This window comes from Anthonomus grandis, chromosome 8, assembly GCF_022605725.1.
Source record: "Anthonomus grandis grandis chromosome 8, icAntGran1.3, whole genome shotgun sequence".
NCBI classification, from domain to species: domain Eukaryota; kingdom Metazoa; phylum Arthropoda; class Insecta; order Coleoptera; family Curculionidae; genus Anthonomus; species Anthonomus grandis.
This window is the reverse complement of record NC_065553.1, coordinates 23,550,189-23,675,851: the sequence shown is the minus strand read 5'-3', so window position 1 is coordinate 23,675,851 and position 125,663 is coordinate 23,550,189. Positions and strand designations below refer to the sequence as shown.

The window sequence follows — 125,663 nt, the reverse complement described above, 5'->3', positions numbered from 1 at the left end:
TGATAGGTTTTAACCTTGGACATGTTGGAAAGTTTTCTTTTTTTCCTTTTTTCTTCTCTAGTTTTGTCAACAAGTTTACCTTTATTTAGTAATTGATTGTTTTATTTAGTTATCTTTAATTCAAGTATGTTCAAAAAGTTTTGTCTTCTTGTGTTTAATTTTGTTCATTGTTTTGTCAATTTTTGACATTGTATTTGTGCTTTGTTTTTTCAGCTTGTAGGATGCTTGTACACAAGATTATTCTTTTCTTTCTTCTTTCTAAGTGCAGAATGCCTAAATGAGATTTTGTGAGATGAGAATGAGACACGAATTTCTTAAAATACTGACGTATGATTGATAATGATCCTTGGCCAATGAGGCGCAAGTATTTCAATCAAAAAAATGTTTACTTTATCCATCGAATAATAGATGCCTGATTAATTCAGCCGGTATGCTTCAAGTTCTTTGACGTATAAAAATGTTCATAAAATTGTCATCATTCGTAACATCGATCCAGTAACTGTAAATTACAACATTGTATGTCATTTGCAATTGCAATAACAATAACGTCAATCGACAAATACGATATGGGATTTAATTCTTACAGATTTGACCCTAAATACAATATTTGCTTAAATACAATATGAGCTATTTGCCACCATATGCGGGCTTACGCAGCTTGTGGAGGAACCTACCAGAATCCCCGATCGAGACGGCGAGTCTCCTAGATCTGGTCTTGGCTTCAGACCCTGACTCGTACACAGTATCAGGACATGCCCCCCTAGGAACATCGGACCACAAATTGATAACAGTCTCTTGCCAGTTGGAGGTTAAAACGCAGGATCCTCCGATGCCGCGGAAGGTATGGTACTATAAATCAGCAGAGTGGAACCATCTTCGGGAATTTTATCGCTCATTCCCTTTGAAAGAAGTCTGCTTTAGAACCAATAACATCTCAGAATGTGCAAACCAAATTACAGAGACGATCTTGGCAGGAATGGAAGCTTATATTCCTTTTTCTACTAAATGCGGATCAAACAACAAGCAGTGGTTCAACCTGAATTGCAAAAAGGCAGTAAACACTAAGAACGCAGAATATCGCAAATTGCGTCAACATCCTTCCATCGAAAATCGGAGGAACTTTTTAGCTTCCAGATATAGCTGCAAGCGAATTATTTATGAATGCAAAGAGAGTCACAACAACAGGATCAAAAACAAACTGCTAAACTACCCAAATGGAACAAGATCTTTCTGGTCGGTATCGAAAGCCGTTAGTCAAGGATTTGCTAAGTCGGCCTTGCCACCCCTAATAGCAGATGATGGTTCTATCGCAGTAACAGCAAGGGAAAAAGCCAACTTACTGGGTAAACTCTTCGCATCCAATTCTACTCTGCACTCGCAAGGCAAAACACCGCCATATTTGCCAAGGGTGAATTCATCGATGGGAGAAATTTCGTTTCCCCAACGAATTATAAATAAAATTCTTAAAAGCGTAGACACCAACAAAGCTTCTGGACCCGATGGAATTCCAGCCCTAATACTAAAACGTTGTGCAGACGAATTGACTGCTCCCTTATGTAGACTGTTCCAATAAGCTGGAAAACTGCTCGAGTGCAAGCTGTACCCAAAAAAGATAAGAAGACGATGCCCTCCAATTACCGCCCGATTGCACTAGTTCCAGTAATATCGAAGATTATGGAGAAAGCAGTCAACCAACAGCTGTTAAGATATCTGGAGTCATCTGGACTAATCAGCGATCATCAATACGGCTTCCGAAAGCTTAGATCCACCGGCGATCTTCTGGCCTACGTCACACATTTGTGGACGGAGGCCATGGAGAAGCACAGCGAGTCCCGCTCAGTCGCTCTTGACATTTCCAAGGCATTTGACAGAGTGTGGCATGAGGGACTACTAACCAAGCTCTCCTCAATGGGCATACAAAACTCATTATTGAATTGGATCAAAAGTTTTCTTGAACAACGAACAATCCAAGTAGCCATCGATGGATACCTCTCCGACAAATTTAACATTAACGCTGGAGTCCCTCAAGGATGCATTCTATCCCCCACCCTTTTCTTGGTATATATCAACGATTTGCTAGGAACCACTGTCAATTCAATCTACAGCTTTGCGGACGATAGCACACTTATTTCCACATTTAAGTCCGCCAAACCAACGACAGCCGCGAAGTTCTCAGAATCTTAGGCAGCAACAAGTAGTTTCAACCAACAACGATATTAGAGCAATCTTGGAGTGGGGCGATAACAATTTGGTCAATTTTAACGTTAAAAAAACGCAGGCTGCAGTATTTACGATGAAGACTAACCTTGGTGCCCCGGAACTGGTTATAGCAGGGAAAACATTGCCAATGAAGTCATCTTTACATCTTCTAGGAGTCGAGGTCACCAACAGTGTGTCCTGGCATGACCACGTTACCTCGGAGTGCTTTTCAAAACGAAAAAACTGTATACACCAGAACAGCTGCTCACGCTTTATAAGGCTCAAATACGCCCTTCCCTCGAGTATTGCTCGCATGTCTGGAGCTCTGCACCCAAGCATAGTTTAAACCTGCTGGATTCTATACAGAAGAGAGCTATTCGTCTTATCGACAAACCAGAACTGACAAAGAGTCTGGATAGTCTGGAGCACAGGAGAATGGTGGCTGATCTCTGTTTATTCTACCGTTATTATCACGGTAAGTGCTCCTCTGAGCTGGCAGGCCTGATTCCACCCAGGGCTGTTCCGGCAAGAAGGACGCGTCTAGCAGTTGCGGCTCATCAACATCGAGTCCACCTGCCTACCCCAAGGACGTAGCTGTATCGGGACTCATTCATCTGGAGAACATCTTCTTTGTGGAACGGGCTTCCACCTCACATATTTCCCGACGCATACAACCTACAGCGATTCAAGATAAATGCCCACAAATATCTTCGCGTAAGCACCACTCCAAGAGTGACATAGGACTTACCTCTTGTGCTTGTGTTTACCATAAAATAAAAATATTTGCACACCACAAATCATTCAGCTACAAGAGGAAGCGAAAATCGATATCAGTGATTCAGAAAAGTTTATTATTCTTTAAAAAAACATAATAAATTAAATCACAATAACTAAGAAATTTAATGCGGAGTATTTTCCTCCTTGCTAACTTCACTGTTTAGTTCTTCTTCCATGGCCTCAAAACGTAATTTAAGGAAGTCCGGATCAGTGGCCTGCGATGGCCATTTAATGTTAATAAATTCTCTATGAAAATAGTAAATAAATATCACTTACAGATTGTACATTACCGATTAATTCCTGTTTGGTGGTAGTGTGTTCTTCGGTACGACAAAGCATACATTTATTAGCCCCAGTTTGACTCTTCATCGAAGTATACAGGTTAAGTCTTTCCTTGGAAACTAAAAGTTTCTCTTCAGCGAGTTTTTTTTCTCTGTTCGACAATGACATGGCCTGGGATTGTAGCTCTTGCAGTTTCTCTTTATATCTAAAAATGAACAATAATTTTTTACTTTTTTGGCACCTATGTTGGTAATTTTACCGGTTTTCCAAGAATTTCGTCTCCTGAACAAGTCTTTTATCTTCCAGGGATTTTTGTTGCATTGATTGTCGATTTAGTTCTAAGTATTCTTCTCTTTCGATAAGATTTCTCTCTTTTTCCAATAATTGCTGTCTAAAATTCAAATTATACATTACAAAATTATATGATATACCTGAGATGGCTTGTGTCGCGCTTAGAGCCATAAATTATAAAGTAACTATACTACACGTAACTATACAGACTTCAAGATTTAAACCGTTCACATACTAGACGTATGTTTCCAAGGCTCCACTATTTGGTCACATTTTTATGGTTTAAAGTAGCTTGTTCATAGTAAATGTTATATCATGATATGGGAAATTTTTTTTTGGAGATAACTACGAAAACGAGAGGAGTGTTTCTCAATACAGGAAGCCTCAAATAAAGAAATTCCACTCCAACTTTTAAACGGTTGCTTTGCCCAGTTCTGCTAACAATTGATGGTATTTCCACTGTTATTCTCGCACCTGGGATCCACTAGGCATTTTCAACATTATTCACCAGATAAAGACTAAAGAACTAAATTTTTATGGACTATCTAAGGCATGTATTGTTATTATTTTTGTTTCTGTTGACATTTCAGTATTTATGTATACATTTTCGTTTAGTGTAGAGTTTTATTAGTGTATCACATTATAACTAGGATTTAGGGAAATTCAGTTTTCAGCAGCACATTTAAATTCTTAGAAGTATTAGTTTTATAAGATGAATCGTAGCTTTAGGTGCTGTAAAAAAAAGGATTTTTTGAGTTACTGTTGCATAGCCTGCAACTCAATCTTTCACCCTAGTTTCCTCGAACGACAATAACGAGGTTATAAGGTTGGGAGGCTATAAAATTTTGTATACGGAAAGATGTCAGACAACTTTTAATGAAAAAAAGGTCAAACTAGGGCCTATGAACAGAAAATTGAGAGTAGGATTACGATGATTACTTACGAAAAACTCTCTTATATTTATTAGTCGTAAAATATTTAATCATGTTCCTTTTTCGATTAGGACTGTTACAGACCTTAAAAAGTTTAGGAGAGAACTAAAGAAATTAATCTTACCAAAAGCTTACTACAGCATTGAAGAGTATTTTAACGACTCATTTTAATATTTAAAATTAATTATATATCTGTTGATCAAATTTTTTTATTATTCTTGTTTTATGTTGGTTCTTGCCTTTTCTTTTCTTCTTTTTTGGTTTTTTCTTTGATTATATCATAGGCTAACGAGAGAATAGACGCGTAATCTTACCAAGGGACGTGGCGCACGCCGCACTTGGCCAACAACCCACTCAAAGACATAAGATAATTATATTTTAAAAGAGTAGTAAGATAGTTAATAGTTTTTAACAAATTTACATTTATCACCTCATTATATTATTTATATTTGTCACCTATGTACTTTGTATCTATTTTATTTTACTATCTTTTTCTATACCTCGCTTTAATAAATTTAATCTAATTTTTGTAAAATTTTCTGTCTTTTTAATTGTCCTTGCTTTTGGAAGTTTTTTACTTGAAATTTCTCCAGTCTAATTTTTTGGTATTCCAAAGTATCTTGAATGTGTCTATGTGAAAACTGCTCAATACTATTAATTCTTGATTGTAGAAAACTGATCTGTTTAAGGTTTTTAGTCGTAGCAACTTTTAGTTAATCATAATCAGCGGTGAGTTTTTTAAGCTTACGATTTTACTCGTCCATTTTCTTACTGGTGTATTTGATATAGGCTAGGATCTTATTAAGCTTATTATAGGAACACATTGCTAGGTCCAAGACTTTAGCAAAGTCTATATATTTCAATGCTGAGATAATATACAGTGCGGCTCTTAATTGTTCCCTCCCCTTTTATTTTCTGAATGCGTTTATCTTAAAATTTTAAATTTGGAACACATCATTAGCAATCTAGATACTACTTTTTGGTCCCTAGCTTAGTTTGCAAAACTTCTAAATGGCGGCGGGACACCAATTTAAAATATAAAATTAACTATAGAAAGGGAGGGTCATGCGATACATCGTTTGAAAGCTCCCACTAAACGCTTCATGTTCTTGCAATAGTAAGTCATTACTTCTACCCATAGCAAAATGACAGCCCTTCATAATCTTATTTTTTGCATTTGTGTTTCCATTTAAAATAATTAAAGTTTAGGTAACATAAAAATGTAATTATTTCACTACAAAAGATGTTAAAAAAGTGCACAATTAACGTCAAGACAGTAAAATAATCTATTGGAGAACTCTTCATGAACATTTTGGAAATTGGCAACATCAATAATTCTTCGACGTAAATCGAGGATAGATTCTGGCTGTTTGACGTAGACCTTTTGTTTCAAAGAGCCCCATAAAAGAAAGTCCAGAAGTCTAAGATTGGGCGACCTGGCTGGTCACGCGGTGGGCCCTCGACGACCAATCCACCGATTAGAGTATTAGTCAAATATTCTCTTCACATTTCTGCTAAAATGAAGCGATGCCCCATCTTTTTGAAAAATTATTTCCAACTCAAATTCATGAGGATTGTCTTTAATAATCCCAAGGATTAGTGGTTCTATTGCATTTTCCAACATGTTTAAGTGAAGGTCAAATTTTGGTCTAAAAAGAGAGTCCCAACAATGTGATTCCGTAATATGCCAGCCCACACATTTATTTTTTCTGGGTATTGTGTGTGTGTGTTTCACGAACTATGTGGAGATTTACGTCGCTCCAATAACGGACATTTTGTCTATAAACATTACCATTCAAAAAAAAAGTATATTCATCACTTGAGGCGGGTCATTCCAAAGTGATTCTTGTCCACTTTGAAGAAATGTTGGCAGATTGAAAAAAACGGATAAGTTGAGGTTTACCAGCATTGTTGCTTAAATTAACACTTTAATATTATACATTTTGATATTTGAAAATGTACAAAGATTGTCCCATACATCAGTTTTGCTTGGAATGCCTTAAAAATAAAATTGAATTTTGAACAAGATGCATTTTGGAACACCGCTGTGGATTAGACGCATTATGGAATAACAAATTAGACAAATCTTGTAGTATTATACCCATATTTTTTTTAGTTTATTTAAACTCAAAACAAAACAAAAGGCCAGCATTAAACTAAATTAAACATTTTATTTCGTATGACAAATTTTAATTTATCAACTGAGAAACAAAAAATGTGGTTGATAACAAAAGTGGTTGTTAACAAAAAAACGCTTTAAAAAACTAAACTTTAAGGTCTTTAGGCTCCTCTGATAATTGGCAAAAGTTATCATCTTCTTCCTCTTGGATAGTATTAAAATTTTTCCATTATTTCTTCCGATGTAATACAGCTTTCCATTAAGTTTCTAAAAAACTCACACTCAGAATTGTTCATCCACTGGTCACCAAAATGAGAGTTCAATAAGGTTTGAATATCTTTAACTTTCGCAGGTTTCATGGGCACTCCTTTTGGAAGATTGTAAAGATTTATGTTGAAACTATTTTTTCCGCGCTTCCATAGACTCGCAGACTTGCCAAAATCACTTCTATAGAATTCCTCTCCTCGCACCGTCACATCTCCTTTCTTGTTCTTCGTAAGAATGATCCTCTTACATTGAGATATTTTAAAATGCCCCGACTGCACTCCTTTAAAACACTCTAGCTGTTTTTCGCCAATCTCGTACTTGACAATCTTTTAATTTAAAAACTGTTGCTTTTTCTGCAAAGAGTTCTATATAGGTGTTTGGGTTTGTTATTATAGTAGGCATCTTTCTTAATTTTTTCTCTATTCTGCCAAACACACGGTCGGATGGTAAAAAAGAGTGACCCCCTTAATTCAATTTCTTTCAAAGAAATTGAAGAAATTTTACTCAAATAGTAGACCAGCATGCCAACCATTACTGAGTTTCTATTTTGTCTTCCGCATCCGTCTGCACAAAGTCTTAGTTTCTTAATGTTGTTCATATCAATAAATGAAAGCAAGTAAAGTACTGCAGACGCGATTTAATTTGAGCTTTTTTGGTATTCGTGCTCCATCCAGGTGAACGAAAATACGTTTGTTTTTGTTAATTGAGAAGAAGACGTCCCTTTTACCACAGAAAAATTATAAGTATATAGCTGCCTACTGTAATATGCTACTTGATCAGGTACTTTTGGATTTACTAAATTTTTTTGACAGTTATAGGAGAAAGTCAACATCCCATCTTTCTCTTCCTTCAAAAAGTCTTAAAATGTTTTACTGCGCAACGTATGTACCCTTTTTTCAATAATAAGTTGGTTTTTTAGATTAACATCTTTTGTTATCTTTATTTGCTCTGATAGCGAGATACATTTTAAGCAAGCATGGGTAACAGGTGACCCAAAGCCAATATTATAATCTTGTGTGCAAATTTTTCTAAAGAAACTTCTTTTTACCTTTAAATTATTGGGGGCAGTATTATTGTAGATGTCCATTATTTTTTTAATAGAAAGATCACAAGAAAGGTACTATCTCATATTTTTACCTCTGCAATAATGACCTTCTACACCTTTTAGTCTTTCAATAAAAACCTTCACAGAGTTCCTTTTCACTATATTTAATTCCTTTAATCTAGCGCCACCTCTTTTTTAAACAGGCATTTTACCAGTTTTAATATAGCGATTAGCAACCCTTTGAACTCTGCTCTTTGTTACATGTAAAATGCCTAAAAAAGTTTTTTGACAGACCTGTATATGGAACTTATCAGTATTGTACACTTTGACAAAATAATTTATTGTAATTTGTTTTCTTGATGAGGTTGGTTTTGTAGCTCTGTCACGTTTTGGCTTTCTTATATCAATATATTTCAAAATAAATGCATCCTGTACCTGTTTTTTCTTAACTTCGTAGAATCTTTCATGAAAATGTTTCACGTCTATCATTTTTAGTGAATGACGTCGATAAGACGTAGCTTTGGTGGAGTGATGACAAGTCGGGTAAACCGGTGGCTTATTCGCAGAATACCTAAAAAGGAACACAAGTTGAAAAAAAATCTTAACTAAAAAGACCTAACAATAACTAATAACCCTTAACCAAATTAATAATGTGTCAAAAAAAAACAACAAAAAAACTAGGAATAACAAGCCTTACCGCTTTTCTTTTTTAATATTCTTTTCCCACAAATTTGGATTGGATATTTTTTTTCGTCCTCTACCACGTGGTACAGCTTTAATTGTTTCTTCCGCCATTATTAAATTTTACAAATGACCACTCTGCTAACGTCTTACTCGCGTAAAAAGTTGCAAACATTAATGACGATAGGAATAAAAAACGCACCACAACAAAGACGTCATTATAACTACAATAACAATAATGTCCACGTTAGATTTCGCGCGCTTTAAAATCCGACTTTGTGATTGGTTAGTTGGATATGACTCGCTTGAAAACAACACCTCTCGCGGATAAGAAGCGTTTTGGAATAACACACAAAATATGAATGCATTTTTAATGGGATTAGAAGCAATTTGGACGAAAATTATGTGTTTCAGCTGCAAAATGTCAACGTATATTTTTGATATAGGTATCAATTTTGAAAAAAAGTGGACAAGACGCACTTTCATCACATCAGCATAAGAGTTTCCATCTTATGATAATGGTGCCAGTTTCTCCTGAATTCATAGGTCAATTGGTTATATTTTCGGTCTCTTAGGCGTCACCCTCAGGATTTATGTGGTTGAGGACCCACGTGCACACAGGTAGCTTTGAGACAGTGGAGAAAGTAATTCCAGGGGTCAGTGCGCAAGACCGTAAGAGAACATTCTCTCTTACGGTCTAGCTTTCTAACAAACAAGCGGAGTATCGAGAGGTGTGTTAATGAAGTAGCAATGCACTATGGGGAGACATAGCGGTGTCGTGTCTGAGGTAGATAAATCAGTCGGCAAAGAATCATGCGGAATTTAGTCGGATGGTAATACGGATTTTCGAGTCCAGTACATCATTTATCGGAAACAGTTGGTAACTTCGTGTATCCAGGTAGACAACTCCAATCGAACATCAGGCGCGTGCGCACGGACTTAACGTTTTTAACAAGGACGGAAGAATACAGGTCTAACCGAAATAGCATTGGTTAGGGAAAAGATGAAAAGCAGTGTAGACGGAACTGTTTGATTGAGAGAGTCACCCTGTATGGTCTTAGAAAAACTCCGTTGCTCTTACCATACTGTTATATATCCACAATATCCACCTGTTTTTCTTCTGGATAGCTGGGACGCCCTGGGTTCTTCCTACTGGCAACACTACTCGTCTCGGTAAATTTCTGAATTAGCTCGCCAATATATTTTCGACATACTGGACGGTCAGGAAAGCGAACATTAAAAATTCTTTCTGTTTCAAATATCATATATGTAAATGAAAATAATTTCAATTTTTTTAGCAAGGGGACGTGGATCAGGCGTTCTCGATTAAATCAAGGTACAAATAAAATTGCACTGAACGAAATGGCAAAAATATGTTTTCCTTTCGGTATTATTCATTTTATTTTAAAGGTATTAGTGAACCAAACAAGTTTTTGTGTGAAACAGTAACTGTTATGATAATAATCTGACATTTACAAAAAATACAAACTCTACAAACAACAACACACCTACAAGCAAATTATACTTGAATAAGTGTAAGTAAAGAAAATAAAAATGCAAAAAATGAGATTTTGAAAGGCTGCCATTTTGCTATAGGCAAAACTAATGACTTAATATTCTAGGACCATAAAGCACCCAGTGGGAGCTTTCAAACGATGCTTTCTATTTTATTTTAAGTTTTGCAAAATGAGCTAGGGACCAAAAAGTAGTATTTAGGTTGCTTATGATGTATGTCAAATTTCAAATTTTAATATAAACTCATTCGAAAGATAAGAGGGAGGGGACAATTAAGAGCTGCACTGTAGACTTAGATCTGGTGGCCTTAGATCTAATTCCTAATATATAAAACATAACCCTTATACCTCTATATATTCTATATAATAATTACAAAACTATTTAATGAATCATCCGTATTAGCAATTTGAATACTTTTGGAATATATCTAACCCAGCAAATTTTGAGATACAAGAAACTTTTTACCTGAAAATTTGCTAAGGAAACTTTACTAAGCAAAAAAAAATAAATTAAACTTGTTCCCTGAATCAACGAATATGTAGGCTTACCTTAGACTCTCCAATTCACTTTTTTGCCTTAATACACTATTCCTTTCCATATTAAGCTTCTCAGTCAGTTCTTTGGCAACGTTAATAGCTGTTTCAGCTTCAGTCTTAATTTTCTCAATTTCATAACTATTAACTAATTTGGCAGATACATCTAGCTTCGACTTTTCGGCAACCAGTTTCAGCTTCTCCTCGGTTAGCTGCATAGTAATCCGTTCTTGCTCAGCTAATAAAGTTTCCTTTAAAGTCTGTAAAGCGGTATTAGTTACTTCAAATTATCAAATCTATATGTATACACGGACTTTAAGTTGTTCCCTTTCTCTTTCCAATCCACTCCTGCTAAACTCGACCTCTCTATCAAAGGCAGCGGATCGGGCGGCAAGTGTAGCCGCAGCTTGTTGCAATGCCCACCGTTCTTCTTGGCAGTCCAAGTTCTGCTCGGATATTTTATGCTCTAGAGTGCGAATTAAGGCGAGGAGTTGCGATCTGTCTTTTTCAGTTTGCTCCCTGCATTTATCCAGGGTTTGGCGCATTGCTATAATAACATTTAACAAATAAATATAATAATATTTTTTGTTATATTTAATAAATTACGTTATAAAGTAGAATTTTTGGAAAGCTGTTGGTAGTGCCCAAAATGTAATTTCGGGTTTAGAGTCGCTAGTCAAAAAAAGCTGAAAACGAATGCCATTTTAGAATAGATTTTAGGAAAATCATGGATTGGTAAGGACCAGTGCGGATCCAAGGGGGGGGCAACTGGGGCAATTGCCCCCTCCTCTTGAGTACTACCTTGTTTTAAAATAAAATCTATAGTAAAAATAAAATATTAATCAAAAAAATATAATTTTATTAATATTATATATTATACTTGGGTTAGTTTCTACCGAACAGATGGAGTGGTTACGTGATCGTTCTACGCCGGAGATGTGGCCTAGAGCCTCGATAGGGTTCATGACTTGGGGTTTTATTTAATTTTATTAGTCGAGCGGCTTTAGATCGTTTTGGTTGAATTTTCTGCTATTCAAATATTTGAATCTTCGCAATATTGAAAAGTTGAGATTGTGTTTATCTTTTTGTTAATTTGTTTATTAACAAATAATGGCTGACGCGCCACGTACACTCCCATTGTCACCCCCCAAGAAAAGAGTACGAAAACATTTGACCATTGCTGAAAAGGAAGTAATTATAAACATATATAAAACATGTGATAACGAGCATCCAGCATTATTGCGTAATCAAACTAACTCTACTAGCGGCCTACTTCTATCACCTACATCACGAAAACACCGGATTATAACGGGATAACGGGATAAGAGCAGAACTAAGGGAATGAGAGCACTTCGAAACTTCGTTTTTTAGCCCAAAAATGAACTCTAAAAATACGATATCTCGGCTAATATGAGAGCTACGACTTTGCGGAAGGTCCCGTTGGATTTTTCCCGATAGTACCCATAGAAGCCGAGATATCAATCTTCAAAGTTAGGGATTTTTCACTTTTCAGGTATCGAATTTTTTCACTAAAAATTGATTTTTTTCGAAATCAAAATAACTCTACCAGCGGCTTGCTTCTATCACCTACATCACGAAAACACCGGATTATAACGGGATAACGGGATAAGAGCAGAACTAAGGCAATGAGAGAACTTTGAAAATTGGAAAGTAATTTTTCAACCTCGTTTTTGAGCCCAAAAATGGGCTTTAAAAATGCGATATTTTGGCTAATATGAGAATTGGATTGGGAAGGACGATTTACTTTATCTTCACCCGTTTCAAAATAGCCGCTTATTAAAAATGTGATTTTTTATTTTAGCATTCCTTATTTTTAAAACGATTTTTTCATATTTAGAATTAGGTGTTTGAAAATTGCTAAAGAAGCTTACCTGTCTCGACATGATATTGACACCCGAAAGTTCGTTTGTTTTTTGGCGATTTGTGGACCTATTTTTTGCTGCATTTAAAGTCTGTTGGTGACATTTGTGTAAAATTTTTATACTGACCGCTGTTCTGCTGAAACTTTACATCTTGCATAAGTTCTAAGCTAGAACGTTTTTTCTATAAATCAGTACGCCACCATCGGCAACAATTTCGCTTTTTTTTTAACTTTCTGCAATTACTATGTAACCACTACTCAGGGTTATTAACTTTGCAATTTCTTCGTTGTCAGACATAGTCAGAAAGTACCTTAAACTAACTAAAGCTTATTTGCACTTTTAAACAAAAAATTTAATTACAATAAATAAAATCTACTTGTTGGCGGCGCGTGGCAGGCGCGTCTTTCCTAATGGATAAAAATGACGCGTAGTAAGTGCCCAGTAGGCGCGTTTCAACTAAAAATTTTACCAGGGTCGTTTCATGCGCATCTCTTTCAATATATACGCGTCTGTACCTGTAGATGATTCGCGAGAAATCTCCGGTACAAACGAGACGATTCGGTATACTATTTATTATTGGATTGGCTAAGTCTTACTTTTACAAACGTCTCCATTAAAGTGAGGCATTAGACTATACTCTGGCGATATTCTGTAATCTTGGTGCATTGTATCCTGAATAAAATATTACTATAAACTGCTAAGTATATTATTAAGATTATATCGTAAGTATTTTTTATAAATATTTAGTTCTTTATCTCTTTATCTATTAAATTTTGTTAGTACTGAATGTAACTTTCTATTTTATTTTATTATATTTTTGAATAATGGAACCTTCCAGTAAGAAAGCAAAAACTATGGATTTTTTTTTAAAAGCTACAACATCTAATAATGAACACAGTAAAGACACACACTCCTCTTCACGTTATAGTTTACCGTTGATGCAAACTACGAGAACCAGTGTGACGAAAGACAAAAATGAAGAAACGAACGACAAAAATCGACTCTTCTGTAACTTAAAATGTCAATGATATTGGACCATATATTCAAACCAATGCGCTTTTAACCGACTTCGTAAAAAAAATATTTAATAAAGTGATCAAAAGCTACTTAAATTATAGTCATTTGTAGCAATATTCTTGGCTAGTATATTCTCCTAGTCAACAAGGCCTATTTTGTCGATTTTGCTCCCTTTTTGCATCTGAAGTTGTAGGTGAAAGACGGTGCGAGATAAAGGCAAACTTTTTGATTAAAAAAGCTTTAAAAAAAAATGATAAATTACTTGGCAAGGATGGTTACTTAGAAACCTATCAAAATAATGCCTACCACAGGGGCATGATGGGTCCATCAGGAGACCTATATGCACAACTGCCTTGGCAGCCCACTGTTTCAATTCAATTCAATGCCTACCACAGAACAGCCATTGAAAAAAGTATAGGTTTCTTAAGAAGCTTTGACAAGCCAAAATTTGATATTCAAAACCAACTGTCAACTGCAAGATTACAAAAAGTTTGAGAAAATCGAAAAAGATTAGTACCTATTATTGATACAATAATTACCATGGCAAAACAAAACATGACTTTTAGAGGTCACAGAGATGACGGAGTCTTAGCCATCAGATTCTACACAACAGTCAATTAAAAATGAGGGTAGTTTTAGAGCACTTTTAAAAATGAGAATTCGCGCGGGCGACATTAATCTTAAGAATCATTTGGAAACTGCCAGTTTACGTGCACCATATATATCTAAAAGAACTCAAAACTCCATAATTTACTGTTGTGCTGAAGAAGTTTTAAGCATAATTAAAGGTTTTGTCAATGAATCAAAGTTTTTTTCTATAATGTTTGATAAAACCACCGATATTTCTGCAACATCCCAAATCACTTATTTTAAGGCATATTTATAAGTCATATATAAAAGAAAGTTTCATTGAATTCACTAATGCGCATGAACCTTATTATGGGAACTTAATTATAAGAAGTTTAGTATTGAGAATGAACCCAAAATCGATGGGATACGATTGGGCCCGTCCGTATTAAGCATATTAGAAAAAAAAAATTAATAATTAATAATTGTGTCGGAATTTGTACCAATCCATGTAACCCGATGACATCTGTGCAAAAAGGCGCTGTAGGTGAAATCAGAAAGAAAACTAAAATGGCAATTACAATACCTTGTTATAGTCATTCTTTAAATTTAAGTTTATCAGAACATATAGAAATTTAAGGTATTAGAAATTGTTTTGGAATTATAAAAGAAGTTTATTGCCCTTTTTCATGCATCTGTAAAAAAAGCTATTTATTAAAAAACACCTAGATACCAAATCGGGGAGACTTTGTGATACCCAATGGGTAGAACGGCATGAAACGTCTATATGTATATTTCCAAAACAATTTCCTATTTATCATAGAAGTACTAGAGAATATAAAGAACTGGAATGACAATATGTCTAGCCCTAAGGCTAACATTTTATTAAATAGGTACGATTTAATTAACGATATATGCTCAACAACAATAGTATTGAGCAATCTTTTTCAAAGACAAAGCTTGGATCTAGTTTCCGCTGGAAACTTTATCACTGATCTTTTGAAGTTATTAGAAACCAAAAGAGAAAACGCTAATATTAATTTCAATAGAATATGGAACGAGATCTAAACTCAGGCCGAGAGATTTGATATACACATAACTTTACAAAAACCCAGAATAACCAAACAAGAAAATCAAATTATAATGTGGAAACAGTTGAAGAAGACTATTGGATAAGTCTATACATTTCATTATTAGATGATATAATTTCAGATATAAATTTTTGTTTCAGTAGTGAAGCAATAACAGTTTTTAATCTTGCAATTTTATTACCAAGCAATTTACTTAAATCCGACGATGAAACAATTAATTCGTGTGTAAGTAGTAACAATTAAATCTGTAGAGCGGCATTTAAGTCTGAATTTATGCTCTGGAAAATGAAGCTCCTAAGGGAAATCGACAATGATCGAAAAGATAAAAAAGAACTTTCTCTAACAGATATTTTTAAATTGTGTAATAAAGAGTTTATCCAAACTGCAGCAACCTACTATAAATTTGAATCACTCTTCCGAGTAGTGTAGCTTCAGCTAAGCGCAGTTTTTCGGCTTTACGCAGATTGAAGTCATGGCTGAGAAATAGAATGTCTCAAGAAAAACTTTTAGATTTAGCATTATTTCATGTACATTTTGATCTAAACATTAGGGTAAGGGCGCCCATATTGAACCGCCTCCCAAATTGAACCTCCTTAAAATTTCCCACTACGAGAGAATCTAGCGCCGTCTAATTTTTTTTCCAAATCAAGATTCCCAGACCACTTTATTTCGCGGCACGTGGTTTCTTTCCACAACAACAGTGTTCGTGCATTTGTTGATGTGTTAAGAAGCCATATTTTATGTAAATTTTTCGGTGTGTACCTAAGCAGATTAAGACTTCATAAAAAAGGTAAGAGCAAATGTATTAATAACACTAAACACTACATATTCTAAGCAATATTTTAAGCATATTTGAATGCATTGAAAATCTATTCGTTTTGAAGTATCAGGTTACGTTTAAAATTTTGTCCGGTTGCTCATGTTGAACCCCAAACGGTATCCTAAGTTGAACCGGGGTTCAATTTAAGCAACTGTTTTTTTTTATAAAATATTTATCTAAATGTAATAAATACAGGGTATAATACTAAAGTGATGGTCAATATTGATACCACGTACTCTAGAGCCAAAAAAAAAGGTTCATGTAATATTTTTTCTTACGGCACTCATACGGCACTCACGGTATCCGAGATACAGGGTGCTTTGGCTTTTTTTACTTTAGAAAAAAATGCCACATTTTTTTTCAACTAAAAAAAAACGGTACGCTCTTGCTTTTTTTAAAATAAAAATTATTTTTGTAATCTTCCATTAGTTTTTAACAAAAATGTCCCTTTAACTTTTTTCTGGCACAGGTCATGCAAATAAATGAATTTTATTTTTTTACTTAAAAACCGTTCACCGCACAGAAAAAAGTTGAAAGGACATTTTTGTTAGAAACTAATGGAAGATTACAAAAATAATTTTTATTTAAAAAAAAGCAGTAGCGTACCGTTTTTTTAGTTCAATAAAAATATGGCATTGTTTAATTTTAGCACCTTGTATCTCGGCAACGGAGTGCCGCAGAAAAAATTGTTACATGAACTCTTGTCCTTTTTTTGGCTCAAGAACACGTGGTATCAATATTGATCATCAATTTAGTTACACTCAAAGAGGAAATTATGGAAAGTGGTCGGCGGCCGATTTGGAGAAGGCATTAGCTGCCTATAACTCTGGTGAAAAGGGCTTGACTAAATGTTATCGGGAATATAACATTCCCAAAGCCACACTACTTCGGCATGTACGAGAAACAAATAAAATAGCCAAGGGTACAAAGAAATTGTTTGGAAGAAGTACTACATTTGACAGTGAACTTGAAGAACTACTTTGTGAGCGTATCGGTCAATTTGCAAACTGCCTTTTTGGATTGACTATACGTGATATTCGAAAGATTGCTTTTGATTTGGCTGAAAAACACAAAATCCCTCATCAGTTCAACAAAGAAAAAAGAATTGCGGGTAAGAAATGGTACTACAAATTTATGAAGAGACACCCCAATTTATCACTGCGTCAACCTCAATACACTTCACTCAATAGGATTAAAGGATTTAACAAGGAAAACGTTCTGGAATTCTACGACTTACTGGAAAAATTGTGTGATGAGCACAAAATCGAGGCAACAACCATCTTTAACATGGATGAATCTGGTTTTTCCACCGTAGCCAAAAAATGTCAAAAGGTTGTCACGGCCAAAGGATCCAAGATCGTCGGTTCTGTGGCTAGCGGAGAACGTGGTGTTAATACAACAATAGTTTGTTGTGTGAGTGCATCAGGCTTTTACGTGCCACCTATGATAATTTTTAAGCGCAAGAGGCTTACCCCAGAAGTAGGTAATAGAGCTCCACCTGGAAGTAAAATCATGATATCGGATTCCAGATACATCACCAGCGAGATATTCGTGAAATGGTTGCAGCATTTCATAAATACGGTTCGTCCTACAAAGGACAATAAGGTGCTACTTCTGCTAAATGGGCACACAATACATTGTAAAAATGTTGAAGCTCTTCTTCTAGCAAGAGAAAATGGTGTGATAATGGTTCAACTACCGGGTCATACCACTTATCGCTTACAGCCACTAGATCCTTTTTCAAACCATTAGAGGTATATTACACTCAGGCTTCAGAAAAATGGTTAAGGAGCAATATTGGACGAATGGTTTCCCAATTTCAAGTAGCAGAGCTCTTAAATGAAGCATATGGAAGAGCGGCAACCATTGAAACGGCAGTGAATGGTTTCAGGGTATCAGGTGTTTGGCCTATTGATAGGCATGTCTTTAAAGAATCTGATTTCATTGCTGCTGATGCTTTAATGCCAAATGTTACTCAGACAAACGACCAACATGATGCTTCGGAAATTGAAGGAACTAATCGGACACTAAGGAAGACAGTACAACGGGACTGCTCCACGTCTGTGTCCGAACCACCAGTCCTCGATTTGAACCAATCTTCAACATCCACGGCATCACTATTAGATGAAGTCGCCCCTATACCCAAAACAGTTGTAAATGAGAATGTAACAAAAAGACGTAGAGGCATTCAAAAGTCAGTGGAAATAACTAGTAGTGCTTATAGGGACGATCTTGAGGCCAGTGTGGGAAAAAATAAAAATAAAAAAATAAAAGAACCTGTAAAGGAAAACAGGCTAATAAACAAAGGCCCAAAAACAAAAGACTTAATGAAACAGGAATCGGGAAAATGGTTCTGTGGGGAGTGTGAATTAGACGAATGCAGGGACATGATTCAATGCCTAAAATGCAAAACATGGTTCCACTGCAGCTGCGTAGGGGTAGGTCCCAAAAAAAAGTATTTTTTTGTAATTCGTGCGTTTGTTAACGGTTCTTTTTATTAGTTTATAAGTTTTCTTCTATAAAACTAAAAGTTCTGTTCTGATTCTTTGTATTTACCTAACTTTAGTTAATAAGCCTATATTTTCTTACATTAGTCTAAGCCAGAAAGTGTTATCTTTTTTTCTAAATTGGTCGACGTAATCTTTCTCGTCGAGTTTTCTTTTTTGAGAATAAAAATTTTGTTTTTGCAGGTACTGATTCTCTTTGGCAATATTGCAAGCCACTGTTAATTTGTATAAATGGTTTATTTTATAGAAATCAAGATTTTTATTTATTTTTTGGATGGCATTATTTCTTCAATTTATTATGCGTTTCTTGATTATATATTGTGTATAGGTTCAATTTGGGACACCGAGGGTTCAACTTGTACAACCCGTTTCCCAAAATGAACCACTTGCAAATATTTTTTTAATATCAATTTAAAAATGTGTTGACATTCCAAAAATGTCATTTATGGTCACCAAATTTTAATAAAATAGCCGGTTCATCTTTCAGACCCTTTAAATTAATTATTCTAAATTTATTATATAAGTAACAGCCAGTTTTGTAAAAAGTAGTTCAATATGGGCGACCTTACCCTACTACATGAAATATAATCAATTGTTTTTCAAAATCAAAACATTTAGATTTTGTGTTGTAATCTACCTATAATAAAAAGTGTATCTATTAGTCTGGCTTTTACTAACAATGTATATACTTATGTTTATTTATCCTTATCTACTACAATAATTATATAAACAACTTGAAATATGTCTATACTTATAAACGACTTTTATTTTAAGCAATTCTCAACAATATTAACTGCATTTATACTAGCAAATGAAGTTCTGGATCCGCCTCTGGTAAGGACTGTATTTAATTGTTAATTGTAAAAAAAATAAACGTAGGTTTTCACTTTATAGGTTCTGACCGCCCATTTTAGCACGATTGCCAGAGCCATAGATGTATATAGCTCCGCGTGGCATGTGCGGAGCTATATACACTGTAGCCAGAGCGTCGTTTTTATCTTCGAGCTCATGCTTCCGCTATTGCACAGTAACTGCGCGTGTCTATGAAACTGCCATTAAGCACGCGTCAATTTTAAATTTAATTTAACATTATGCAAGCCGTATTCAACATTTTAAGAAAAAGTCGAAAATTATAAAAATTACCCAAGAATATTTTAAGTCCCAAACATTGATAGTACCAGAAATCTAATTTTATCATTAAATTCGCCACTCAAAAGTTGCTGAAAACGAGTACCATATAGAGGAGAAAAATGAATTTAGGAAGAATATTAATAGTACCGGAAATCTAGTTTCACTTGAAAAATTCATCCATTATCCCAAAGATGCTGGTCATACACTTTTATAAAAGGTAAAAACACAAAATCTACAGCATCACAAATACATTTAATAAAATTACAAAGGTTACATGTTTACTTACAATTGTAAGCTTTGTTTATTTATATGTTAGGTGTTTTGTGTATGTTATGGTCTGATGATGCTCTAGTCGAGCGAAACATGTAACCTTTGTAATTTTATTAAATGTATTTGTGATGCTGTAGATTTTGTGTTTTTACCTTTTATAAAAAAAAAATCTAGTTTCATCCTGAGATTCGTCAGTCGAAAGTAGCTGAAAATGAGTACTATCATGAGTACTATCAATATAAATATTTTTAAAAATGTGATTTCGAGAAAACCGTTAATGTACTAATTTATGGTACTCTTACCTGCTATTTCTCTTTCTTTATTTTCGATAGACCTCTCCCTGGCTATGCTAAGTACATCGTAATCCCTTACGGCTTTTTCCTGTAACTTATCCAAGATTTCCTCGTTCCTCTCCAGCCGTTCGACTCCGTCATTCAATTTCCGGGATATTTCAGCTCCTTCCTTAAAAAGATCCTGCTCTCGTTCCCTTTGCTCTTTAATTCGCTCTATTTGCTCCAGAAATTCCATTTTTATTTCCCGGGCCTGTTTGCTATGGTTTTCCTTTAATTCCTGCAACTCTTCTTGGTGTTTTTGGCTTAATTGTTGCACCTTTAGGATCCAGGTTTGCAAATCTTCTTGGTGTTGACGCTGCGAGTTTTTCACTTTTTCCTCGGAAACTTTTTGGATGTTTTCCATCTCTTGGCTTAAACGTTGTTCTACTTGCTCCAAAGATTTTTCCAGCAAAGAGATTTGTTTCCTAAAATGTATACAATGGCAATATTTAGTTATATAATCAATATTCGTGCTTACTTATAAGATTCTTCCATGAGAAAGAACTCTTCTTCATGCCGTTGCTTTAAACTTTGAATAGTTTTCTCATAAGGTACTGCCATTGAAGTTTCTTCCAGAGCGTCTTCTTCCTGTCCCCTTATGGGGGATTTATGATGCTCAAACCCTTTAAGAGCTAAATGTCTTATGTGCTCGTTGATTCTTTCTTGCTGGTTCAACATCTCGTGCTCAATCACCTTTTGCTTCTCGATATATTTATTCAAAAACGTATCGAACTGGTTTTCCTGCTTTTTTAAGATCTCTTGCTGTTGATTCTTGATTTCCATCAAGTTTTCTTCGTACTTTTTCAGCTGGAACGAAACCAGAAGAATCGACTCTTGGGTCTGAAGGTTTGACAAGTTGGTTTCAAAACTAGGTGCCACCGGAATCTCAGGAGCTACAAAATAATTAATTTAATTATAACTTGGTTTTATGGGAATCAGCAATGGAGTTTATGCCATTAGTTTATTTATTTATTTATGTACGATCACAGTGCCTATTACAAAGAGTCCTTATATGATAAAGATATAAACACTAAAACTAGTAGGGATCAAAACACTTTCATTCGACTAGTTGCCTCCATTGCATGATTTATTGCATCATGCTGACCATAAAGTGTACGACGGGATTCTAATTCTAGTTTAAATATTTTCGCTGTTCTAAGGGCTGTGACAGGAACATTTATACTAATTAAAGCCAACCATTCTGGTGACTAATAGTTTGATTGATAAGATGTTTATAAGTATCAAAGACCTGTCTTTACCCCCTTATGTTTGGCCTTTTAAAAAAATGTCTTGTATTGGCTCCAAGACAAGAATCTTGTGATCCTGTTTAAGACCCCAAGTATTAATCTCTCTTGCACTATTCCTTTTTTCATACTATTTTCGAAATTAGATACAATGGAAATATAATGTAATACTACCCAATAGTATAATTGTTTAAATACTATATTAGCAATCTGTTCTGTTATGAACGAGTTCCTATATTGGAACAAGTGGCTAAATGTACCAAGCACAAGACCAAGAAACGAACTAAAAAAAGTTTTACGTCTAGCACTCAATGTTTGAAGGTTCAGAACATTTAAGAGGTCATAAGCAAGTCCACAGGAAGATTAAACTTATAACTCACATCGCTTAAGAACTTATGTTGCACTCGTTCTAAGGGGAGGACCTCACAAGAGAACTAAACCCTAAATGTGATCTTACTAAAGAAAATATTTTACTAACATTCAGAGTCTTCAGCGCCAATAGATTATTAAGTCCTTAGCGTTTCTTTTCATAAATCCCTTTTGTTTTTAATGCTTTATTCCCACAGTGAGTAATATAATCCACAAATAATATTTTGAAATCAAATATATAACACCAAGATTACGCATACGATCCAGTGACTCTATAATTAAATTATTAAAATGGTGTAAACATCCATGGTGTAATAGGTCAATGGCTAACTGAAAGTATTCCGATCATCTACCACTAAATTTATTTAAAAACCATCAATCCAACATATTTCGGACATAGAGCATGTTCATCATCAGGGATACTATAAAAGAACCAAGGGAACTTATAAGATATAGATTGAAACAAATTTTTAAAATGTTAAATTGTGAAAGGTATTAAAATTATTTACACGATTAAGGGGTTCTGTCAAACTTATACGTCTAGTGCCTTAGACAATACAATTATTAGAGTTTGGGTTTGACCCCGGGTTCCACATATTTTAAATGTGACTATTGCGGCTTCTTAATTAATAGTCACTGCCAAAATTATTAAAGTAACGGATAGGCTTGGCAGCCTCACGTATCTATAATTACGTACGAATGTGGATTTAGGCTTAATGGCTGATAGGCAATTCCGTGGTCCCAACGGATCCGTAATTACGTATAATAATAATAATAATAATAATAATAATAATAACTTTTATTAATTCTGAATACAGTTAACTATTCAATATTTACATCAATATTTACATTAAAATGATGTAAAATAAATAATAATAATATAATTGTGCGGCATTAAATGGCCTAATTTTCAGCATCCTAACAATTACGTAGGGGCTGTTGAAGCCACGAAGTAAATTACCTATTTATTTATTTATTTTTTTATAACTATATATATAAGAATATATTTACAAAATAAAGAGGGAGAAAACAGTAGGAGAGATCGAAAAAAAAGAAGACAAAAGAAGAGATGACACTATAAATGCAGCGCTACGTCACATATTGTATAATTAGGTAGGTTACATATTAAACAAACATTTTTTTCCAAATTGAATTTCTAAATGAGCGGACTGACAATGTTAAATCACTAATTTAATACTTATTTATCAGCTTGGCAGCATTATAGGAAAAAGATGATTTAAAAATTTCCTTATGATGTCTTGGAATGTCAACAGATATCTTTGTCTTAGGTTTACAAAAACCCTCAACATTGGACAAAAATAGATCAATGACACTATTTTCCTGGGAACTGCAAAATTTAAAATTACCGGGGTGATCAAATTTAGCTCCGCCATTATTAACAGAGAGATCGTTAATAGAGATAAAATCTAAAAATGCAGTGCCTCTTGAATTAATTAGACAAATCTCAAACCTCTCTCTCGACCCACAAATCAAGTCTCAGCAATGGACAAAATGTCAAAATCACTACAATCGTCCAGAAGATGAGTCACATGTGAAAAAAACTGTTCCAATTCCATATAATGATCTTCAGTAGTTGCTACTGCTTATTCGCACTCGGCGAAATGTTGTTATTAAAAGGTTTGGAAACCTTAAGTGCATTTAATAGAAACGTTTTATTCTTCTTCCCAAAGTTGCTAATCCCTAGCAATCCTGAGAATCCTTAACTGATTCCGGCCCTGCTTTATGAGCCTTTTGCCGGCATTGGGCAAAATTTTCGAAAAACTTTTGTAGGCTCAACTTATTAAATTCTTAGAGGACTTTTCTTAGTATAGTTCTAGTTTCTCATTCTTATGAGCTGTATTTAAAGTTTCAGTCTGGTTTTAGAACCGCTCACTGTAAAACCCCTGGCTTATTAAATACACTGGTGGCCAAAAGTAGATTGACAAATTCCATTTTTATGGATATATTTTATCTGAAAAAAAAGGAAAAACCGGTTGAGCTTATTACTTAAACATAGTTTGAAGAAACAAATTCCATAAATTTTTATTGCTTGCACTTTTTCTCAATATTTTTTTTATCAAATTCCAATAATTTTGTTTAACTGCTAGGTGGCCAAAATTGGATTGACAAACAACATATTTATTCAGTCTCTGAGTTTTATGCGTTGGTTTCTGTTGATTTGACTTTCCTTACTATTAGTTTTGAAAAATTTCATAATGCCACGTGGTATAACTTTATCGATCGATATTAAGATGCGAATAATCGACGATTACCGGAAAGGGGTTAAACAGGCGAATATTGCTCGAAAATTTTCTCTTTTGAGGGCAACAGTAAATCAAATAATAAAAAATTTTAATCTCCGTGGAAGTGTTGTTCCTCTAAAAAAAACTGGCCGACCAAAGAAGACCACTAGTCGTGTTGACAAATTAATTTTGAAAAAAGCAAAACTTGACCCATTCGCAACTTCAAAAGAAATCAAGCTGCATTTGGAAGAAGAAGGTGTGGGTTCAGTTAGTTGTCGTACCATTAGAAGGAGACTTCAATATAGTGATTTAAAAACAAGACGCCCTGCAAAGAAACCACTACTAAGTTTAAAAAACGTACGGGCGCGATTGAGCTTTGCTCGAGAAAATAGTCACTGGACAGTCTCCGAATGGAAAAAGGTTATTTTTAGTGATGAATCAAAGTTTAATTTGATTAATTCGGATGGCAAAAGATATGTTAGGCGTCCTGTGAACCAAAGGTATGATCCCAAATATACGGTGTCCACAGTCAAGCATGGAGGTGGTTCCGTGATGGTGTGGGGTTGTTTTTCGGGCTATGGGATGGGTCCACTACACTTGATAGAAGGCACGATGGATCGTTTCATGTATAAAGACATACTGCAGGATGTTATGGCACCTTACGCTGATGAAGTTATGCCACTCAACAGTCAGCGTCCTAAATCCGATCGAGAACATTTGGGACTACGTTGATCGTCACATCCGATGTAAAAATGTCAAAAATAAACAAGAACTTTTTGAAGCTTTGAAGGCATGCTGGATATCCATTGACACGTCCTATATTGACAATTTAATTAGGTCAATGCCCAAAAGGTTGGTGGAAGTGAAAAGAAATATAGGCTATGCAACACATTATTGAATAAAACCCTTTAAATTTTCTATACTTATTTTTATTTTAGTAAGCTTTGAATTTGTCAATTTAATGTTGGCCACTTGAAAATTGTTTAGTTTTTTAATTTTTGTTTTATAAAATTGGGTATTACGAATAAATAGTTTAAATATAATTAAACATTACAAATAGGCTCCGTTGTTTTTTAATCAGGTACTGTCCCACCTAATTTATCATTTCCTAAACCGTGTATAAACAAATTTGAAAAATAAGTAGATGCCAATCTACTTTTGGCCACCAGTGTATATTTAATCAAAATGCCTTATTAAATATATTAATTTGGTGATTCTTCCACATTAGTTTGTGTGGACTACAGTAAAGCGTTCGATATGTTGTGCCACAAACTTCTTGCTGCTAAATGATAGTATTCATTGAACGGTACCTTAAAAGTAGAAATTTGATTGTTGATGATAATGGAAAACGCTCAGATATTGGTTGGGATAAAGATAAGAAAGGTGGAGACAAAAATACACAAAGGGCTTACCTCAGGGATCCATGTTCGGATCCTTACTTTTTATCTTATACACAATGGATTTAGAAAAATCTCTTAATGGCTGCTCAATACATAACTTTGCGAATGATATACATGTCCATACAGTAAGCAAAAGGCAAGACAATCAATGAAAAATTTAAATAAAGCTCTTCAAGATCATGAAACATGACTACTCAACTAAACATAATTTTAAGTTAGGCCTCGAAGTTGACAGTAATTAATATAGGAAAATTAATGTGGGAGATGGATGGCATGCCTATAATAATTAATAGAAAAATGCTTAATCCAGTAAACACTATAAAAACACTTTTCATTTAGTTTTCTAATAGATAGAGATTTGCGCTTTAGATCTGTATAAGATCGGTCGTTTGTTTAAAACTTCTATTGTTGCCTTAAGAATGTTTATAAAATAGACATATTTTAACACAAGACATGAAGAAAAAGTTTCGTGATTTACTGGTTTTGAGTCTTGCCAACTATGGTGGTTTACTTAATGTAAAAACCAGTAACTCTGTGTTGTAGTTTCTTTAAAAATGGCCCAAATGAGTCTAAAATGTCATAAAACCATTTAAAAAAAATTGATTTTTATCAAAAAATATATTTCAAAAAGTTTAATTGGAGAACTTTATACAGCCGCCAAAGATGGTAGAAACGAATTTTCAATTTTTTTAGACCTTCAGTACATATATACCACAATGAAATATATATTTTGCAAATATACCACAAATGAAAATATCCTTGTATATCATTAGAAATACCGTAGTCTGTACAGAAAGATAATTAAAGCAGCAAAATCTAATTATTATAGGGATCGCTTAAATAGGTCATCAAATAGGCAAAGAGAGTGTTGGACGATTATTAATGATTTTAGACATTGCCATAGCAAAGTATCTGAACCGGAGTTGAGACCTGACATTTTAAACGACTATTATTGTGATATACCTAATATCTTGCTCAAGGGCATTCGTAGTAACATTGATCCCTTACACTATCTTCAACAAGTGTCGGTTGAGCATTCATTTTTCTTTCATCCATATTGACATTTTTCCTTCATTTTTAAAAGAGGCAGATCCCTCTTCATAAGGGTGGAGATTTGGATCAGCCTTGTAATTTCCGTCCCACTTCTATTTTGCCTACCCTCTCTAAGATAGTTGAAAAACCTGCAAAAAGCAGAATTTTGTCCTTTTTCCATCATAATGACATTTTGTCTGCAAATCAGTTTGGATTTCAAGCCGGTAAAGGGACTCATGATGCTGTTTTTAGCTTTTTGGTGAGCGTCTATGTGTCCTTGAATTCTGGAGAGTCATCGGCGGCAGTGTTTTGTGATCTATCCAAAGCATTTGACTGTGTGGATCATGAAATACTGTTATCTAAGCTCGATAAATATGGTTTTAGGGGCGTAGCGTTGCGATGGCTTGAGTGCTATCTATCAAATCGTACTCAGAAGGTTACAGTGTCTGGGCGTTTGTCTGCTTCTAGATCTCTAAAATGCGGCGTTCCCCAGGGTTCAGTGTTGGGATCACTGTTATTTTTACTGTATGTGGATGACTTGAGTTCATTGAAACTGCAGGGCAAGCTGGTTCAGTTTGCTGATGATACCACCATACTATGGAGCCATAAAAATTCTGATTATATTAAGACTTGTATCCTTGAAGACCTTCAGATTTTATCAGGGTGGTGTGCTTGCAATAGGCTCGTGTTTAATGTAAGAAAGACGTCTATTATGGGGTTTAAGTGCGATGTTTATGGTCTGATGTTTGACGAAAATCCCCTCTTGCAGAATAAAGAGTGCTGCAAGTTCCTAGGAATTACCATTGATAGTCGCCTTCGGTTTGAAGATCATATTTTATATTTAGCTGGGAAATTATCTTCTGGATGTTTTGCAGTAAGAATGGCAAAACAAGAGCTGGGAGGGGTGGTTGCACGTTCAGTGTATTTTTCACTTATTGAATCTCATCTTCGGTATGGCTTGCCTTTTTGGGGTTTAACCAATAAGGGGCTACTTAACATTGTCTTTGTTATTCAAAAAAAAGCAGTTAGATACCTGTGTTCTGCTAAGTTAAGAAATTCTTGCAAGCCCCTCTTCATTTCTGAAAAAATCCTAACTCTTTTTTCACTCTTTATCTTAGAAACAGCTGCTCTTATTCACAAAAATCCCAAACTACCCTCTGACACTGGCCATTTGACTCGTCGTGTAAATGATGTTCCCCTACCTATTCCTACGTCTTCCCTTACCAAAAACTCATTAATTTACATAAGTAAAAAAATTTACAATCATGTTCCTCTATGTGTTATACATATATCGGATGTTAAGAAATTTAAAAGAGAATTAAAGACGCTTTTATTGGCTAAGGCATATTATAACCTGGATAACTTTTTTAATGATAGGTTTAAACCTTGGATGTTGGAAAGTTTTTTTTTCCTTTTTTCTTCTCTAGTTTCTCAACAAGTTTACCTTTATTTAGTAATTAATTGTTTTATTTAGTTATCTTTAATTCAAGTACGTTCAAAAAGTTTTGTCTTTTTGTGTTTAATTTTGTTTATTGTTTTGTCAATTTTTGAAATTGTATTTTTGTTTTGTTTTTTTAGCTTGTAGGATGCTTGTACACAAGATTATTCTTACGTAATATAGCACATTTTCTTTCTTTCTTTCTTTCTTCAGGACGATGAAATTGACAACACCGCTCAGCGAGCCAAAACAGAATAATAATAACGTTTATTAATTCCTAATACAATTAACAATTCAATATTTACATTGCTGTAAAAGAAATAAAAATATAATTGTGCGGGATTAAATGGCCTCATTTTCAGCATCCTAACAATTACGTAGGGGCTGTTGAAGCTACGAAGTAAACTATTTATTTATTTATTTATTTTTTTATAAATATATATATAAGAATATATTTACAAAATCAAGAGGGAGAAAACAGTAGGAGAGATTGAAAGAAAAGAAGGCATAAAGAAGAGAAAAGAAGAGATGACACTATAAATGCAGCGCTATGTCACATATTGTATAATTAAGTAGGTTACATATTAAACAAGCATTTTTTTCCAAATTGAGCGGACTGACAATGTTAAATCACTAGTTTAATACTTATTTATCAGCTTGGCAGCATTATAGGAAAAAGATGATTTAAAAATTTCCTTATGATGTCTTGGAATGTAAACAGATATCTTTGTCTTAGGTTTACATGATGTGCTGAAGCTCTTAGTTTTATTTTATTAAAGATGTAGTGAGGAATGCGATTTTTTAAAATTTTATAATAAAAAGAAACTGAATGTAGCTCTCTATGTGTTGCCATATCTAACCATTTTACATCTTTAGCTTATAAGTAATGCTGTTACAACATCGCATAAGCGCCAAGAGTAGGCCTTCTTGCTATCCATTCTTTCACCCAAATTCTTTTCCTAGTCTTTTTTCGTTGTTTTTGGAAAATTGTACTAAGGACAACAACGGCAGCTGCAGCTCTCTTTTGATGAGACCGTGACTTTGTGTTCGTACCTTTGTTTTGAGTAATAAACTGACTGTGATAATATTTTATGCTATTAACACAATTTAAACAGTACTTTACTTTTTTCGAACAAATACAATAAATAGCGGAATTAATAAAATTAGTGAATATTTTTGGACAGAACTTGAGAAACATACAGCGCGATACTACGACTATTAAGAAGATTTGTATAATTACCTTCAGAATGGTTTGTCTCAGCTACAACATTTTGAGCAGAATCTACAGCATCTTTAACTTCCACAGTTTGATTACTATAATCGGTTTTAGGAATTGAAATTGATGTATCTGATTTTTCGGTAGTGCTACCCCCCAGCCAATCAGGAAAATCTGTAAAATTTTCAAACGTTATGCATGTCCAATAATTTCCAATCTCGTTTTGAACCTTTTGCCCGAGTTCCTTCTCTCTTCTTTTCCACACTGGCAGGCTTCGATGCTCCTAAATATTCACTGGAAGAGGGTCCAGAACCGAATAATCCTAAGACGTCTGTCATTCCGGTGCTGGAACCCCTTCTTCCCCTTCTCGTTCCCTGCGGTGGTTCCAAAATGGTACTGAAACCTCCCTGCTGCTCGTCTTTTTTCGGTTTTTCCAAGCTCGATGGGCCTGATTTCGCTTTGCTCTCCTTTAAAATATCTCCAAGGGATGTTTTTGGCTCCTCGGGTTTTTTATTGCTTCTTTGGGGCAGGATGTCGTCGAGAAGGTCAAAAGGTTTTTTTGGGTTCGCAGGTGGATCGTCAAAAAGCTCAGATTTTGTTGACGGAGGTTTTTTCGGTTTTAGGAGGTCAGTGTCGTCTCCTAATAGCCAGTCGGGAGTTTTGGACTTTAAGGGTGGTTCGTTAACTTTTGGGGTTGTAGAGTCTTCAATATCGAACCGGACCTAAAATAATTATTATGCAGGAGGGTATTCATTATTATAGTGGAGCTTAAGCAATTTAAAGTCCCATGAGAAAAAAATAGAAAGGGTACGATCTGCAAAATATTTAATAGCAAAAATCGTTGGGTTTTTAAATTGATAAATCACCCTAAACTGGAATTAAAAATAATAATAGTAAATGACTTTTTATTTTACCTATAAGGTTCACAATTTATATAGTATTATCTTATCTATTAACCGGCGAAGTCTAGCCTAAAGCTATTTAATCTTAACCAGCCAACAGATGTTTTCTTACAATTGTAAAACAATTCTTAAATTTAAAAAATAAGTAAGGAAAAAAACAAATAACATTATAAAAAAGTAGTCTCAAGGGAATTAAAATATTAGTATTAACGTTACCTGTGCGTGCAAAGTAGACAGGATTAGCGGTTGGTATGAGTGTACTCTTCTATCTGATTTGGAAATATTATGTATCTCAACAATAATCTGCTATACTTAGTTGTTGAGTATTTCTTTATATCCTCTGGCAGAGTTCTTAAACTTTATAGAGTTATAGAGAAAACTTAAAAAAAAAATGGATTTTTATGTTTTTGCATTTGCTGTATTTTTGCAGTGTATATTAGAATTATTATTTATTTTCTCTTTAAATACTCTTGAAATATTTTTTTGCATATTAACAATTTTAGGGAAAAAAGTGCCAAGGTGCAGAAGTATGAACTATCAAGTTTTTTAGGGTTAACTATTAAACGGCAACACATATTTTGTATTCTGAAGATATCGGCTTAAGGCTTTAAATTTGAATTATAATGATAATAATGATTGAATTATAATATACGTAATGATCAACGTGGTGGCTAGTCGCAAATAGAGTGTAGTTAGTTAAGCCGGGTGTAATTAAGAATTATACGTAATTAGAAAATCCTTTATAATTTTTAAAATTTTGCATTTTTTTACTTCATCCTCACTTTTGTATCAATAAAATATTCAAACTCAACATTCTATGTAAACATTTTCAAAAAAAATCGTTTTTTAGACGTCCCTTTAACTTTACTGGACCCCAAATTTCCACACGCAAATCAGGAATATCAAATATGTAAATACGGATTAATTCATAAATGAAAAAGACTGTCAAATGTCACTTACGTCAACAAATATTAGTTATTGGGAGTGGCTACTGTACTATATTATAGTATAGTACTGTACTATATTATAGTACGATTATCGTAATTTTCTGTGCTCTCTCATTATAGGTAAGTATTTGTTTATATATATAATTATAAAATATGGTTGGAGCTAAATAGTGGGTTAGGTAGTTGTTTTAGTACTAAAGTCAAAATTATACCCATTTGTAATGACGTCATTTTTGTTTATCTTTATTTAGCATATTCCAAACAGCGGCAACAACAAACTTTTGAAAAAAATTAGTGTCTGATGATTATTCATCTTTTATATACTACTGTGAAATATCACATAACCACACAACTTGTTCTTGAAAGTTATTTCGAAAAGTGTTAGATAATGCCTAAAAAAAGATATAATAGGTATAATGAACAATCGCAGCTGATCATTTTAAATATATTGGCTTTTTACAACTGGAAAAGGATCAAGTTCGAAACGGAATTGAACTTTAAATTGAGAATGTGATACAGCGAGCCGCAGATGCAATAAAATTGAGCACAACAACGATCGCAAATATTAAGAAGAATGGGATAAAATCAGATCAGGATTACGCAGCCCGTATATCTTTCAAGCAAAAGACAGCAAAAACCAAAATTACAACATATTTGAAACATAGAATTCGGGATACAATTTATTCTATGTACGCCAGAAAACAATATGTAATATTGGCAACAATAAGAGAAAAGTTCAGGAAAGAAATTAAATATTTTGAGTTTTCTATTGACTTCTTAAGAAGACGGATCAATAGTATAGGCTTCAAGTGGAAAAAATCAAACAACAGAAAATATTTGATGGACTTGCCAAATATTGTTCATAAAAAAATCAATTTTTTAAGGGAGTATATCAAAAATAGAAATGTAGGTCCGGAAGGTTTTACTCCAGTTTTCATTGACGAGACGTGGATTTTTAGCAAGGGATCATTTCGTAGTAGCTGGCAAGATGACACCAAGCACACGGATTCAAGAAAAAACAGTGAAGGTAAAAATTATCTGGTTATCTTTTTAGATTTTTTTTTGAATAAAAACTATTGCCCTTATAAGGGCCCTCTAACTTTTTAAATAAATAATTAAATTTCATCTGTTTCATATAATTTCTCTCTAAGACAATATGAGGGAAATTAACTCCATACACTACTCGTATATGCATGGAACATTACTTATTAATTATATTAAATTTATGTTCTGGAAAAATGATTTCTAAAAGAAGAGAATTGAATTATCTTTTATTTTTAAGGTCATCGTTATATCCTGGTCCACGCCGGAACCAAAGATGGCTTCATCAAGGGTGCCAATTTAATATTCAAGAGTGGATTAAAGACGGGAGATTATCATGACAATATGAACAGGAAAAACTTCGAAAACTGGTTTAAAACTCAGCTGGTTCCAAATCTTCCCCCAAAGTCATTTATAATCGTGGACAATGCAAGTTACCATTCTAGTTTATTAGAAGAAATCCCGAGAAAATCTTAGACAAAGCAGAGACTGACCGAATGGTTGAAGAAAAAGAATATTGGCTTTCCAGAAAAAGCCATGAAAGATAAAATATGGAGTATTGCACGCAGAAACTGCTCTAGTGAAAAAAAGTACTTTCTTGATGAATATATTAAACCCTTAGGAAACAAAATTTTGCGACTGCCACCATATCATTGCCAGTTTAATGCAATTGAAATCGTATGGTCGGAATGTAAATGAAAATATGATCAATATATTTCCAATTTTAAGGGGTCACCTTCAGAAGTTCTCACTACATGGGAAAGGGTAATAAACGAAATTTCTATAGATCATTGGCAAAAATTTTTTGTTTTTCATACAGAAAAAGTAATTGAAAAGGTTTGGGAGGCAATACAAGTGTGTGATGCCTATGACATTCTGCCATTTGCGATTACGACTGACGAAGACGACGATGACGAAGACAATATCTTTGATTTCAGTTCTGACTCGAATACTGACGAGATTGATTAAGCTTTTTTTGTTTTAGCAAATTTTATTTTATGATCGTCGTTTAAGTATTTAATCATTGTTGCAATTTCATTAACTTGGTAATGCAATATGGCGTGTTTTTTTTTGAGTTTGTATGTTTTATTTTTTGGAATGGTATTTTCATTTTAATGTGTTAACATATTCTTTCAAGCAGCTTTTTTTTTCATGAACTAGTAAATTAAATTGTCAGTATTGAAATTTTTCCCAGTGAGTTAAAATAATTTTATAGCATTATTCAAAAAGCTCGGTTTTGTTACGTCTACTGTTCGTGCCGAATTCTACATTTCAAATATGTTGTAGATTTGGTTTTTGCGGTCTTTTGCTTGGAAAATATATGAGCAGCGTAATCCTGATCTGATTTTATGCCATTCTTCTTTATATTTGCGATCGTTGTTGTGCTCAATTTTGTTGCATCTGCGGCTCGCTCTATCACATTCTCAATTTGAAGTGCAATTCCGTTTCGGACTTGTTGTTTATGTCCCATTATTTATGATTAATTATAATAATATTTGTTAGTTGTTAAGTTTGTTAATAATACAATAAATACTACAAGATTCTTAAAAATTTTTTGGGAATGAAAGTATATACACGAATATAAAAATATAATAATATGCTGCTAAAATAAATCATTTCTTAATTTCTGAACGTATAAAAATACATAGCAGAATATTAATTTCTGAAGGCGATGAAAAAGTTTCTAATCTAATATTGATTGGCAAAAATATCTACGCCATACGTTTTTTCTCACCTGGATGACGTAACTACAAATGGGTATAATTTCGACTTTACTTAATATAATAGTTAGAAAATGGGAATTATAGGCACAAACACTTTTTTTGTGTATATCACGTGTTTTGGCACAAACACGGGGGGATAGCCCCCAGTGCCTATAATTCCTAGGCCTTATTCCTATTCCTAATGCCTAAAATGAATTTAAAGATATTTATTGTTTTGACTATAAGTTAATTTGCATTAAACCTCATCGTTATTATTTACCTATTAATAATTAAATCTTAAATTATGTTTTTTTTCGAAATTGAAACTTATATATTAAATTACATAAAAAATCAAATAATCTAAATAAATAATACCTATTTTTTAACACCTGATAAATGTGTTTTGTTAATGTAATGTAAAATCTAACTATATTATGCCTTTATTATCTAAAATTGAGTCCACAGCCAACCCATCTAGCTAAAAAGTGTTCCAGACAAAACCAAAAAATACTACTGGGGACATAGTGAAGCCAATACCATTTTTGTCAATAAGATTGTTGTTTTATTTTTTTTATGTGTAAATTACAAAATATGTAATTATAAGGGGTACAAAGCGATAAAAAATGCTACAAATTTACAATTATAGCCCCCAAAAAGTTTCAAAATTGCCCCAATATATATATTTTTTAATTATAGCAAATCAAGAGCTAAAAAACCTTGTGCAAGCCGGAAATAATTACGTATTTAATGTATGTAGAAAAACCTTCATAATTTCCAAAGTTTAGTATTTTTTCCAATCATCCTCACTTTTTTATCAATATTTTGACTACACTAACATTCTATGTAAAATTTTCAAAAAAAAATCGGTTTTTAGACGTCTCTTTAACTTTACCGGACCCATTTAATTTACTTTTATACTTTAACAGTGCCTCATCCCATTCTTTTAAAAGATATTTCCGATTCGGTATTAGCTAAGGAGACTTCGGTCACCCTTAGAGTTACAAGCAGTGTAAGAATATTAATGGTTTCATTAATTTTTTATTTAAAATATTTTGCCAAATACTGCAGATTTTTTAAAAAAGGTTGTCATCAAAATTTTTATAGCATCGATATGTTACGAACCTTAGTTACTATTGTTTTAAACTTTCTTGCAGGTATATAAAATGTTACTTACCTTAGGTTTAGCTGCAGGAATGTTCGTAATATTCTCATTAGATACCGCAGCACCAATTTTCTCATCGTTTTTCTTCTCATCCTCAAATCCGAAAATGTCCTCGATTGACTTTTTCTCGGCACTTTTCGCCGGTTTTTTGGTAATTTTTGGGTCGTCGAAAAAGCTGTCATCCGATTCAAAATTATCATCTAAATCTAAATCCATCCTTAAAAAATTGTTTTTTTACATCCGACAATCCTACAATTTGTGGTTATAAGGTGTCATTTTTATTGTTTGTATAACATTTATAGCGTCCGTTGCCCGGCCAACAACCCTACAAACCAAGCATTTCATTATAATTCGTTGTATAAGGTACAGCAGTTTATTCGCCAAAGAATCAGGAATTGTGCGTCTTTTTTCCATAAAAATGTACGCGTACGCGTTTCTTATGTCAAAGAAGCCACCACCCACGACTAAATTTATAAATTCATTTCCTTTTTTTAACACTTTGACTGCCAAGGCAAGTCAGATAAAATCCCCTCTGCGCCATTTTTTTTTTAAATTTTAACAAATGGTCATCTATTGGGAACCTGTTATAACAATTTTCAGTTTTCATAAATAATTTTTGTGATTTTTTTTCTGTGTGACAAATTGACTCACGCGGCGCAGGAATAGCCCAAATGTTATTTACGCCGTGTGATTCATTTTGTCTTTCACAGATAATGAGCCGCTCAGAGGAAAAGTGGTATATGTCAGTATTTTTTAATTTTTGTTTGTACTGGCCATTAATTATGTTTCTACTGGTCTAATATATTCAGTCGAAAACTGGTATAAGTCAAAATTTTAACTTAGCTAAGATAAGATCTTCCTAACGTTATTCCTCTCAACATAATGGATTCGTTCGCTAGAATAGTGGTATAAGTCAAGGCACCACGCTGTTCCGATGTCGCGCCAGGTCCTATTAAACTCGCTTTTTCTTGTTTAGTCAGGTTTTTTTAGTGTTATGGTACGTAGTGTGTAGATCAGTTACTGTAGCTAAGAAAAAAGATATGATAGAACTTCTTCAGTGGATTCCCCCGATTCAGCATCAGTTCTTCCTGGACTTACTGACAAAAGAAGATGCTGTTGACAGTGGTCCATTATCCGATTCTGATGAAGATTAATTTGTTTAATAACTTGTTCTTACTCTCCTTACTGTAAGTTTAGTATGTAAGATAAGTAGTAGTAATGTTTTGCTCTTCAAGCTCTATATTTTTTGAACATTTTTATCAGTAATAGATATCATAGTAAACATACTACAGCCATTATTTTTCTTTGGTTAATCAGTTTTGTGAAATTTGGTTAACTTTTCCGCTATGTTTTTGAAAAAAACTTACTGGAAGAATGACATTGGGCGGCAAAAATGTAATTAATGGGCGCAATCAGTAAAAATGTTTACCATATTAAATTTTAGTACAGGGTTATTATAAATATGCACAAAAAGTAAAGAATATGTTACTATGATTTTTTAATTCATCTAGATGCAAAATATCAATTTTCTAAATATCTACTTTAAGGGAGTTAGACCACTTTTCCGCTGAACGGCTCATATGTGTGACCTTGCTCTGGTTTCTCTACTGATTGTGCGGTTCGTCTTAAGTAATCGTGGAAAGACGCGTCTTTGCCTGTCTAACTTTATTTAGCGCGACATTTAGTGCATTTTAAGTTTATTTTGCTGTGCCGGACAGGAATTTGGATATTTTAGAAGATATTTTTAGTTGTGGTGTGTTGTAAACTAATAATTGCAGTTCAATAAGAGGACGTCTTGGGTTAGATATGAAAAACAAGAAAAACAGATGCAAGAATGGGCAGACAACCTTAATATGAGTGTTGAGTCTATAGGCAACAGCTCGTTTGACGATTTTGATGATTCAGATGCTAATAAGAACTATATACCAAGCACGTCAAGTTCGGAAGAAGGCAATGGACCGTCTACATCAAAAACTACAAAAAAAAGTAGGTACCAACCATAATACATAGTTATATTTACATGTCGAGAGCTATATGGCGCAATATTACGAGACGTAAAGTTTAATATACATATATACATTTTTATTTTCAGGGGTCAAAGTGCAAATCAGACCTACAGAATTTCAAGAATCAAGCTCAAGTAGCAAAGATATTCCACTTGCTCACCTAATCCAGAAAAATCAAGAAGTTGAGGATAAAGTCCGTTTTGTAGACGCGGATAATATACCTTGGCGAAACCCTTCTGGTCGCAACTTAAAAAAAATTAATTTTGCTGGAGGCCATGGAATTCCTCCGAATATTATGGAGGCCATAAGAGGTAAAACAGAACTTGATACTTTCAAGACATTTCTCGACGATGAACTTTTTAACCTTATGATGCGTGAAACAAATCGTTATGCTCAACAAATTATTACCGAAAAAATTGTTGAGTCAATTACCCAATACTCACGCCTGAAGGACTGGGTAGATACGGATGTTTCCGAAATGCATGTCTTTTTGGGAATTATTTTATGGATGGGTCTAGATAAAAAGCCTTCACTTCACTCTCTCATTATTGGAGTCGTTCTGAGCTGTATAACAGCCCTACGTCTAAGCATATGCCAAGAAACAGATTTGAACTTTTACTTCGTATGTGGCATTTTGCTGATAACGAAGCATGCCCTCCCGGCGATCGATTACACAAAATTCAAAGTATGAATATATATTTGACAACCAAGTATCAAGAGTGTCTTATTACATCAGAAACTGTGTGCATTGATGAAACCATGGTACCTTTTAGGGGACGGCTGAAATTTCGTCAGTATATATAAAAGGAAAAAGGCACAAATTTGGCATAAAGTTATTCAAGTTGGGTGCAAATGGCGGCTATACATATAATATGAAAATTTATTGTGGCAAAGAATCCGGATGGAGTACCAGTAGCGAATAGAGTGGTTATAGGACTAATGAGTAATCTACTTGACGCTGTCAGGACCTTGATTACTGATAATTGGTAGGGTTGGCCAGAAAGTTAGCAGCGCGTTCAACTCACCTCGTTGGAACCTTACGAAGTAATCGTACATGTAACCCCAAGCATGAAAACTTCCATAAATCGCGGCGATATCATTGGCATGGAAACTGACGATGGCATAACCGTTCTTAAGTAAAAGGACAAACGTGATGTCCTTATGCTTAGCACAAATCATGGCATAGAGAGAACTCAAATAGGGCAGCACCAAAAACCGATTGCTGTGGTTGATTACAATGCAGGGAAGTCGTTCATAGATGTCTCAGATCAAAGAGCTTCTTATTCTTCAGCTGTTCGAAAAGCGCTGAAATGGTTTCGAAAGGTAGCAGTGGAGGCTTTACTGGGTACAATAGTTGTAAACTCGCTTTTTCTTTACAATAAAATCAATGGAAAGAACTTATCAATAATAAAATTTAGGGAAAATTTATGCAATCAGCTGCTACACTATGGGCAACAGGGTTGCCAGTCTATTACAATTGTAATAGATCTATTACTTTTTCAAAACTTTTATTACCTTGTTACCATTTGCTAAAATCTATTACCTATTACCTTTTAAAAAGAAAATAGAAGCGCTCTACCTACATAATGAATTGAGTTCATATTTCGACTCCTGATTATTTGAAACTCGCACGCGAGCCAAAGATCGTGGCGACGCGCCGCCACGCTTTGCGTTACTATCGACTCATAAAATATACTAATAAAATAAAAAAGCAACTTTAGGACTTAGGACCAAAGTAAATATTAGTTTGACTGATTTAATATTTAGTGCTAATCAACAAATATATTTCTAAAACGAATTCTATGATTAAAGCTAAGTTTATTAGTTTCCTTGATTGAGTGATAGATTAGTTATAGGAGTTGTTTGTTAGTTCTTAGACACATTTAAAAAAATTTGAATCCTTATTAGTGTTAGTTATTTAATATGGTTATAAACCAAAAATCAATATTTTGTTTAGGTTTTTTTTGTTGTTAATACATTTTTTGTTTTTCATATCTTGTTTTGTTGTAGTTTTTGTTAAGTTTTTCTTTTTTTTTTAAAAAGATTAACATAATATGTATGTGAATTACCAACGAGCCTTATTAATTCTTGTTTTTTTGTACTGGGTGTAAAAAATGGCTTACTACCTAACACGTACTCCCTACTAATACTACTAATTTTTTTTTCAAACATCTGACTTATAAAAGAAAAGAAAACCATTAAATTCGGCCCCTTTCATATTTGGTCGACATCTGAACTTCTAAAAAGCTGATTTTATTTCTATCTTTGTCTAATAACGTGAGAGATAAAAGATAAATACATCATATTAATGTCATAACATATTTTTATCTAATAAAATCTCTAAAATGTTTATCTAAATATTGAGATTTTTATATACAGGGTGTCCCAAAATTAGTGGACGAAACGCGAACCCTGTATTCTTTGGTCAAAAATAACCTCATTTTTTCCTATAAACATATATCGGCAAACGTCCCCCAAGGGAGCTACGCCCCTTTTGAAGGGGGCACCTGAAGATGGTTTTTTCCACTTATTTTCGAAACGGGTAAATATAAAAATTTTAAATTTTGGTATTCTCCCAATTTTGATATGCTGAATTTAGTTGTCATTTCATAATTTTCATTATTTAGTCAGGTGCGTATCATTTAGGGGGTGAGCCTAAAAAAATACCTAAAAAAAAATTGTGTGCAAAGTTTTTGTTTTTTTTTCTTTAAATTTTAAAAATTTGAAGCTTTTTACGTAAAAAAGTACCTCTCGGTCAATAGCTCTACGAGTTACCATTTTCGAGAAAAACGCATTTAAAAATAACGCTGCATAGTATTACTTTCACTACCAATTTTTATGAAAACTTAGTAGCAGGCTTTGGAAAAAATTGACACACTGCATAATGACATTAACATTTGTTGTAATTGATTAGTTGTCATTTTGCATTCAAATTGTTCTTCAATCTTTTTAACTATGGAAGACTTTTCGACCCGTGAAAAAGTAGAAATTCATTTTATGTATGGGTTTTGCAATGGAAACGCACATGCCGCTGCACCAGAGTATCGACGGAGGTTTCCTGCAAGAAGGCTTCCACATTGGAAAGTTTTTTCTAGAATTCATAGAAATTTACTTGAATATGGATCCTCGAACGTGCTCGAGGGCAAGGAAGACCAATTGCAAATGATGGTTATGGGGAAGTACTGAATTTAATTGAAGAAAACCCTCAAATATCATTGAGAACCTTAAAAGAGATTACCAATATCCCAAAGTCAAATGTAAGAAAAATTAAATATGATAAATAAATAATTAAGTACCTAATTTGTTATCCAAAAAATTAAATTTAGTACTAATAAGTAAAGTACTTATAACTGAAAATTGAGATTGGTATAAATAGTGTTGTTATTAATTATTATCGTCGAATCGCATTAAATTCATTTCAAAATACTCTTATTACTATTATTATTATTATTTACTTTATTTACTTGGATAAGTCCTATCACAAACATCAAACACCCCAAAACAAATCCTTTTGACGACTAACTGGAATGTTTAGTGGCTTACTAAGGTTTAGGCTTATTTCCTATGCAATTTAAAATATTTAAAAATAATTTCAGATTGGAAGAATGACTAAGATGTTAGGATACCATCCTTTCCATTATAAAAGGGTTCAGGAGTTAGAAGAAGAAGATTTTCCAGCTCGAGTAGACTTTTGTCATTGGATTTTAAATCACCCAAATCTTCGTCAAAAAATTTTGTGGTCAGATGAGGCAACTTTTTCTAGGAGTAAGGGCTTTAACAGCCGTAATTCTACAGTTTTGGAGCATCGAGAATCCGAGAGTAGTTCGACGAACTATCTTTCAGCATAGATTTTCCTTTAAAGTATGGGCGGGTTTAATAGGAGATAAATTGATATGCCCAATTATTTTGCCACACAGGTTAACTGGTCGTCATTATTTAAATTTTCTTCAAAACAATCTCAGAGATTAACTGGACGATGTTCCCATAGAAACTCGGCTGGAAATGATTTTTCAGCACGATGGGGCACTAGCTCACTACAGCCGACAGGTGAGAAACTGGCTGGACAATAATTTTACGGGCAGATGGATAGGCCGAGGTGGTCCAATAAACTGGCCTGCACGATCGCCCGACCTTAATCCTCTGGATTATTATCTTTGGGGTAATATGTGCAATATTATTTATGCCACCGAAATTGATACTCCAGAAGACCTTTAGAGGCGAATTCTCGCAGCTGCAGGCCAAATAAAAGAAAACCGATTTGAAATTCTTAGATCGACCCAAAAAATTCAAATAAGATCCAGGTTATGCATTCAGGAAAACGGAAACTTGTTTGAACATTTGCCTCAAATAAATTAGTACTTTTATCTGTTTGCAATTTTATTTGTCAATTTACTTTTGAAGCGTGCTATTGAGTTTTAATAAAAATTGTTATTAATAAGACTATGCAGCGGTATATTTAAATGCGTTTTTCTCGAAAATGGTAATTCCTAGCTTTATTGACCAAGAGGTACTTTTTTACGTAAAAAGCTTTAGATTTTTAAAATTTAAAGAAAAAAAAAACAAAAACTTTGCAAACAATATTTTTTTAAGTATTTTTTTAGGCTCACCCCCTAAATGATACGCACCTGACTAAATAATGAAAATTATGAAACGACAACTAAATTCAACATATCAAAATTGGGAGAATACCAAAATTTAAAATTTTTATATTTACCCGTTTCGAAAATAAGTAGAAAAAACCATCTTCAGGTGCCCCCTTTAAAAGGGGCGTAGCTCCCTTGGGGGGCGTTTGCCGATATATGTTTATAGGAAAAAGTAAGGTTATTTTTGACCAAAGAATACAGGGTTCGCGTTTCGTCCACTAATTTTGGGACACCCTGTATATATTAGTTTTACAATATTTTAATTCAGTATCTAGTTGGTAACTTTTTGAGACGTTAGAAGAATTTGAATTTGAAAAATGTAGATAACCTCGGATTAAACAAACACCAAGCCATGAAGTAGGGATAAAGAAACATATTACACTACTCCTCGAACCAAACAATTTGATATATGAGATACAAAAACTGCAAAAACTGAATGGTAGTACACTTCATAATAGGCGTCTTTTTATTCGCGCATGATGGTTTAATGTTTCCGTTTCATATCGGCATCCGTTAAACAGTCAAAATTTATTTATTTTTTAAACTAAATATAGATTCGAGCCCAGAATATGCCTAACCCAACAATCACAACTTTTTTGAAAATTTATTATCTTTTTTTCAAATCTGTTACCTTTTCATTGGACATTCTATTACCCCTTGCAAAATCAAACTGGCAACACTGATGGGCAACTGACGATACTGCAGTTGTAGCAAGACCATCATTGAATGCTCACAGGCTAGAAATTGCAGAGAAAAATAACAGAATAATTCGAAGCCGCTGCAAGAGTTGCTACAAAAAATTTTGTCGAGAGCAAGGAAGAAATTATGCTATGAAAATGGCCAAAACAGTACGTTATATATGCGTCGGGTGTCCCGAAAAACCGCATATTTGCAAAGAATGCTTTTATAAACTACATAAGATTTCCTAATAATTTTGTTTCTATACTTTGTAGTTCGTTCATTTGTTTTGATTTATTTGTTCATATGTAGCTTATTTTCTACTCAAATAAAAATATACGCCAACAAAAAAGTACACTTTATTTCTATAGGACATTTACAGTAAAAGTTCTACTAGGCCAGAGCTCTCGAAACACCCATATAAATGCACGATAAATGTGCGCGCTCCACACGCACAAAGTGAGAAACATTTCATATATGCCCTACCGCACACTGGCAACTTTAGATAGGCAACTTATTAATCATAAAAATAGAACACAATAATATTTATGATCTGCCGCACACAGGTGATTATTTAGTTGCGGCAACTAAAAAATTCCAACCTGTTGGATTCTTTGAGAGACGAAACAGTTGCTGATAAAATAGAACAAGCTTGTTTTAAACAGGATCGCGCTCACTGGTGATTTGCTTTGAAAAAAGTTGCTTTGTAATTAATATTTGTCGATAAGCCGGCAAATTACAACAAAAATGGCTGCTATAGATGTTGAATTGTTTATTACTGAAGTCGAAAAACGACCAGCATTGTACAATACGAAACAAAAAGAATATTCAGATAAAAATCTAAAGAAAAAATTATGGACTGAATTATGTGAAAAATTCATTGAGAATTGGAATGAACTTGGGGATAAGGAAAAGAATGAAAAAGGTAGTTTTACCAAATTATTTTATGTTTATCAAGTCACAGATTCAACATACCTGCAGAATTATTCAAACATATACAGGGTGTTTTTAAATTTGGGGTTTACATTTTAACACTATATAGAATGTAAGAAAATAAAAACTTTTATAAGAATAAAATTTTGTCCAAAAAGGTCTTGATTCTGAGATACAGGGTGTAAAAATTTTTCATTTTGCTAGGAGACTAAGCAATTTAGGTCATCTGTTTATAGGAACTTTTGTTCTTATTTTGACCTACAAAATGTCGTTTTTAAAGCACAAATTATGAAAGTTTTTTTTTTAACAATCGATTTCTCGGTTATGAATGAAAAAACATCTTAAATAAAAATGGCCTAAAAAATTACAAATTTTTGTTCTGCCAAATAATAAAAATATTCATTGCATTTAAATAAAAAATAAAGTTTTTTATAATCACATTTTTTATCATCGAAATTGCTTTCCTCCAAAATACAGTGTGTTTAAGTTAGCAAAATGTAAAACGTGAAGACCCTGTATCTCAGAAACAAGACAATTTAAGACAAAATTTTATTCTTATAAAAGTTCTTATTTTCTTGCGTTCTATATACTTAGTGTTAAAAGAAAAACCTCAACTTAAAAAACACCCTGTATATTCACAAAAGATCAGAACATAAATTTTTAAATCTTATCATATTGCCAAGGAACAGACCCTTGAGGAAAAATAAAGTAATTTGCAATATAATCTCTAACTGTATACCCTTCACTGTTGCTCCTTAGTCCAAGAGCAGGAATATCTTCCAATGGACATTCATAAAAGGTGTCTTCAAAATTTAGTCCATCAAGTTTTCTCACATATGTAATTGTGTAAAATACAGCATGCTTTTGTAATGGAGTCGCTAAATTCAACTTGGGTATCTAGAGGCCTGTGGAGTATACGCCACTTGTTGGCTAAAATTCCAAATGTACATTCTATCATTCTACGTGCCCTCGAAAGTCTATAGTTAAAGATTCGTTGTTTTACGGTTAAATTTCTGCTTGGATATGGCCTCAAAACGAATTTTGAGAGAGCAAAAGCTTCATCTCCCACGAGCACAAACGGCATAGCTTTTCCATTTTCATCATTAGGAAGATTTTTTTCATTCGGAATATTTAATTCCTTCTTGTCAAGCAAATGCGAAAATGCCGATTGTTTAAATATGTTGGAATCACTTGTCGATCCATAAGATCCTACTTCAACATATATAAAATTATAATTGGAATCTGCAATGCCTAGAAGAACAGTAGAAAAGAAAGATTTATAGTTAAAAAATTCGGACCCAGATTTATCAGGTCTTTTTATTCTAATATGTTTCCCTTCTACTGCTCTGATGCAATTGGGAAATTGTGTTTTTTTTTATTAAACTCATTGGAAACTCTTATCCAGTCATCATGATCCGGTTTTGGCATATAGAGTGGCACCAAACATTCCCAAAGTTTCTCACATGTGTCTTTTACAATTTTTCGTATCGTTGTAATTCCAAGTAAATATTCATAATGTAGTGATGCAAAGCTATTTCCCGTTGCTAAATACCTAAAAAAAAATTGTCTAATATACATCATGTTTTATACATCATATCATATACATAATGTTTTTTTAGGTAACGAGTTACAAAAAAGATGGAAAAATCTTAGGAGATGTTTTAAAAGAGAGTACGATGCTCAAAAGAATATTGCCTCTGGTTCTGGGGCTAAAAAGAGAAGGAAATATCTTTACTTTGAGCAGCTTTTATTTCTGCGGGATTCTATAGAAAGCAGAATTAGTTACAACAGTCTCGAACAAGGTACTGATGATGTGGAAGATAACACAGAAACCAGAGAGGAAGAATCAGAAGCTAGTGAAGCTACGCAACTTCGTACTGGTGCCAAGACTGACCATTCTAGAAAGAAAATTTACCAAAAGAAAACTCATCAGAAAACATATGAGGAATCTCTGCTTCAGATTTTGAGGGAAAAAAAGGATACAGAGAATGAAATTGACGAAGATAAATATTTTCTTTTGTCTCTACTCCCTTCATTAAAAAAATTTAATGAAGACCAAAAATTTATTGCACGAACGGAAATCCTGAATGTGATAAGACGCGTTCGTATGTCGGGAAGCGGCCAAAATCAAATTCCCCATGAAGCAAATGCTTTGCACCACCAAAATAGTGCCAAAAGTCTTGCTGTAAATATTCCTTCAACTAGTGCAGAAGGATCATATTATGGAGATGATAGAAATAGTTCTTTGCACTCGCCAACATATTCCTACCACCAAGAAGGTTATAACAATGTTATACAAAGCAGCAATCGCAATCCTAGCTATACTGCAGCACAATATATTTCAGACTTTTCCGCAGGACAGGTACAGGTTTATGCAAATACGTCCCAACAGCAAATTGATGATGAGTCAGAAATGTCGTCTCTGCTTGAATTACATTAAATGCTTATAATACTAATATATTTCTTTGTAATAAATATTTTTCGATAAAATTAGTTTTTTTCTTACCTTAGAGTTACGGCCAATCTTTCCTGTGGCGGCACAGCCATTCATAATTGTGTATTCTGGTATGAAATATGAGGACCTATCAACACCAGAAGCTCATCAAAGCTTCGTATACTCATACGGAAATAATTAAAAAAATTATTTGAATGTTCCCTCAAAGTGCTGAACAATTTATAAAATTGCCCATCTAGAAGTCTTTTACTTATCAGAGGATGGACCCAAAATTTTCGCTTTCCTTTTTGACGACGTTTTTTTTAAAATCAAAGCACAAACGCACGCTGTTTCTAGGAAATCCATTTCGACTGAGGTTGCGGAGCAACTATTCAGTCATCATTGGGCGTTGTAAATAGATTTGCAATAATTTTTAGTGACTAAACTATTTAATCGCCGAGATGAAAAAGTTACCAGTGTGCGGTAGGCCTATCTGTGTGTCGATACGACGCACACGGCGGCCTGTACAGAGGCATTTATGTATCGGCTCTATAAATACCAAAAGCCAAAATATCTGTTAGATAAATTAATTCGAAGAAATGCGATTCATGATAGAGCTATAAGACATAAGACTCTGACATTGCCACACCATAGCACAGCTCTTTTCTCACGTAGTTATACTTACATTGCCGTAATCGATTTAGAGCAAATTTTTCAATTCCAATATCTCGCTTTAAAAATTATTATAAAACTTTGTTCTTGAAGGACCAATTGCACAATTAATTTTGTTCTCTGCGGATTTATAAATGTATTTAATTAAATTTTTTTTCTCTCAATTTGTTCTTTAGTTAATTTTTATATTAGTATTACTGCCATGCGACTCACCCGGCGGCCTGTACAGAGGCCGTGTGCGCCGATATGACACACAGGGCAGTTAAAGTGTTAATCATAGATAAAGACGTAAATAGAATGGACTCTTCCTTGTTAATGCAGATGTCAGCATTATTTTGCTACACCTAGCGCCATCTATCGGTCTGGAATAAAGTACTGGTGTACATCTTTTATTACTAGATGGCGCGCTACGCAAAATCTCGCCATTTTAAGCGGGCTTTTCAAATGTTTTGGCGGACTCCGCTTTACTCCCATTGCTTTAATATTTAAAAACTGAATAATTGAAAAAACACTTCATATATTAAGCATATAATTTATATAATAGTTACATACTTATATAATATAAGTATAATAGTTACATATATCGAAAATCTTAAAGATTAAATAAAGGTTATTACACGTTTACAATTTAAATTCGTTTAATATCAAAACAACATATTTCTAAAATTTAAATCACATGTTTAAGGAAATGGAATATGTTATAAATTCCTAATTTACACCACAACTTCTACCTACTTTAGAACTGCTACTTAAGTTTCTAGTTAATACATTTACGTTTTAAAAGTAAGTTTTTTTTTTGTAAATTTGTTTACAAAAAAAAAAACTTAGAAAATAAAATAAACTTAGAAAATAATCAGAACCAATTAATCAGAACTTAATCAGAACCACCCCTGATCCTCAAAAGCATATGAAATGCAGTCATAATGTTTCTGTTATGCCTGATATTAAAATTGTGAATTTTAGTGTTTACTATACTGGGAGATGTTATTAACAATGTAAACTAACAATGGTACATATAAATATATACTGGGAGATGTATCTAAGTTTGTATTGGACGCAAGGCTCCTAAAATGCTGCCAGCAGCAATTTTGGTAACTCGGCCCAGCAATAGATCTAACACATCTTGTATCAAGCAATTTTAATAATTTAATGAAGCAACAAAAATTAATGAAAAATTGTTTCAAAACAAATAACATAGAAAACCTATGACAATCTTACCTGAGCATGATTTGCTATTTCTTGAGTTTGTCTAAAACCCAAATCTTTAAAACCAATTATTTTTTCTTCATGGTAATTTGGTTGTAGATTTGACTGAATGCTCATTTCATCAAACATTAGGACATAATGTTTATCCTGGGGATTCTTAAAGTTTTTCACTTCAGCTTTTAAAACTGAAAAAACTTGCTCATGTATGCCTGGACAGATTGGAATCCTATTAAGGAGCTTCATAACTGTTTTTCTTGATGGTAATGCAAAGAACTTTGATAAGAAATGGTTTCCAGAGCCAGTTTGTTTATACAAAGCTAATGCGAGTACCTGATCTTCAAGTGTGTACCGTCTACCCTTTGGTTTTCTGTCAGAATTCTCAATTTGACATTGGAAAAATCTTGCCCGAATACGGTCCATACTCGAAACACATTTTTTGAAAATGTCAGATGAAGCAAACTTCTCCGAAGCACAGAGTCTCTGTTTAAATGATAGCCTACTTTTTTTGACAAAGCAGCTCGCCTTTTAAATTGTACTGCTCTTTTGTAAAGGTGCCTGGCTTTTGGAGTTAGATCTTTTACTTGTGAAACATTCACTTCAGAGAGTAGTGTAGACCGGCCTAATTTTAATTCAATATTAATAATTTGTAAGTAATTATTCAAAACTTACAGAAATATTCCAAATTTCTATATTCATCCACACTTGTCAAAGATAGTATAACATCTTTTATAACTAAGTTTTTGAAGTTAACTAAGTAAATCCTAACAAAAAGTATTCTTATTATGAGAAAATCCTACTTCTATGTCAATTAAAAAATTGATTTTTTTACATTAGATATCACTTAATTAATAAAACTAAAAGTATAATATGGCTTAATTGTCAACTTATAATAAATTCTATCATAAAAATTTGGATTTTTCATTGTGAATAACAGTGATAACAAAAGAATAGGTTGTGATATTCAGATAGTAATAATATTTAAGTTATGAACAATGGCTTAGTTCTTTTATTTGAGGATGCTCCTACCGGATTTAATGTGGGGGTAGGTAATGATATACCATAACCACTGGTGTTTACAGATGAACTCTCAAATGTCTGTATTAACGTTTCCTTACTGGTGCTGGGTTCAGATTCTGCCTAGTGACCTACAGTCACTTTATTATACAAGAACTGATCATTTAACAAATCTGATTTTAGACTGCATAAATCTTCAGTTCTTCCTAATACAGCAGTAACTGTATTTTCTGCTTTGCAAATTACCTTAAGTGGTTCCAAGAGACCTAACCAATAAATGTTAATGTAGAGTAAAAAGTTGATTATATACCATATTGTTTTCCTAAAGTTTCCTAACCTGGTAAATTGAGTGAGGGCAAAACATCTTTTTTGAGTATTTTATTAGCACCAAAGTCTTGGGGCAGAAAATGTAAAGCACAAATTCTGCAATTATTGTAGATTTTCTCAGATGTCATTTCTAATACCAATCGTTTGTTTCCTGTTAAATTCATCCATTTATTAAAAATGGGTTTGCTCTTAGATGGGTTGGGAAAGCGATGTTTAGATTGGGTGCTCTTATAGCAGCCATCTACGGAACAAGGAGCTGATGGCATGATTATAATTCAACCTACAATTAAGATACAAAACATTAAAAAAAAACATTTTAAGTGCTGAGGTGCTTCTTATTTGTAAACAGGAATCAAGGTAGAATGTGTGAAGCCAAGCAAATTTAAATATTTTCTTTTCCTTTAATACTAACATATTTTTTTACTCATACAACAATAAAACAATAATATGTATTTAACTGAAGTGTGTGGTTAATCGTTTGTATATTATTAATATCTCTTTGAAAATTAATAACAAGTAAATAACAGCAGGATATTATACAAGATACTATACCTACAAGAACGAATTTCGTTTAAGACCACTTATATCTTTTGAATAGGTTATTTCAAATGATTTAACATTTATACAATTCATATCATAATCATGATAGTATATATTATAATCAAGATAAACTGGCATAACGCATAAGATAAATTAATGTTATAATACCTACCTACAAATTTACAAATGCAGTGCAAATAAATAAGTATATATTAAGTCTTTCTGAATTTAAAACACACAAAACAATGCCGAAATCACAGAAAATCACTAAACACAAGACACGATTATTGCAAAATAACAGTGCTAATGTCAACAAATGAACAAATCGCCATTTTGACATTGTTTTCGTCACCCCTTTCGCAATGTGCTAAAGGTTGTATAATCTTTTTTTAAATGGCCTCAACGCCATCTATAGGAGTGGAATTAAGCTCAATGCGGGTCTATATTGGCAATTAGAGATCGCAGGGTATGGTGTTAATAAAAACAAGTATATGAGCCTGGCTTATATATAGGCCTGAAAATTTAGGTCGGCTTATATTATTTTTACTTTTTAATTTCTTATTTTTAAGTCCTTATTTTTGGCCCTTGTTGGTCATAAAATTCTTATTGGGCAGACAGTGGGAAAATTTATATTTCGATAGTAAAGAGACCAACGAGGGTGTAAAAACTTGACTTTTTATTTATTTTAGTTTCGTTGGTGTTCACCTCTGCATCAATATTTCCATCATTATTTATAAAGGGATTACTGGGGTTTTCACAACTGTCATTATGTCAAAAATGAAAATAAAAATTTAATTAGGGGTAAATCAAGCTTATTATTTTAATTAGTCAAGAAATTAGGTATTATTTCTCGAATTTCTTAGTTCTTAAATCTTTATTTCCGGCTCTTGTTGGTCATATACTTTTTTATTGGCCATAAACTTCTTATTGGCAAGATAGGCAACACCCTTTCCATTTATATTTTCATAGTAAAAACACCAACTACGGTGTACAAACTTAACTTTATATTTTTCATTACTCGATTTATTGCAATTTTTGATCAAAATTTATGTTTTAGTCCACGGTCGTTGGTATTAAAAGAACCCCAGGCAACCATCTTCGCATGAATATCTTCTCTATAATAAAGAGACTAATGGAGTTTTCACAACTGTCATTATGTCAAAAATTAAAATAAAAATTTAAGAAATTAAGTCGGCCTATTTTTTTTCTTATTAATTAATTTCTTATTTCCTAATTCTTAATTTTTTGCGCTCGTTAGTCATAGATTTCTTATTGGCAAGGCAGTAAGTAGGCAACACTCTTTACATTTATATTTTCATAGTAAAAAGAGTAAAAGGACCAGCGAGGGTATAAAAAAATAACCCCTTATCTATTACTCGATTTATTGCAGTTTTTGATCGGTAATAGAAGACATGATTTAGTATTAAAAGGGCCGTGGACAACCATCTTTGCACCAATATTTCTATCATTATAAAGGAACTAATGGGAATTTCATTAATGTCATTAGGTCAATCACAATAAGCCATGCCCAAATTAAAAAAAAGTTCAGACTCATTTCGTATATACATACAATTTATAAGCACTATAAAGAAATTAATTTCATACACTAAGCTTAGATGCTCTTATGTAAGAGATCATTGATTAATTATATTGTGCCTATGAAAATGATTATTGGTTGAAAGGTTAACCGGAGAAAGTAAACAAAATATATAGCGTGATCAAAAATTAAATTTGATAAATACAGATTTTAATCCATTATTTTATTATACACTCTTTAATTGTATATAATACATATACGCATATAATATCTTACTTGCATTATAAAAGTCAATTTAATTAGCATATTATCACAAAATTTTCATTAGCATTAATTTACTAGTGGCTTATTTGGACCACCCTGTACTGACCAAGAATTTCTGATAAGAGGCGTCACAGTTCTTGGGCTATTAGAATGCATAGATTGCTAAAAGATACCACAGATTTAACTAGCTAACGCAATCTTGCGTTAGCTAGTTAAATCTGTGGTAATAGGTACTTCCGTAAAGATAGGAATTTAGAAGAGGAACTTAAAATTGCAATTACCAAAATTTAGAATGAGACTTTAAGTGCTACCAAAAAAGAAGGAGGTATTACGGTAAAAATACTTGGGATAGATGCAGGTGAAATAAAAGATTAATTATTTATTCAGAATATAAAGCATAATTTACTAGAAGTTCAAAAATTAGAAAAGGCGAATTTAAAAATTGTTTTTGAAAACACTTGTAAAGCTTAAAAGAGAAAATATTCTATATGTAGTAGAGTTTTATGTTATTCGTGATTATACAGTAGATGTTTGTAAGGTTAATAAACACTATATTGAACACAAAAAGGATTTTAGATATTATACACAGTAACATTTGTGGGCCTATTTTGCCTGCAACTTTTGATAAGAAATATTTTGTCACATTTGGAGATGATTATGCTTATTTTAGTGTGATATATCTTATCGAAAATAAAAGGTATATATTTGAGTGTTTTAAGGAGTATAAGGTATAATTACAATGCGATAATAGCAGTAAATACTGTTCTAATCAATTTGTTGGTTTTTGTAAGCCCAATGGGATTAGGTTTGGTATACTTAGTTCCCTACAACCCAGAAATAAATAGTACTGCTTTACGATTTAAAAAGACACTATTAGAAAAAGGAAGGGTATTTTTATTACAATCACTTGCACTTTTTTATTTATTGAATCGTACACCAACTGTGTCATATATCTAAAGAAAAATGGAAATCCAAGTTTGATTCTAAATGTGGGATTAATATAATTATAGGGTATGCAAATAATAGTTATGGAGTGTTTGGGATCCTATCAAGCAAAATATTAAGACAGCGAGTAATGTAATTTTTGATGAATTTAATAAATAATTTAAAAGAGATTGCTATAATTGATAGAGATGAGAGAAATGATAGACAAGGATGAAATTAAATTTTATTTAAGTATCAATCGGAATAAAGAACATGATACTGAAACAGACGTAGAGGCAGATGAAGATAAAAATAAGGTAAGGAAAAGTAATAGAATAAAAAGAACTTCAGCTTATTATGATGATTATTATTTTAAGTGAAGAATTTGAACATATATATTTTAGAAGTGCCTGATAATTTAGAAGGGTCATCTGAGTATAAGCTTTGGAAAAATGACGTAGATGAAGAGATTAACTCTTTAATGAAAAACAATACTTGGACATTGGATAATAGATCTAAAAATATAAGAGTTATAGATTGCGAAAGGTTGTAATGGTAAGACTAGATTAGTTGCAAAGGGATTTATGCAGAAATAAGGTTTTTACTTTCATGAAACTTTATTGGCAATTTCTAATTATAAACATTTCAACAAATGAATGTCCAATCTGGAATCTTCATGGAACAATTGAAAAAGACACGTCAGTTCCTCTGTCATGCTTAATCAAGCTCCATATTATTGGAACTGACGATTTAATGAATTTGCACAAAAGGGAAAAGTTTGTTAGGTCTACTTATGATCTTTGCCTTTATTTTAAACAATTAGATGGTATAACAATTTATATGTGGTTATATGTTGACGACATTTTGTTATCGCGTAGTGATAATGGTGAAGTCAATAATTTGAAATGCAAGATTTTGGAAATTTGAACACGTTTTTTTGTATTAGTGTAAAAAGAAATAAAATTTGTATTTATTGGACATTTAAAATTTGAATGTCATGAACAGTTCTCCCATTGTTAACCTTGTTAGAAAAGTAATTGTAATATGTTTAATGTATCTTATGTTGGCTACAAGATCTGATAAGTGCGTCCGTAAACTTTTATAGCAGATTTCACAGAATATCTTTGAAAAAATCTCAAACACGTTTTAAGGTATCAAAGGGACCAAGGTCTTAGAATTTTCTTTTTCTGTGTATGTTTGATGGTACAGTTTGCTGGTCTACTAAAAAACAAGCAACTGTAGCAACTACTTCTACTAAGGCAGAGTATGTTGCATTAACTGAGATAGCAAAAGAACGGATTTGTACAACTTGTTAAGTTGTATCTTAGTTTTACAAAACCTAACTTTAGTGTTTAGACTATAATTTATTAGTCGCCGCGCCAGCCGCATGATATAAATTTAATATTTTATTACAGGCGACATATTAAGTTTTATAAACAGTCTTAGCTTTATAAACAGAGTTATTAGATTTTAATTTCTTAAAATCGCTTATTCAATTTCCTTACTAAAGCCGACAAATATGTAAGCATTTTACACAGCCACATTCTCCACTCCATCCATATTTTTTTATTACATACACTTTTAACTCCAGGCCAACAGGTCACTAAACAGTTCATAACACAAGATTCGGTTAGAATCAGAATTTTACTTTGTAAAATTTTTATTTAAATATTCTATACAATTTTTAACAGAATTGTACGGTTAGTGCAGTGCTTTATTTCATTCTTCTAATTACACTTAATTATCAAAAAATTGGTGTTTTATTAAAGAAAAAAATTCAAAACCCAGAATACCGTGTGTGGAAAAGCCCATACACAAAACATGGTCCTTTGAGCCGGAGTGGCAGATTGGTGGACAGCAGATAGGTATACGTACCTATATTAGGCAGAAGTCACAGGTACATCATACCAAGCAGTCGACAAGGTAAATTTTTTATATATCGCAACACACATCGCCAAGTTTCATGCAAAATTGTGAACGCAAGGAAACAAGCAGCATGCGAATCCAGAAAATTCGTCCTTTTTCCCAAGCGAAAAAAGGAGATTTTTTGATTTTGGTTTCAAGCATTTCGATCTTCTCCGGGGTACCAATTGGCAGGCATTGAGACACGCTTTCGACGACGCAGTGAATCTCCGGGTTTTTAGCCGCTCCAGAGGCAGACTAATTTAACAACATTAGGTACTTCACTTCGCTACGGGACTACTTGACGATTCTTCGGCCCACTTTCCGAGTTTAAGTCGTTATCATTTTTATTTTTTTTATTTACATTACCTTATTTAACTTTAGGATATATAGGTCAAGAGCGGGAAAAGGTTCATCGACGTCATATATCATAAAAGTTCGAGTAGCACATTATTTTTGAGTAGTACTTGTTGGATAATGTTACAATCTTTAGTTTATTTACACTTTAATTATTTTTTTTTACACAGAAGCATAATTAATTGGTTTTTATTTTCGCATTCAAACAATTTTATTGATTTATTTATTTATTTATTTTTTTTTTAATTAACGTTGAATTAATTTATTTTCAACAAAATGCCTTAAACACAATCATCCTCATCAGAGGACTTAAACGTTAAAATTAGAGTTCTCTCTTTAGCACGAAATAGAATTTTTGATGCTCTTTCAAGATTTACAAATTTTGTAAATACATTTTCTGATCCAAATCAAATTGGCCAATTACAGGTCAGGTTAGAACGGCTACAATCATTATGGCCTGAATTTGTATCAGTTCAGGGTGATCTGGAATTATTTGATTCTAAGGATCACTCACAATTTAGGATTGACTTTGAGGATGAATTCTTTGAATCTTCAGGTTTGGCTAAAACTATCATTGATAAACATCTCAGAGATATTCATCAAGCACATCAGGAATCCCAGATCGCAGAGTCGATTCCGCAAAATTTCCAAAACGCATCATTGCAATACCATTCAAACCTACCCAAAATTAAACTACCAGAATTTTATCGCTCCTATAAGCTTTGGCTACAATTTTCAGATACTTATAAATCTTTGATACACAATAGTGCATCACTAAGCAATATTGAAAAATTCTGGTACCTTAAATCATGTTTGAAAGGCGATGCTGCCAAACTTCTTCTCTCATTGGAGGTTATTGAGTCTAATTATTATGTTGCTTGGGATATTTTATGCAAGAGGTATGAAAACAAACGGGTCATAATTCAAGCCCATATGAAATCACTTTTTGAAATTCAGCCAATTAATAAAGAATCTCATATTTCACTCAGAGTTCTTCTTGGTAATGCAAATCAACATCTTAGAGCTCTTAAGTCATTAGGCTTACCTGTTGATCAATGGGACTGTTTTATCATATTTCTTATAAAATCTAAATTGGACCCTTCTACTAGACGTGAGTGGGAAGATATTTCTTTAAAAATTAATACAGACACGCCTACTACGGATGATTTATTTTCATTTTTAAATAAGCGTTGTCAAATACTAGAAAATATTGCATCTTCCTCAACTTCACATAAATCCGAATTCAAGCCTGAAAACCGCAGTTCAAATCATTCAATAGCTTCCTCAACTTGTTTAAACTGTAAAAAAGATCACTTTATTTTTTCATGTGGTGACTTTTTTAAACTCAACATCCAAGATAGGTTAGGCAGGATTCGTGCACTTAAAGCTTGCACAAATTGTCTGAAACCAGGTCATTCTGGTAAGGAGTGCCGCAGTACTGCAACATGTAAAAAATGTTCTTTGAAACATAATACTTTGTTGCATTTTCCAAAACCATTTATAGAAACAAAATCCTAATAATATTAAAGTCGTTTCAGAGTCCAATATGCCTCGAGAGTCCGCTATTGAATCACAAAACCATGATTCCCAAGTTTTATCTGTCATTAATACATCTTTATCATCCAAAACTCAATCCCAATGCATCTTACTTCCTAGAGCTTGTATTTTAATTCAAGATAAATACGGTAATGATCACTTTTGTCGAGCTTTGCTTGACAGTGGCTCTCAATTAAATTTTATTACAAGGAGCTTATTTCATAAACTTAAGCTACCAAGCTCAAATATAAGTCATTCAGTGGAAGGCTTTGGCAATAATGTGACAAATATACATAAAAGTGTAAAAATAAATTTCAAATCATCAATCAATTCATTTTCATTAGAAAATGTTGAATGTCTAGTCACAGACAAAATCACAAAGAATTTACCCGATGTGTCATTTAGTATGTCAAACATTCAAATTCCTAAAAACATTGTTCTTGCCGATGAAAATTTTAATCAAAATGGACCTATTGACTTATTAATAGGTGCTTCAATTTTTTGGAATTTATTGAGTGTTGGGCAAATCAAATTACAGAATTCCAGTGCTATTGTGCAAAAAACAAAATTAGGGTGGATTGTTTCAGGGCCCATATTACTTAATTTTCTGGAAAAATTTTCCTCCGTGTGCAATTTATTTACATCTAACACATCTGATTTTCAAAATCAATTAGAAGCTTTTTGGAAAAATGAAGAGTGTCAGTCAAGACATTTTTTGTCTAAGGAAGAGCAAGAATGTGAAACCTATTTTGTTGAAACTACCTATAAAAATAATTTGGGAAAATTTGTCGTTAGTTTACCTTTTAAATAAAATCTCGCAATCTTGGGGGAATCATATGACATTGCCCTAAAAAGATTTTACAACATTGAGAAAAAACTTTGTAATAATCCTGATCTCAAATTACAATATCATGCATTCATGAAGGAATACCTTGAACTTAATCACATGACCAAGGTTTCTCATCAATCAACTCATATAAACACAGGGTTTTATCTTCCACACCATGCTGTCCTTAAGGAATCGAGCACTACTACTAAGCTTCGAGTGGTGTTTGATGGATCAGCGAAATCAACTAGTGGTTTAGCTCTTAATGACACCTTGAAAGTGGGTGCTAAGATTCAGGATGATTTAATTGATATTATAATTCGTTTTCGAACCTACAGGTATGGGTTCACAGCGGACATAGAAAAAATCTACCGATCAATTTTAGTTCGGGAAAATCATCGATGCTTTCAAAAAATAATTTGGCGTTTTGATCCTTCTCATGAGTTAGCTGAGTATCAGCTAAATACGGTTACTTATGGTACAACTAGTGCAGCTCATTTAGCTATTCGTTGTCTAAGACAGCTATAGCTATCGAGAATCAAGCTCAATTTTTCCGTAGCATCTGACAACATTTTAAAATCATTTTACGTCGATGATTGGCCCTGTGGTTCGAACACAATTCAAGAAAGAAAAGTTCTCATCAAGGAAGTTGACGAAATTTTAAAATCTGCAGGTTTCAATCTTAGAAAATGGTTTGCCTGTGATAATACCCTTCTTAATAACTTTTCAAATTCCCCATTAGAAGCAAAGATTCTTATATACAGAAAATGACACAACAAAAACTTTAGGAATTACGTGGAATTCCAAAGATGATGTTTTCAGTATACGATCTGTCTTCCTAATATTAATCCAGTAACTAAAAGATCCATTTTGGCAAGTACCTCATAAATTTTCGATCCTATGGGTCTTGTTGGTCCTTGCATTGTAAGGGCTAAAATTATTATTCAGTCTTTATGGCAATTAGGCCTTAATTGGGATGAAAGTATTCCAATGGATCTACATCAAACCTGCATCAGCTTTTGTGAGCAAATTTGTTTAATAAATCAGATTAAAATTCCTAGGCAAATCTTTTGTCTAAATTATAATTCAGTGGATTTTCACGGTTTTAGTGATGCTTCGCAAAAGGCTTACGGAGCTTGTTGCTACCTTAAATCATGCAATAATTCTGGGGATGTAGTAGTGCGACTTATTTGTGCTAAATTTAGAATTGCGCCATTAAAAACTTTGTCCTTACCACGCTTAGAATTATGTGGTGCTTTGCTACTCATAAGGCTATCTTCAAAGGTATTAAATGCTATACAACATGTCAAAATAAATTATTCTTATTTTTGGACTGATTCTAGTATAGTTTTATCATGGTTAGCTTTAGAACCCAGTCAATTAAATACTTTTGTCGCTAACAGAATATCAGAAATACAACAGTCCAGTACTCTTTCCCAATGGCGTCATGTATCAACCCAACAAAATCCTGCTGATATGATATCCAGAGGATTGGACCCAGATACATTAAAACATTGCAAACTTTGGGGTTTGGTCCTGAATTCTTACAACATGAAGAACAAACATGGCCCTATTTATATTCTAATATTTCATCGAATCTTCCAGAGATGAAACAAAATACTCAAACCGTCTTAACCACATTTGAAAGTAACATCACTTTTATTAATAATTTTTCATCTTATACAAGGCTTCAACGGGTCATTTTGTTTAAGATTTATTTATAATTCAAAAACCAAATCAAAGGGTTTACGTTACTATAGTCTTCTATCTAAGCAAGAACTAATAAATGCTACTATTACCTTATGTAAATTAATTCAAAATCATTATTTTGCTGATGAACTCAAATGTCTTAAAGCATCTTTACCTTTAAAAGGGAAAAGTAAAATTTTGCGCTTAAATCCTTTTATCGATTCTAATGGCTTATTGAGAGTTGGAGGTCGATTGAAGTTTTCAAATTTAGATTTTAATGGTAAACATCCTATCTTAATTCCTAGCGACTGTTATTTTACAACTTTAATTATACGATATGAACATCTGAGGCATTTACATGCTGGTGCTCAAACAACTTTATCAGCTATAAGTTCAAATTTTTGGCTTATTAATGGTCGTCATATCGTGCAAAAAATTCTTCGTCAATGCATTGTTTGCTTTCGTGCAAATCCAATACCTGCATGCAATCAAATAGGCGAATTACCTAAGGATCGGGTTATTCCTCAAAGACCTTTTTTATTCTACTGGCATTGATTTTGCTGGTCCTTTCTTTGTAAAAGATGGTAAAACCAAAAATAAAATTACGGTCAAATGTTACCTTTGTATTTTTGTATGTTTTGCAACAAAGGCCACACACTTCGAACTGTCAGCTGATTTATCATCAGAGTCATTCCTCAATTACTTAAAAAGATTTATTTCTCAAAGAGGCATTTGTTTTAATATTTATACAGACAATGGTACTAACTTTGTTGGTGCTGAGCGTGAATTAAATGACACTATTAAAAAATTAATACAAGCATCAAATTTTAAAGAATTTCTAGAAATCAATCAAATAACTTGGCATTTTTCACCACCTTTCATATGATCCTAATTTTAGAGGGCTATGGGAGGCATGTGTCAAGTCAGCTAAATTTCATTTAAGCAGAATTGTAGGAAACGCACACTTAACTTATGAATCGCTTTTAACTGTCTTTATTCAAATTGAAGCCATATTAAATTCAAGACCATTGGTACCTCTTTCTAGTGATCCCAATGATCTAGCGGCTTTAACACCTGGGCATTTCTTAATTGGGCAAAAATTAACAGCATTACCGCAAACGGATATAATAAATATACCAAATAATAGACTATCGATCTATCATCGTATTCAACAACAAGTACAACATTTTTGGCGTCGATGGTCTCTTAGTTACCTAAATACTTTGCAGGAAAGGTCCAAATGGGGCACTCAATTTCCTAGTATTAAAGTAGGGACACTAGTATTAATAAAGGACGATAACACAGCTCCATTATTTTGGAAGCTAGGTCGTGTAGTAGAGTGTTTTCCCGGTAAAGATAATATAGTGCGTATAGTGAACATTCGTAAAAACAACGGTATTTTGAAACGTGCTATTACTAAGATTTGTGCTTTACCCCTAGACCATAAGTAGTGGTATAATAAGTTCCTATACTTAATTTTAAGATTAATATTTTAGCATTAACTCTTTTTATTTTTTAGTTTATAAGATTTTCACCGCATTCAAAATATTGAATTGCAATTTGTTAATTCACTTTTTACACATTTTTTTTAACATTATTATTTGTTAGTTGGTTTTTTGTACTAAGGTTGTTTTATCATTATTTTATTTGATTTTTAATTTTTTTTTTGAAGGTTAACCCTTTCAAAGGGGGCGGTATGTTTAGACTATAATTTATTAGTCATATTAAGTTTTATAAACAGTAATAGCTTTATAAACAGAGTTATTAGATTTTAATTTCTTAAAACCGCCTATTCAATTTCCTTACTAAAGCCGACAAATAGTACAAAGATCCTCCTATAATCAAAAATGCAAAGTTTCATTATGTAAGCACTTTACACAGCCACATTCTCCACTCCATCCATATTTTTTTATTACATACACTTTTAATTCCAGGCCAACAGGTCACTTAACAGTTCATAACACAAGATTCGGTTAGAATCAGAATTTTACTTTGTAAAATTTTTATTTAAATATTCTATACAATTTTTAACAGAATTGTACGGTTAGTGCAGTGCTTTATTTCATTCTTCTAATTACACTTATTTTTCAAAAAATTGGTGTTTTATTAAAGAAAAAAATTCACAACCCAGAATACCGTGTGCCCATACACAAAACATTTAGTGTTTTTCAAAATAAACAATCCTGTATAAAGTTGATCAAAATGCTTTGATCATAAAAGGCTAAAATATGTTGATGTAAAATTTAATTTTATAAAGGATTAAGGAATGAAGAAATAGTTGTTATCGAATACCGATGGTATCAGAACAATACCTCGTATCTCCTCAAAGGAAAATTTTGTAGAAATAAGCAAAACATTTTTGAAGTTGAGGGGTTGAAATAACAACCTATTTAGTGATTGTTGTAGTGGGTTTTTCAAGTAGAGTCACCAGCTCACTAGCCTGCCTAACGCATCTAGCACTCTTCAATATTAAACACAATTTTATACATTTCGTAACTTCTAAGGCCGGTATTAGACTATAAAAGATATTTGACAAAGATCTTCTATAAAAGAAATTTTATAAAATATTTTACAGTGTAATGTTACTTCTTTTATAAAAGATTAGTTTTATAAACTATCTTTTATAGCATTTAATAACATATGATTACATTTGATAAAATATTTGACCATTTCAAAGCAATATGGCGGATAATAAGTTTGTTTGGTGCGTTGCGGCGACCAAATTATTAATTTCCGAATATGAGAGTTACGAAATGTTATATAATCATCAACATCCGGATTACAAAAATCGAAATAAAAGACTAGATACATATAAACGAATTGCTGAAATAATAAATACAGTAAGCAAAGGTTGCAAGGTGGAGGATATTAAAAAAAAACTAAATGGGTTAAGAAGCCAATATTTATCAGAGAAAATGAAGGTAAATATTTTATTTTTTTATAACATTTTACTTTTTGGTTTATTGACATATAATACAATTAAAAGTTAATTATTTATTATTTTATTTAATGCTCCAGGTAATTCAGTCCAAAAAAAGTGGAGCCGAAGAGCATGATGTTTATAAGCCTAAGGTGTATTGGTTTCCTTTAAATTTTTGGACAAGTCAACAGAAGCTGATACATCAGAATCCAATTTAAAAATCCAGTCTGAACAATCCCAAGCGGGAAGTGACATTTATAATGCCATAAATCAAAATAATGTAAGTTATATGATTATATATAATTTTCTTGCCATGGAACTTTTCCAGAACCGTTATAATATGATTTAAATGCATCTCTTATTTCTCGACCATGGCGGTTCCCTCCAATATGAACCTGTCTTGTAATAACTTGCATTTCCTGAAGATCTTCATCGATATGAACGTCTTGGTATTGAAAACCATTTTCAGTTCGAGTAAAAACGTCATGGCGTGTATATAGATGTTTTCGTCTTTCAGTTAACAGATTATGTAATGTGCAAGCAGCAAGTGTGATGCATGTAACTTTTTCAGGTGCTAAATTAATTGCAGTTAAAAAAACTCTGAATCGGCTTGCTAATATTCCGAAGCTACTTTCGACCATTCGTCTTCCACGAGATAGTCTGTAATTAAATATTTTTTCTTCCTTAGTTATATTTTTTAAAGAATACGGTTTCATAACATTGTAGCTCAGAGGAAACGCGTCATCAGCTAGAACAACATAGGGCATGGTAATATTTGTGTTCGGAAGATTTTTGCCGTCGGGAATGTTTAATATTGTTCTGTCTAGTAAGCATCTTCTTAGTTGGCTTTTAGCGAACACCCCACTGTCACCGATTCTGCCATTCGTTCCAACATCTACATACACAAATTTATAGTCGGCGTCAGTGAGAGCAAATAATATGATACTATGATAAGACTTATAGTTAAAGAAATGAGAGCCGCCTATTTCCGGACAATTAATTCGAATGTGTTTTCCATCCATTGCTCCAATTGTATTGACCACATTCCATTTGTTTTCAAACTCCTTGGCAATATTTTCCCATTCCTCTCTAGTTGTTGGTGTCTGTAAGAAAAATAAATATTTTAAAAGTTTATCTAACACATTTTTTTATTTACAGGATGACACCAGTGAAAAGGCAGAAACTACAACTTTAGCTTCCAAATCTGCTACAGATGGCATAAAACCAGCGGTTTCCATAAATAAAAAAAGAAAATCTATTCCTTACGATGACCTACTAGTTAAAGCTTCTGCAACCATGTCAGAAATGGGTAAAATTGTGAAACAAACTTCAGTGCATAATCAAACACAGGATGATGCCCTAGATACTTTCGGGAAATTTGTAGTATCTGAATTACGTGGGATACAGGGAGCCAGCAATGAGTTTGTACTAAGGCAAACAAAACGCAAAATTCAACAAATATTAATGGATACTTGGGATACTCTTGATCAACCGACCAGGCTATTAAGTCCAGCCTCATCCCAAGAATCATGGAGGTCATTACCACAGCATCATAGTTATACTCCGTTGGAGTATAATTTTAATAATAATTTCAATGAAGAGAATGGGCTAACCAATTCCGATAATTTGATTAGCGATGCACTTAGAATGGCTAACGTGACAAGCACAGATTTTCAGCAAGAAAATATTTGAATAAATATTGATTTGTATTATTTCATTTTTTTTGTTCCTATTTAAGTTCTAGTTTTGTTATAAATAGAAATAAAGAATCATTTTTATTATTTTTTACAAAGTAATTTTACTACATACCTTCAGATATTCATTTTTCAATCCCTGATATATGGCCTTGGACGTTTCCGGGATTATGCCTGATAGGGTACATTGAGGTATACGACTGCTGTATTGAAGACTGGAATAACTCTCTCCAGTTGCCAGAAATCGAAGGGTCACCATAAGGCGTTCCTCAACGCTGATAGGATTCCTTAAGTGTGTATTTTGTCGGGATATAATTGGTGCTATTTTTGAAGCAATAAACGTAAATGTTTCGTGATCCATTCTTAAATAGTTTTCATAACTCCTACTATCTTCAGATAGTAACTCTCTTAGCAGATTATGATGGATTCCTCTTAAATTACGCCTCGCTACCCAGGGTCTTTCCCAAAGTCGACGGTTTTTTTCTTTTTTTCTTTTTAACACTAAACACATTGTAACAACAGCAGCACTCATAGCAACAGCGCAAGCTAATGCACGTCTTTCATCCATTTTTAAATAAAAATAACGTCGCGATTCTCTTTAAATTTTACAAAGTTCTTTGATAGTGTAATACTGTTCTACTGCTCAAAAACTTTTCTTAAAAGAACTAGAATCAAACAAAATGTTTTATAAAAGATCTTTGTCAAATATCTTTTATAGTCTAATACCGGCCTAAGATCCCGTTTGCTTCTCTAGCCCCCATCAACACCTCCCAAGTACACACAGACCGTTGCACCTGCGCAATGTGGCGCCGAAAAACGTGAATTGAAAAATTTTTTCCCCATTCAGCCACACAGCGTTCAGTGGACGGTTATTGTGCGGTAAATAGAAGGTCGTCGTAAACCCGTAGGAATTTCTCTCACTCTCTCTCTCTTTCTCTCGCAAACCGGAAAACCGGTTTTTATATATTTTGGATAAAGATAATCCTTAATTTTTAAAGGTGAAGATGGCTACCAACCGTGCTGCTAAAAGTGGTTTTGCCGCAGAGGCTCAACGTAAGGTAAGTCCAAAAGTTATTTTATAATATTTAGTATAGTAATAGTTGATTAGCACAGCCACCTGTTGCCTATTTCTATCCTTTCTCCTATTTAATTCTTCATAAAAATAGTTGTTAAATGATGCTAAAATGAGAAGGGCTTCTTAGGTCCTATATACATCTTACATGGTGTTCAAAATAATTTAGCCCGATCCTTGTTACTCTGAAGTTTCATGAATATATAATTAGTTTAATCTTTATCCTTTATATGAACTTGAAAACATTATTTTGTGCAGAAACTATTCGTTCTTTAGTAATAAATAAGATTTTATAACATGATATACAACTAAAAATGTCAAAATAATATCAACCTAACCTATAAAAGTTTATTGACATCATTAAGATTTGTCATCTGTCATAAGTGTCATTGCTGTCAATTTTCTATTAGGTCAAATTCCTTATTTCCACGTTGCCACACGAATCTCCAATAAATCCGGATTTATTATAGAGAAATTATAAATAATTTTATTATTATTGACAAAAGTATGGTTATTATCCTTAGATCTACATATATATTTTTAGGTCATTTTGATTGGCAATAAGTCAGTGTTGCGAACTTTGAATTGAAAAAAATTACAGATTAATAAAATAGAGCAACTCACACTTTTAACCTGTCCACTATCCAAAACCATTTTAACTGAATCTCAGTAAAATGAAGATAGTGTTTGAATGAAACTTGAATAGTCCTTTGAACTAATTACTTTGACTAGACATTTGTACTTAAAAATTCTGATGTTGCCTGTTATAGATTCTGTACCAGCCCTGTCAAATAATGCACATACCTAAACTAAAATCAGTCTGGCAACACTGAAAAAATGGTTAGCTAGTTTAGCTGCTCATGTAATTTATTTTGGCATTCTATGGTTAATTTTTATCATTTTTACTCTCTTGCTCTCTTTCCCTCTCTCTCTTAGTTCAGTTACGACCTTTAGAAATTGATTATCATGGAGATTTTAGACAGTAAATAAAGATGGGAGCCCTGTTAGCTATACCAAGTTTGTAAAGCCACTTGAACTATCAAGTGACATATTTGAAGTTAAATGTATGTCAATAGACAAATGACTTAAATATAAGAGTATGTAAAACCTGGTAAACCAGCCAATATTCTTTTAGCTTATAAATGGACCCTAAGAATCAGCTGACACAATTGAGGTTTGAGATATGACAATTGACAGGTGAGTGACATCCTGCCTGTTGTCATAGATCAACTAAGAATCTGAAATCTTAAAATTTTAGATTTAAAAATCTCTCTTGAGATAATGGCTCATATGAATAAAACAGAAGCACATACTTTTGCTTAAGTTTTTTGAGATAAACACATTCCGCTTTAATGCAACAAAAAAAGATGGAGGTAGAGTAAAAGCATGTTATTTTATTAGTTTGACTCCGATCCATTGTGGATTTGAATCCTGCGGACGTCTTTCAAATTTATGAATCGATCCTAAGAATCAGTTGACACAATTGAAGTTTGATGTATGACAATTGACAGATGAGTGATCCTCTGTCTGGTGTCTATGTCAACTGAAGATGTGAAATCTGGCAATAATTACAATTTCAAATCATAACTGACATCATGTCTGGATGCAAGTATCTTTGTTATTTTGACTCTTATCCATTAAGAATTTCAGCATGTAAAAGCTGCCAATGTATTTCAGAATTAGCTGATACATTTGACGTTTGACAACAGACAGATGAATGATATCCTGTCTATTGTCAAATATGGAAACTTGTAAAATGATAATTGAAATGTAATTTTGTCATTTTCGACCCTGTTAACTATTGCACCTGACAATGTAAAATTTACTTAGACCTCAAATTAAATTTAAAACGTCTAAATGGATAAAATTCACGGCTGAAGGACCAGCTTTATAAGGAGCTGTATTACATTCAGAAACCTGGTCACCCCCTTGTAAGTAAATTTAAATTAAGTAATTTATCGAATAAAAACAGGCCTGTTAATGTATGGAAGAACAGGATATCCTGTACTCTGGGACCCCACTAAGACCGTGTTTTCACTTTCGTTAACTACATGTAAAGGTTTAAAGTAGATATTCGGGTATGGGTTGCTAGAACAGGTAAAAACCGTTAAAACTTATGCTTAAAAGAGATTTACCGCCAAAAAATTACATAATTATTTCATCAGTATCTTGCGTACGATATACCAGGTGGTCCTCTTTAAAGTGCCTTCTGTTGATGTGTTAAAAATGGCGTTTCTTAACATAAAATCCAAAATGGAGTCTAAGAGGCGACTACCTCGTTAAAGTTTGTTCTATAGACTACCCTGTTGCAGCAGATGCACTGCAAGGATCAATTAAAATTAATTGTTTATTGACCTGAGAGCAGCATTATCACCTTATCATGATATATTATTACGTTGGCTTTACTTTAGTTTGACCCTAAAAAGTTCCTATAGATAAATGTCACCATTTTTGCAATACCTCAAAACGGCTCCTAGGATTTTGCTCAAAATTCTTGCAAGAGTATTAAAAAACGAAACTTTTCTCTAAATATGCGATAACCGTATCTCGTACCGTGTTTAATGGGTGGTCGTTTAAACGTGACCATCCGGTATATATATCAACATCTCGCAAGTAATGACCTAATGTTATTCTTATCCCGTCTGACGGTAAAAAACAGTATGACCATAAAAGGCATATTCAGATATCGAGTCATACATGCGCTTTATATGCCGATATCTTGGCACAGTTTCGTGTAAGGGGGGGTATTACTTAAATATGCGACCACCTCTCGGGCATTTTTTAGTTTTGTGTTTATTCTTTTGCCGAAAGTCGAGCAAATTGAAATTTCTTTTTAACTATTTTTTTTTTTTGGGTGATAAATAGTGAATATGGCAACTGAAGTCTGTAGAGCTACTAAGAGCGGATTGGCTGCCGAGACCCAAAGAAAAGTAAGAAATTCATTATGGTTAAATGATCTTTTTTGCTTATTGTTAAAAAATTCTATGCTATAAGGAATGTACAAATGCATCCTTAGAAAAGTGTACAGTTGGCAGAATTCATTATGTTAAATTTTATTTTAACCATAAAAAAATTAATGGGAATCCGTGGCGTCCGTACCAGAATGGACTTTGATGGTCACAACAGTAATCTTAAAGTTTATGGCTTATTGTTATTTGTTTACTGTATGCCATATGACTTATTCAATTAGAATTCAGTTGGCTACCATATATACTGAGTAATCTTAAGTTAACTCATTAAATGCTGATATAAGTATTATGACCTCTTGGACATGGTGTTTGATCTTTCTACGTTTTGTCTCTCAGAAAATATCATCAACTTATTTTTTTTCAATACAAGTGTTATTTACTTACGTCTTTTATATGCTAGAAATTTAAACGAAAAATATATAAAAAATTATTTTGTCAAAAAAAAATTGCCATATTTTAGAGCACCATGAGTGTGAGAGAGGCAAACTTATGGCGAACGTCATGTATCACACAAAGATGGGTAGATGTATATTTTTATTTTATTTTGTTTTCAGGGCATTTTTTTTTTAATTTATTGCTCTGGATACAGTTTGAAAAAGTTATACCCATCTCTGTCTCATATATGATTTTGGCCATAAGTCTTATTCACTAGTTGCTAACTCATTATGTCAGGAAAACAACGCGAAAAAAGGAAAATCTTGTTTTATTTATTATTTATATATTTATGCATTTTTTTATAATAGAAATTTTAAAAAAAAATTATTTTGTAAAAAAAGTGTCATTTTTAGAGCACCATGAATGTGTGAGAGAAAAAAACTTATAGCGAACGTCATGTGTCAGACAAAGATAGGTAGATCAATATTTTAATTTTCTCTTGTTTTCATAGACTTTTTTTGACACAGTTTAAAACTTTACTCACATATTATTGTCCCTATAAGTCTAATTCACTAGTTGCATGCTTATTATACCAAGGAAAACGCGAAAAAAGGAAAATCCTGTTTCATTAATATATATTGAACTTTAAAAGAAAACTATAAAATAAAATAATATTATAAAAAAGTTCCATTTTTTAGAGCACCTTGAGTGTGAAAGAGAAAAGCTTATGGTGAATGTCGTATGTTAAACAAAGATGAGTAGAGCAATATTTCGTTTTTTTTTCATAGAAGATTTTTTAAAAATTGACGACTCAGGATTTCTGAGGCAGTTTACTAAAGTTATACCCATCTCTGTCTCATATTTCTGCCATAGATCCAATTCAGTAGTTGCTAACTCATTAAGCAAAAAAAAAACAAAGCGAAAAAAGGAAAATCTAGTTTTATGTATTATTATTTATTTATTACGTAATAGAAATTTAAAAATAGAATATATAAAAACAAATAATTTTGTGAGAAAAGTGCCACTTTTTAGAGCACCACGAGTGCGAGAGAGAAAAATGGTGAACGCCATGTGTCAGACAAAGATGGGTAAATTAATATTTTAATTTTGTTGTATTTTCACAGGTTTTTTTTAAAATTTAGTGAATACTTTAACCGAAATTAAATTCTTGATACAGGGCGTTTAAGTACTTGAATGTGAGAGAGAAAAAATTATGGCACACGCCATGTGTCAGACAAACATGAGTAGATCAATACTTTAATTTTATTTTGTTTTCATAAATTTCTTTTTACTTAAACACCTTAACTCAAATAAGATTCTTGGTACAAAATATTTACTATTTACTATAGACAAAAATGGATAGATCGATTTTTTTTTTATTTTAATGAACTTTTTAACCGAAATACAAATCTTAATGCTGAATGTTTACTATTTGAGTGTGAGAGCGAAAAACTTGGCGAACATCATGTCGCACGTTGAAAACAAAAGTGACACTATGGCAAATTTACAATTTTACAGTAGAGCGGTTTTAATTTTAGGGATAATTTCAAAAAGTTCATTTAATTTGTATGGGAGTTTTTTCCTTAATATTAATGATGATTTGCAATGTTTTCTATTGCTAAATATTGCACCTGGTATAATCTTCTAAAATATTATGTCAGAACCTAAGCTAAAACTGGTTTTTGTTTTTAGTGTCATTTTTGTTTTAAAAGATTTGGAAAATATTTGCTAATAGTGACATTTTTTGCTAGGCACTATTATTAGTTTTGGAATACATTGTGAAATAAAAGATAATAGAAATTTACGTTTTTTGTGGTTTTTATTAGAAATGTGGATATAAAAATATTAACAAAACTTACTATTAAATTCTGCACAGAAAAGGTTAAAAAAATATGAACGAAACTTACATTATAGGCACTACTAAATTCTAAACAGGAGATTAAACAAACAGAAAACCAAAATTCCAAAAATTATTTTCAAGGCGATAAATTACGAAGCTTAATCATCTTATTCTTTTAAAATATTATTATAATAGGAATGGTAGAACTGAGGAATGAGATTGGCGTTAATAAGGCTTTGTATATCATTTTTCTTACGTTCTGATATTTTAATTTTTTTTTTGATATAAAGATTTTAAATTTTGCTGATCACAAATACGCTGAAAGTTTCTTTGTAGAGCTATTTCTTTATAGTTGTTATCAAAATAAGATGTTTTGTAAAATATTTGAATATTATTATTAGCAGTTTTTTCAATTCTTATTACTTTAATATCTGATAATTTTACTACATCTTCATTAACATTCTTCTTCAATGAAACGCTTGCTAAATTTTTGATATCAGTAAAATCTGCATAAGATAGTTCATTAACGTTGAAAGGATTGCCACGTTTTTTTGAATTTCTTATAGCAGTTACATATTGCGCCGGGACGTAAATAGGAGCAGACCGTTTTGTTTTCCTTATTTCTTTTTCAATTATGGCATCGCCCAGCATCCCCTTCATTTTGGGTGTGCCCCCTAAATAAAAATTTGTGGGTTATCGATTTAAACTTAAGATTTTTAACGGCGTAAATATACATTCCAATAATGAATTGGTTTTTTTGCTGACCACAGCAATTATCAGAATAGAAAACGCAATCCATATCCAAGATGCTTTCTGCCGACTTTTTCTGAAGAAAACGTAAAACGCACGTGCCAATCTCATTCGCTCCACTCTGACCGTCAGACTCGTCCCAAAAATAACATTCCGTTTGATCTACACCTAGTTCGCATATCGTAAAGTTTAAACAGTTAATTTTAGATTTGTACTAGAAGGTAGATGCTTCGCCATTAGGTATAGTCATTACAAGTCATAGCAAGCTACAACAAACTCTCCGGAAATTAACTCTTTGTCTCTTAGCTTTTCTTCTCTATTTCCTTTTTCTTGTAAATGTCGGTTGTATATATTATTATAAGATATAATATTCTTCTTCTAGCTCCTTCTTTTTTTCTTCTGCTACTTTATATGCCGTGCATTGATCTTTTTTCGGTATAAAGAAACTAATATTAAAATTACAATTAAAAATTTTTCTGTAGGTATGTAACTTAACGAACTGTAAATTGTTTTCATTACAATTTTTTTTGTAATCATTGTATAAATCTATTAAATTTTTTCCACCATCAATGTACTCCCTAGACGTTTGTTTTCTAAATAATGGCTCTCTATTCGAGGAATACTATTATTGTGATCTTTGACGCCATCTATCAACGCATCCGATATTTTTTTGTTTTTTGTGCTTCCCTCTTTCTTCTCCAACTAAGATTCCCCTGCTGTCCATTTTACTAATCACTGTCCTTATAGGTCTATCAGTTATTCCTAGGGTATTTTTAAAAAATATCTTACAGACCTTAACTTTGGCATTATCCAAATCAAAAGTAAAGGAGTGTTTAGATTTTCTGTTTGAATTTATTTTTTTGTACTGGTATTTAGGAATAATTTCTGTCATACTTCGTGCAATAAACTCTCTTTGACGCTCAAGCGATCCTATTCCCCAATACCCTTCAAATAGCAGTTGTCGAGCTGCTTGTGATATTTTGTCCCTGCATTTCACTCGGCAATGATCTCCACAGGATGGTCCCATTTTACGAGCTTCAATAATTCGTTTTGATTTTGAGACCGATACGTATTCTTGCCCTAAATTTCTCAGATTCTTAGCAATAATAGGACGCCTTGTGTTTGCAGACCTTTTTCGAGATCTGGGTATCTGCCGAACTCCATCAGTAGCGCTTTCAGCTGGAAGATCTAGGTTTTCCTGTAAATTTTCAGAAGCTGTTAACGAGCTTGAACTAAATATTCTTCGCCGAGCTTTTTTAGTGAGAGGCTGATATGTTCTATCACATTCAGAACCTGACGAAAATGGTTCAGGTTCACTTTCTTCATCTTGATCATTCTCAGCATCTGAAAACAATAATATAGGAATAGCTAAACAATTAAATTTAAATAAAAAAGGTTGAGCTTGTTAAAAAAAATGATTTTCTTTTAACAAGCTAAACCTTATTTATTGGAAGTGTCCAAAAAAACTGGCAATTAATAAAGGGCAACTAAAATATTATTAACCGTTTAATGGACCTGTAGACGAAGAACTAGGACTTGAAGTTGATAAGGAGGAACTAGTCGATGAGGAGAAACTAGACGATGAACTTGAGCTGGAGTTTGAAGAGACTGATTGTCGGCGGGTGTTTTCTTCTTTGCTGTTCAAAGAGTTGAACATTTCAACAATTTCAATATTCGAACAAATGGCTACTTCTTGAAAAGGTGTTAATGGCTCTTCGCTTTTAATACATTCGGTGGCCGCAGGGGCTGATGGTGTTCTACTCATGCTTGTTATTTTGGTCTCTCCTTCAGATGTGCTAACATTTTCTTTGTTTTCAATGTTTAGCGCCATCGCCAATATTTTGTGGCCTCTGTTCATACTGTCAGTCTATAAAATTAAATTATTTTATATAATATTGAATCAGAAAAAAAAATGACGAAATTACAAATAACTTTTAATATTACACACGTTTTGATGGCGTGTTATAATGTCCCAAAAAACAGTTTAGCTCAGGTCATGAATTTCAATAACGACACAAAACAAAATATGACATCTTTAAAATGTAATTTTTAAAATTTTATTAGTTATTATTTAATACAAAACCGACATTATACAAAAAGGGTCACTGTTGTTCTAGAAAACTTTTAAAAAATGTTCAAGTTTGTGTTAATAAAGTGACACTAAACAAATAGTGTCACTATTGCAATACTATCCTTATTAAAAATTTAGATATTTATTGAAAAAATATGTCACTAAACAAAAAGTGTCACTTTACATATTATACTTAAGATTCTCGAACAACTGGAAATAATACACTGTCACTAACCAAAAAATGTCACTTTTCCAATAAGAGCGCGATGCGTACTGCACATCTGTTTGGACACAACTGGTATAGTGTCATTATTGAAGTAAAGCACGGCTGAAATTTCCGTTAGTTTAAAGTGACATTCGCGCCATCTAGGAGAAATAAGGGGGACTATAGGCAAATAGGTTATTTCGTTTAGTGACGCTTTTGATGTAAAACTTGAATATACTAAAAAGTAAAAATTGACAAATTTCATATAGTGTCACTTTTGTTTTAAGCGTGCGATGTGTTAGACAAAGATGGATAGATCGATATTTTAATTTAAAAAAAACACCCAGTATATAACTTTTATCATAACTGTGACGTAAAAATTCTTTGCCCACGCTGTTTTTTTTTTAATTTTGGGGATAGCTGGTCTAAACTCATAAAAGTGTCAGTTTGAAATGCTAAAATTGCGGATGGACGCCATCTTGGAAATACTCTATCAAAAACAACCCAATATTCTCTTCCTTTTCTAACCCTATATATTCCTTCCTGTTCTAATTTTTGCCCAGAATTCTTTTTATTATTGTAGCTAGTGTAACTTTTGAAATAGAAATTCAGACAGATTCAATTTGTAAAATGGCGGATGGAGGCCCTTTTGGAATACTATTGAGTATTGATCAAAAAAACAAAACGGCGGCGCTCTTTAACCATCTAAAAAATGACTGCTTGACTAAATAAGGTTATGTCTTGTATACCCAATGATTTTTGTGAGTTTTTCTCTCTCTCTCTTTTTCAGTATTAGGCTTCATATCCAATACATCGTGGCTGTCAAATTCAAATTGGCGGATGGCCGCCTACTTTTTACTGTTACGTCTAACAGTAAAAACACCCCTACCCCAATTTGTAGTGATTTTTTTAAATCCGGGCGTGGCTTGTCTGTCGTTCTTACTTTTTGATGTAAGAATGGCAATTTTCAAAATGGCGTCCATTCACTATTTTGAAGATAAACTCACATCTTAAATATGAAAAAAGAGGATGTTAATGATGTTAATTTTATTGAAATGAAAATTAATTTTCTCCCAGATATTGCTCCTGCCTTCTTTTCCTTTTCTACCTATTCTTTTTCTAATCTTTGTCTCGATTTCTTCTTAACTTTAGGCAAGGCTAGTACAACTTTTGATATAGAAATGAGAAATTTAACTTAAAAATAGCGGTCTGACGGCGCAACTAAAACTAAAGTTTCAATTGCATATATTCAATGATTCTTATGGTTCTCTCTCTCCCTCGTTCTCACTTTTGTATTGCGCTACGTATCTTTGTACCCAGTATGTCATGATTGTCAAATTCAAAATGGCGGATGGCCAGCCACTTGATAAAAACAATTAGAGGGCAAAAATAAAATGGCGTATGATAAATAAAATTATTCGGATTTTAGCATATTCTTGGAAGGTACCTAAGAGAGAGATTACAAGGATGAAATTCATTTAGAGGACTATTTCTTCAAACATTTTACATAATATGCATTCAATAAGATTATAAATAATATTGACGTATAAATGTCTCCTACACCATCTTGTATTGCATTAGTTTTTTTTAATTTGTGCGCGATTTGTAAGTCGTTCGTTTGACGTAAGAATGGCAATTTAAAAATGGCGGATTGGTGCCATTTTAAAATCAATAGGATTTTAGAACGAAAAATCAGTTCAACTTCCCAGATATTTTAGGGAAATTACTTATTTTTAAAACGATATTTTATTAATTTGTGCATTATGCAACTTTTAAATAAAACATTATCTTCCTATATCAAAGCTTTAAGATTCTATAAGATTCCTTTCAATTACATTGGTTTTTTCAAGATTATAAGCGTATATCGGCCATTTTAAATCTCGAAGCTGTCAAAAGTTAGAACATGAAACACATTTTAAAATTATTTATAGCGAACCAAGAAGATAGACGGGGAAAGTTGGTTCAGACAACAATCTATGGAATGTTATAAAAACATAATGCACTATCTATTAAAATGAAAAGGCGAACTGCAATGTCTTCCAGGCACAGTTCAAGAAAGAACATCAATCTCTTCAGTAAAATAATCATAGAACATTGATTATATTTAGTGCGGGACGTATATACATATGAGGTCAAAGGAAATAATTTAAATAAATTTAATTTTTTTTAATTGTCCACATAACCGTCGGTAGGCCATATGCAGAAGTGACAAATAGACAGGATGAATACTAATTCGTCTATATGCGCTTATAGAGTGGCCACCTAAAACTGAATAATAATGAGTCAACCGTTCAGTTTACTGAAAGTTAAACAATTCAACTTCTTCTTAGAAGCCTTACAATGTCCAACCGCATCAGGTGCTAAACAACTCTCCCACTTCCTAATTAGTAAACCTACACCATAAAAGGGCGTGCCAGGGGATAAATTAAAGGATTATGTCCGCTCACACGTTTAAATATATTTCTATGGTAATATGAGAACGATAATATTAATAATAATGCAACTATCCCGAGGATATCAACGCCCCAGATTAGGAAAAGTGATTTAATCCAGTTGTGCAGCTGCAACGGGGCGAGCTGAATCTGGGTCAACATGAAAAATCGATAAAAAGGGTTTGTTGTTTGTTTATCTTCTCATTGGGAGCGTCTTGTAAACATGTATGAGATCATCTTGTATGAAAACCATTTCGAAAGCAAACAGTCTGATTAATAAGGGAGAATTATATTAATGGACTGTTCTCAGTTTGGATGAATTTTTTGCATCTATTAAATGGCATTTATATGTTTTATGGAGAAAGGTTCACCTCACTTGGAAATCGCTTTTATATGGTTATATTTTTGTACCGATTTAATCGCATGTATTTTCTCTAAAAATGTGGAAAATTAATTAAAATCACTTGCCTTAACTTAAATGTTAAATTTTCAGGATAAAAAAGGAAAATTCTCATTTTGTATGTAATTTTTATACAGTGCATCCGTAAAGTAGCGAATAAATTCAATAAAAATAAAATGGACCTTTTTGAGCAAAAAAATACCCAAACCCGCCGATTTTAGTACTGGGTTTTGAATTTTTCTACGTGGAAAGGGTGACTGAAAAAAAAGTGATGTCATCAATGGATTTTTTAAATGGAAACCACCATTTCAAAATCAGAAAGAACGCATTTTTTACAAAGGATATGGTACAAATGAATAGTAGTTACATAAGCAATTTTGAACGAAAAATTATGATAAAATGTAAAATTAAAGAAATATTATCTAAATTAAATGTTGGTATTTTGGTTCCTTAGTTGTTGTCAGTGTCAAAAAATGAATGTATTTTGATGCAACTGTTTGAAGGATTTTTACATTTGCAAGTCTTGTTTACCCTTTTTGAGAGGCGAAAGCAGTGTCATCCTGCGTTTTATTAGTAACTACACTTTATTAACTAGTGTTATTGTATGAAATAGAAAATTCACCAAACGTGAAAGAATTGAAATTTTGTGCATGATTGGTTTTTTAGATATGTCGCCTACCCAAAAGGAGGTGGTTCAGTTGTTTAATGCAACTCATCCTGATCGGTCGCCTTTTAGCCAAAGTATGGTAAGCAGAGTTGAACCAAAGTTTAATGAATTCAGACATTTTCGGGATACTCAAAAAGCTGCTCAGGATTCAATAACTGAAGAAGATGAGCTTAACGTTCTGTTAATTGGTCCAAGATAATCTCAAAGCCACAATCACAGGCACGGCTTCTAATGTTAATTTATCACGATCTACTGTGCATGAAGTATTGGAAAAAGCAAAGTTCCACCCATATAAAATATTCTTACTTCAAGAGCTATCGGAAGATGATTTTGATCGCCGAAATGGATTTTGTGAGTAAATGCAGCAATTATGTAATGATAAGAATAATTTTGTAAAACGGATAATATTTTCTGACGAAGCAATGTTTACTCTAAACGGCTATGTGAACAGACAGAATTGTCGATACTGGACGACCGAAAACCCTTAATGTCATACACAACACCCTCAAAAAATCAATGTGTGGTGCGGTATAGTGGAAGGAAGAGTTTTAGAACCTTACTTTTTTGATGACACTCTCATTAGTAAGAGATTATTTGGACTTTCTTCAAAATTATCTTATCCCAGCTCTACTTTTATATTTTTATATTATATTAGATCACTTTCTATCCGGATGGATTTGGGAGAACCCGACATGCACCGACGTGATTTTTTTTCAGCAAGACGGAGCCCCGCCACACTATGCTTTACCCCTTCGCAATTATCTAGATGAAGTTTTTCCAAATCGTTTGATAGGTAGACGAGGGTTCATTGAATGGCCACCCAGATCGCCAGATTTATCACCCTCGGTTACTTTTTATGGGGATACTTAAAAAATAAAATGTATGTCACTAAACCAGCAAGTTTAGAAGATTTAATAGAAAAAATACGCCTGGAAATTAGAAATATTACTCCAGATGTCATTGACAACGTTAAAAAAAAATTTTTAAATCGCCTTGGTTATTGTCAGGTTGTTAACGGTGCCCAATTCGAACATTTAACTTAGATAGTATTTCTTTAATTTTACATTTTATCATCATTTTTCTTTCAAAATTGCTTATGTAACCACTATTCATTAGTACGAAGTCATTTGTAAAAAAATGCATTTTTTCTGATTCTGCATTAAAAAATGGTAGTTTAAAAAACATTGATGACGTCATATATTTTTTTGAGTCACCCTGTATATTTAATTTTCACTTAGAAAATCCCTAAACCAAATATTAAAAACGACGGGTTCGGGCATTTATTTCAGAAACGGCCCATTCCATTTTTATTGAATTTATTCGCTCCTTTAGGGATGCACTGTTTATCACATTTATACGTATATGGCCATTTCATTCCTTTAGTACATAAAAAAATCATCACAAAGTCAAGATTGTTTATTATTTTTTAGGGTATATTTTTCAGAGATCGGTTTCAAAATAGAGAAAAACCAATTTTTAGGTTTTTTGTAATTAATCATATTTATGGTTTTCCAGGCATCTAACGTCACTTTTTACGTTTTTCGTTTAATTTTTTTTTTCTTTAAGGCACTTGTCATTTTAATATTTTCCCTTTTAAATGATCTTTTATGTTTTTTTGTACATTTTTTAGATCTGACCAGGCATAGTTATTAGAATTTATTTTTACTGCATGAACTTATGGTTGCAGGCATTTGGTTAATTTTTTTATATTTTTTCGTAATTTTTCATTTTATTAGATAATTCTTCATTTCGTATCAATTTTTTAGTTTATTTATTAATGATGGCTCCATTTTCATTGCGTTTTACTAGTTTGAGCGGTCATAACTTTTTTGCACGTGCATATATTACATTTTTAACTAAAAGATTGGATCTATATCTCATTTTGACCTTAAAAAAAGATATACTTAGTAAAGGGCTACTCTTAGCGTAACCCCCTTAGATACTTGGATTTGAAAAAATCGGTTTCACGAAAAAACGATAATGGAAATAATAGAATAATTTTCGATCTTTTTCCAAGCGCTTGAAGACAATTTAATTTTTTTTGTTTTCATCAAAATCAATGAAAGTTGACATTACCTACGTTTACAACGCGCGGATCTATTAGGTCCATGGATCAAATGATGGACAATTTTTATTAAGTCCAGCCCTGTTTACAAGGATTGACTTTGAGGGTTAAATTAGTGCAGGATTATCTCTAGGAAAAAAGTGTCAGTTGAAGGGAGTTTGTTAATTTAGACGAATAATTATAGGACATAACCTCTAAATTTTTAAAAGTGTTATTGTTGTTTAAAAATAAACCAATAATTTTTTTTTCAGACTTAAGCTTGTCCTTCTCTTTCCCTTCTTTATTTTTATGTACAAAAATAAAAACCTCGTAAGCTAACATCCAGTAAAATGTCAAGCCTGTCATTTTGGTAATTCAAAATAGGTCCTAAGTGTTTACGCCAAAAACAAATAAATTTAATCTATCTGTTTGGGAAGCATCAATTTCGCGTCCCAAATTTTAGTGCGCTCCCATTTACACCAAAAAAATAGTACTCGGACGTCATTTGATCCAAGTACTAACACGTAAGTGTACACACGTTGTAAACGTAGCTATTGTTTAAGGGAAGTTGAAAATTATGTCTTACTTTTTCCCGACATTTAAAGTTCCTTGTTTAAATAACTTCAGGGCAATTGAAACCTTCCAGGCATTTAACATCAGTTTTTACTTTGTTTCAGTCGTAACAAACCATTTGGATTTTTTTATCAAGTACATTTATGATTTATTTTATTCCAGGTACTTCGAGCCATTTTTTATTTTTTCCTCGAATTTGAACTAGTTTTTCCAGGCACTTAAAGTTACTTGTTTAAATACCTTCAGGGCAATTGAAATCGGGGTTTATCTCTTTAGTTATTTTTGTTTTATTCCAGACTTTGAATAATTGCCAGATTTTGATTCATTTAGAATTTTTCCCTTGAAATTTTAGTAATTTTTTCAGGTACTTAAAACTACTTGTTTAAATACTCTCAGGGTAGTTGAAATCACGGTTTATTTTTTCCAGACATTCTGGGTCTTTTTTAAGCCATGATTTATTATATTCCAGGCATTTAAAGGCGTTATTAATTGTTTCCCCGAAGTTAAAGTTATTTGCTTAAATACCTTCAGGAAAACTAAAATATTCCAATCATTTTATTCCAGGCACTTAAAATTTCTTTTTTAAATACCTTAGGGGCAGTTTTAATCATATGGTTTATCTTTTCTGAGGATTTGGGATAATTCTAAAAAAATCTTCCAAAAAAAATCTGCATTAATTCTAAAAACAATCTAAAAAGCCATTCTGATTTTTTTTTCTTAAATTTCAAGTAATTCTTTTAGACATTTGAAGTAGTTTTTCACTTTATCCCAGGTATCCGTTCTAATTTTTTCCCCTTATATCTTAAGTGATTTTTTCATGCACCTTAAAGATACTTTTTTAAATACACCCAGGGCAGGTAAAATCGGGATTTCGTTCTTTCAGGAATTTGAAGTCTTTTTTTTTAATTTACTCTATTTCCGGCATTAAAAGTTATTTAGATTTTTTTATAAGAATTTTACGTCATAATTTATTTTACTTCAGGTACTTTTATTTTTTCCTCGAATTTGAAGTAGTTTTTCCAGGCATTTAAAGTTACTTATTTTAATACCTTTAGGGCAATTGAAATTGAGGTTTATTTCTTCAAGGCATCTTTCACTTTATTTTAGGAACTAATGCAAATTGGATTTTTTTTACCAAGTATTTTAAGCCATATTTTATTTCAGATACCATAGAGAGCATATTTTCAGCCATTTTGAGTTTTTACCCTTGAATTTTCAGCAATTCTTCCAGGCCTTTAATTCTATCAGACATTGGGATTAATTCTCGACTTTATTACAGGTATTAAAAGCCGTTTCGAATTTTTCTCTTGAAATGTAAGTTATTCTTCCAGGAATTTAAAATTACTTGTTTAAATACACTCAAGGCAGTTAAATTTACTGTTTATTTTTTCCAGGCATTTGGAGTCATTTTCCACTTTAAATCAGGTATTAAAAGTAATTTTGAGTTTTTTTTAGGAATTTAATTCTTTCAGAAACTTAAAATTATCTGTTTAGATACCTTTAGGGCAGTTGAAATCACGGTTTATTTTTTCCAGGCATTTGGAGTCATTTAACGTTACTTGTTTATTTCAAGGCAACTGAAATCAGGTTTTATTTCTTTCAGGCAATGGAAGTTGTTTTTCACTTAATTCCATAATTTCTTCGTGCACCTTAAAGATTAAAAGACTTTTTTAAATACGTCCAAAGCAGTTAGAGTCCCGATTTTATTCTTTCAGGCATTTGAAGTAATTTTTTACTTTTTATTTCAGGCATTAAAATCCATTTAAAGTTTTTAATAAGAATTCGAAGTCATAATTTATTTTATTCAAGGGACTTGAAGTCAATTTTAATTTTTCCTCGAGTTTGAAGTAGGTTTTCCAGACACTTAAAGTTACTTATTTAAATACCTTTAGGGCAATTGAAATTGAGGTTTAGTTTTTCCAGGCATTTGGAGTCATTTTCCACTTTAGATCAGGTATTAAAAGCTATTTAGAGTTTTTTTTTTCAGGTATTTTAAGCCATATTTTTTAATTTCAAGTAATTCTTTCAGTTATTTAATGTTACTTGTTTATTTCAAGGCAATTGAAATCGGGTTTTATCTCTTCGGACATCTTAAGTCATTTTTCTCTTTATTTCAGGAATATACGCTAATTGGATTTTTTTTACCAGGTATTTTAAGTCATATTTTATTTCAGGCACTTGAAGCCATTTCGATTTTTTTCCCTTGAATTTTAAGCAATTTTTCCAGGCATTTAATTTTTTAAGTAATTCTTCCAGGAACGTAAAGTTACTTGTTTAAATACCTTCAGGGCAATTGAAATCGGAGTTTATTTCGTCTAGTTTATTTTCACTTTATTTCAGACCTTTGAAACCTTTCAATATTTTTTTACTAAGTGCGTACAGACATTTAAAATAATTTGTTACGTTTTCAAGGTTTTAGGGTTAATTTTTTATATCTTCCAGGAATTTGACGCCATTTTTTGTGTTATTAATCGTTTTATTTTATATAGATAGAGTAGCCATAGGCTAGATCTCGCCGCATTTATAATTATTATTGTAATTTTTTATTTCCGTAATATAAAGGTATATTTATTTATTTATTTTATTTTTAATCAGCTTATTTGCATATATCAAAAGCCTGAAAAGAGGTTATAGTTCAGAAACCTGGTAAATATTAGATTTTCAGTTTTTTTTGGACCCATTAATAAACTTGTCAGTGACTAGAAAATTAAATGAAAATTTCCAAAAAATAATTAAAAATTGTAAAATCAATGATTCTGATAATTTTTTTTTGAATATTTTTCAACATTTTTATACCAAAGAAAGGTTCTTACCGGAACAAAATCCCAAGCTTTCTTGGCCTTTTTATTAAAAATGAAAAACAACTTAAAACACTTACTCCAGGAAAGTGTTAACAAAATATTTCCAGGGAAAAAACTTAATCAATAATTTTCTTTCCTTTACGTTTTTATTTGATTTTTTCCAGCAGTTCTATTGTTAATACGAATTCCTATTTGGAAAATTTTATTTTTTCCTACAGGAAATTCGACTTTAAAATATTTGTAAAATTTATAATGCAAAAATTTAAAAAAGATGTAATTGTTTCTTTGCTCCATGGTTTTGAATAAAAAATTATTTTCTTCTCTTGCAATTCAAAAAAAAGATTTATTCTTCTCTTATACATCGAAATATATAATTTTTGATAAAAAAATCATACAAGACTAGTACGACTCAATTATTGGCCAAAAAACCCCAAAGAATTGTTGATTTCTTCTGGAAACATTTACATACCATTTTCCGGTAATTTAAAAATACTTTTAATTTTTTGCATACTATTCGGTCCTTGTCAACAACAGATGTAAACAAATAAAATTAAAAATAATAAAATTAAAAAAAAAACAGTAATAATAAATAGAGGGTTATTTGACATAGAATCAAACCCTGGGGCGTATATGTGATACCAATTTTAAACCTTTTGTAAGATCGTAAAATCTAATCAATAAAAAAAACAAAAGTTCCTTCAAAACCAAAATATAATATTCCGAGACGTTTCAAAAATAATCTAACACAGCTGTGGTTTTACACCGAATAGCGAACGAAGACTAATGGTAACTTTCACTTTTCTTATCTACCCTTCTGCCTGTTTGTCTGCGTAGGTAGTTTTCGGGCGGGTTTTATTTACCTAGCAGATGGGGTCTGTATGAAGGTCGTATCACAATCCGGCTCGCTTGTGGTTTCTTTTAGTCGGCCATGCTACCTATTTTTCGTCCTCGGAAAACACTATTCCTGTGAAAGGAAACAGAATAATGTTAGAACCAGAATGAGATTAAAACATCGACATATATTGTTTATTCGAAATAATTATTGAAACTTTAAATCTCTAAATGAATTCTATTTGGTAAAATACTTTGAATGAGTTCTATTTTGGTAAAATACTTTGAATAAACAAGATATATCGTCTTATGATCTACTCATCAAGTTCGTCAACGTCATCGGAACCTGACGAGTTACTTTCGTGATCAGGGACATAGGGTTTTAACTTATCAATTGATGCTATGCCATGATATCTTTTTTGAGCTCGTCGTGCGCCCGGAAGATCTTCAATGACATAGCGATCAAAATCAAGCACCTTGGTCACTACGTATGGACCACTGTATTTAGGAAGAAGCTTCTTACTTTTTCCCTCATTAGATGCTATCTGTTTACGTAAAACCACATAGTCACCTGTGCTATAGTTATGCTTGCCTTTTCGTTTAGCATCATAACGTAATTTTTGTTTGGCTTGTGCAGCCAAGATTCGTTCTTTAGCCTCTTCTCGGACATCATTTACGTTATTACAGTCTGTTTCGTTTAGACTGATCTCCTGAGTTATGAATGCGTCATCCATACCTCGAGGTTGATATCCGAAAAGAAGCTCGTGGGGACTCTTTCCCGTAACACTATGTACGGAGGCATTGATTCCGAAATGTATGGACTCAATATTAGTATCCCACTTCCTCTCGTCGTCGACCGTTGTCGACAGGGAAGCCAGGATCGTCCGGTTGTATCGTTCAACCTGCCCGTTGGCTCTTGGTGTTGCAGTTGCGTTATGCACCACCTTAATTCCAAGCTTCTTCATGTAATCTTGGAAAGCTTTGCTTGTAAAGCACGTGCCTCGGTCACATATGATACGTTTTGGCGTACCAAAAGTACCAAACACTTCATGACAAAACTTTAACAATGGACCCGTCTTAGTTGATGAAACTGCTTTGCTCCAAACGTACTTTGTGAAAGCATCCACTGCTACTATCAGGTATAAATTACCTCGAGTACTCTTCACAAAGGGACCAAGATGATCGATATGAATAGTGTTCATAGGACATGATTTCTTAGGAATGGGTTGTAAGAATCCTTCTTGTTTACCAGTAGGCGTTTTGTTATATTGACATTCTAGACATGCTTTAATATATCTGTCAATATACTTGCGCATCCTTGGGAACCAGTAATTTTCACTTACTGCCTTTAGAGTTTTGGTTAATGCTGGATGGCCTCGTTTATCGTGATAATACCCAACTATTGTCCTTTGGGCCCTTTTCGGTACATACCACTTAGGACCATAGTCAGTATTTCTATACAAGCGCTCATTCTTTAAGACATAATTGGTTGTCAAGGACTTATCATCAATGTCTGCAAGAGGATTTCGTAAAATATCTATGATATTCTTGCATTTGTTATCCTGTAGTTGTACTGATAAAATCCAATCATCCTCTACAATATTAATTTCCATAATTTCAACAACAGGTATAGGTGCTTCGTCTTCTTGCTCAACCGGATTACGGCTGAGGGCATCAACATGTGACATTCTTGTCCCAGGGCGGTATTCCACAGTAAAATCATACTCTTGCGTTACCAACCACCATCTTGCAATTCGTGGAATGATATCTCTTTTTGTCATTGCAGTACGTAATGCAATACAATCTGTCACTAGTTTAAATGGGATTCCTAAAATATATACTCTAAATCTTTGCAGGGAGCATACTACTGCGAGAGTTTCCAACTCATACGAATGGTACTTATGCTCTTCTTTAGTGGTTCGCCTGCTGTAATACATAACAGGTTTTAGGACTCCCGTTGACTGCCATTGTAGTAGTATACCACCTAGACCACGAGTGGAAGCATCTGTATGCACTTCAGTTGGTAGCTTGGGATCATAAAGAGCTAAAATGGGTCTATTGCTAAGGTGTTTTTTAATGCATTGAAATGCTTCTTCCTGTTCCACATTCCAGTTAAAGGTAACATCTTTTCTTGTTAATCCAGACAATGGACTTGCAACTTGAGCAAATTCTTGGACATATTTTCGAAAATAACTCGCAAGCCCAAGGAATTGTCGAACCTCATGTACATTGCGAGGTGTTGGAAACTGCTCTACTGCTTTAGTTTTTACTGCTCCTGGACGGCTTCCTTCTGAGCTAAGCTCATGGCCAAGGTGGTCAATATTCGACTTGAAAAAGTGACACTTGGATAATTTTAAGGTAGCTCCAAAGTTCCTGAAGGTGGTTAAAATTTCTTTAGCATTTTATTGACAGTACGCTGGAATACCGCTGGGGCGTTAACTAATCCAAATGGCATTCGCAGATATTCGTAGTGCCCATCAGGAGTTATGAATGCAGTTTTGCTTCTGGAGTCTTCAGAAACTTGAATTTGGTGGTAACCACTTGCCATGTCTAATGTTGTAAAGTAAGTCATATTAGCTAAAATCTCTAAGTGTTGATCCGATAGAATCATGGGAAAACTTTCTTTTACTGTTTTAGAATTAAGTGCCCTATAGTCTACACACATTCTTGTCTCACCATTTTTCTTTTTAATTAAGACAATAGGGCTGGCATATGGAGAATGTGACTCCTGGATAACGCCTGCGTTTAACAGTTCATCCACCATGTCTTGAACTTTTTCTCGTTCCTTAAATGCAAGGCGATAAGGTTTATAAACTACAGGTGCATTATCTTTTAAAGTAATATTTATTTCAGTCCCACTTATACATCCTAACTCGTTAACATTTTGCGCAAAACAATCCCTAAATTTATTTATGGTATTTAGCAAAATCTTAACATTTTCCTGACTTACATCCAAATTAACTTGATTTTCTATATCTTTTAGTGAAAAAGCCGGAAATTGAGTTTTATTTAAAACATTAATCGATACCTCAAGCTCCCTTTTTCCTACGTCAGGAATACAGACTAATCCGCGTACAACCAACTGTTTCACGTTGAAACAAATTGGGTGCTCGGATATGTTAAGCAAAGGTACGATTATGTCATTAGAGGTCGAAGTAACACAACGTGGAATAATATATTCAGCATTTGGTTTATGTGATTGTCTTAAATCTACAAAAATATCTCCGCTATATGAGTCGGCTGTAGTACAAACTATCAACCCGATATGATTTGGGGGAATTGTAGTAGTGATTTTAGATCTAAGTTGCACCTTAGTTGGAAGTTCATCTAGCTGAGGGAATAATGACATATGCTTATCAAAAATTCTTAGTTCATTATTTCTCATTAAAACTACGGCATCAGCAGCATTTAAAAATGTTTGCCCTATTAAAACTGCCATACTTTGAAGTAAATTTGGAACAATAAAAATTTGGATTTGTGCTTTAAATAAATCTACCTTTAATTCCGCCGTGGTTTGACCAATTACAGCTACTTGTGCCCCACCATAACCATTAATAATTATATTTGATGGGTACCATTTTATTCCAATACTTATAGCATCGGATTCCCTTAGAGTAACGATTTCACAACCCGTATCAATAAAGCCTTTTACCATACTCTTTTTGGAGCCACTCGGTTCATTTCGTCTGCATTCGGCCAATGTATGTCCCAAACGTCTACAAAATGAACATTCCTTTTTGGGTTTTGGACACTGCGTTTGAAAATGTCCGGTTTCCTTACAATTGTAGCACTTTTTCTCTTTTTTTGTAAGAGAATTCTTTGAGTTCTCCGCAACTATATTTTTGAGTACAGGTCTTGGTTTTGGAGACTCCGTAGGTAGAGTAGATAGATAATCTTTATAAAGGTCTTCTGGGGTGCCGTACCTTCCTGCTTTAGCTCCAGCTTGAATGGTTGTGTTTTCAATACCATCAATTATCATAGCAACAGCATTTTTATTTGTAATTCCACATTTTCTTAAAAGTTGATTTTTTTTCGAAATAATACTCAGTCCAGTTCTCTGTGGAAAGCTTATTTCTTTGAACTAGGGCTTTAAGTGTGAAGGGAAAATCAAAATGATCTGGGAAAGCATTTTCTATTAAAATTTTCCACTGTTCCCAACTATGGTCATAATTTTCTAAATTAAAATACCATGTCTGAGCTAAACCTCTAAGTCTGGATTGCATTAAATAGACCATGGTAGCTTTATCCCATTTATTGATTTCTGCCAACTGTTCAATTTTATGAAGCCACTTGGTAGCACTCATACCAAATTTTCCAGGATTTAGTTCCGGAATTACATCCCCTCTAGGCATTGGCGCTGCTGTTCTGGACTTATTTTTATCTAGCAGTTCTAATACTAAGTTTTCCAGCGCTTCTATCCTCTTTTTATCATTGTTGGATTCACTGCGTGTTTCTGTAGGAACTACGATAGACGTAGCTTGGTCCGAATCTTTGCGGGTTTGTGGGGGTGTGTTTGACTCGGGTTCTCTATTAGAGACACACTCGATCGACATTCTCTTAGATCTAGACGTATACCGTTCTTTTTGGTATCTGCTGCTACCTTTAAACTCCCTTTTAGAGCCCCTTGTTCTTGAAGGTGATCTTTCCGATCGAGAATAATCCGAAGAACTTTCATCGCTAGATGTAGAACTACGTTTATTATATCTTCGTTTTCCCATGGTCACTTTTAGTGAGTATAAATAACTAACTATATACACTAACTATTTACACTAAACTTAACAATACGTAGAAATTGTCCTAATACAAAAGTGCGCGGTATAAACCGTAAAAATCACCAGTCTCTTCAGATATTATGAGTTATATCCCGCCGCTGCACTGTAAGATCGTAAAATCTAATCAATAAAAAAAACAAAAGTTCCTTCAAAACCAAAATATAATATTCCGAGACGTTTCAAAAATAATCTAACACAGCTGTGGTTTTACACCGAATAGCGAACGAAGACTAATGGTAACTTTCACTTTTCTTATCTACCCTTCTGCCTGTTTGTCTGCGTAGGTAGTTTTCGGGCGGGTTTTATTTACCTAGCAGATGGGGTCTGTATGAAGGTCGTATCACAATCCGGCTCGCTTGTGGTTTCTTTTACTTTTATCCCCTGAATTTTATTTAAAAAAACTGAATGTTTAACTTTTAATTTTGTTCTTCCCTAAAAATCTCTATCTTCGACCACTTTAACCCCAAATTTCCATAACTGCAAGTATGGCAGGTAAGCAAGGTACTCTATATACCCTAAGATACTCAATTTCTTAATTTTCAAACTGAATCAGTAATTACGAACAAAAATTAAAAACAGATGGTCCGGTTTATTTATTATAAGCGGAATGGCATACATCCAAATGGGTTTTCAAGTATAAACGTTCCGTATAAGGTATGTAGCGCGGCTTGTAGACTGACATTTAAAATTTTTAAATTGACGGTATAAGGTTAAGTTGCCAACCATATGGGCTTGGTTTAGGTACTTTCTTTGGATTTTAGATGTAAAAAAATTGAAAAACAAAGTAATTTTCGGAATTCTTTTCTAAATCTGTTTTATGGTTTTCTCAGAAATTAGGCTAGTACACCGCGTGTACCCTATACGCGACACGATTGTTTTCTTTTATGTAAAACAACATTAGAATTTTCTTTTTGAAGTTGTTCACGTCTACCCTATATTATTTCTACCCATTAAAAATAAATAATGAATTACCACCAGATTACTATTTGTCACCACTTACACATTGTGGGTGAAAGTTGGTTACATTTTTATGCGATGATGATGATGTCATAGATCATGAATTTTAATGGGAATTCAAACTGCGAGAAAAAAAAAACTAACTGTCTGCGATGTCTGGCTAATAGAATCCAATTAGACGAACATCGATAAAAAAAATTATTTTCGCATCGAAGGTTTTATTAATAAATTCTGATGCTTATTCTAGGCTTATCTTATTCTTATCGAAGCCTACATAAATAAATTAAATAATAATTAGTTATACAAAATTTTTATTGCCTTTAATTGGTTATCCCAAATCACTTACGTTATCGATATAGAACGTGTACTGGTTAAAATAAATATTAACGACATCATTTAAAATAAACAGTGACATCATGTTTTATGTCTGTAATCATTTATTTACTTTTTTCGGTTACAATTCAAACAAAATAAAATGATGATGGGTCTGCTAAAAATGTTATGGATCATCGACATTAATAGACTGACAAATTATGACTTTGAAAAATTAAATGATGTTGTATTAGTTTAGAAGGACGTCTGGTTCTGGAACAGTGAGGAGAAATTTGATGGTAGAAACACCGCTCTAAGTTCACTTATGTAGAGCATATTTGATACAAGTAAAATAAAAATCCTGCATCTCCCTTTACTTATTTATTAAATATTTAGTGATTTAAAATTCCCTTCGGACACAGTGGTGTCCATCATCAGGGGGTAAAAGGTTTAAAATTGGTATTCGTTATAACGTGGTAACGTTCCAGGGTTTGATTCCATTTAAAAAAAATAATAACAAATAGAGGGTTTTTTTGATATGGAGTCAAATATGATGGACACCACTGTGTCCGAAACATGTAGGGAATTTTAAATCACTAAATGTTTAATAAATGAATGTAGAGACTGCAGGATTTTTATTTTACCTTAACCTACGATTCCACTGCAAGTATGAACTATTTCTTCACTATATTTCATACAGTTTGATTTACAGCAATTTTGCATTATAAAAATCGAATATTTTTCAGGATATTTCCAAGACATTTCCAGAAATTAAAAGGGATTTCACTTAAGGAAAGTCTATTTTCTGACAATCATTGTCATATATGAAAAGCCCTGGCAGCTCCAATATTGTTTGCCTCAGAGGCAATTCAATGATCCAAGTTCCGTGCCCAGAGTGATTCGTGTAATCAGAGTATTAAAAAACATTGTTTTCATTTCTCAGATATTTTTGAGTATCACTTGAAAACCGCTCGTCGTAAATTAATAATTTTTCGCAACTGAATGAAGTGAACTCTGATACATTTGGCGACAGAAACGTTGCTCTAAGTTAGCTATTAACTCAGAGCATGTTCGTTTCAGTCCAGGTTTGCAGCATCTTCCTATTAAATAAATGAAACATTTTGCAGGAGATTTCCAAAACATTTCCAGATAATTAGAAGAAAGTTTCGCGTAAGGATAGTTTGTTTCCTGACAATCATTTTCATATACGAACAACCCTTGCAACACCAAGAGCTTTAGAGTTAAAGGCAATTCAATGGTCCAAGGTTCGCGACCAGAGTGATTAGTGTAATCAGAGTATAAAATAGTTATTTATGTAACAAGTCTGTAAAATGATCCTTTTTTGATAAATGGGAAACTTGTCAATTTCCATGAATAAAAAAAGGGGATTTTACACACGTGTCACATACCTAATTTTTTTGTACTATCGAAGAAAACATCAAAAATATCAAATTACTTTATGCACTTTTAGCACTTAAATGACTTTACGGTAAAAAACGTCAAAACATTTGTTGACAAACTATAAATTAAGTGTCAAATAAACCTCAAATTATTTTTTACGCACGTAAAATGTAATTTTAATGTGTAAAGTGGGCACTTTATGCACGGTAGTAGAAAAAAACATTTTTTTCATTTCTCAGACGTTTTTGAGTATCACTCGAAAACCGCTCATCATAAATTTATGATTTTTTATAACTGAATAAATTCAACTGTAAAATAAAAATTTAAAAAGTTCAATTTTTCAAGAATTCAGTCTTCTGATAATCATTTTCATATAAGAACCTCTGGTAGTTTCATGATTTTTTGAGTTAGAGCCAATTTAATGGTCCAAGGTCCATGACCAGAGTAATTAGTGTAATCAGAGTATAAAAATATGTTTTTCTTTTTCCAGACATTTTTTAGCGTCACTCGAAAACCGCTTATCATAAATTTAGAATTTTTTGCAGCTGAATGAAGTGAACTCTGAGGATACATTTGATGGCAGAAAAGTAGCTCTATTTTAGATATTTGCTCAGATAGAGCATATTAGGTTCAGTCCAGATTTGCAGCATCTTCCTATTAAATAAATGAAAAATTTTTCAGGATATTTTCAAAACATTTCCAGAGAATTAAAAGGGGGTTTCACTTGAGGAAAGTCTGTTTTCTGACAATCATTTTCATATATGAAAAACCCTTGCAGCTCCAATATTGTTTGAGTTAGAGGCAATTCAATGGTCCAAGGTCCGTGACCAGAGTAATTAGTGTAATCAGAGTATAAAAATATTTTTTTCTTTTTCCAGACATTTTTTAGCGTCACTCGAAAACCGCTTTTCTTAAATTTAGAATTTTTTGCAACTGAATGAAGTGAACTCTGAAGATATGTTTGACGGCAGAAACGTGTCTCTGAGTTAGATATTTAATCAGATAGAGCATGTTTAGTTCGGTCCAGGTTTTCAACATTTTCCTATTAAATAAATGAAACATTTTTCAGGATATTTCCAAAACATTTCCAGAGAATTAAAAGGGGGTTTCACTTGAGGAAAGTCTGTTTTCTGACAATCATTTTCATATATGAAAAACCCTTGCAGCTCCAATATTGTTTGAGTTAGAGGCAATTCAATGGTCCAAGGTCCGTGACCAGAGTAATTAGTGTAATCAGAGTATAAAAATATTTTTTTCTTTTTCCAGACATTTTTTAGCGTCACTCAAAAACCGCTTATCTTAAGTTTAGAATTTTTTGCAACTGAATGCAGTGAACTCTGAAGATATGTTTGACGGCAGAAACGTGTCTCTGAGTTAGATATTTGCTCAGATAGAGCATATTTAGTTCGGTCCAGGTTTTCAACATTATCCTATTAAATAAATGAAATATATTCCGGGATAATTCCAAAACATTTCCAGAGAATTAAAAGGGGGTTTTACTTGAGGAAAGTCTGTTCTCTGACAATCAATTTCATATATGAACAGCGTTTGTAGCTCCAAGATTTTTTGAGTTAGAGTCAATTTAATGGTCCAAGACCAGAGTGACTGGTGTAATCATCATAGATTTATGATTTTTCGCAATTGATTGAAGTGAACTCTGAAAATATATTTGACAGCAGAAACGTGTCTCTAAGTCAGATATTTGCTTAGATAGAGCATGTTCGGTTCGACTAAGGTTTGTAGCAATTTGCTATTAAATAAATGAAACATTTTCCAGGATATTTCTAATACATTTCCAGGAATTTAAAAGGAGGTTTCACTTAAAGAAAGTCTGTTTTCTGACAATCAATTTCATATACAAACAGCTCTTGTAGCTCCAAGATTTTTTGAGTTAGAGCCAATTTACTGGTCCAAGGTCCATTACCAGAGTGACTGGTCTAATTATCATAGATTTATGATTTTTCGCAACTTGATGGAGTGAATTCTGAAGATATATTTGACACCAAAAATGTGTCTCTTAAGTCAAATATTTGCTTAGATAGAGCATGTTCGGTTCGGTTAAGGATTGCAGCAATTTGCTATTAAATAAATGAAACATTTTCCAGGAATTTAAAAGGAGGTTTCAAAAGTCTGTGGCCAAAGAAATTTGTGTAATAATTCTTATGATATGGATGATTTTTCACACTTAATAAGACGGATCGTGAAGATTTATTAGCAGCCGAAACGTCGTTCTTGTCAGATAGGTTTAGTTGTTTCTAAGTCATTTCATTTATAAAGCAACATGTTTATCGTCTTCCACACAAAGTGTCGTAAGTGTCATTTTGTAAATTTTACAGTAGAGCGAAAAAACGAAAATAGGTGTAATGTTTTCCAGACATACTGAAAAATTGTCTAGAGTGAAGTTTTCATTTTGATACATGTAAAAGTATGTTTTACGAGTTTTTTTTCGTACAAAAGTTGTGGGAAAAGTCTTTAGTTTCCCAGATTTTTCGAAAAATTACCACTTGCGTCAGTTTGTGTGATTTTTTTTCGACTTTTTCCAGATAGGACAGTTGACAATAAAACTCTTTGACATAATAATATTATGATGTATTTTAACTAAGTAGCTTGATTATAAACCAGAAAAACTAAAACTACGAGACAAACAGCAAAAAAAAAAGAAAATTCAGTATTTCAAATACTAATTTTTATGAGTGAATGAGAAACTAATTTTCGTGAGGCAGATTGTAGTAAAAGTTTTGGAATTCGGGAAGCCTTATAACAGGAGTATCCCCTTTACATAGCGAAGTAAGATCATCCTATTTTTTTCTTTGTTATCTTTAGTGGAGCACTGTTCAAATTACCAACTTCAATATCACCTACTTTGATCTCCAATCGCTTTAATTTTATAAATTCATACCTTGAGTCAAAGTGGCTATATTTAAAAAATATGTTCGTAGGTTCTTTTTTGTCCACCCTTAGCTCCATAACATCGGTCCAATTAATTTTTTTTCCTTCATGACTGATACGGACTGTTTTCGTCTGGCAAGTTCGAATATAGGATGAAGTTGGCTAGGAACAAAAATATCACCAACTTGAAAGAGCTGTACTTATTGCGCTATGCGCTGAATCTCCCTCGTTTTGTCCATGATTGGTTTCGAAAAAACGTAGAGCTATGGTTTCGATTTCCTTAAATTTCTGAGCTGAATGCAACATCATTGCGGCCATAATCGAGTTTTTATTCTGACCAAAACATCCATCCGAATATAGAACTACAGATGTTATACCTTGTGCTGCATAATATTCGATGCTCCTAAAGACACAACTAGATATTTCTGAGGCCTCCCTTTTACTGATTGACTCGTTCCAAGGAAAACATAGACAGTCTTTAGTAGCTATGTTATAGAACGTAAAATTAAAATTGGCCAGGCGACTTTTATAAAAAATTGCGCTTTCATGACTCATTGGCAAATGGATCACCTGTTGCAAATCAAAAACCGCACATCAAATAGATTTATCCTTGTACGATTGAACTTTGGATTCTTCTTTCAGTTCTCTTACTTTCACCTTCTCTAGAGTGTGTTTTTCATATCTGTCTTTTAATTTTCTTTTTATTTCATCATCTCCTTGCTTGTACGTTACGCACAAAGAATACATATCCTTCTTTGGGTGAAAAAATGAAAGGTTTTTTGTTACAAAAACCCTCCGGTATGTAGAAAAACTGGACTTTGATTCTGATGTTGTCTGCTCTAATTCCTGCAGGAACATGGCATACATTTTTGGAAGAGATAAATCAGGATGAAGGTACATTCTGGAACTTGAATATATGCAATAATGTGACTCAACTTTGGGAAACCTATCAATATGTTGCGAAATTTTCTCTTTTACTTTATATTCTTCTTTAATTTTTTCTTGACTCCTATGCCTTCCGCCTCGTTTATCTTTTTCAAGAATGTCCGATCCACTAAGTTTTTCTAATGCAGTTCTACAAGTCCGGTCTAATATATCAAACGTGCTTAAAAATAGTTTCTTGCAAACAATCTTTCTTTGCCCTTCTACTGTCAGATAGTAACGTAAAGTGCAATTTCTTCGAGAGTGTTCCTTTTTGCTCGTTTTCCTGGCTGTTTCCATTTTTTCAATTTGGCGGATCAAACACTCTCGTTGCCTTGTAATATCGCCCAAGGCATAATACTGACTGAATATCACTTCTCGATGTTCATCACTTACTTCACTGCAAAGCTTGCTACTTTTTCTACAAGACTCCCTATTGCATCTATTTTTAAGCCTTCTGGCTGGAATAATTTTTTTAGTCACAGGGTTTTTAAATTCCTGTCCCAAATTTCGCAGTTTCTTGGCTTCATGATATTGATTGAGGCGTTTCTGTTTTTTTGTTTCGACATTTTCTTTCTCACCACCGTCAACTGTGTAGTTTTCAGGCTTTTCAATAGTGGAAGTAATAATGGGGTCATTTATTAATTCACCCTGGTTTGTGCCTTCATCTTTGGCAGTGACGTGTATCCAGTTTTGTTTACGATAACAATGCTTTACATCTGCCATAAAATGAGTCCAGCACACAAGTTTTTCACAAATTTTGCAGGAGCTAAAAACTTCATCTTTCCATCTATGCACTTCACATTGTCCAAAAGGTGGGTCGGCGTCTGAGTCATAATATGGGGAAGGTGGAGACGACGGTAAACATCGGGCAGGTTAGAGGTTCTGTTTTCGGCCACTTCTTCATTGGCTTCTATCAACGTGGGATTATTTTTGAACTAAACGTTCTCAGAGCAGGCTAAGTGGAAGATCGTCATCAGAAGAGATTTCCGTGCAGTGGGAATGATGTTCGGTTGTCACTTTTTTGTCTGAGTCACTTCTTCAACATCAATTACCTCTCCAAAGTACCATTTACGTTTGAAACGCATTTTTTACTCTTGATCCTACTATAATAACAGGTAGGAGAACCTACCAACCTGTGTTGTTTGTTTACATTTTGCTCCCAATTAAATTGGATTTTTTTGTGTATTATTTCCAAATTTATTGCTATATACTGCTCAAATGGACTGATAATAAGATTATATAATTGAGTAAAGTTGGTATTTGAGTGCATTTCTTGTGTTTCCTGAAGTGTGATTAGTGTGTTTATTCTAACCTCAAAATGTCTGGCACATGTTTCAAGTGCAAAACAAGTTGTATCTTTAAGGAACCAAAAAACTCTCAGGAGATCTTTGGCTTTCCATGCGACTATTGCAAAAATGTTATGTGCAAAAAATGCTCTGAGGTTAATGCCATATATGTGTAAGGAATGTACACCTAAGCTTAAAGAAGTCTTTAATCTTTCTACCCGTGTTTCTGCATTGGAGAGTGAGGTAGCTGAGGTGAAAACCAAAATCCATGTAGTACTTAGAGAACTCAAGGATAGCCTAAAGGAGATGAAGCATAACTTTGATTTGGCCCTTGATCATATCAAAACAGATCTTAATTTGCTCAAGGATGGTACAGGAAATCAATCAACTATCCAACCTGGAATTTCTCAACAGTCTCAGCCTTGTAGTGATGTTCTGAATGAAATGACAGAACGACAGAAAAGATCATGCAATATAATGATTTTTAATTTTCCTGAAAAAGGCGTACAAGAAGACCAGAATACTGTTAATTCTCTTATTTCAAATTTAGTAGGTTCTGAGACCCACGTGAAAAGTGTCAGTCGTATAGGCAATAGAAACAAAAATGGTTTTAGATCGGTAAGAGTCACTTTACACAGTGCTGAGGATGTTCGAAGAGTTTTGAGAAGCAGAAGAAATTTGGACAGGTCTCTGAAGGTTTTTATTGACAATGATTTAACCTCTCAACAGCGTCAATACCTAAACAATTTAAAAAATGAATTAAAGACCCGACAACAAAATCTGACCATTAAATATGTTAATGGTGTACCCAAAATTACATCAAAAAATTAGCTGGATCTTCCGATGATTTTCTGGTTTATTTTCAAAATGTTAGGGGCCTCAGAACCAAATTGGACTCTCTCCTGATGAATGCTTCTTACTCCCAATATGGTATAATTGTATTGAATGAGACCTGGTTAACCAACAACTTCTCTGACAACGAGTTGCATTTATATGATTACAATATTTATAGAAAGGACAGATCTACTGAGACTAGTGTTTACTCAAGAGGTGGTGGCGTACTTATAGGTGTCCATAAAACTATCAGGAGTTCATTGCTTGAGTCTAACCCTCATATGGAACATCTGTTTGTCTTGGTTGGCTCAGGGGAGTAACAAGTTATTGTGGGCACTGGATATTTTCCTCCCAGGGCAGCTCTAGAGTGTTATGTTGCATTTAGTGAATCTCTGGACAAGCTATGTGATGATCTTCCCCATTGTAGGCTATGCATTCTTGGTGATTTTAACTTGACTCATGCTGCCTGGTCTGTCGAAGGACTCAGTTCTGTTGGCACTGCTGTGCAACCTGCATCACCCAACGAAGTGGAAGCCATTGAAGCCGTCTCAGTTATGTGCTCTTATCACAACTTATACCAGGTCAATACTATTAGAAATGTAACCAACTGTATGCTGGACCTGATCTTCAGTGAGGACCAGAATCTAGACATTTCCTTGGCTGAGGCAGCTATCGTAATACCTGACAGGTACCACCCACCCTTATATTTTACTCTTGCAGTGACTCGGACTAGGAGTGGTGAGATTATTAGGAAGGGTTTTTATAGAGACTTTAGCTCAGTGGATTTTAATTTGGTTTCAACCTTTCTTTCAAGCTTTAATTGGGACGTTTTATTCTTAAACAGATCTGTTAATGAAATTATTAATATTTTTTATGAAATAATTTATTTGTGCATTGATCTTTATGTTCCTTTGAAAAAATATTCAACTAAAAAATTTCCGATTTGGTTTTCAACAGAACTTAAAACTATGATTGTTGAAAAGAAAAAATTGCATAAGCAATATATGAACACAAAATTGAACTCTGATTATGTTAAGTTTTGTAATATTAGGGCTAGATGTAAATCCTTAAAAAGACAGTGTTATGATGATTATATTCATGCTACAGAGCTTTCCCTGAATAGCAGCTTGAGAAACTTTTGGAAGTTTGTGCGCTCCAGAAAGGGCAGCTCTGCAATTCCCAGTGTGATTTCTTACAATGGTACTACCTGCTCTTCAGGTGAGGGCATTGTGAACTTATTTGCAGAATATTTTTCAGAAATGTACACTGACAAACAGTGCATTATTCCTCAAGATTTGACTTCTAACCATTTTCAACTCTCTAGTCTTAAAATATCAATTTCAGATATCTACACCGAACTGTCCAGGCTGGATGTGACTAAGGGTCCTGGACCTGATGGTTTACCACCGGTTTTTCTAAGGCAGTGTAGTTTTTTATTGGCGAGACCTCTATTTATTATTTTCAACTTGTCTTTAACTTCCGGTATTTTTCCAGACTACTGGAAGATCAGTTTTATCACACCTATCCCTAAAGCTGGAGACAGCTCGCAGGTTCAGAATTATAGACCAGTCAGTATTCTTAGTACAATTCCTAAATTGTTTGAGAAGTTTGTTTGTGTTGTCCTTACATCTTTTCTTCAGGGCCAATTATTAGATGAACAATTTGGTTTTATTGCAAGACGTTCTACGGAACTGAATATTCTATCCTTTACTGATTTTCTGTCTGAGTCCTTGGAGAGGGTATCAAGTGCACTCTTTGTATACCGACTTCTCCAAGGCTTTCGACAGGGTTAATCACAGGCTTTTGATCTTTAAGTTGAAAAGATCAGGGATTGGGGATCCACTGCTGAAATGGCTTGAGTCCTACCTGGTGGGTCGAACGCAGCTCGTTAGAGTTCTGGGCTTTGAGTCTCGGGAGATTTTGGTGCTGTCTGGTGTCCCACAAGGATCCCACTTAGGGCCTTTGTTATTTAACCTCTACATTAATGATATATCAACATGCTTTCAGTACAGCTTCTTTTTTCTTTTTGCAGATGATTTAAAATTCTTCCTTAGAGTCTCATCTCTGGAGGACTGTTTCAGACTCCAATCGGATTTGGATGGGCTTGTTGATTGGTGTACAACAAATGGTATGGATCTAAATGCTGGAAAGTGTTACTCAATGTCCTTTAAAAGAAATAGAGACCCCGTAAATCACTCCTATTTTGTTGGTAACACCATATTGAAATCTGTCTCTCATATTAAGGATTTAGGTGTGACACTGGATAGCCCTTTAAGTTATATTCCGCACATTTCGGGGGCAGTTACCAAGTCTCTGCAGATGCTTGGATTTATCAAGAGGTGCTCAAGGGACTTTTATAATATTTCATCTATTTGTTTGCTCTATTGTGCGTCCTCATCTAGAATTCAGTTCCTGTGTTTGGTCTCCATACTATAATAATCATATTCATAAGATTGAAAGTGTACAACATAAATTCTTAAGATATATTGCCTTTAAGCAAAATGGAGTACCTATAAATTATCAGGATGAGTTGGACTATCAGCAAATGGAAGCCTCATTGAATTTGAGAAGTCTTGAAACTTGTCGTAGACATAAAGATTTGAAAGTATTTTACAACATCCTTCACTCTCAAAGCTTTTGTCCTGCACTTCTTAATAAAATAGGTCTTTATGTTCTACCTAGGTCAACAAGGCAAGTTACTTCTTTTTACAGCCAAACACACCGCACAAATTATGGTCACAATTCTTTTCTGGCAAGGACTGTTATACTCTATTTCAGAAGTGTATAGAGCAATAAACTGGGGAATTCCGTTCTGTTTGGCTACATTTCGTGGTAGTTTATAGGCGCAGGTACTTATAATATTTATGAATTTAATTTTCACGGATTAAATGCCTTTATTTTGAAAGAGATTAAATACTAAATAAATACTTACTAATCCTACTTACTAATCCTTTTGTATAGGTACCTATCTTTTAACGCTTTCTAACATGCAAAAATGGGGTCAGGTAATATATACAGACTATAAATACTTTTAAATCATATTTTAAACGTTAGTAGTCACTGCTACGCTGTAGTGTAATCACAATATTATTATCCCAATATTTAAAAAATGGAGGTATTCAGTCCAACGAAAAGATGTACTAAAAATTCTCCACTATCGCTGAGTGAAAAAGTTATTATTTTAAATGTACATGATTGCATAAAACACGATTACCCTAGTTTTACTGTGCAAGAAATTGTTGAAAAATGTTCTCGAATGAGTGGAATTGGAAAGTCCACCATTTTCAAATTGTTGCGGGAAAGAAAAGTAGCAGGTCAAGTGGAATCTCTCAAGCAAAAGCCAGGACGACCTACAAAAGTCCTTGATGAAAACGCTAAATGTATAATTCGAAGAAAAGTTCACTCTTTTTATTTTAAAAAGGAAATACCCACCCTAGACAAAATTTTAATGGAGCTTGGCCGAGATGACAGTATTCCGTTGATAAGTAGAAAACTTTTATGGAAAACTTTAAAAAATATGGATTTTGCCTGGGAAAAGCATAACCGCAAAGCACTTTTACTGGAGAGCGACGAAATTGTTTGTTGGAGACGACAATACTTGAGAAGTATCAAGCAGTACCGCAGGGAGCAAAAGAAAGTTTTTTATCTTGATGAGACGTGGATTAACGAAGGTTATATAGTCCAAAAAATGTGGCAAGACAAAAATATAACCAGTGCTCGCCAAGCTTTCATAGAAGGCCTGTCTACGGGTATTAAAGTACCTTCGGGAAAAGGAAAAAGACTTATAATCACACATATTGGAAGCGAAGAGGGATTTTTAAAAGAAGGTCTGCTAACCTTTGAGTCGACTCGCACAGGAGATTACCATGAAGACATGAACTCAGACGTTTTCGAGGACTATTTTGGTGAAATGATAAAATTTCTTCCGGCTAATTCGGTGGTGGTTATGGATAACGCAAGCTATCATTCACGGCGAATAGAGAAGACGCCAACTTCAAGTTGGAGAAAGCAAGAAATTATCGATTGGCTGACTGCAAAAGGTATTGCGTTTGAAGCAAATTTGATAAAAAAAGAACTGCTGGCAATAGCAAACTTACACAAAACTGGTTTCATGAAATACGCCGTGGAAGATATAGCCGAAAAATATAATATAACTGTACTGCGCTTACCGCCATATCATTGCGAACTAAATCCTATAGAACTGATATGGGCGCAGGTAAAAGGATATGTAGCAAGACAAAACACGACTTTTAAAATGAAAGATGTTAAGCTACTATTTGATCAAGCCATTACGGAAGCGACACCAGAGAATTGGCGAAAAGCATGTAATTAAGCAAGAGGACAAAATGTGGGATCTTGACAACCTCATCGATCAGACAGTCGATCCTTTAATTATAATGTCAAGAGGTGATGACAGTTCGTCAGATGACGAAGAAGACTACAATCTATTATAATTTAAAATTGTTATACACTGTTCAAAAAGTGCCAGATCCAAAAGTGACATTTTCAACTGTTTTACTCTACATATTATGTTCAATAAATTTGTGAAAAAAATATATTATTCCATTTAAACAAAAGTAACTTTCTAAAATAAAATAGCATTTAAGTACATTAATTATAAGGTAAAAAACAAGTCCCAGTTGCACGCCTTTGGCGAACCGTTTTCAATGTTTATCAGTGGGTAACAATGGGCAAAACTCATAAATTGACCCAAAACCGGGTGGCACTACCTGCAATCAACGAAAAGACAGAATTTTACATTGAAACTAATACCCAACTAAGGTAGTGGCATAAAATATTGGTGGATCACCAGGTACCACTTTTGCATACCTAATGAGGTTTTATTGCTCTACACACTTCTGAAATAGAGTATAGGCTGGCTAATCAGTATTCTGATGTAATTGATTGCTTTGAGGGGCGCACAGGGTCCATTAAGAAATTAAATCTTATTAATTGATAATGCTGTCTTAAACTAGAACTATAAGGTGTTGTGAATTGTGATGGTAATTGTTCCTTTGTGTTAACTATAAGTATTGTATTTTTCTTTTTTTTTTCTCTGAACTGATTGTTCCAAGTTATAGGTAATCGTTATATTCTAAGCTTTAATTGTGTGTTGGGTTAGGTTAGTTTAATCATCCAATTATTATTCTTATATTTTTTTGTAATATTGGGCCAAAGCCCGTTGATATATTAAATAAATAAATAAATAATAAATAATTCTATCACCATCTACTAAACACAGTTCACATTTTCGAACAATATTTTTTGTTCCATCTTTCCATAAAACTAAAGCATCCATACTGCAAGGTTTAAATCTAAAAAAAAATGGAAATGAAGCCTGAAGTAATTTGTCTCTAAAAGCGAAAGTATGCAGACAAATTAAGTTAAACTGAACTTAAAAATCCATAATTCTTACCTTTTTATGTATATTATTATATTCCATAACTAAGTCATTAACTTTTGATTATTAACAGTGAAAAGTACTAACGGTACGATACAGTGTTTTATAGGTTATGTTCAAAAACAATAACAAACCACCACGTAAACCGTCAGAAGAAACGTTCTCGAAAGCGACAACGAAAATATTTCACACAAACTGACCTAACTGCAGATACGACACTTTGTGGGATTTGATACTGCTTTAAGAAGCATTTCTTACAAATGGTCGTAAATTAAAAAAGTCGCAGTCGAAGTCGGCAAAGTCGAAGTAAGCTTGGGGCAGCGTAACTAATTTTTTTAAATATTTATTAGTTACGACACTCTGTGTGGAATACGACGTTATGATGTACATAATAAACTATACCTAGAAAACCGACTCCTTTTCCTCCAATATAATGTTAATATAATTAAGATTAATACTGGAGGTGTATAAACATTACAGTTGAATGATACGATTTCCAGACATGGTAACATTTCAGGCAAATTTGTCTATGTAGGTGCCGAAATCAATGGTGGAATGGCAGAATCGGATCAACCATTATGTATTATTTGAATCGTTTAAAAGTAAATTAATTAAAAGTTAGATTTCTTAAATGCCATCATGAAAGTGACATTATGACAAAAAACGCGTTATTTAGTGCTGTGGTTTAGGCATGATGCTCGAACAAACGTTCACATTTATATTATATATGGTTATGCTGTTAATACATTTACACCAACTCTTATTCTAATAAATTTAAATCAGCCATATAAACGATAAGAAACATATCGAAAAATTTGAGCCAAGGAAAAGCATTACTCTACATAATTATATAGTGTCAAGGTTATACGAGTGGTTGTATAAGGTGCAGTGCGAATTTTGATTAACCCGATGTCGTTTGTGTTTATATATGGTCAATTCGAGTCGTCTTGAGACCTTGGGACGACTATGAAGAATGATGTCATCAACATATGTTGAATGGGCTTTCGTTTCTGTGAATTATCGCCTGTTTTCTTTTTTTCTTTTTTTTTGTCTTTGGTCTGTCGGGTAAGGTGAGGTCATATTAGACGAAGATAAAAAAGAAAACGTAGATTTTTTGATGGTATATTCTGGTAGAGCGGTTATTAATTGGTTTGAAGCCAGTAGAGCGTAAATGGTTTTGTAGCACCGTGATCTTGATGATTTTTTTTAAATTCAGAATAAACAATTAGTAGGTATTAATTAACACAATTTTTAGCAAGAGGGTTTTTTATATTTTGTATTTTTTTGTTATCATTTATATGAAGTTAAATTTATTTCAATAAATAAATTCTAATAATGACTAATATCTCGGAAGATTGCGTGAGCATTGCCTTATTGTCATAGTCAAGGATGTGGTTTTTGATGAGCCTTGAAGTTTACTATCCAGTACTGCCAAAGTTCTTTCATATTTCTGGATATAGTAGACCAAAAGGAGAATTTCATACAAATTTCTTCAATTACCTGTTTCTATAATGTCTTTCCAGATCTCTTAATAAAGTTTCTCATTTAGTTTTTTTATAGTTTTTAAGCTTCTAGAGTAATTAATTCATGCCTACCAGGTATTGCAAATAATTGTTTATAACTTACAGGCATTTGCTAAATTTTTCAAAAAAAGCTGGTGTTCATCTTATGTATTAAATTTGACTTTTGAATTTGGACCATTTTTTGTATCCTATATACTGGCATTTTTATTCCAGGCGTTTAGAATCATATCGAAAGTGTTCCAAGAATTTTATGTAATTTTTTACGTCTTCCAGGGATATGACGTTATTTTTTATATTTTTTAAGTCATTTTCATGTCTTTTAAGGCAATGGTTTGTGTTTTCCAGAAACATGATGAATTTTTTGAGTTCAAGTACCTCGTCATCATTTTTGTACATATGCCTCTTATTAAAATGTATTCAATTTATACCTGAGCCATGATTATCATGAAATTTAACTTGGTCTAAATTATCATATATTTTGGTGCTACAAACTTTGTATTCATTCAGGATTTGTGGATTATATAATATTAAGATCTGTATCCATCTGCTTTATACTCTTTCTTTCTTCTTATCTCTCTGGATTTTCTAAATATGTAGTTCCTTTTTTTAAGGGTAATATTTTCATTTAGGTAGTTTCTTATCCTTTTTATTGAAAACCGCATTTCTTGACTGTTGTCCCTTGTTCTTTGCTAATTTTTTTCATTTTTTCAAGTTCTGTCTTTATCTTTTCTGATATTGTTCTGTTCTGCTTATAACATTGCTCAATGTCACTTTGAACCAAAGAAACCTTCATATTTGAGGCGTTTAGCGTCTTTAACTTTTAAATTATTGTAAAAGGTATGTAAGTGAGGAGGAACATACGCTAATTATTTTTGCAGATTGTTATACTTGGCCGCCTCAATTTCTCTACCTGCAGGATATAATAGAGGGAGGTCCCTTACATAAGTTTTAGTATTTCGTTGGGAAATATCAACTTCTTTAAAGAACCCTTCTGGATGATTGGACTCTTTATAAAAGAAACGGTCGGGGTTAGCTAAGTTATAGCTGATCCATTGCATTTTTAATCAACTCACAACCTCTCCATTCACGGTTTTTTTGCGGTTTATTATATTTTTTTCTAGAGGGACGGTTGTTATAAAGTCTTGAGTCTCCATTTCAACTACTGTAAAAGGATTATGCTTTCTGGCAGTTTTAATCACTTTTATCTAATCAATTGTTTTGTATTATGTAATTACAGATTAAGGACATTTTGTAATCTCTATTTTGCCCTCCACATTGATCACTGTACATAACTAATTTTGAGCTTTTTACAACATTTTTATGTAATGAATTAAGCAGGCCCCGATCTCTTGAGGTCCTCTAGATGCTATGGCTTCGTGCCAAACGTACATGTGCGCCTGGTTATTTGACAAGTTCTGTATCCCCAAACAGTACGTCCACATTTGCTTTTTGTAATAACAAACCTCAGTAGAAAGGTATGGTGTAGGTAGTGTTGACATTAAGTCGAAAGCAATAACAGTAACATCTTTATCCTCTATCTTACCCAATTCCGCATCTAAATTCATTCCACTTAGTGCATTTTCAGCCTTCCTCAGATGCAAAGTCTTTTCTACCTTTATTCTGTTTATTGTTTCTTCAGCTCCTCCAGCTTTAATTTTTTGTTCAAACTCATCGCATTTCCTGCATCTATCAGATACAGGTGCATGAAAAGTTAAGTTAAACTTTTTTTAAACACATTTCTGAATACAAAAAGGGATACAGGTTCAACTATGTTATCATCAGATTTGTATGAATATGTATTTGTATGAATACATTGTTATTAAATTTAGGGTAGGGGATAAGTAGCATAGGTTCGAATTTTTTTTTTCGCGAATAATCAGATTGATACTTGGAGATAAAATCTATGACTTTTTGAATTTTATCTTCACTGGTTTTATTAGCAGGTACGCATCTTCCCCTTATGTCCTAGCTTGGTATGTTGCCTGACTCTTTTTGACGAAGAGCACGTGTTAATAGTCCATCCGAAACTCTTAAATTTTTTTTGAAAAACTCTTTACAAACTGGAATGTCGACACCCCTGTCATTGGGCAGGTAATAGATTCTGGTGTATGTTCTAGTGTCACTATTAACTGTGTAAGTACATTTACGAACTAGCTTTATTTGACCGCATAGGTATGCAGTCTGTAAATCGAAACTGGAAAGCTCATAAAAACTGTTAAATAGTTTCTCGCGTTGTTTAAGGTCCATAAGCTTATGACATTCTTTAACACATGGACAGTCTAAACCATCAAATGTTTTAGCAGGAACCACAGTACCTTTTACATTTGTATATTCGCAACCACTATTTCTTTTTTTTTATATTTCTTTTCCACAAACTTTTATCTGCATATTTTCTCTTAGGGCCGCGCTTTTTAGATCTGGGATTTTCTTGTTCGTGTATTTCATGTTCTATTTCAAAAGTAGAATTGTCTAGAATAAAAAAATAGTTAAAAATAAGTATTATTATTAAAGTCATGCGATTTATCTAAGCGATTAATTATTGAGAAAAACACAAACCTAAATTATCATCTGTTGATCCTTCAGAATCCGACGGAGAATAGTTGGATCCAGAATCGGCAAAGGGATCCTCTGAAGTTTCAAAACTTTCACTTTTTTGTCTAGGTCTGAGGGCGCTCCTTGTTGCTAAAACATAATGAGTATGCATAACAAGTATATATACCGATTTTCCTGACTAACAATATTTTTAACTCGATGATTCATTTTTTTGTATCCTAGTATTATAAGGAAGTAAAAACTTACCTGATGTTAATAGTAAATCCATTTTTGCAATAAAAATAAACAAATATCTCAAAAACCACACAAATGTAAACACGCCGCAAGAAACAAACAACAAGTATACTTTAAGGTTAAAAGGTAAGCCAGTATTGCACAACAAATTTTTACGTCGGCTGTTATTCACTAACGGGTTACTATTGCATTATCTTCTATTTCATTAATAGAGTACGCAAAAGCAGTATTGTCGCGCCCTCTAGGACCAGTTTAAAAAAATCAGATGGTCTTTTTAATAGTGTTTTGGAGCTTAGTATCATCTACTGATGGCCTAATTCTGTGAATCTACAACTCTCTTTTCACAATGCTTGCAATTATTTACAATTTTTCTTAATATACAGAATTCGCGTTTTGCCAAGACATAACCCCAAAACATGCAAGAGAGATATAAGATGATAAATCTATTCTGGTCAATTCATACTTTTTTTCAATTTTAATATGAATTTAACTGATTTGTCTTTTTTGGCATTATTTTTCTTCAATTGTATATATTTTCCATTTATTGGCAAACTTTGCTATTTTTATATTTTACTTTTAATTTTTTAGGCAATGTTGGCCTTTATTTATGTTTGAGGTTTGCTTTATATTATTCGCAATTCCGGCTATGTTTGCAGTCAAAGTTTGAATTTGCACAGATTCTTCGTCATTTCCTGTAGTCAGAGCGGCCTATGTCAAAGGAACCAATACGATATGTGATATCATTTAACAATATACTTTGGGAATAGTTGTAATAAGGTCAATTTTACTTTTTTATTAGTCCATTTGACAATGCGTTTACAAAGGATATTCCGTTGAATACCTATTTGAATCCTTTTTATCAATATATATGCACCGACTTACTGATTCGAACCGCGAATAAAGACATTTTTAGCCGCGAATATAGGAATTGGATCGCATTTTTTTAATCCGCGAATAGTGAAAACGCGAATGAAGGAATCGCGAATAAAGAGCTTTTACTGTATTCCATTTTACCATTCTTTCAATACTTTTCAGAATGAAGCTTTTTAAGCTGATGGGTATATAGCTATTGACAACCTCTGGGACTTATAATCTGTGTCTCATTTTCTTAGTTATGTTGCTTGACATTTGGTTATAGAACCCCACCTGAATCTTTTGTTCCTTGGGTAAGTTTTTCATTATTTTGTAGGTTATTTGGTCCATTCCGAGAGAGCTGTCCTGTTTCCCCAACAAAAAGTTTTCCATCTCCTGTAAATTTTGAAAGGAGGACTTTTTATCTCGGTTTTGTATCCTTTTTTCTTTTCTCCTCTTAGTTTTGTTCTTGCGATTGCTGATTTCCTTTTACTTTTTCAGTAGATTTCTTTTGCATATAAGAGACAAATACTTTTCTCTCTTCTTTACTTATCTTTAACCATTGGTCTTTCCACCAGGGGTAGCAGAGCCTTCCTGGTGTAAAATTTCTTCTTTGAATAGATTGTTGAGCTGCTTCGATGATGAAGGATTTTATTTGAATATACTGATCCATTATATGGGGGTTATTTTCTACTTGTGAGTATTTCTGCCAGTCATCTTTTCTAGTATTATACCGTCTAAATGTTTGGTTAGGTCTTTCGTGCTACTTTCTAAAAGGAGGGGGCGATGATCACTTGTTCGGCTTTCTTGTAAGGTAGTACAGGGAAGGCTTCTGCCCAGGTTGGGGATGCATATAACTAAGTCCAGGATGCTAAGTGGGGCACCTGGTGGGGCTATTTGAATTGGCTCTTTCATCATTCCACTCTGTTCCTAAAAGTCTGCTAATATTTGGCCGTTACTGTTAGTTAAACATGGTCCCCATTGTTGTTGTTCTACTATTATCATATTTTAGATCTGTTTATATCTGGCTTTATTATTAATGCAGCAATAAGCTTTATAATTAATTCCTAATAAATCAAATTAGCTGATATCCACAAAGTCTCAGTTGCTAGTGTTTGAAAATTCTGGGGCTTAGGTATGTTCTCCAAGTTTATTTGTTTAAAGGGGATTCATGAGTCTAATGAAGATTGCTATCCTCTCTAAATTCAACTCGATCTGACCTAATGTGTATATAGGATCTTAGATTCGATCTGTGGGTTCTTTTGAGCCAGGTTTCGTTAAGTAGAATGATAGTGGGATTAAATTAATGAACAAGGGTTCATTAATTTAATCCTTAACATTAGTTGAAGCTTCTCATGTTGCTCGTCTTTGTTACTTCATCCACTGTGAATGGTCGCTGGTTCAGTTGTGGCTAATTTAATCCCAAGTTAGCGCATTTACCTTCGATATATTGCTGGTTCTGGTTACTGTTAAGTTTTTCCTTATACAAATGCCCGAAACTCTCAAATCTTATTTTTTCCCAATGAAGGATCAATAAAACACTTTTTCACATAAAATGCTTATTGATTATATTAATACTAGATATTTAAGGAAATAACGAAGATCGAGAGTCGACCGATTTCAGTAAGAATAAAAAATAAGAACGAGAGAAGTAACCAACATTATGAAAGGCGAAGAGCAACTGACTTCTATTTTACCCCTCTTAATAGCCAAAAATAAATCCCAGACACGTTTAATAATCCTATGATGGTTTTCAAGAAGTATAATGAATTATGTTTTTGTTAGGGTTAAGGTTGGGCTATAAGAAATTGTCTTAGTGGTCCGTTATTAGCCAGCTTTTAAATTGGAAATCCAAACACACTGGGTTAGAGTTTAACATGCCGATACTTCCCAGTGTGTCCATAAAGGTCTCGTCGCTTGTGATTATTATGCCCAGTATTAGGAGGTTCTTTGTCTTTGGTGGTTATGTTTTGTCTTTTCAGTGAATTGATATGTGTTACTTGGATTATCTATATTTGTTCTTGTGCAGCCTGGAAACAGATTTTTTTTGTGTTTCGATTGCAGTTTAATGCTTTCTGCTGAAGGAACATATGGTCCTTTTATGGATGCATGGCTAGTTAATATTTTATCTTTGTTGATCTAGGTGTGTTTGTGTCCCTTTCAAAAATGATTTTTTTCTTATGCTTATGTCAAACCATAGGTTACGCCCATAATACACGTCTAAATTGTGTAAAAAAAAATTAATATTATGATAAATTTAATCTCATTTCTAATCTTTTTTAGGTTAATGCCAAATACAGTGAGCAATTGGCCTCAGAATGCTTGGAATGGGTGAGAAGCATTACCGGCGAGGACATAAACACTGCAGGAGATATGGATAGTTTTTATGAAACCTTAAAGGATGGAACTTTACTCTGCAGGTAATAATAAAATTTGAAATTTAAGGATAAAAATGAGGGATAATTTACGACATGTTTGTTGCCTTCGGATGTTCCTTGTCTTCCGAATACAGTTAATTTTTTTACCTACTTTATTCAACTGTACACCCATATAAAATTCATGACTCACTACTCTCTCTACCTTATAAGAATAGAATCCATCCAACTTATAATACTGACGTCACATATCAAAAGCTACTCGCTACAATAATAACCACGTTATTACATAATCCGTGGCGGAAATTGTGGCTTTTTTCACGAATGTCTAAAGCACGTTGATAGCGCGTTATCATGGCGCCGTTAATAGCACATTAGTGGGTCATTCATATACTCGATTGACTGCTGTCATAGGTGGAAAATGGTCACTATTTCTTCAATTTTACAATTTATTAATAGAAGAAAGTTTTAAGGCATGTTTTTTCATACATAGATTATAAATTAGTAGTTTTATTGTGCTTTAATAATTACCTCGATCTTGAGCTTTTTTTCTTGCTTCATGGATCCTTCTTTCTTTATAATTTTTTTTTCCAATAAGGAGTACATATAAACAGAATTTTTATATTAAATTTTTTGCAGAGGTTTGTTGGGTTTAAGTTGTATTTTTTTCAATTAAAAGGCGCGCCAATATTCAGACTTGAACCTTCGTTTTCTTTGCACCATTTTGCGAAATTCATAGAAACTTCGTTGCAGCTAGAGACTGCATCGGTGTAGGTTGGTTTTCGTACTATGATTGAGGTGTCGTCCGCAAATTGACATATATGAGAGTTTTGAGTACTTAGGTGACTAGATAGATCGTTACAAAAAATAAGACAAAGTAGTGGGGATAGTAGATAAGTAGATATTGCCCCGTGGGGAACTCCTAATCTTACGTCAATCATTGAAAATTTAAAGGGATAATTTTCTAATTCATTTAATTTATTTGGGATTTGAACATACTGTTTTCTGTCCGAAATATAAGACATTAGGCTAATGCTTTAAAAAGGGCCGTCACAGTAGACTTCCCTTGCAGAAAGCCATGTTGATATGGTGAAAAGAGTTTGTTAAGTTCAAAGAATTTTACGAATCTGTTGTAAAATAGTCTTTCCAAATCTTCGAAAATACGAAGAGATTCGAAATGGGCCGGTAATTGCTAATGGTGCATTTATCGCTCTTTTTTGTATATAGGAGTTACTTTATTAATTTTTAATGTTGTTGGAAAAATGCCTTCCCTAAAAGAAGCATTCATTATATTTTTCAATTTTAAATTACAAGTCATTACAAAACACGTGAACAACCTGGAATAAAATAAAAAACTGCTTCAAATGCATAAAAACTATGCAGTTGGAAAATTGTATTAAATGCCTAAAAGACTTAAAAAAATTACATCAAATGGCTGGAATGAAATTTAACATGACGTGTTGTTCTTGGAAGATATTAAAATAATTCCAAAAACTGAAATCTATAAGAGAAAATTGAAAAAAAAATGTAAGGCCAGGCATGAGTTGGAGGGGTTGTTTGCTCGTTCAGTTTATTTCGCCTTAATAGACTCTCATATCCGTTATGGGTTGCCATTTTGGGGTTTGTGCTGCAAGGGACTCCTTAACATAATGTTTACTATTCAGAAAAAAGCATTAAGGTATCTGTGTGGTGTTGGTCTGAGAGTCTCTTGTAAACCTCTTTTTGTAACTGAAAGCATTTTAACAGGTTTCTCGCTCTTTATATTGGAAACTGCAACACTCATACATAAGTCCGTAAGTCCACCATCCTGCACCAATCATAATTCTCGTCAAGTGGGCAACTCTCTTCCAATCCCCACCTCCTCACTTAGGAGAAACTCTCTTATATTTATTAGTCGTAAAATATTTAATCATGTTCCTTTTTCGATTAGTACTGTTACAGACCTTAAAAAGTTTAGGAGAGAACTAAAGAAATTAATCTTACCAAAAGCTTACTACAGCATTGAAGAGTATTTTAACGACTCATTTTAATATTTAAAATTAATTATATATCTGTTGATCAGATTTATTTTTTTTTATTATTCTTGTTTTATGTTGGTTCTCGCCTTTTCTTTTTTTTTTGGTTTTTTCTTTGATTATATAAAATATGCTTCTATGTACAATCAAAATCGATTCTGTATTCTGTTTTTGTCCTGTATCCTGTATAACCAAATAAATACTTGTATTATAAATTCTAGGATTAGGAAGCTTTTAGCACAAGTTTGTAAACTTAGCAAATAAAGTATATTTTGACTTTGACTTTGACTAAGTAAACAGCCGTGAATATACCAGCTGTTCTCCGTCATTCAGGAATGATCTCATCGCTTAGACTCAAACGTGCAATAAGGATGGAGCGAGTGGCAGATACACCTAGCGGCATCTCCGAACACGCGTAGAAAGTTGGCGCATATTCCGGAACAATCGTTTACCACCTAAAACGAAAATTTTTAATTAAAATAAATACAGTGTAAATAATACAGTGTTTCTAGCAATCTTAAGTAACTGTATTTACTATTTAGTGGATGTGAATTGTTTTAATTCATACTACAAAATTAAACACGATATTTATTTTTTCATAGGTTTTTTTGATATTTCTGCAGAAAGTACAATCCAATTTGAATAGTGTACAGTATATTCGGGCACATCAGTTTAATTTATGACTTCAATTGTATTCCAGCACTTAACGGCTAATGGAAAGCTCTCAGCCTGGTATTTATGGTACAGATTGGACAAATTCTGCAAAACTTAATTTTTTCTAGTTTTAAGTGGTGACATTTACTCGAAAGAGTGAACCACTGTTTTACAATTCCCCTACGCAAAAGCAGTCCCCTATGCAAAAGCATAGGGGACTTAGGTGTCACTTTTGAAACTCAATTACCTTTTATTCCACACAATCAATCAATTGTGTTATCGGTAAATAAAGTTTTAGGGTTCATAATGGGAAATTCCAGATTATTTACATATCAATATCAATAGCCTTAAAATACAGTTTTACTCATTGGTGCGGTCAAGGCTTGAGTATTGCTGCCTATTTACCAGGTCCATATTGATGCCCTGGAGTGTGTCCAAAGAAGATTCCTCAAGTTTTTGCATTTTAGAGAGAGTGGTATTTATCCGCAAAGGGGAATTGATAATACCATTTTGCTACGACAGCTTAACATTGATTCACTAAACTTCAGAAGATTCGCTTATATCTCTTAATTTTCTTTACAAACTTCATCATAACGAAGTTGATTCTTCTTATTTATTATCGATGTGAAGCTTTCGGATACCACGCATGAATTCTTGACTTTCCACAACTTTCTATAATAGGGCTTCTAGAAAATCACCTGTTTTTATAATGACCACAAATTTTAATAATATTTCTCATTTGTGTGATGTGCTTTTCTATATTCTTAAGTAACTGGGTATTACTGTTAGGCAATATTTAGGGATAATTTTGATTTTGCATTGTATATTTTTTTGTTTCCTTTTTTGTAATTGTAGTTTTTATTAGTTTTACTTTTGTAGATTAAATATTGTTCTCTAATTGGTTTTTACTATTAAACTATAAACAATAAATTAAATTAAATTATAGGGCACTTTCTTACAATAAAATAAGATACCTTTGCATTTTTAACGTTAAGGTTTAGAAGGTTTTCGATGCACCATTAATTAAAGTTCTCAATGCTGTACTAAGGAATACTCTTTATTACACTCAAAAGTTTTAAAGAATTTTAAATCGTCATCATATGATTGTCAAAATATTTGAATACAAATATAGCTTCATTTATATATAAAAGGAATAAAACTGGTCCAAGGTACGATCCCTGAGGTATCTCAGAGGTCCCTCGAATATTTCTTGAAACTGCCCTACTAAGATTTTATCCAATTCAGATATGTTCCCTGTATTCCTATTGATAAAAGTTTTATTTAATAAGTAGTCCATGAACACAATCCATGAAGGCTTCTTGGAGGTCGGTGCAACCGACGTCAATCCGATAGAGTTGAGAAATGAAATTCAAGAATTTTTAAACAATAAAATTGAGGTTTTTGTAGCTGTTGACCTGCCCTTGTAAAACCCATCCATTTAGGAGAAATGCACGTTTTAAAGATCAGAAATTTCATTAGTTAAGGCTCACTCCAGAATTTTGGAAAAATTTGAAAACAAGGGGGCTTATTTATAGTTTTCGATATCAGAGATCCACTTTTAAATATAGGAAAAAATGTTGATATACTCCAACATGTGGGAAATCAGGATTTATCAAGCTGAAGAAGAACAATCAACACAACTCTATCAGGTCCTGAGCCTTAAGCAATATCTAATGAGTTCAAGTTGTACAATATTTCTTCCGTTTGATTTGCAACAACTAAAACAGATTCTCTGAAACAGGTGCAATATTCTTATTGGAGAAATCGCTGTAACAGGACACAAAATGATCAGCAAAGGCATTAGTTATCTGTTCAGGAGTCCTCCTATTTAATTCCATTAACTTTGGTATGCCTTTATCCTCGTGTAGACTGTTAACGCAAGTCCAAAAATACTACATATTTCTTGGTATCATTTGCTCTGTGTTTGTGATATACATTAAGGTAACATAAGGTACTTCCTCTATAGCCTAACAGCAAAATAATCTTTAGTAGAAGTCCTGTTGTAGACCTGTTTTTTTTGTTTTTGATGAAGGATATGTATTTTTAAAACCAATCTTATTTTTCAGTTCCAAACTGCACCATGCTGGATTTTCCTATTTGGCACAAACTTATTTACCACAAGGGATGTACGCTCATAATATCCATCATTTTGTCCACTATATGCTGACATAAAACTTGGTCTCAATGAATAAATGCAAAACATTTATTAATCTCTTTGTGATTTGCACGTTCAAATAAATGAATTGTAGCGTTAGTTTAACTTCTCTTGTTATAAATTCAATTTCTATAGCAGGGTGATACAAATCTAGCTTGCACAACACTTCATAGATAACAGACATCTTACTGTTGTGACGGATGTTTGTAATGATTCTTTGTAATTTGTAATGATCAAATACAAAAGCCTATTCATATGATTTTTTTATTGTGTTAACCTGTATGTTACAATTCTAAGTATGAAGTAGGGTTCAAAAGTAGCTCAACCTCTGTGGAAATTAAAATTTTTTGCTACCACAATTTCACCATAGTATGTTTGGTAAGTTGAGAAAGTTCTTGTGTTGAAATTCTGATTTCACCGTTACATCCCTTCTATAGTCTCAGAAAGGGTCTTGTAAGCATTAAGCCAAGATTGGGGTATGAAGTAGACATCGACGATTAACAACTTATAGTGCACTCAAAGGTATACCGTTGAAGATATACCGTTGTTATTAAGCCCCATTGTGCAAGGTCCAACGTTTTTAAGAGGTGATAAAGGGAAAAGGGTCGGCTTGAAAATTATTCTAAATGACACTGACTAACTAAATAAAAAATAGAATCTTATTAGAAAAGGTTAATAAGTACAAATAATACACAAATTTATATATTATTATTTTAATAATAATACTTAGTTTCTTTTGGAGTTGGAGGTAGGCGCAACACTGTATGCCCATTTTCCATTGCGAGTTTAATACACACACACTCTTTATTTATTTTAAAGGCTGTTAGTGTTTTTAAAAAAATCTCGTTTTTTCTATGTCTCTTTAAAATATATGTTATTTTTTACCTTAAAATTTTGAATTTCTGCTTTAGTACTATTAGAACAAGGCAACTTAACTACTTGACGACTATGGTAACTAGCATTTTCCATAACAATAACACTATATTAGATAGATAGGTAGATGTTAAAGAGATTAGGGAGAGTCGGTGGTGGTGTAGCTACATTAGATCAAATAATTTACGAAATTGCTGTTATACTAATCTACAGAAAAATTGGTAAATTTGGAATATTCTCTCATTATGGCCGATCTAAATCTTGACCTGTTGAAGCCTACCTTTTTATGTATTGTATTCCGTTCTTACGGATTTGAAGAAGTAATTAATGAGCCAATAAGAATAACCAATACTACTGCCACATGTTTGGATCCTATTTTTGTGAGTGATTATGATGTGATTTATTTGTCATAGTAGTGGTACTATCGCATTCCACACTGAAATGCCATTTTGTATTCTAAATTTAGTTAGTGCAAAAATAGTAAAATTTTCGACTTTAGACACAATTGAGTTTGCTTCTCATTTGTCACAAATATCCATGGGTACAGTTGAATGTGGTGTACCACAGGGTACAGTCCTGGGGCCACTCTTATTTTTTATCTATATAAACAACATTACAAGAATTTTACCTAAAATAAATTGTTCTATTATTTGCAATGCTGATGATACAGTAATTCTAGTAAAAGCAAAATCATGGTCAGAAGTGCAAAAGCTAGCTGAAAAATATATTACATTAATTAAACTTTGGACGGATCAGCATCTTCTAACTCTAAATAGTAATAAAACCCACTTTATAAATTTCTCGATTTATAACACTAATCAACAAGAAGAACCTATGGAACTAACAATACATACTTATTCTTGTTTTGCAAATCAGATGGAAAATTGTACTTGTGATTATAAGATTTCTTCAGTTTCGTACACAAAATACCTCGGCGTCTATATTGATAGAAATTTAAGATACAATATGCACATTGATTACATTACTAAAAAGATAAGGAAAACAATTTATAAGTTTTATCAACTACGCGAATTTATGCCTCGTGAGTTGTTGGAGGTGGTCTATCAGGCTCTGGATGAATCCATTCTAAATTATGGTATAAGAATTTGGGGTAGTGCGTGTAGCACAATGTTAACAAACCTGGTTATCATTAAAAAAAATATATACTAAAAATAATAAATAAAAAACCAAAAAGATACCCAACAGTTAATTTTTTTTTGGAAAGTGGTGCTCTCGCTGTAAGAGAACTTTACCTGAAGAGCACCCTTAACCTTATGACGAATAAAAACATTTATAAGATTCTACCCCAACGCCTTAATATTACTAGATCTGTCACGAGAGAACATGTTTTTTTGACTAAGGTAGATTTTACAATTTGTCAACGTCATATATCTTATGTGGAGCCAAGAATCTTATTAATACCAAGAATCAAAATTAATTTTATATCACACGCTTTTAAGACTATAAGAAAAAACTGTTTAATATACGCATAACCGAATGGATCAGGTGTAACTATGAAAATATTTTATTGAATGTTATAATTACAGGTATATTTACAAATATTATTTATTGATAGAATAAAAGAATGAATTAATTTAAATATTACTTTTACAAATTTAATCTAAGTTAATTTAATTTAGTTTTTATAACAAGCTCTCAAATTTATTGTTAAATTATTATTGTATTCTGAAATACTGTCAACCGACAAGTCACTTGTGAGTTAGGGCACAAACACTAACTTTGTAACAATACTGTACAATTTTAAGTAATATATTTGAATTTGAACATTTATCTCATAAAAGAGACCTTATATCACAAGTTTTAATTCCGACTAACCCCAGGTAGATAATATATACACATATTTATATTTTTTGCCATTAAACGTACCTACTTAATATTTTACATTGCAGGCAAATATTAAATTTCTAATCCGGCTCTGATTACAATTATGACAATTTTGGGTATTTTTATGACCATGTTTTATAACAGTCAAAAATCAACGGTATATCTTTGAGTGAACTATACTTTCGCAATTGATGCTAACTACTACTTATTAACTCTCGAAAGAATACTAGAAAAATGAGTGTTATTTATCAATGATCTGCCTTAACTATAACCAATTAATCGACATTATTTTCATAATTTTAGGCTGGTAAACGCGATCCAACCGGGCACCATAAAGAAGATCAACAACACCCAGATGGCTTTCAAATGTATGGAAAACATCAACGCGTTCCTGGAAGCCGCCAGGAACTTCGGAGTTCCCGCCCAAGAAACATTCCAGACGGTCGATTTATGGGAGAGGCAGAACTTGAACTCTGTCGTCATTTGTTTGCAGAGTTTGGGCAGAAAAGTTAGTTCCGATTAAGAGTATTTAATAATTAACCCATTATTTACCAACCTTATGGTATATATATCCTTTAAATCCCAAAGTATCCCTTACTAAAACTTTTCAATGGGCGCTGCAGTTGCGCCCTTTAACATCAATTATTCACTGTAAATAATAAATGTTGCATGTTTTATTTTTTATTTACTAACATTGCATGTTTGTGGATTGTTTTAACCCAAAGTATTGTGTGTTTTTATGTGAATTAATTAGTGGAGCAAAAAAATTAAAGGGTGTAAAGTACAAATCATGACATATCTAAAATGATGCCCTAAGCAGCCAAAACCTGTGGAGTAAACATTATTAAGACGTTTAAAAACATGACATTAGGCCTGCCAAAATAGTCAAAATACGCCTATTTAATCTGTTAATAATGAGAATAACTGTAATGTAGAGATGAATAGAATATACAGGGTGTTTCAGAACTATGGGATCAAACTTCTGGGGGTTGTTCAGTGCAACAGAAGAATCCATTTGAGTATAGGAACCCATGTCTGGAAATGCGTCACTACGCCACTACGGCACTAAGACGCGTTAAAATTTATAAAAAACATCAATTACCTAAATAGGATCTGCTGCATTTATTTTTACCTTTGGTACATGATACCATAACAACAATTGTTTAAAATCAACGCTTATCAATATCAATTCTCAATGTCATGTTAGCTTAAAATTTTTAAACATTTATTGCTAATGGAAAACTTTACCAATCAAGAATTGGCGGATATGCATTTGGCATACGGAGCAACAAATTGCAATGCACAAGCAGCATCGCGGTTGTATTATGAACGTTATCCCGAACGAAAGCATCCTGGATACAAAAAGTTTATTGCGGTTCATCGGCGGCTCGCTGAGACAGGCATGTTTAAGACCAAGATGCATGATACTGGTGTTGCTCAAACCGTAAGAACGGTCGAATTTGAAGAAGAGGTGCTTCAGCGAGTTGCCGATGAACCATCAAATAGCACATGTGACGTCGCTAAGAATATGAATACGAGTAACGCTTCTGTCTGGCGGGTACTACACGAGCAACAACTCCATCCTTACCACTTCCAGAAAGTTCAAGGTATGACTGCAGACGATTATCATCCTAGAGTTCAATTTTGTCGATGGCTTCTGGATCACATCATTGCACAACCAAATTTTTTACGATATGTTTTGTGGACCGATGAAGCCTCTTTCACAAGAGACGGTATTTTTAATAGTAGGAATAGCCATGTTTGGGACAAAGAAAATCCTTATGCAATTTTTCCAAGAAAACATCAGAATCGTTGGTCTGTCAACGTGTGGGCAGGCATTGTTGATGATTATTTAATTGAGCCATACCTTCTACCGGAACGGTTAACAGGACCTATTTATCTGCGTTTCTTGGAGGAAGTTCTCCCAGAACTCCTTGAAAATGTTCCACTAAACGTTAGACAGCAAATGTGGTTTCAGCATGATGGAGCGCCGGCTCACTTTGCTGTACAAGTACGCGAGCGGTTTGGGCACCGTTGGATTGCCAGAGGTGGAGCAGTTTCTTGGCCTCCTAGGTCACCCGATTTAACGTCGCTTGATTTTTTCTTGTGGGGACATGTAAAGTCTTTAGTCTACGAAACTCCAGTAGAATCAGAGCTAGACTTAATTGGACGAATAACAGGAGCATTTAAAATCATTCAAAACGAGGATAAAATTTTTAGTGTAGTCCGCTGAAATCATGTGCGGCGTTTAAATCGGTGTATTGAGGTTGGTGGAAGACATTTTGAACAATTGTTGTGATGGTATCATATACAAAAGGTAAAAATAAATGCATCAGATCCTATTTAGATAATTAATATTTTTTCTAAATTTAAACGCGTCTTAGGGCCGTAGTGGCGTAGTGACACATTTCCGGACATGGGTATACTTGACTATACTCAAATGAATTCTACTGATGCACTAAACAACCTATAGAAGTTTGATCCTATAGTTCTGAAACACCCTGTATTGTCTTTGTTTATGTGTACAATTCATAAATGAGCACATCTTGAAAAATGATTTTTTAATGATAAAAATACGCACGTTTGGTCATAGGCTGATAGTTCTGATATGATCCAAGATATTTTATTGCCAATAGCCTAAGACCAGAGGAAAAATTCCAATGCTTGAAAAATATAAAAAAATTACTCCTAACAGCTGGAAAACATATTTTTTTGAGATAAGAATTTATGCAAAATTCCTGGAAGACATAAAAAATTACTTTAGATGCCTGGCAAATAAAACTTTCCAATGCCTGAACAAAAAGGTGATCTTTAATGAAGGATTTTTGGACTATCAGTCTGATGAGTCATATGGTAAAATTGTGTCTCAAAGTCATCTACAGAAGAATTTACAACAAATGCGAAGATCAGATATCTGAAAACCAAATCGGTTTTATAAAAGCAGTCGGAACCAGACAAGCACTCTTTGGAGTTCAAGTCCTAAATCAGAGATGCAGATACGTCAACTGCGATGTATACGCAGGTCTAATCGATTATGAAAAAGTAATGTTTAATTGCGTTCAACATCATAAAATTAACAATATCCTGGAAAAGGTCCTCTTGGACGATAAAGATATCAAATTAATTTGAAATCAAGAATAAGTAAAAATACAATGTGGGGTCAGACAGGGATGTGTCCTCTCGCCTTTAATATTCGACTTTTCAATAAAGATTTTCTTAAAAATTTTCAATAAAGTCGTTAACGGAGTAGAAGGCATCCTTTTGAACTGAGTCAGACTAAATAATATTTGATACGCCGACGATACCATGGTGATAGCAGATAGCTTGGTAGCACTGAAAACATTAATGGACCATATCGCGCAGTACAGTCAACAATAATGGTCTTAATATTAACATGAAGGAAACGAAACAAATAATTATCAGCCAAATTTATATAATTAGAGATCGTCTATATGTCGACGGAACTCGAATTTGAACGTGTTCAAGAATGTTACTACCTTGGAACCATTATAAATGAACAATGCAGAGAAATGTCGTATAGGAAAAACAAGGACGATATTTCACAAAATGAGTGCCCTTCTTCAAAAGTCACAACATATATCTCAAAACGAAAGTAAGTCACTTAAGATGCTATGTCTTCTGTAGAATCCTGGACATTCACAGAAGCCACCACTAAAGATTGGGAAGCATTTGAGATGTGACTGTATAGGAGAATTCCCAGAATACCACGGACAAACATAGAAGTGCCATGAACAATAACAAAAGATCTAAAGGTAATGTATAACATTAAAAGAAGAAAACTAGAATACCAGGTGCATGTTATGATAAATAAAGATCGATAATTCCTACTGTAAACCATAATAAAAGGAAAGGTATTGTAAAGAGGGCCCGGAAGAAGAACATCATGGGTTACGGAACCTACGGACTTGGTCTGGAAATATATCAGTAGAACTGTTTTGAGCTGTTAAAATAAAAAAGATATAGCCAAAATCCAAAACGGATAGGTACTTGAAGAAGAAATGAAGAGTTTTAGGACTCACTAAAAAATTATAAAGTACTTTATTTGCCTAAAAAACATGACGTTTTAAATACCTAAAATGACTCCGTTAATATGAAAAACTTGACATATTATTACAATGACTGGAAACAAAAAACAAATTGCGTTGAATTATTAAATGACATAAAAAAATTACATCACATGTTTGGAAACATCAAAGTACAGAGTGCGGCATAATTGTCTCCCTGTTTTTAAGGCTTAATAAAAGAAATGTTATTTGAAATACAAAGATTTAATTTTTTTTATTTTAAAAGTATAACTAAAACATTTTTGTCCTATGTGGTTTTGAAGAGAATATCTGGCAAGTGCCGTCCACCATTATCGAAGCACTGGTGCAAGCGACTTCTGAAGTTTCGCATAACTCTTGCAAGCATTTCTTGGGGTATTCTGCGAATTTCCAGGCGGGTTGCGTCCTTTAGTTGTCTAATAGTCGTTGGACGATGTTTGAAGACTTCAGCTTTTAGGTAACCCCACAGAAAGAACTCGCAGGGCGTTAGGTCGGGCGAGCTTGCAGGCCAGCCTATCAGGGAGAGCAAACGTCCGGGGAACATTTCTCTAAATACTTGCATTGAATCATCTTGCTGAAACCAGGCATCTTGCACATTGAGTCCTGCAAAGGCTGGGGCGAAAAAATTGTGAATCATCGCTATATAGCGTTCCGAATTGACAGTAACAGCGTGATTTTCTTCTTCAAAGAAGTAAGGGCCGATTATCCCCATTTCAGAGACGGCGCACCAAACTGTCACTTTCTCACTATGTAGAGGCTTCTCGTCTATCTCTCTCGGATTATCAGCGGCCCAATACCGAAAGTTTTGCTTGTTTACCCAGCCAGACAAGTAAAAATGTGCCTCGTCACTAAAAAAAACTGCGCCCTGAGGTAAATTTTGAAGCATAATTTCACATGCAGCACGTCGATTGTTCCAATCACGTTCTGATAATTCCTGTGCCAGAACCATCTTATATGGATGAAAACGAAGATCCTTGTGAAGAATTCTTTGCATAGTGCGGTTCGATAAACGAAGGGCAGCTGCGTGTCTCCGTGAAATTTAGAACCTTATCCGGAACGCTCGTTGCGCAGCAATAACTGACCGATTTTCGCGGAGGTACACTTCCACGGCGAATGCGCGCTGTGCGTTGGTCCACATGATGCTTCAGGCTAAAAAATGTTTAGACAAAACTGTTTCCCATACCGCTCTTAGTGGCGGTACCCCCACTATTCTGCGACGCCGCACGGCATTACGAGGGAAGGTTAAAAATAGGGAGACAGTTATGCCGCACCCTGTATATAAAAATTACGTGAAATGGTTGGAAGTCAAAATAAATAACTTTAATAATCTAAAAGAGCAACTTGGTGTCTATGAAAAATTATTTCTGATGCCTGGAAGACGTGAAAAACGCCTATGGAGAATAGGACAAATTATTATGCCTGGGAGGCTTAAAAAAATGAAATGACATACATAGAACACATAAAAACTCCTCTGAAAGCCTAGAAAACTAGAAAAACGATTTTAAATACACGGTAAAATGAGGTAAAATTTCATGAAATATATTTCCAATGCCTGAAAGACGTGAAACAACACTCTGCAAAACAGGCGAAATCATTACAAATATACGTCAAGTGGCTGGAAAGCATGAAAAATTGTGTGAGAATGTAACGGCTTGAAGACATTTGCTTGCTTAAAAAATCAAACATTTCGATAAAACAGCTCAAGTGCTTGAAACAAAATTAAAGACACGACAAAACTAGTTTCGATGCCTGGAAGGCCTAGATATATATGAAAAATACTTCAAAAATCTGAAACTATCTCAAAGCTATTTCAGATTTTGAGACCTAGAAATGTATTTAGATTTTCTTCGATACAATATGCCATTAGAAGATGTTTCTCTAAATATGAGCAAAACATGTGGTTGATACATAATGGGCCTCCACCACACTTTAGTGGAGAAGTTCATGAACTAAATAATGAGTTTCTGAATAAATGGATAGAGTGCAATGGACCTATTTCTTAGCCTCCTCACTCCCCAGATTTAATACTTTGCGATTTTCTTCTGTGGTGCTATTTGAAAGAGTTGGTGGATCATGAAGGAGCAGTGAATACTCCTAAAGCAGTGGATGGCTAGACAAATTCTGGAGCGAATGGACAAGCACCGGGAATGCAAAAACAAATACCCAACGGAATATAGGCGCATTCGTAAAATTATTCAGCAGAAAATCAGAAAGCGAAGAGGCCTGGATGAGGAACTGGAAGACTTAGAGCGAAAATATGATGGTTTCAACCTGCACAAAAAATAACAGAAATATCTAAAGCAAATAGGCAACAAGCACCAGATAGACTGCATCATAATAACCACCAACAAGCAAAAGACATTTCCAAGGAAATATTACATCCGAGATTTATTTGCTGACTTACGAAAAGTGCCATCTTCTAGCAATAACACTGAAGGACCTACCGTAATTAAATGTGAACTTGAACGGGCCATTAATCAACTGAGGACCAATAAGAGCTCAGGACCAGACAATATATATCCAATGGTATTTAAGTTAATTGATGATTTCATTCAGCAGTTGTAGTTGGAAGTTGGGCAGTTCGGCAGTTGATTGATTATTAGTTGTTCATTAGTTGAGTTGACAACAACATGAGCGACAACGGAGCATACATCACATCTATCCATTCAAGTTTTTTTTTAACCACCTAACGCAAAGGCGAAGAAAAGCGTCGAATCGCCCCCCATTATCAGTAGGGGGGCTAAACCATCGCCGGAAAAGAAAAACGCAGAAAGATCAAAGATGGACGTCTCTGACGGCTACCAAACCGACCGATCTACCAAAAGCGAGGACAGCAGAACAAAAAGAAAAGAAGAGAGAAAGCGCAGTAAGACTTCGGATGACCCCTCATTCTCCTCAAAAATCTGTTTCAGAATCCCGCCATTGATCCTAGACTTACTCCAAACCCCGACCTGGGAGCTGGCAAAGCGCCACCTCAGAGTGCAGAGCCAAGGTTCAATAAAGAACTTAAAAGGAAATACGAGGATGAAATGCGAGAAAGAGATCTGCGGATTGAAAGAAAAAACTATTATTTATTATGTTATATAATTGTTTACTCCGTTAGAAAATTGTCAATAATATGTACATTGAATTTTTATCGGTATGCATGTGACTTACTAAAATTCCTCCCCAGAGCCGAAATTTAAACTACTATTTTCTTTGACTGTTTCCAGGCGAGCAAGTTCGGTAAACCGTCCATCGGACCCAAAGAAGCGGAGAAAAACGAACGAGTGTTCACCGAAGAAAAACTGAAAGCAGGGCAAACGATCATCGGATTGCAAATGGGGTCCAACAAGGGCGCCAACCAATCAGGCATTAACTTTGGCAACACACGCCACATGTAATTTTGTTCTATTTTTTCTTTGTAATTGTTAAACTAGACAACGATGATTTTTTTGTCTTCTTATGTCAATTCTTGTATATTTTATTGAATAGAATTAGCGGGAATTCTTAAAAACAAAAAAGAAAAAAAAGCCTATATATGACTGTTATAATAAATATTATTATATGGTAGGAATGCGTTGACGTATTTAACCAAAATAATTATTAAGGTGACAATTTGTACATTTCTCTCTCTTTCTCTCTATTTTTTTTTGTTTCAGTTTAGCTATTTATTATTATTAAGGAATTTTTGATCCTTTTTTTCCAGATTTTATTATATACCTACATTCCAAAATCAATTCCATTCTTCCACTTTATATATGCATTTATATACTATTTAGGGCCTTATATAAAAGAATTTTTTATTTATTTTTTTTTAATATATATATAATCATAGTTTAAAAGATCTGTATGTGCCTATACTTAAAAAAAACATTGTTTGTTCCAAGGTTTATTATAATGCAGATTATAATTATTTATTGTTGAAGTTTCAAATTCCTTACTATTGTAGGACCAATAATACTGTACTAGTGAAATAAACTAGTATTTTTTCTATATATATAGTAATATTTTATTTAAAAAAAATTACTCCAGGTCCTACTTAGTTCCAGCGATTAATGGAACAGCTCTCTTTTAGGCGTGCCAGTTTAAGGAATGGTCTACAAAAGTCTCAAAAACTTAACAGATTCAACGACAGCTAACCTGGTGTTATGAAGTAAAAGGTTCCAACGTATTTTTATATGACAAGACTAGTTTTAGAAATGTTAAGGCACAGAAAATATTAATCGGACCAAGATTTAATGGTCATCCGATACGCTTCAAGTAAAACTTGTATCGTTTACAAAAAGTGATGACATTTATGAAGAGTAGAAATAAAATATTCTCTAGAACAGAACCTTGAGGTACCCACATTCTATTAGCGTACAAGAAGACGTCATCGTATGAACCCTATACCCTGACTTCTTATTAATAAGGTTATTATGATTTACACGGTCGACAGCTTTAGAGAAATCGCAGAAAATTGCTGCTGTCAAGTAATTCTTGTTTAGATAAAAGTATACCTAGTGTTCTGCCTGGTCAATTGACGTAGAGATGGGCACGATACTATAATAATAAGAAACGCTTTATTTATTAATCAATAAAGTAAACTTTGTATAAAGCTGAAAAAGATAAATGGGTGGCGGTATCCAACTAAAGCTGCTTATAAAATATAATTATAAAGGAAAAACAGGTAAATAAGAATTTATAATAAATAAAAACAATATATCTATTTTATAACTATGATGTAAAAAATTAATTATATGCGGAGAGATAATAAATTTTCTTGATCGATAGTTAAGTAGTTGTGCAGCTGAGTAGCTAGAACTTCGTTTAATGAATTCATTAATATGCCTTGGTACACATAAAAGCTCACCTTGACGAGCCGACCCATCAGCATGGAAATCATAGAGATTGCTAAGTTTTTGGTGGAGGTATATCGGTAATTTCGTAACTCTAATTTTAAATACTAAGCACGCCATATGTAATGATACCTTTCCCTTGATAGAGGGTCAGCCGGATTCTCTTAAAAGTGGTGTTATGTGGTCGTATTTTCGAACATCAAAGCAAAACCTTAACATGCATTTGTACTTTTTGTAGGCAAGGTTGGTCAAGCTGGGTTCAACAAGGTATAAAAACAACGTCACAATAATGTAGGTGTATATCTAAGCTATATATCTAGTAGTAATATCTATTTGGTAATCATGAGAAAATTTAATCAAACTTAATCACCTTTTCAAAAATCGTTTAACCCGTAGCTACTACTGATGGGTCCCGAGGACCCATCCTATTTTTAAATAGGGTATATTTTTTAAGTTTGGCAACATTGGATACTCGCTGTCTCGGTACTCCTCCGCAATACCAAACGCGTGATTTCGCCGGCATAGATTCATACTTCAGAATTCGTTCGTGTCGGCGAGGTTCGAAGGCAGTGTTTACTGGGTCCTGAGGACCCATCAGTAGTAAATACGCGACAAGTTAATAAATGCTTATTGGTTTGAAAGTATCTATTTCGTTGTTATTTTTTGCAAGGTATTTATCTATTTGACAAGAATAGGTACTAGTGGCCATAAGGTATAAGTTAATAGATATAAAATGTGTTTTTTTACTTCTTCAGTAAATGCAACGCAATGGCTTCCAGTTCTAGGGTATTGTCAGAAGATGCGTTAAGAAATATTTTAGAGTCTGAAGACTTTTG

General features: G+C 33.3%; 2 protein-coding genes across 4 annotated transcripts; one reads left to right on the top strand and one right to left on the bottom strand.

The window, feature by feature from the left end:
- Nucleotides 1–3,029: 3,029 nt before the first annotated feature.
- LOC126739736 (fas-binding factor 1) lies at nt 3,030–35,246 on the bottom strand. 2 transcript variants are annotated; one of them, XM_050445531.1, is made up of 10 exons: nt 34,969–35,246; nt 29,431–29,923; nt 29,226–29,375; nt 20,738–21,152; nt 20,230–20,684; nt 10,956–11,188; nt 10,657–10,901; nt 3,518–3,649; nt 3,253–3,463; nt 3,030–3,191 (listed from the first exon to the last, which is right to left on the bottom strand). In XM_050445531.1, exons 1-10 carry the CDS (start codon nt 35,170–35,172, stop codon nt 3,099–3,101), a joined length of 2,631 nt encoding a protein of 876 aa, XP_050301488.1. In that variant the 5' UTR covers nt 35,173–35,246; the 3' UTR covers nt 3,030–3,098. The 2 variants fall into 2 exon arrangements, with proteins under 2 accessions (XP_050301488.1, XP_050301489.1); XM_050445532.1 differs by having other exon boundaries at nt 3,267–3,463.
- A 28,645-nt stretch (nt 35,247–63,891) lies between these two features.
- On the top strand, nt 63,892–123,986 carry LOC126739209 (myophilin). 2 transcript variants are annotated; one of them, XM_050444785.1, is made up of 4 exons: nt 63,892–64,116; nt 108,310–108,446; nt 116,247–116,451; nt 123,220–123,986. In XM_050444785.1, exons 1-4 carry the CDS (start codon nt 64,063–64,065, stop codon nt 123,388–123,390), a joined length of 567 nt encoding a protein of 188 aa, XP_050300742.1. In that variant the 5' UTR covers nt 63,892–64,062; the 3' UTR covers nt 123,391–123,986. The 2 variants fall into 2 exon arrangements, with proteins under 2 accessions (XP_050300742.1, XP_050300741.1); XM_050444784.1 differs by lacking the exon at nt 63,892–64,116 and adding an exon at nt 66,892–67,060.
- The last annotated feature ends 1,677 nt before the right edge of the window (nt 123,987–125,663 follow it).

Bases quoted from the DNA above. Each gene is read 5' to 3' on its own strand.
- LOC126739209 (XM_050444784.1), top strand. From the start codon at position 67,001: ATGGCAACTGAAGTCTGTAGAGCTACTAAGAGCGGATTGGCTGCCGAG. The intron at 67,061-108,309 runs GTAAGAAATTCA...AATCTTTTTTAG, and splicing joins CTGCCGAGACCCAAAGAAAA to GTTAATGCCAAATACAGTGA. The intron at 108,447-116,246 runs GTAATAATAAAA...TCATAATTTTAG, and splicing joins GATGGAACTTTACTCTGCAG to GCTGGTAAACGCGATCCAAC.
- LOC126739736 (XM_050445531.1), bottom strand. From the start codon at position 35,172: ATGGATTTAGATTTAGATGATAATTTTGAATCGGATGACAGCTTTTTC. The intron at 21,153-29,225 runs GTAATTATACAA...ATTATTTTGTAG, and splicing joins TGAGACAAACCATTCTGAAG to CTCCTGAGATTCCGGTGGCA. The intron at 20,685-20,737 runs GTAAGCACGAAT...TATACATTTTAG, and splicing joins CTCATGGAAGAATCTTATAA to GAAACAAATCTCTTTGCTGG.